The sequence below is a fragment of the Aegilops tauschii genome, chromosome 1 (genome assembly GCF_002575655.3).
Source record: "Aegilops tauschii subsp. strangulata cultivar AL8/78 chromosome 1, Aet v6.0, whole genome shotgun sequence".
NCBI classification, from domain to species: Eukaryota; Viridiplantae; Streptophyta; class Magnoliopsida; order Poales; family Poaceae; genus Aegilops; species Aegilops tauschii.
In genome coordinates, this window is record NC_053035.3 from 205,754,047 (window position 1) to 205,898,225 (window position 144,179).

Here is a 144,179-nt window from a genome sequence, read left to right on the forward strand (position 1 = left end):
ATGACGCCGTCCAGGGAGAAACTTTTTCCCCCGGACAAATCTTTGTGTTCGGCGGCTTCGTACTGCGGGCCAACTCTCTTGGCCATCTGGAGCAGGACGATAGCTACGCCCCTGGCCATCAGGTCAGATTTGGAAACTTGAACTACGTCGCGGATATCTGTGGAGACTCGATCTTCGATGGATTTGAGACCGCGGGGATTGCTCCCCTTCTCTCCGATGAACATGACTTAAATCTGTCATCGGAGCACACCCAGGAGATGGATCCTCTTGCTGCAACGGCCCCAGTACCGAAGCAGATCATCCCCTTCGAGGTCATAAAGTCCGCGGCGTTGGAGCCACACACGGACTCGACATCCTGCGATGCTTGCGTCGACGGAACTCCGGACTTGTCTCCGGCTACACGTTCCGGAATAAGTGCACCTGCGGACACCGAGCTGGATCGGTTATCGATTTCGAATTTAGCACCGCAGACATCTTCCAGCATTCGCCTTTGGGCGACGTACTAAATTCTCTGAAGAAATTGTCCTTGGAAGAAGACTCACAGCCGAACTATGTTCGGTTCGAGCTAGAGGCGGACGACGAGGAATTTCGCTTCCCACCCGCCACCCACTTCATAGCCACCGTCGATGACTTAACCGACGTGCTTGACTATGGCTCCGAAGATATCGACAGTATGGACAACGATGCCGACAGGGAGCAAGGCAATGACCCGCCATTCACTGGACGTTGGACGGCCACCTCTTCGTACAATGTGTACATGGTGGATACACCTAAAGGATCTGGCGACGATAAAGAAGAGCTAGATAAGAGCAAACCCTCGGAGACGCAGTCCAAGCACCGACGCCCCAAGCGCCGTTCTAAGCCTCGTCGCTCAAAGGATGGCAACACTGGCACCAGAGAAAATAGTACTCCAGGCGACGCCGAAAACAATGAAGACCCTGTCGGCGCTGCATCCGAACAGGAGGAACATGACAACATACAAGACAACCCTGATGAACAGACCATAGAAGATAACTCGGAGGACGATAGTTACCATCCGCCCTCTGAAGAGGAGACAAGCCTCGACAATGAAGGTTTCATCGTGCCCGAGGACCCTCTGGAGTAGGAATGTTTTAAGCTTCAACTCATAGCCACTGCAAGGAGCCTGAAAAAGAAGCAGCAGCAGCTTCAAGCTGAACAAAACCTGCTCGTCGACAGATGGACTGACGTCCTGACAGCGGAAGAATACGGCCTCAAGCGCCCAGCCAAGAGCTACCCGAAACGCAGACTGCTACCTCAATTTGATGAGGAGGCACTGGAACACACATCTCCCTCGCATAATGAGGAGCGACCACCGCATGATCGAGATAGGGTGGCCGACCGGCCACCCCGCGGCCGGGATAAAGCGGCAACTCAGGCCGAACAGCAGCCTGCCCCACCGCCTCGCAAAAATAGAGACGGAAGAGTTCGGGTTCACACATACGACCTCCGGCAAATCCTGGACGATAGAATAGGATGCACAAGATCGATCTACGGATCACGAGGGCGTGCCTCGAGGCACGAGGAAGGCCACCTATTCGGACGTGATAAATGTAACCACGCCCGGGCCGAACACCGCAGACGGACTCCATCAGAACTACGCCACGACGCGGCCTGATATAGAGGCGCCGCACACCCTCTCTGCTTCACGGATGAAGTACCGGATCACGAATTCCCCGAGGGATTCAAGCCCGTCAATATGGAATCATATGACGGCACAACGGATCCAGCAGTATGGATCGAGGACTTTATCCTCCATATCCACATGGCTCGAGGAGATGATCTCCACGCCATTAAATACCTCCCACTAAAGCTCAAAGGGCCAGCTCGGCACTGGCTTAACAGTCTGCCTGAAAATTCCATCGGCAGCTGGGAGGACTTGGAAGAGGCTTTCCTCGACAACTTCCAAGGAACCTATGTCCGGCCACTAGACACCGATGACTTAAGCCACATAGTTCAACAACCTGGAGAATCAGCCAGAAAATTCTGGACTAGATTCCTAACCAAAAAGAACCAGATCGTTGACTGTCCGGATGCCGAGGCCCTAGCAGCCTTTAAACACAGCATCCGTGACGAATGGCTGGCACGCCACCTCGGCCAAGAAAAGCCGAAGTCCATGGCAGCCCTCACAACACTAATGACCCACTTTTGCGCGGGAGAGGATAGTTGGCTAGCCCGTAGTAACAACACAGCCAGCGAGACAGGCCCCTCGGAGGCCAAGAATAGCACTGGCAAGCTCCGGCGCAACAGACACAAACGCCGAAGCAACGACAATAACACCGATGACGCCACAGTCAATGCCGGATTCACTGGCTCCAAGTCTGGCCAGCGGAAGAAGCCCTATAAAAGAAATAACGAAGGGCCTTCCAACCTGGACCGCATACTCGGCCGTCCGTGCTAGATACACGGCACCCCGGACAAGCAAGCCAATCATACCAACAGGGATTGTTGGGTTTTCAAGCAGGCTGGCAAGTTAAACGCCGAAAACAAAGAAAAGGGATCACAAAGTGAGGATGAGGACGAAGAGCCCCGGCAGCCGAACACTCGGGGGCAGAAGAAATTTCCCCCTCAGGTCAAAACAGTGAATATGATATATGCTACACACATCCCCAAAAGGGAGCGTAAGCGTGCACCCAGGGACGTCTACGCGGTAGAGCCAGTCGCCCCAAAGTTCAATCCATGGTCATCATTCCCGATCACCTTCGATCGATGAGACCACCCAACTAGAATCCGCCACGGCGGTTCAGCCGCAATAGTCCTGGACCCAATTATTGATGGGTTTCACCTAACACGAGTCCTGATGGACGGCGGTAGCAGCCTTAACCTGCTCTATCAAGACATGGTGCGGAAGATGGGCATTGACCCCTCCCGAATCAAACCAACAAAGACTACCTTCAAAGGAGTCATACCAGGCGTCGAGGCCCGCTGTACGGGCTCAATCACGCTGGAAGTAGTCTTCGGCTCTCCGGACAATTTACGAAGCAAGGAGTTAATCTTCGACATCGTCCCATTCCGCAACGGCTACCATGCACTGCTCGGACGAACAGCGTTTGCTAGATTCAACGCAGTGCCACACTACGCTTATCTCAAGCTCAAGATGCCCGGCCCACGTGGCGTCATAACAGTCAATGGCAACACGGAACGCTCCCTCCGAACAGAGGAGCACACCGCCGCCCTAGTAGCAGAGGTACAGAGCGGCCCTCTCAAGCAGCACCATAGTGCGGCCGCCGAGCCCCTGGACACCATCAAGAAGTTCCAAACTACACTACAGCGGGACAGCAAGGCTCGTCAAGAGCTCGACTAGCAATTTGGCCTTCGTCCCAGCCCCAATGAAGTAGCGGCATTCGTACCACGAGTACATAATTACGCACTCGAAATTCCATGGACATCGACGGAGGCACGAGCTAACCCAGGATCTATAGTTCGGTAGACCAACCCCAGACACAGTTTTTTCTTTCTGTTTCAGGTTCCTTTTTCAGCAAGCCTGACCACCAGCCCCTTCGAAGGATCGGCATACAAAGGGGGCATGCAGGGTAACCTCCTTACGTTCTTCTTTGACGATATTTTTTACTTATTTCCCAGGACCCGCACGCTGCTCCCTCTTGATCCCGGCATGTTAAATAGTCCGGGTGCTTATCGCACTGTTTGTATAAGATACGCCTCGACGTATCCATTCAGCTATAATAAAAATGGTGTGCGGCCCAGTTTTTGTGGTTTTTGCACCTTACTCCATTTCATTTCGATCTGCTTATTAGCCACATCGGTACTCTTTTGTACGTTTCATATTCGCCAGGGGCTGCTTATCACCCCGCACTACGGCAGCAAAGTCCGAACACTTCTTATATATAAGTTCAGCACCCCGAATTTAGCATTATATGCATTGGCTCCGAATCATGTCTTTGGTCAATAGTTGGGTTGCCCCGCTCCTGTGCTTGCTATCCTACGTTCCGCTCTATCGGCTAGGATAGTAAGGGGAGAACTACTGTGATTGTGCCCTGGCCTTGACCGGATGAGCACCTCAGTAGAGAAAGCCGAAAACTATCTGTCATGATACGGCGAGAGCCGGTCAGGTGTTCGAGGGTTCCAAAATCGTTGGAGATTTTTTCTGCGTGACGTGAATGATCGGCACTTCCCGATCAGATGTTGACAGCACCCTGGCTTGGACCAGGGGCTGCGCACTTGCTTAATTACAAAACTCCTATGGCTAAGTAAGGGCGTTTAAGCCGTATAGTCCGATTGCCTTGTTCGTTGCGCTAAACAACTCCTTCAAGGACCATATAATTGGATCAAGATTGTTTAGATTCCATCCCGAACACCTTCGTACTAATTACGTGAGGGCAGAAGCCGACGAATGGACAACCTTCAGATTGCATATAAAACGGCCGCACAGGAGGAAACAATCTAAAGCATAATGAAATTACATTACAAAACAAAGCTTTGTCTTTCTAATACAAGGCAAAGGACAACACAGATGTATTCATTTGAAAATAACGTCCTGCGAACATTGAGCTGCCACAAGTCGAGACCCTTGTATGACATCCGCAAAATACTTCTCGGGTGTGCGGTGCTCCTTGCCCTCCGGCGGCCCGTTGGCCACTTCAACAGCGTTCATCTTCGCCCACCACATCTTGCAGCGAGCGAAGGCCATACAGGCGCCTTCAATACATACGGACCGCTTGACGACGTCTAGCCGCTGATAGGCTTCCACAAGCTGTCTCACAAGTCCAAAGAAGCCGTCGGGCATAGCTTCGGCTGGCCATAGCCGGATTGTTAAATCCTTCATGGCTAGTTCGGCCACCCTGTGCAGCTCCACCAGCTGTTTCAGCTGATCGGTGAAGGACACGGGATGCTCTGGCATCGCATACTGCGTCCAGAATAACTTCTCCGTCGAACCTCCTCCTTCGGCTTGGTAGAACTCTGCAGCGTTTGATACGCTATGTGGTAAATCCGCAAAAGCCCCTGGGGAACTCCGAACCCAGGTTAGTAAAAGGTATTGCTTCTCCGCATACTTGCTTTGCATCTTAAAAGCCTTACCCGCCGTGATCTTCCTAGCCTCCTGGATTTCCTGGCGGGCGGCCCGGGCCTCATTCCGTGCGGTCTCTACGCTCTGACGAGCCTTGGAGAGTTTGGCCTTTTGAGCCGATGCATCATTCTCCAAGATCTCACATTTTTGCACCGCGTCTTGGAGCTCCTGTTGGACCTCCTTGACTCGGGCCTCGAGCTTTTTTCGAGCGGCTTGCTGCTCGACGGCCTTCCCCTCGGCTTTGGCCGGAGCCTTTTTCAGGGCCTCCACCTCAGTTGCGGCTCCTGCACATATTTCGACATTACGGTCAGTATGCAACGCTTGTTCTTTCCGAACACACAGCAAGACGTTAACTACCTTGCTTCTCCTGAAGCCGCATTGTAACCTCGCCGAGCTCATTCTCGGTCCGCTCCAGCCTCTGCTTCAGTTCAGAGATTTCGGCAGCATGCGAGGTTGCGGGCAACAGCGACGCCTGCTTAGGCATACATATTACATTAGTCTCCTGCAATAAAAGATTGATCCTCTGTCCGGTTCTTGTCGCCGAACATCGGACAGTGTCTCAGGGGCTACTGACTACATGGGATTCTTTCTCTTTCTATGTCACTTACCTCAAAACCTGTTAACAGGCTGCCGCAGGCCACATTCAGTCCGCTCTTGGCAGACTGAACTTTTTCAATCACCGCACCCATAAGGAAACAGTGCTCGTCCACGACGAAGGCGCTTCGCAGCGCCCCCATCAGATCATCCGACGCTCCTGGATGGATAGGAGCCACCGGTGGAGGCGGCACACCCCCCTTTAAAGGGAGCTGCTCGCCTGACTCCGGAACCGTATTCGGCTGAGGGCCGATCTAGATACGGCCATCTTCACCAGTCCCCAGGGGGATCGTCTCCTCCAGGTGTCCGGCAGCGGAGGCTTCGCCTTGTGTCGCCTCCCGGACAGCGTCCTGGGCTCCCCCCGGTTTGGATCGGCCCTGCGGGACAGCACTTCGCTGTCGTCTCTGGCCCTAGGGGAATAAGCAGGCGGTGGCGACTGGCTCGCCATCTCTGACGGAGCCAACGAACTTCCAGATGAGGATCGCTGGATTAGGTCGCGGGCCGGACTGCAATAGTACAGCTAACTATATCAAAACAACGGAGAGAAAGGGCTGGATGTACGCACGAATAAGCCGTGTCACTTACGACGCGGCCTGGGGCTTTGTGCGGGGGCGCCGTTCCGGACTACTGTCCACATCCCATGCGGTGTTGGCCGCAAGAGCGCCCTTCCCCTTCTTGGGCGCTTCCGCCTCCAGGGGCGTCGAGGCCGCCCTCTTCTTCTTCTTCTTCTTCTTCATCTCTTCAGGGGGAGGATCGTTTCCTTCCTCCTCCTGTTCTTCCTCGTCATCGTCCTCAGGGACGGAGGAATGGGTCTCCTCGTCTTCGGACGGCGCGTCTGAAGTGCCCTTACGACGGGGGCCACTCTTGGTCCCCTTGGCCTTCCCTTTGGCCTTCTTCTTGGCCTTCTTTTCCGGCACCTTATACGGTGCCGGCACCAGCATCTTCGCTAGGCGCGGGATGACTGGTTCTTTAGGCAACGGAGCCGGACACTGGATCCGCTTCGCCCTCTCCGTCCAGTCCTGAAAGAGCGATAATAAAAGCTCAGGCGTTGCCCTAGCAACAAACAGACAGGGAACACATTAAAAGAGACATGCCTCACTGGCAGGATGACTGGCGTCGTGTCCGCGATCTGAATCCGCGGCCGGTGGTTTTTCGTTGCCCTTAAAGAGCAACTTCCACGCGTCCTCGTGAGTAGTCTCGAAGAGCCTCACCAAGGTATGGTGCTTCTTCGGGTTGAACTCCCACAAAGGGTGGCTTCGGCGTTGGCACGGAAGAATTCAGCGAACCAACATCACCTGGATTACATCTACAAGCTTGACGTTCTTGGTTATCATGCTTTGAATGCGCGTCTGCAGTGCTATTACCTCGTTGGACGAACCCCAATCGGGACTCTTCTCAACCCAAGAAGTGAGCCGCATAGGAGCACCAGAGCGGAATTCGGCAGCCACGGCCCAGGAGGTGCCGCGGGGTTCTGTGATATAGAACCATTGTTTCTGCCACTCCTTCATTGTCTCCACAAAAATACCTTTCGACCAGGAGACATTGGGAAGCTTGCTCACCATGGCTCCTCCGCACTCCGCGTGCTGGCCGTCTACCACCTTCGGCTTCACGTTGAAGACTTTGAGCCACAACCCGAAGTGGGGGTGGATGCGGAGGAAGGCCTCGCACACGATGATAAACGCCGAGATGTTGAGGAAGGAATTCGGGGATAGATCATGGAAATCTACCCCGTAATAATACATCAGCCCGCGGACGAAGGGGTGGATTGGGAACCCCAGCCCGCGGAAGAAATGAGGGAGGAATACTACCCTCTCATTGGGCTCCGGCATGGGAACGATTTGACCCTTGGACGGCAAGCGGTGGGTGATTCCCTTCGCCAAATATCCAGCCGCCTGGAGCTCGGTAATGTCCTCCTCCGTGACGGAGGAGACCATCTACTTGCCCTGACCACCGGATCTGGACATGGTTGCTTGAGTGGAAAGGAGGTGAAAACTTGGGCGCTGGAGCTCGAGATCGGGAAGGCAGAGACGGAGAGAAAGCGTGAGAAGAGGAAGAGGGTATCCTTATCCTCTTATAAAGGCAGCAAACATTAAACGCCTCCTCGCTCGCCTTAAGATTTGCCTGTTCCCAAAGGCTGTGCAAATGGCACGGTTGGGTTACCCATGCCCGCATTGATGAGAATCCCGCAATAAGGGGACACGATCTGTGCTTCGACAAGATGTGCCAATAACGACCGCGTCTTGAAACGTGGGACAAACGGTTCAAAATTATGACCGGACGGGCGTGATATCGCGTTGCCGGGAGCTGTCAGCAGATAGAACTCGTGTAAAATATATATTCTCTCTGCAGTTGTGCATGGTGTGTAACAGGTCCGGATACAATCATCACGTCTGAAGACTACCTTGGAAGTTCGGAAGAAGGGGAACCCGCCTTGCAATGCCGAAGACAATCTGCGCGCCGGACTCCTCGTCATTGAAGCCAGGTTCAGGGGCTACTGAGGGAGTCCTGGACTAAGGGGTCCTCGGGCGTCCGGCCTGTTACTCATTGGGCCGGACTGAAGGGCTATGAAGACACGAAGACCGAAGACTATACCCGTGTCCGGATTGGACTCTACTTGGCGTGGAAGGCAAGCTAGGCGATTGATCATGAAGATTCCCTCTTATGTAACCGACCTCGTGTAACCCTAGATCTCTCTGGTGTTTATATAAACCGGAGAGCATAGTCCGGATGGGACAGATTCATTACCATATACTCATAGGCTAGACTTCTAGGGTTTAGCAATTACGATCTCGTGGTAGATCAACTCTTGTAACACTCATATTCATCAAGATCAATCAAGCAGGAAGTAGGGTATTACCTCAATAGAGAGGGCCCGAACCTGGGTAAACGTTGTGTCCCCCGTCTCTTGTTACCATCGATCCTAGACGCACAGTTCGGGACCCCCTACCTGAGATCCGCCGGTTTTGCCACCGACACCGGGTGGCATGAGTTGCGAAACTATTCCGCATTGTTTCAAATGTAGACCAAACTCATAACTCAAATATTCTCCTCCACGATCAGATCGTAGAAATTTTATTTTCTTGTTACGATGATTTTCCACTTCACTCTGAAATTCTTTGAACTTTTCAAATGTCTCAGACTTATGTTTCATTAAGTAGATATACCCATATCTGCTCAAATCATCTGTGAAGGTGAGAAAATAACGATACCCGCCGCGAGCCTCAATATTCATCGGACCACATACATCACTATGTATGATTTCCAACAAATCTGTTGCTCGCTCCATTGTTCTGGAGAAGGGCGTTTTAGTCATCTTGCCCATGAGGCATGGTTCGCAAGTACCAAGTGATTCATAATCAAGTGATTCCAAAAGTCCATCAGTATGGAGTTTCTTCATGCGCTTTACACCAATATGACCCAAACGGCAGTGCCACAAATAAGTTGCACTATCATTATCAACTCTGCATCTTTTGGCTTCAACATTATGAATATGTGTATCATTACTATCGAGATTCATCACAAATAGACCATTCTTCAAGGGTGCATGACCATAAAAGATATTACTCATGTAAATAGAACAACCATTATTCTCAGATTTAAATGAATAACCGTCTCGCATCAAACAAGATCCAGATATAATGTTCATGCTTAATGCTGGCACCAAATAACAATTATTCAGGTCTAAAACTAATCCCGAAGGTAGATGTAGAGGTAGTGTGCCGACGGCGATCACATCGACTTTGGAACCATTTCCCACGCGCATGGTCACCTCGTCCTTAGCTAGTCTTCGCTTAATCCGTAGTCCCTGTTTTGAGTTGCAAATATTAGCAATAGAACCAGTATCAAATACCCAGGTGCTACTGCGAGCTCTAGTAAGGTACACATCAATAACATGTATATCACATATACCTTTGTTCACCTTGCCATCCTTCTTATCCGCCAAATACTTGGGGCAGTTCCGCTTCCAGTGACCAGTCTGTTTGCAGTAGAAGCACTCAGTCTCAGGCTTAGGTCCAGACTTGGTTTTCTTCTCCTGAGCAGCAACTTGTTTGCCGTTCTTCTTGAAGTTCCCCTTCTTCTTCCCTTTACCCTTTTTCTTGAAACTGGTGGTCTTGTTGACCATCAACACTTGATGCTCCTTCTTGATTTCTACCTCCGCAACCTTTAGCATTGCGAAGAGCTCAGGAATTGCCTTATCCATCCCTTGCATATTATAGTTCATCATGAAGCTCTTGTAGCTTGGTGGTAGTGATTGAAGAATTCTGTCAATGACACTATCATCCAGAAGATTAACTCCCAGTTGAATCAGGTGATTGTTATACCCAGACATTTTGAGTATACGTTCACTGACAGAACTATTCTCCTCCATCTTGCAGCTGTGAACTTATTGGAGACTTCATATCTCTCAATCCAGGCATTTGCTTGAAATATTAACTTCAACTCCTGGAACATCTCATATGCTCCATGACGTTCAAAACGTCGTTGAAGTCCCAGTTCTAAGCCGTAAAGCATGGCACACTGAACTATCGAGTAGTCATCAGCTTTGCTCAGCCAGACGTTCTTAACGTCATCAGTTGAATCTGCAGCAGGCCTGGCACCCAGCGGTGCTTCCAGGACGTAATTCTTCTGTGCACCAATGAGGATAATCCTCAAGTTACGGACTCAGTCCGTGTAATTTTTACCATCATCTTTCAACTTTGCTTTCTCAAGGAACGCATTAAAATTCAACGGAACAACAGCACGGGCCATCTATCTACAACAACATAGACAAGCAAAATACTATCAGGTACTAAGTTCATGATAAATTTAAGTTCAATTAATCATATTACTTAAGAACTCCCACTTAGATAGATATCCCTCTAATCATCTAAGTGATCACGTGATCCATATCAACTAAACCATAACCGATCATCCTGTGAAATGGAGTAGTTTTCAATGGTAAACATCACTATGTTGATCGTATCTACTATATGATTCACGCTCGACCTTTCGGTCTCAGTGTTCCAAGGCCATATCTGCATATGCTAGGCTCGTCAAGTTTAACCCGAGTATTCTGTGTGTGCAAAACTGTCTTACACCCGTTGTAGATGAACGTTGAGCTTATCACACCCGATCATCACGTGGTGTCTCGACACGACGAACTTTGGCAACGGTGCATACTCAGGGAGAACACTTTTACCTTGAAATTTAGTGAGAGATCATCTTATAATGCTATCGTCAAACAAAGCAGAATAAGATGCATAAAGGATAAACATCACATGCAATCAATATAAGTGATATGATATGGCCATCATCATCTTGTGCCTTTGATCTCCATCTCCAAAGCACCGTCGTGATCACCATCGTCACTGGCACGACACCTTGATCTCCATCGTAGCATCATTGTCGTCTCGCCAACTATTGCTTCTACGACTATCGCTGCCGCTTAGTGATAAAGTAAAGCAATTACAGGGCGATTGCATTGCATACAATAAAGCGACAACCATATGGCTCCTGCCAGTTGCCGATAACTCCGTTACAAAACATGATCATCTCATACAATAAAATATACCATCATGTCTTGACCATATCACATCACAATATGCCCTGCAAAAACAAGTTAGACGTCCTCTACTTTGTTGTTGCAAGTTTTACGTGGCTGCTCCGGGCTGAGCAAGAACCATTTCTTACCTACGCATCAAAACCACAATGATAGTTCGTCAAGTTAGTGTTGTTTTAACCTTCTCAAGGACCGGGCGTAGCCACACTCGGTTCAACTAAAGTTGGAGAAACTGACACCCGCCAGCCACCTGTGTGCAAAGCACGTCGGTAGAACCAGTCTTGCGTAAGCGTACGCGTAATGTCGGTCCGGGCCGCTTCATCCAACAATACCACCGAACCAAAGAATGACATGCTAGTAAGCAGTATGACTTGTATCGCCCACAACTCACTTGTGTTCTACTCGTGCATATAACATCTACACATAAACCAGGCTGGATGCCACTGTTGGGGAATGTAGTAATTTCAAAAAAAAAATCCTACGCACACACAAGATCATCGTGATGCATAACAACGAGAGGGGAGAGTGTCATCCACGTACCCTTGTAGACTGTTAAGCGGAAGCGTTATGACAACGTGGTTGATGTAGTCGTATATCTTCACGATCGACCGATCCTTAGTACCGAACGTACGGCACCTCCGCGTTCAGCACACGTTCAGCTCGGTGACGTCCCGCGATCTCACGATCCAGTAGAGCTCGAGGGAGAGTTTCGTCAGCACGACGGCATGGTGACGAGGTTGATGAAGCTACCGACGCAGGGCTTCGCCTAAGCACCGCTACGATATGACCGAGGTGGATTATGGTGGAGGGGGGCACCGCACATGGCTAAAAGATCAATGATCAATTGTTGTGTACTTGGGGTGCCCCCCTCCCCCGTAGCTAGGGGGGCGGCCGGCCAAGGAGGAGGGCGCGCCAAGGGGGGAGTCCTACTCCCACCGGGAGTAGGACTCCTCTTTTCCTAGTAGGAGTAGGAGAAGGGGGAAGGAGGAGAGAGAGGGGAAGGAAAGGGGGGGCGCCGCCCCCCTTGTCCAATTCGGACTAGAGGGGGAAGGGGCGCGCGGCCTGCCCTGGCCGCCCCTCCTCTTCTCCACTAAGGCCCATTAGGCCCAATATACACCCCGGGGGGTTCCGGTAACCCCCCGATACTCCGGTATATGTCCGAAACCTCCCGAAACACTTCCGGTGTCCGAACATAGTCATCCAATATATCAATCTTTATGTCTCGACCATTTCGAGACTCCTCGTCATGTCCGTGATCATATCCGGGACTCCGAACTACCTTCGGTACATCAAAACATATAAACTCACAATACCGGTCGTCACAGAACTTTTATCGTGCGGAGCCTACGGGTTCGAGAACTATGTAGACATCCGAGACACATCTCCGGTCAATAACCAATAGCGGAAGCTGGATGCTCATATTGGTTCCTACATATTCTACGAAGATCTTTATCGATCAAACCGCATAACAACATACGTTGTTCCCTTTGTCATCGGTATGTTACTTGCCCGAGATTTGATCGTCGGTATCTCAATACCTAGCTCAATCTCGTTACGGGCAAGTCTCTTTACTCGTTCTGTAATGCATCATCCTGCAACTAACTCATTAGTCACATTGCTTGCAAGGCTTATAGTGATGTGCATTACCGAGAGGGCCCAGAGATACCTCTCCGACAATCGGAGTGACAAATCCCAATCTCGATCTATGTCAACTCAACAAGTACCATCGGAGACACCTGTAGAGCACCTTTATAATCACCCAGTTATGTTGTCACGTTTGGTAGCACACAAAGTGTTCCTCCGGTAATCGGGAGTTGCATAATCTCATAGTTAATCACATCATTTATCATTCTCCTAATGATGTGATCCCGTTAATCAAATGACAACTCGTGTCTATGGCTAGGAAACTCAACCATCTTTGATCAATGAGCTAGTCAAGTGGAGGCATACTAGCACTACAAAAAAAATACACTTCCGTGATGATACGTGTTTGTCATAGTAGGTCGCGTTTTTTGTCATGCATGTACATCCATGACGATTTTATGACAGAATCAAGATAGTCATACCTGTGCTGTCGTAGAAGTGTTCCATGACATTACCAAAATTATCATCACGGAAGTGTCCACTTCCATGACGATAAATCGCGTGTCACAGAAGTGCTTTCGTCAAGGGTGACCGACACGTGGCATCCACTGTAACGGAACGCCGTTAAGCTATCGGGTCGGGTTTTGGATCCGATAACCCGTTAACAGCCCCGACCAGTGGGAAATTTCCACGTGTAAAATTCTTATTGGCTGGATGAAACACGTGTCAGCTCGTCAGTGGGTCAGATAGGCGCCTATGATATGTCGACACGTGCCACGGACCACCACTGGCCCATTTAGCTTACAAAGGCGGCCCGTTTGACTTGGTCAAAAGTTAACGGGCTGGCCCATGAAAAGCCTGTTAACGGTCTCTTCGCAGATAGCCCATTTTACGGCCCGTTAACTCACGGCCCGTTAGGACCTAAAGGAAATCGGCCCAACAATGTCATGTGGGTTGTCCAATATAACACCATCCCATTTCACTTTCGGCCCATGTATGGCCCACGACGTCTTTCGGCCCATATGAGGCCTTCGTATCTTTCGGCCCTTTACAGGCCCACGGTGACTCTAGCCCATAATGAACAGTAATTTTCTTTATACCCATTAACGGCCCGTGATTTACATGGGCCGTTTCCAGCCCGTGTTAGCTTTCGGCCTATTGACGGCCCATATGTTCTTGGGCTCCTTTTCGGCCCTCGATTACTTCCGGCCCATTACTGGCCTGTTTCCCTAATGGGCCAAATTCGGCCCATGGCAAGAGTCGGCCCGTTACTGGCCTGTGCCCCTAATGGGCCAAATTCGGCCCATGGCAAGAGTCGGCCCATTACTGGCCTGTTACCCTAATGGGCCAAATTCGGCCCATGGCAAGAGTCGGCCCGTTTCTGGCCTGTTAACCAGTTGCGCCGTTTCCAGCCCGTCCTATATTCTGGCCCATTAACGACCCGTTATGCCTGTGACAGAATTAAGCCTTTGCTATCCTACGGCCTGTTAACGGCCTGTTACCATGCTGGGCCGATACCAATTACGCCCGATTACGGCCCATGTAGACCCATTTATCCGACGGCCCGAGGCCCACCGATTACAGGCCCATTTATCGACGGCCCGTAGGAGACCCATGGATCCTACGGCCCGTATATGGCCCATGGTAGTTGCGGCCACTAGCAAACCAGGGAAAAAGAAGACTAGGAAATAAATAAGGCCGAAACTAACGCTAGGCTATTAAGGCGATTGCACAGATTACATCCACTCAGCATCAAAGATCTCCACCAGTGCAAATATAGGGAACACCCTACACTATACAAAAATGGCTTGCTGTTTTCTTCAACCAGTGGCTGCACGTTAAGAATAAATTTTGTATCGCACCAAAACAAATTACAACTATATAACATAAGGAAGGTTGGCATAAAACTTAACAGTCTAGCAGATAAATGCACCACCAGAAGTTCAGAAGCTCAGTTCATTTGACCTGACTGTTACATTTTCATGCTGTATTGTCCGATGGAGCACCATAACCCTCGCCTTCATTTCCCCTAGGCTCCTGAACAACATAGCAAATGTCTAATAGTCTGGTTTCAAAACCATGCATATCTTGACGACATTGAGAAATGTTTCTCCTTGTTTCACAAAGGGTCTCTGTTAGGGAATGGACTTGTGTCTGGAGCATAGATACAACATTGCTTTGAGCTTGCATATCTTGATCATGAGGCAGTTTGGACGATATTGCCTTAACAACCAACCCAGTATTACGCAGGAACATGCTTTTGGCACTGTTAGTGGACAGGTACTGACCCACTGCAGCAAGAGCTGACATTGCGGTTATAGTTGCCTCGCCACCTTCAGAAGGTGGCGGTTCCACCATTTTTTCCATAGCTTGCTGAAAAGTTGAGGTTTTACATTAGTAGTACCAGAACAGAAGATATTAAGGAGGCAGCAAAACCAAACAAAATAGCTTTGGTCTATATACAGAACTTATTCTGGTGAACCCATATAAAATATTAGTTGTATTTTATTGCAAAGTACATAATAAAACCAGGTTCCAAACATATGACCATGTACCATCGCTAATGTATTGTCTATTTCTTCACATTGTATTGAGGGCTAAGGATAAAGAGACGAAGTTTATAATACGGTAAGCATAGTATGACATCATTCATATCACAAAACAACTGAGAACAGACAAACAAGCAATTGTAACGTTGTGTGGGCAAGTCCAGCACGGAACTAGATTACGGGTCAAGATCAAAGGAACATCACTCCTCTCTTTTAAACCTTGTAAGGTGCAATGATACGCTAAGACAATTGTGTATAAAATTGAAAAGAGTAATAGACATTTGCTGCAAAACATGCAGTTCAAGGCACAAGTCAGAGTAAGTAGTAGTTAAAAGGCATGAGGATTAAGGACTTACAACAGCGGCTTTGACTGGTGTAGTCATGCCCTTCTTCTTGCTGGCGTGACAATCCTTGAAGATTTCCACAGCATTTGGTTCAGGTACTTTTTGGTCCTTGCAGACTTTCCTCTGCAGTTCGAACAAGTCAATATAGATCTGATAATATGGTACAGCGAAAAGAGTGAAACAGCAGCTAATTACAAGAGCCTCGCAGTGTGCAATATAGCTACGAGATCCTGTCGTCTGTTGGAATTTCACTTTCGTACGGTTGGCCTTGTTCTTTGAACAGTTCACCTACAAGAAGATAGATTTGTGTGGCACATGCGTAAATAGGACTTCAACATGTGATCTGATCACATATATATAATGTACCTGATACTTCGGATCAGACCAGTGTTTAACAAGGCCCCTCCAGTCTTCATCCGATATATTTTCCACTGGAGATGTTTGGGAAAGTTCACTGTTAGCCTTGCCTTCAAAGTGAGTTTTCCTCAAGTTATACCGATACCGTCGCAGAGCAGACTTGAAAACATGGGTGCAAGCTTGTCTGGTTGCATCATCTTGGCTATCCAACTTGAACCTCATCTGTTGAAAATTATGGGAGTCTCATTATCAGCAACCTAGAAAGTATGGGATAGAGCAAGACGATATTACTAGTTTCCATACATAACCATACTCACAGATAAATGGTCGAGGAAGGTGTTGAACTGGGTTTCGTCTTTGTCATTCCTGTACTGAATCCATGTTGGGAGGATACGTACATGACACCTAACGGCAACCGCTGCCTCTGATACTAACTTGGCTGACTCTGTAGCATCACGTGGCCTTTTTAAACCTGCCTCAAAACGGATCTCCATTCTTCCTCCTCTAGATTTAGTTAACCTATCGAGCATTATCCCTGATGTTTGTTTCCTCTTGCGCCTAGGTGCTAGTCCAACAACGAACATAGGAAGTGTTAGTGTACATCAAACTGTGAGACTACATATAAAGAAGCATGCAACTGTAACTTGACTCCAGCAACTACCTTCTTGTTGTTGAAGCTCACAAGGTTCATCTGATATTGCCAACCCGTCTTGTGTCAAGAGTGCTAGGGAAGTAGTGTCAGGTGGCAAGGGAGCTTGGGAACGTGTTGCTAGCTCAGTTGACGCACAAGTAAGTCATGCAACTGGTAGTACTGTGGTAGGTGTTGCAAGAACTAGGGCTGTCTCTGCTTGTTTGGTGGCAGCTATTTGTTTCTGTTTGGGTTTTTTGCAACTCGTGTAGCATGGGATGTCGTGTTTGTAGAATTTTCTGCTAGACTTTGACCTTCTATTGCACCATCAGTACCAGCAGAATCTGCAGGATTCATCCGCTTCTCATTCCCTGCCATTCTATGTTTCTTCCTCTTTCTTTGTGCCATGTTAAGTCAAGCCGACAAGAAAAACGAATAACAATTTAGTTCTTCAGAACAAATTGATGTGTGATGCAGACGAACTGAACTTTGATGTTAGACAACCACATGATAGGAGGATGTAATATGTATGAAAAACAGGACGGAAGAGATAACCAGAACTATGATGTGTAAACTAAGAAGAAGACATTTCACCAAATTAGAAGCAATGCAATGGAAGGTAGACACCATATGAAAGATGCTACAAATATCGCTCTGCCAAGTTAACAGTGTCTCATCATAAATGGCGTTTAAACAAATGTGAAGCAATACAAGAAATAAATCATATGCAAGATGCAAACAACATCACACTACCATGTTAGAGGTCTCTCGTCATTAGTGCCATTGCATATTCACAGCATTGCATATTCACAGCTTATGATGTGTAAACTAAGGAGAAGGCATTTCAACAAATTAGAAGCAATGAAAGCTAGACACCATATGAAAGATGCAATGAATATCACTCTACCAAGTTAAAACTGTCTCGTCATAAGTGCCATTTCAACAAATTAGTAGTACAAGCTAGAAAAGAATGTGAGATGTAACCTATATCACACTCCGAAGTCAAACATGTCTTATGATAAGTGATTGTTGCAGGTTACACAACAGTAGTAATTTGATGTAAGAACATGGTGTGATAGACAGATATTGTATGTTCTAGAAACAGGAACATGTGTCTTATTCAAGTATAATGTGTAAAGTAAGCAGATGGAATTCAACAAAATTAGAAGCAATACAAGCTAGACATCACACATAACATGCAACCACATATAACAGTGCCAAGTTAGAGGGAGCACCGGTGATGCTGCACTAGGGGAGACGTGCTCATCAAAAACACAGCTTTGTTGAGTGTCTATGCATGTGTTGTCTTGGAAATCATCTTGGGGGTGTGGAGGAGTAGAAACTGTAGAGGCCCTCCGTTCGGAAGGGGCACCTTTATCCGCTGCCTTGCTAACTTCCTTCCGCTTTATTGATTTTGAATTGTCAAGTAAAACCGACAAGAAAAAGCAATAAAAACTCTCTTCAGAACTCATTCATGCATGATACTGACAATCACTACTTTGATGTAAGGCAAACACATGATACCAGGATGGAATATGTATGAAAAACAGGACGACGTGGCATGTTCACAACTGTTTGTGTAAACTAAGCAAAAACCATTCCAGCAAATAAGAAGCAATGCAAGCTAGACACCACATGAAAGATGCAACCAATATGACTCTGCCAAGTTAAAAGCATCCCATCATAAACGGAATTTCAACAAATTAGAAGCAGCGCATGCTATAAATCATATGAAAGATGCAACTAATATCGCACTGCATATACTAAAGGTGTCTCGTCATGTTGATTGATGCGGGATACAAAAAAAACAATAGTTTTATGTAAGGACATGCTTAATAGACAGATGTACTATGTACTAAATACAGGAAGGCATGTCACATTAACAGGTATAATGTATAAGCTAAGCAGACTAGCACATGCAGTTTAACCAGATTGGAAGAATTACAATCTAGACACCATATGCAACATGCAACCACATATCACGCTGCCAAGTTAGAGCAGGCACCTGCGATGCTAATGTAGGGCAAATGCTGTAATCAACTACAAAGCTACATTCACTATCTTCATCTAGCATTTCTGTTTCTTGAGAATCATGTCGGGAGGCTGATGCTGCATTCTTTAAATGAGGAGTAGTCCCCTTGCCTGCCTGCCTCATCATAAGTGATTGATGAGGGATACACAAGAACATTAGTTTGATGTAAGAACATGGTTAATACACAGATGTACTAGTATGTACCAAAAAACAGAAAGGCATGTCATATTCAAAGGTATAATGTGTAAGCTAAGCAGATGCAATTTAACCAAATTGGAAGCAATACAAGCTAGACATCCGGCTGGAGTGGTGAGCATGATCATCTAGGACCTGAGAGCCTGGTGGGAGGCGGGCTGCTTCACCACCATCGCAGCTTTTTAGTTGGCTTCCAGGTGATGCCTATCTTTGCTGGGCTTGTCACTGGCTCGGCCAGTGTCCTGACTAGCTATTTGTCTTCTGGTGCTCACGGGATGGTGGTTCATGTAAAAAAATATCTTTCCTTATCTTACCGACTTCGGCCTTTCGAATACAAGCTAGACACCATATGGAACATGCAACCACATATGACACCGCGAAGTTAAAGCAAGCACCTGGGATGGTGGTTCATTGCGAGCGAGGTCATCAACTCCAGAGCTACGTTTACCGTCTCCATCTGCTGACACTGCACCCTTTATAGCGCTGTAATGTGTCTTGCCTAACCGCACACGAAGCTGGAGCGACTTCTCTCTTTTCTTTTTGGCTTCTCTCATGGCAGCAGAGTCTGAAATACCCTTGCATAAAAACACAATAGTGAGAGTAAGGGTGAAGTGTGTGCAGAATTAGTGCACTGTAAAAGTAGCAAATAGCAGGTGGCTGAAAAATAAATGACAGGAGACATATGATAGCTCTACAACATTGCATGGCAAACAAAATTAGATTCTACTCCATATGATTTTGTAATATATGAGCACAGGAAATGCAGGTACTCCTCCAGCACACCACCACATGTGGTCATATCTAAGATAACAGTCGACTGAAAATAAAAAGGTCAGTCGATTTTTTTAATGAACCGTCCGATCTATAAGGAATGGGCAGATGGCCTTTGTCTACCTCCCGCCAGTCACTGTTGACGATCTTTCTTGAACCGCCAGCGACCACCGGCCCAGACCCCTGCCTCCACCGCCCCGCCCTCCCATCGACCTCACACCACCGCCGTGCTTGGCAGCGCCCCCAGGCCATCCCTTTAATCCGGGCCGACCTTCAGATCGGGCGCCAGTAGCTCTAGGCCGCACACGCCCCTAAGATAAACACCAAGGCACTGCTTCCCTGGCGTAATAGGCGTACTAGCGCATGTTACGCCGGGGAATGCTTCCGTTAATTGGGAATCAACTGGCCAGAAATTGAAATTCAGGGGGGGCGACGGACCTCTAGCTAAGGTGAAATAGTATATGAGGAGAAACCTTGTGCATCGCAAGTTACTAGGAACATCTAGTATCAAGAAGAAGCGGTCAACTAGTGTCTTCTGTGGGATGAATACCGTGCAAGCAGAGACGTAAGATTTGCATGAATAAGGGAAGAGGAGTACCTTTTTCGGTTGCCGGTGTGGTCACCTCCACATGTCGCGCATATCTTCTTCTTTTTACCGGGGAAACCGATGTTATGGAGGGTGCAGGCTTGGACGAACCCCTGGCCAAATTGTTGACTGTGTTGCCGTGGCCGTATGTCGGCGGAGGGGAAGCAGATCTGAGGCGGCGAAGGACGGCGTAGCAGGAACAACTCCGGTGCGGTGGAGGGTGGCGAAGTTGGAGCGGCAGCGGTGAGGCACAGGACGGTGTGGTTGAACTGGCTCGGGTACGGACGGCTCAGCCTCGGCTTCAACTACTAGCCGTGGAGGGCGTTGCGGTTGAGGTTGCGGTGGACGACGACGTCGGAGTATCGGCTCCGGCGTGATGGAGGAGGGCGGCGGTTGATGGTGGGATGGGGTGACGGACGGAGGATGCCGGAGTTTCGCGGCTGGTGGAGAGGTAGTTTTGGCGCCCACGGAGTACGAATGGGGAATCGGACGGGTGGGGGAACCATGTTTCGGTCTGGGACGCGCTTGTTTTTGGCTTTTTTGAACAGAAGATGGGACGCGCTTGTTTGAAATTTGGGGAAAGTACAAACTTTGCCCCCCTCTTAAATTTCGGACCTACTGCGGGTCAGGGGTAGGATGGTAATCCCAGGTGTCCCAAATAGTGGGCAGGAGCGATTTCGGCCGCGCGCATGTGTGCTTAGGCGGCCATTGTGTATGAATGTTTTTCGGATGCGGTTGCGTGGCGTCTAGATGAAGCTACAAACCTACCCCGGTTTAAACCTTTGGACGTCGGGCCGGTAGGTTTCACGGGTCGGAGTTATTAGAAAAGTAATTTCCCTGTACTACCAAACATTTGTCTCACGCGGTTTTGGGCGAGTAGAGGCTCTTTTCGCGCTTCGTTCGAAATTTTGAAACACAAGCATTCACGTTTAGAGTACTCTTTAACTATGAGGATTGACCTAAATAGACAACGTTATATTTGACCTTGTATGTTTGAAAACCTCATTAAATTATCCGCTTCTTTTTGAAATTTTGACACTTGAAAATCCTATAACTACGATTATTTTGGAATGGAGGAGCTAAATTTGAATCTATTTTGTACACGACTACATATTCTATTATGTACAAAATCAGAGCAAAGATTGGTGCCCCCATAATTTAGGTATGGTTTACAAATGCCATGATACCAAATTCAAATAATTGAATGGACTTCATGTTGAATTCGATTTTTTTAAACCACCTTAAGTTGAATTCAAATGTATGCTAGTTCATAGGTAGCTATTTATAATGTCCATTGTGTAACTTTCGTATGTAGAATGTGCTTTACACACACAACATGAACTATACTCATGTTTATATTCGATTGCTAAAGCGATGCATTGTCTGGAGTTCAAAATACTAACTATGTGGATAAATTGTGTCGAATAATAACATAGACATGCTCAAATTCGATAGAATCTAGATGTCTGATGGATCAATGACTGCTCCTTACGCGAATTGCAAATATCATGATCCCATCCTAATATTCGGATACAATTTATATCTTTAATGAATGTGTAGAGCAGTCTTTTACGTGTAGTTTCACTCTCCATCGGTGGTCTCTCACACATGCTCACACACTCTCTCCCGAGGTGTCTTTCTCACACACATGCTCTAGATATAACCCTCCCTCCCTCTCGTAACCATTTACAACTATTTTCACTAACCTTTATCACAAGCACTCTTCCTCTCGCAAACATACACACGCACAATCCTCATCGACCCTTTCTATATACATGGACCTGCCTACGTGTCTCATGTACGCACATTATCTTTACGCCTGTCTCTCACGCATTGTCTCACACCTCTCTTCCTAATTGACGAGTATGATTCTAGCAGAGCATTCTGTAGGATGCCCCTTAAAGTTAGGTTGGATGAATAGTAATATCAGAGATAAAGGGGTTACCTTAGTCCGAGAACCTAGGGTTACAAATCCTAGCCGGCTTTGTCAGTGGACATAGAGTCCTTCACAATTCATCTATCTTTTTCTTGGATGACTAGTCATCCATGGGTCTTCCTAAATGCGTCATGGGCCGACCAATGTGGCGCAAGTCGGAACCGAATGAAGGGCCTCACCTCAACCCACCGGACCTCACGCGGTGACACACCCTCTGCCCCCACGTCTCATTATCTTCTCACACCCACACATACCAACACAAACACCACACACACAGAAAATTTCTCCTGGTGCCTCTATTCCCTCCCCCCTTGCATATACACACTCAAGGGAATGGAATCTCTTGTCATGACGTCATATTCGTCTCTCTCTCTCTAGACCACTCTCATTTCTCGTGCTATCTCTCCCACGTCCCCCCGTCGGCCCCTCTATCCATGCCTCTCTTGAATACGTAATACACACACATACCTCTCTAGGCCCCGCCAAATGCATCAACTACACATTCACACATGTTACATCACGTACCCCATTGATCTAAAAAGCCCTCTCTTCACGTTTATTTCGCATACAACATTCCTTTTGAATAAAGTGTGGCCAAAAAATTATTTTAGAGTTTCTACATATATACAACATTACAAAGTATATGGAGGAGTACGAACGCTAATTTGCATTGCATGGTGCCCACACTGATATTTATTCCGCACTGTGAATTTGTATATTTTTATACTATATACAAAGTTAGTCATAATAAAGAGAAACGAAGAGCATCTCTCTCTCCATCGCATACCCCCCTGTACGCCCCTTTCACGTATGCACACAAAACTATCTCCAGGTCCTCTAAAAGTAAGCCCCCAGAAAATTCACGCATGTTTCATCTTTCTCTCGCGATATATGCAATGACGATCATTGTATTTGAAGCGAAAGCACGATACATACATTGGACTTCAGAATCCACTCATTACGGTCACCATTTATGTTTAGTGGTTATTATACAGTCACGGGCTCACCGTACAACTCTGTATTTGCTCATGACATGACTAGTTGACCAGTTAAATGCTCCACGTGGCACCTCTAGTGTTGCATCACATTATCTCACTACCATCGTGCCCACCTGTCAACTTGTATCTACTCTACATCTACACTCTTATAAAATACATAAAATACACTCTTATAAAAAACAGAGTTGGTGATGATGGCGTGCCTACCATCCTGCAATATAGGCCGTCCGATTTATATCTGACGGATAGGAAAGAAACTATGGCAATTTTGCAAAAAGGTACCCACACACCTCTCCACATTTGCAAATAAGGCCTTCCCTCGTTCATCCTTTTCTCTCACAAGATAAACAAGTCATACAAATGCATCTTGATGTTACGTGCAACGCACGGGCATCTTGCTAGTAAGAATGAAAATAAACGACAAAAAAATATTTGGACGGTGGTTCGAAGTCATGACCGCGGGCACAGCAGACAAGGTGGCCTTGTATTGGTATGCTGAGCCGTCTGTTTTAACACACAGGAGCTGGTGTGGTGATTATACACACACTCACGCATGCACACGAACTGCATCCACGCAACACTCACACAAACACATGCACCCACGCACGCACGCAACACTCACACGTACACACGCAGCCACGCACGCACGCAACACTCACATGCACACACACAACACTCACACGCACGCATGCATGCACACACCAGTACACCACACGACCAACACACAATCCCACGCTCAAGTGCTCAACCTACACGTGCATGCGCACACATCAGGCCCTGACAGACACATACACAACCAGGTGATTCCCGCGCACGGGTTGGAGCCTTGTCGCGCCTGCGTAAATTTGTGTTTATCTGACCTTTTGCCTATGCGAACTGACATAGTCAACATGGCACCACGCAGACTATTTGGCCAGTCAACAAAGTGCAATCCGATGCTGAACTGTGAGCAAGTGACCGTATAATCACCGCAAAATGTATATAGTGACCGTAATCAGCTTATTCTGAAGTTCGGTGACCGTATTACGCTTTTCTCTCTGTAGGCCCTCCAAAACTACATCTCTACACGTTCTCGCATGTTACATCTAACAATTGTGCAATACGGCACTACTACTACACTCTAACACAATAAATCATATGTGTTTTTAGTTTTACTAGATATCATATTGTTACTTATAATTATTCAGTTTGCATACATTAAAATTGCCTTTGAAATGTCTGGCTAGTATCATCTATCGCGCGGGAAAAATCCCGCCCTTTCCTGTTTAATCGGGTTTGTATCGATGGATCGTGCGAAACAGGAAAACTATAGTACTATACAGTACTACAAGTGACAGTTCACTGGGCCGTCATGTCGTCTACTCCTCCGTCGTAAGAGTGGAGCGCTCGCTTTCATAAATCTTCTAGTCCCTTTCGCCGACATGTGGGACATCAAGCTACCGGGTCCACGTGCCATACCAGAATACAGTGTAGAGCAGACGGGGTGAAGCACCCCAGTCATGGCGCCGGCATAGTAATGAGCAATGAGACGTCAAATCACAAGCTGCACCTTTCCCGCAGTTAAGTTGGAGGGACGAAGCAACCATCATTTCACTCGTTGCTGAATCCGCTTCTCCCTCAGCTTCTTCAACTTAACCACGTGTTGCTTCTGCCGTTGTTCTGCCTCATGTGGGACGCGGATCGGCTTGGTAAAGCACTGACACGTGGGACCGCATGTTAGAAAACCGCCAGGACAACGTCCTCCGAAAATAAGAAGCCTAATCCTAGACTTACAAAGGGCTACGTAGCTGCTACGTATACTTTCCATCTAATCTATATATGCCCCCCTGATTTTCAGGTGGGGTGGGCCTAATCCTCTCCTTTAATCCAATCAAATAGTACCACATCACATCAGTTCGTAACTTTACGTAAACCATTACGTGGATGTAGTATTGCTCAAATAAGAAACCTCCCCCGCCATCCGCGCGGCAAAATCACCTCCTTTTTACTAATCTTGATTCTATAATTTTTTAGATCAATATAATTGAGATTTGTATAGATAGCACACAGGAGAAAAACCAAGTGGTACGGTTAAGGGCATCCACGATGTGTAGCCAAATGTGAAAATAGCTTTTGGCATCGTGGGAACCATTGTGGACGGTGTTGCCAAAGCCAAAAAGATAGAACCGAAGCTCCCTGATTGATTGATTGAAGGAATAGAAAAATGCAACGTCTCTCCTCTTTCTCCCATGCTTGGACACATGTAGTACAGTATAGAGCACAGAGTCTACTCCCTTGTCCCTTCTATCACAAATCACAAAGCAGTGAGGCGTCAAATCACAAAAGCACGGACGAAGCAACCATCATTTCACTCTTCGCTGACTCCGCTTCTCCATCGTCTTCTTCGAGAAACCATCTCACTACACTAGTACTCCTAGTAGTACTAGTAAAGGACTTGCTGGATGCAAATAAGGCGGTTGTCTCGGCTTGCAGGCGGCACTTGCGAACGACTTACCGTGGTCTCCCTCAATGGTGTTCTCCGTCGAACACACTTCGCCAAACCACCAAAAAAAAGATATCGTCGACGTCACCGCAATGGGGAAGGAAGTCAAATATAGTTACTACCTCCATTTTTTTTGTACACAAGGCTAGTATATCAAAATTACAATTTGCAAAGGGCCACTAACACTAATCGAGGCAAAATTGATGGGGTTAGCAACCAAGGACATTAATATCCCCTGCATGCATGCGGAAGTGAGAAGGTTGGTTTGCATGGCGCTGCATTAATCAAGCGATGAGGAGTGAGATGGTTAGCTCTTTGGTCTTTGGAGAAAAAATACGCATTAATTGACACGTGAAACGAGGATTTGTATTGATTAAATCCCGCGAAGGAAACCCCTTCCTTTCTTTTTTAACACTAGTACTCCTAGTACGTACGTACTTATCCTGTTTGGGTCTAGGCCTTGCATTGCCAAACTTCGCCACACATTTTTGCCAAGCTTGCCTAAAGTTTTCAAAATGAGAAGGAGGTACACTTGCTCACGGCTGTCGCGGTCACACCGCACCCTCACACGGTCGCTCCTGCACGTCGCGGTCGCACCGCACCCTCACACAGTCGCTCCTGCACGCCGCAAACCCAACCATGGGAATGCACCCTCACTGACACGTGCTGTCGCATGTGAACAAACCAAACTCAGCCATCCTATCGCTGACACATAATTTTCGTTCATAGAGTATGTTTATCCAACCGCATGTTGGGGAGTATCCGTACGGCCCGTGCGGTGGTCTGTTGGGGAAGAAGAAGAGGTGAGGAGGAAGGAAAGAAGGGTTAGGAGACGTAGGATATTCATCCAACCGCCTGAAATGCTAGACTGACCCAAGTCAGGCGACTTGCATAACAAATATATGTTTTTACACAGAAAAAGATCCATAAAAACAACAACATAAAGAAAAACTATCACTGCTCGCAGAAAGAGACGGCCTCGTCGTCTTTGGCTCCTGGCGTGAACCAGCCGTCGCTGCCGACGTGTGTCTCCGCACCGTGGTTGTCCTCGGCCTCCAGCTACTCGTTCAAGCGGAGCGTGCGGGCGCTCTGCACGGACGAGAGCACAGCCCGGTTCAAGTCGAGGACATCTGGTTCCGCCTGCAGGAGGGCCTCGATGGCAGCGGCACCCGCGCGCTCCGCGTCGAGTCGAGCCTCCGCCGCCCGGTTCAAGTCCTGGACGTCCAGTTCTGCCTGCAGGAGGGCGTCGATGAGAGCGGCATCTGCGCGCTCTGCGTCGAGTCGAGCCTCTGCCGCCCGGTTCAAGTCCAGGACGTCCGGTTCCGCCTGCAGGAGGGCCTCGATGGCAGCGGCATCCGCGCGCTCCGCCTCAAGTTGAGCCTCCGCCGCCTGGTTCACATCCACGACATCCGGTTCCGCCTGCAGGAGAGCCTCGATGGCAGCGGCATGCGCGCGCTCCGCGTCGAGTTGAGCCTCTGCCTCCCGGTCCTCCTTTAGTATCGCCATGTTGAACCGCTGGTCCGCCCGCACCATGGGGGACTCGGACGCCGGCACGAAGTCGACGTCCATCGTCTCATACCCATCGGGGGCCTTCTGCGCCGCGACCTCCGCCATAAACATTGGATCGGCTTCCTCCTCCTCGTAGCTTGGCTCCAGAGAACTCGGGGATTGGCCCGCCGCAAAGCAAGCTTGGGAACGGAGGTCTGTGGCGCCGACCGCCGCCGCGATTTCTGCGCGGCGCTCCGGCGTCAGCATCTTGTAGTAAGTGATCTTGCGGCGCACCATGGCTTTCCGGCGAACTAGGGGACGCTTGATGCCGGCTAGGGGATCGAAAGGTGGGGGAATGGGCTGGAGATTTGTTGTGGGTTTAGGGCAGTGGCTGGCGTAGGCCGAGGAGCGAAGGTTCTTGTGTGAATAGTGGTTCCGGTGACGACTGGTCAATCGGTTTTGACTGTACATCGCTCTTGTCGCGTTCGCGTTGCAGCCCGGCACGCTGGACCCTCCACGTCGCTCACCGAATGGAACGCGCTTCGTCTTGCGTTTTCGCTCGCTTGTGGGACCGCAGTTGAGAGCAAACCGTCGTCCCTCCCCCTCCCCCGCCCGCATCATTTATTATACCACCACTCCTTCCGTTTTATGCGGAGTAAATAAAAACAGTGAGTATACTACGGATGAGGACCCCCTGACGTGGCCGAACCCATTGAGTAACTGACATGCGGGGCCTAGCAAGAATGGGGTCCGCCAGTAAGTGACCGAAAGGGAGGGTAAGGTAGGGATACCTACGTTAGAGGATCCACTTCCACTATACTACTTTGACCAAATGTTAGAGTAATAATATATGACATGCAACTTACACAAAGCATACAAGGTCTAATGCGTTTTTCGAGGCTAACGTTGACCAAATGTTAGAGTAATAATATATGACATGCAACTTACACAAAGCATACGGTCAAATTCGTATGTGAAAGGAGTTTTCAATGATATAATTTTCACATTATACATCTCATGTACTATTAATTTTGTCAATAGTCAAGAGTACAAATCTAGGAGTACGTACGAATCTAACAATATTGATTGGGCGTTGTTGAATGTTGATACCTTTTTGATCAAAGTAGAGATACTTTGACTACACATAAAACTTGTATGTAAACTAGAAAGGATAGGGGGAGTATATTGTACGTTCAAAAACGAAACGAACATTGAATACCCTTTATATATGATTTGTGGATGCTATGATCACCGGTTCAAAATTTTGAATCTGCCTTAGGTATCACGGCCCCCCACTCGTTCCCTCTCGATTTCATCTCGGGGTCCGGAGATCTATTGAAAGAGGACTAGGGTGGGTACATGCGAATGATACTCGGCGGAATGTTCAAATGAGGCATGCGGGAGGATGGACTCGACTGGAGGGCGACATGATCGATGGAGAAGAGGGTTGGAGAGGAATGAGAAATAAGCAAACGCCACATGATTATACTTGAACGGCTGAAATAAACAATAAGTTGTCTCGCTTGGCCTACATAGTGAAAGGCCTAATGCGCAACGCGGAGCATTGACGCTCGAATATGGCCGGGAAAACAGGGAAACCGACATGTGGGGCACACCCGTCAGGACGACGTAGCGTAGACTAGTCCAATGGAGGAGCTGGCCCACGACCTCCTCGCCACCGACAACCGTTCATGTGGGTCGTTGGGGCCAACAACGGGGCGCAGCTCCAGCACCGCCTCTGGACACGGCCACTGCGGTGAGCGACACGCTCATATCGTCGCTAGACATGGTCGGTTTCAGTGTGCCGAGGGTGGCGTTAGTGCTGTGGCACGACCAACGGTATGTTTGGTTTGTGCCCAAGGTTGCCCCATCAAAGCATTGGGTAGCCAAAATTTTGGTTGAGGTATTGGTTGCCCATGATTTGGCCGACATTGGCAAGAAAAATGAACTAGAGTTGGCTAGAGTTCATTGGCATGCCAAAGAAATGGCAACCATCCAAACAAAGACCAATCTTTGGGTCATGACCAAAATTTTGGTTGAGGTATTGGTTGCCCATGATTTGGTCGACATTGGCAAGAAAAATGAACTAGAGTTGGCTAGAGTTCATTGGCATGCCAAAAAATGGCAACCATCCAAACAAAGACCAATCTTTGGGTCATGACCAAAATTTTGGTAAGGTGCACTTTGGCCACAATCCAAACACACCGAAACACCTGGCTCGTCGAGGATGCACGGGGCGCCGCGACGCGTCCGCGGAGTGGTGTAGCGCGGTCAACTGCATCCTCTGGACCTGATACCATGCCAGGTCGTCTTGCTTTTTCAATGACATGCGGGGATCGTATGTGAGCAAAGGGCATCTCCAACGTTGCCACGACCGCAACTGACTACCCTGGCACACCAAAACCCTCGTCCCTCGCGCGGTCGCGCGGTGCGTTCCCAGCCGGCGCCAGCTGCCCGCATTCATGCCGTCCGTTCGTATGTCATTGTTAAGAGGCTCGGTGCCCGAGGAACCAACTCCGGCGACTTAATGACGCACCCGGACGCTTGGCCTCACCGGAATGCGCTACTTAAAGTGGCAACGCCCAGCTAACCTCCACACCATAGCGCATCGTCCTCCTACCTGGCACCACATCCGCCATGACCGCAAGTGCGAACGCTCTGCGGGAGAGCTTGTCTTCGGGGATGAAGCTCGAGGTCGCCGCCCTCGCTCAAGTCGCCTCTCGCGACGCAATAGCGGCGTAGCCGGACGCGGACGCGACCGCACAAGCGGTGGCCACGCTGGCGGCCGACGACGGGAGCACCGTCAGCCACGCGTCCTACTTGCCGCCGTCCAACATCCGGCACCGCCGAGGCCGAGGACTCCTCCGAGGATGAGTAGGGCATGGGAGGCGGCAGGGCATGGTGTGCCAACTGGCCGGTCCGTATCCCGTGTTCTACTCTTCCTCGCCGGAGACCGCACCTTCACTTCACGGGTCTTGAACCCCGCCCCCGTACATAGAGATCGCAGATGGAGGACGTCGGTCGCCGCCATAGAATAGGTTTAGGGTCGGGTTTCTTTTATTTTTCTGTCCTATAAAAGTTCGAAATGTAATGAAAATCTGCCGTGTTTGCATTAATCTCGGCCGGTGTATATGAACTTTCACAATAATATACATATTGTAGGAGTACTAGCAAGATGCCCGTGCGTTGCACGGAAGATCAAGATCTTGTGGGAGAAAAGGATGAACGAGGGAAAGCCTTATCTGCAAATGTGGAGAGGAGTGCGGGTAAATTGTCATAGTTTCCTTCCTATCCGTTAGATATAGATCGGACGGCCTATATTGCAGGATGACAGGCACACCATCATCACCAACTCTGCTTTTTTATTGAACCGAGACAAATCTAACATGCGAAGTAAAATAAACACATAGGGTCTATACATACACAAATTATCTTAGGCACTCCAATAGTACGTCCACTACACATTCACGCATTTCACATCTTTCTACATCTATGGGAACCTATGAAAGGGTTAACGTAAATTGCCTCTCTCTCTCCTCTCCCGATTTTCAGGGTGGTAGGCCCCTCCCTCCCCCCAATCTACAATCAACAGCTCACACTTTTCACATTATGTTAATTACGTAACTGGGATTACGTAGGTGTAGCATTACTCGTCCTAAAAAACCCAACTAAGCCAACCTCCCAGCATATCGCGCGGGAAAAGACCCGGCCGCGCCGTTTTAGTCGGGATTACCAGATTGCTAGTAGTAGTATCGATGGATCGCGCGAAGCAACAAATTTTTTTTTAGGGGGCGAAGCACCTAGTTTAAAAGGAAAAAAGGCGGTACACTCACAACACTCCTGTCGCGGTCGCATTGCACCCCACACACGTTCGGTCCTGCACATGGCTCACGCAAACGGAACGCGCTTCGGCTTGCCTCTTCACTGACATGTGGGACTGCACTTGGAGAAACCGACCATGCGCCAAACTCCCCCGCCCACCGCGCGAAAATCCTCCCCCACACACCCAAAAATTCCCCCAAATCCGATTCAACCGCCCTTCGGCCAACTAGCCAATAATATTCCCCAAACCCCCCTCCCCCCTCCCCCCTTTCCCCCTCCACTCCATTCGCTCCGCTAAAGCCGCCCTCACCGCCGCGCCGATACGTCGGCGCCACGGTTCGGCGATCCTCTCGCTCCCACAGTACGCTCTCGTAGACTGCCGTCCTCTAGCCGCGCCGCCACCTCTGGCTACGTTCTTGTGGAGGCGCACGGCGGTCAGCGCCGCCACCGCTGGTGACGTTCGTGTGGAGACGCACGTCAGTCAGCTTCTCCCACGGTATGCGCATTCTAGACTGAGGCCCCGTTCATGTCGGTGTAGCGCTAAATGTTTGCCAAAGTAGTTTACTGTCAATATGCTCTACTTAAGAAGCTTCCTTGCCCTGTTCTGCACTCAATCTGCTTAGCTGAGATGGCATGCCAAGGCCGATTAGTTGCTAAAATATCCTGCCATATATTTATTGTGACATAGATTGCCATGGTCTAGTAGCCAATCTGTTAGGTGAAATATCTCTACACCGTTTTATACTCGATCTTTGTTGCTGCGATGGCCTTCGATAGTTTGATGGCTGTGTGCTCGGCCTCATTGACTGATGAAACAGCCTGCCATAATTTGGCACTCAAATCTGTTTGCTGAATTAGCTTTACATATATTTCATTACTTAGATCTGCTCGTCCAAATATCTTGCCATAGCTTTAGACATCGACCTAGGTATTTTTTTCTAGACTTCATAAAAAGCATATATGTTTTTCCTGTAATATCTAGTAGAAGAACTAATTTGTATGTCTAACAGATGGACAGGACTTGGATAACTTCTGCTCGAAGATTCTCCGCTGCATATGTCGAGGGGGTTGAAAACTTCATGAACTTTATCAGAGCTGAGTACGGTGGTCCGAAATCAGATGTGCTCTACCCGTGTAGCAGTTGTATGAATTCAGTTACAAGACCCCAGTCAACTGTGCAAAAACATCTACACTTGTATGGGATGTCGGTCACATATACTAGGTGGGTTCATCATGGTGAAGCTGTGAACGTCAATGTTATTGACTACGTGGAAGCAGAAGATCACCATCTTGATCTGCCTGATGCTCAGGTGGAAGAGGAGGAGGAGGTGGTGGTGGCGGAGCCAGTGAGTTTGACCAACATTGAAACAATGCTACGAAATGCTCGTGCATTCCGTGAACTTTCACCTGCAGAAGAAAAACGGTGGGCCCACATGTTAGAACAATGAATGTTGCTGTCACCCCAGGAAATAAGCTGTCAGTATTCTCAGCTATGGTCACCTTTCTTCAGGTGAAGACATCTGAGCAGATGACCAACAAATCATTCGATGCGATGTTGGCTGCTTTCCGCGAATCTTTCCCAGATGCGTCTGAGCTGACACACACCTACAGTAAAATGAAGAATTTCCTTCGTACAGTTGGAATTGGATATGATATGATCCATGTTTGTAAGAATAATTGTGTTCTGTTCCGGAAGGATTATGCCAACTTAAGTGAATGCCCGAAATGCAAATCATCAAGATGGAAAGATGGCGATGCTGTGAAGAGGATTCCTCATAATGTTCTGAGACATTTTCCAATTATACCAAGATTGCAGAGGTTGTTTCGTGATGCTGAAACAAGAGAGGATGTACTGTGGCATTCTAGGAACCAGGAGTACAGAGATCAGAATGTAATGAGCCATCCATCTCATGGTAGTGAGTGGAAAAGCTTCAATGATAAACACAAAGAGTTTGCCGCTGACCCGATACACATTAGACTTGGCTTAGCTTCAGATGGATTTAACCCATTTGGCCACCAGAGCGCCACATATAGCATGTGGCCAGTGCTTGTTATCCCTTACAACATGCCTCCAAATGTCTGCACCAAAGAATCAAACTACATGATGGCCTTGCTCATCCCAGGTCCAAAAAGTCCTGGAAAGGATTTTGATTTGTTCATGGAGCCTCTTGTGGAGGAACTTCAACAGCTATGGAAGGGTGTTCTCACTCGAGACCTATATAGCAGCCCACCAGCTGATTTCTTTCTGCGTGCTGTTATAATTTGGTGCATCCATGGTTATCCGGCATTGGGCACTATGTCAGGGCGAACGACACATGGTTACAATGCATGTGTTCACTGTGACAGGAATCCACTGTCATACGCAATACTTAGCAAGATCTGTTACATTGGACACCGCCGTTTCCTTGCCAAGGACAAGCTGCATCCTAGAAAATACTGAAGACATGTGTTCAATGCAAAGCATGAAAACCGTGATGCGCCAAAGAGGCTCACCGCCGATGAGTTGCAAGTGGAATTAGAGAAGGTCAGGCATATTACACCTGGAAACCATCCTGGTAATGGTAGCGGGAAAAGGAAGCGTGGCAGGGTAGAAGAGAGATTATTGTTTACCCGCAGGTCCACTTTGTGGCACTTGGAGTATTGGAAAGATTTGGATCTGCGGCATAATCTTGATGTGATGCACAGCGAGAAAAATATATGTGATAGCATTATCGGCACACTTCTTAATATTGAAGGCAAGACGAAAGATACCTTAAAATCTAGGATTGATTTGATACACCTGGGTATCAGAAAGGATTTGCAGGTGCAAGATGAAGGTAAACCACGGGATATGGCCCCAGCTGTGTACGTCTTGGACAAAGTAAAAAGAAAAGAATTCTGTGAGGTCCTGTCACGTGTGAGATTCCCACATGGATATGCTTCCAACCCTGAAAGGAGAGTCAGTGCAGATGGAAACAAGGTACAAGGGTTGAAAACTCATGACTGCCACGTCCTACTTCAAAGGGTTTTACCTGTTATCCTTAGAGGATTGTGCCGCCCTGACTTATACAGAGCAGTTGCAGAGTTGGGACAATTCTTCAAGGAACTCTGCAGTAGGAATATCGGGATAGATGCTTTGGAGCGTCTTAGAGACAAGATACCAACTATCCTATGCGACCTTGAGAAGATATATCCTCCAGCCTTCTTTGATGTGATGGTGCATTTGGCTATTCATCTACCTGATGAGGCACTACTTAGAGGTCCAGTACAGTATGGCTGGATGTACCCTATTGAAAGGCGGCTAGGCACTTTCAAGGGCTATGTTAGGAACAGAGCTAGAACCGAGGGTTCCATTGCAGAGGCCTACATTGCTACAGAAGCGTTGACATTCTGCTCAAAATACATTGAAACAGCTGATCAGCTTAGCAAAGAGGTGGGTGAAGACAATCCCGGGCTCAATGTTTTCGATTATTCTGTTCGAGTTACAGGGAAGAGTCGACAAGAGGACAAACCTAAAGATTTGGACAAAATGGTTTGGTATGTGTTGAATAACTATCCTGAGATACTACCTTATATCAAGTAAGTGCAGTACTGCAGCTTATACATCGTAATCTACTAAACTTGCAACACATTCTTATATATTTAGATGTTTGACGCGATCACTATGTTGTGCAGCATCTACAAAGAGGAGTTACTGCAGCAAAATCCAAGAAACATTGACAAACTGGTTATGGCAGGATTTGCGAAATGGTTCAAGAACCATGTAAGCTTTTGAAGTGCACTGTCAGTTTTTTTAATATATTGAGTACATAAGATGATCAGCTTGTCTATTTTCTAACCATAGGTTAAGAAGATGCGGGAGGATGGGCAGGCAGTTGATGATGCCCTTTACTCACTAGCAATGGGTCCTGATACTCGGGTAAGACATTATGAATCTTGCGTTGTTGGAGATGTGCGCTACAACACCCTTGCACGAGATGAAGGCAGGAAGACACAAAACAGTGCCATCATGAGCACGGATACGTATGACAAAGAGACAACTGAAATGTATGCTAACATAACAGACATTGTTCAGTTGCAGTATATCTCCAGTTTCGAGGATCATTGGTGTGTGGTTCTGTTGTGCTGTTGTTGGTATAACCTGTTTTCCAGGATCGCAAAACCCACAGCTAATGATTATTTCAAATCCATCAATGTCAAGGCAGCGTACCAGACCAACGAGCCTTTTATTTTGGCAAATCAAGCAACACAGATATTATTCTTGGAAGCACATTTGCACGTAGCGATGACTGGAGAGTATTGCAAAGGTTTGAGCAGAGGAATTCGTTTAATGAAGTTGCACAACAAGATGATGCTTACACTGCTCCTGATGTACAAGATAACACAGATGTTCCTAATATCTTTGAGAACCATCACGTCAATGACGCCAGCGAAAAGATTGCCTGTCGTGCTGTGGACATACAAGAGTTGATCAAGAAGAAGCCAACGTTCGAGGATGTTGAGGACGAAGAAGAAGATGACACCATGGGGAATTATGATTCAGACTGATACACATGGCGAAGATGTTGACGCTGCTGCTGCGGATGATGATTACATTGCTTTTGTCGTATTTGCCTGTCAGAAGACATTTTTTTATCTACTATGTGAAATTGTGTTTGCTGTGACAACTGAAACCTGATGAACATGTTGTTTAGTATTTTGCTGTGAGAACATCACTTGTTATGTATGTTGATTTGTGTTTGGTGATTGTATGACAACTAAAACATGATGACATTGTTGTTTAGTTGTACTCATATTTGGCTGTGAAACTTGAATTTGATGACATAGTTTGTTGTTGGACTGCAATTTGCTCGACATCTTCGAATGAGAACAAAGCTGACCCGACAGGGCCTCTGCTATTTATTTATTTATATGAGCAAAAGGGGATACCCCCTGATTTCCTTTAATAGAAATCATTAGATGTTCACAACACTACGCCCAGCCTACTACACAGGTTTCATTTATTACTAGTTTCAGCAAAGTGCTCATGTCGTAGCCACTGAATACATCACGAGTGCTACATACACTGCAAATAAAGAGACAATCATCCTACAGAGCACATCGATTTTGCCTATTATCTTCACAAGCTCTTTCATCTCCTCCTTGCTGTCAAGGCCGTTCAGTAGCTGTTGCTTGGCCATGATCAGATGAACAAGCTCTTTCATCTTTAACCTTCTGCTCTGCATCTTCCTCTTCTCCCGTTCCTTCAGTTACTTGTCCAACACCCCAACCTGCTGGTATTGGGATTCCTCGGTTAACCAAATAATCAGCGTAGTTGCATTCCCCCACATCAGCAACTTCCCGGAAATACAAATCACACGAATCTTCCCTTTTCTGCACGAATCAAATTGGAAGATCATCAACCGAATTATTAAAAAAATCAGCAACTGAAAGCAGCAGAACAACACTTACATATTATTACCCCATGATTCGGGCATTTGTATAAGACTCGGCCAGGGTTGCGGATTGTGGTTGAGACGCGACAGATGACTCTGCGTGATTTGCAGCAGTGGCACCACACCAACGACAGCGGGTTGCGATGAGCAATCGACTGCGGTGCGCGTGCCGGCGGGGGTGTGATGAGACCCACAGGCGATGGTACGGGTGGCGACTTGGCGCATATATGGTTGTTGCCTGCTGAAGAGCAGGTGGACGAGCAGCCAGCGGACATGGTTGCTGCGGCCAGAGCTTCTGATGCTAGGCAGAGTAAGTAGAGAAGAGGAGAAGCGAACGTTGGATATGTCAGTTTCATTACTTGCAGAGTAGCATAGCACCATATATAGTGATAGTCTAGGTTTGGATTCGAACCAGCTACAGGAGGGACCTCCTTGTTTTGCGAAAAAAATTATTTCTCCACCTGACAGCTGGGACCCACCGGCTGTATCTTCGCATGGAAGGAAGTGTCTCCTTGTTTTGCGAAAAAAATTATTCATCCCGTTGACAGCTGGGACCCGTCAGATTTGTTGACTGACTTGTGGGCCTACTAAGCGGACGTGTACGTACGGGTTTGTCAACTTAATCAACAAATGATTCTAGCAGCTGGACCGTTGGATGTTAATCCAACAGCCGTGCTCCTTCTTCAACCTCTGTTCTTGCTCCTGTCTCCCGTGGGCGGCATCGCGGCTGTGCTGCCGCGCACCCGAACCAGTGAAGTTTCCCACTCCTCTCCATCTGCGACTCCACTGCCCCGTCTTCCCCATCTCCGGGTCGTTCCAGTCTGGGTGCGCTCGGCACGGTGTGGTCAACGTGGTCAACAACCGAGAGTCATCGGAAGATGACTGTACGTGAGAGGCTGATAGTGGGGACGCACCACGCCCATGGACGCATGCATGCAACGGAACGCGGCGAGGTCAACGTGGTCAAGGAACGACTTCCATCGGAAGTATATTGTACGTCGAGAGTCTCAGCTGGGTCCACGGCCGCAGCAAGTAAGTGCCTCCTTATTACGCGGAAAATAATGATTCCTCCAACTGACAGCAGGGACCCACTTGACGGGCCATCGTATTTTGCGAAAAAACGTTTGCCCCCTGACTGATGGGACCCACCTGACGGGCCACCGTATTTCGCGAAAAAAACGTTCCCCCCGCTGTCAGCTCGGACCCACTGGAAGTGCCTCCTTATTATGCACAAAAAATGAATACTCCCCCGGCTAGCTGGGACCCACCTTGGTGGGAGGCTGACTTGTGGGCCTACTAAGTTGACGGGGACGAAGGGCTTTGTCAACTTAGTCAATATGAACGATTCTAGCTCCAGTGACCGTACGATGTCCATCCAACGGCCGTAGTGCTTCTTCAACCTCTGGTCTTCTTGCTCCAGCCGCCCAAAGCAGCACCGGTCGTGCCGCATGCTCCTGCCTCTCGTGGCCGGCTGTGCTGCCGCGGAGGCCTCACCGCCCCCTACTATTCCCACCGCTGGCCAGGCCCTGCGGCGACGGCAGCCTCACACCGCACCCGAACCAGTGAACCCTCGTACTCCTCTCCACGCGGGCTTCCACTGCCGCGTCTTCCCCGGCTCCGCGTCGTCCCCTTCCTAGGCCTCGCCGTCGTCCACCGCCGTGGTGCTCTCCGCGCGGCGTGGTCAACGTGTTCAAGGAACGACTTCCATCGGAAGAGTACTGTACGTGGAGAGGCTGACAGTGTTGGGGAACGTAGCAGAAATTCAAAATTTTCTACGCATCACCAAGATCAATCTATGGAGTAATCTAGCAACGAGGGGAAGGGGAGTGCATCTGCATACCCTTGTAGATCGCGAGCGGAAGCGTTCAAGAGAACGGGGTTGATGGAGTCGTACTCGTCGTGATCCAAATCACCGATGATCCTAGCGCCGAACGGACGGCACCTCCGCGTTCAACACACGTATGGAGCAGCGACGTCTCCTCCTTCTTGATCCAGCAAGGGGGGAGGAGAGGTTGATGGAGATCCAGCAGCACGACGGCGTGGTGGTGGAAGTAGCGGGGATCCCGGTAGGGCTTCGCCAAGCACTAACGGGAGGGATAGGTGTTACGGGAGGGAGAGGGAGGCGCCAGGGGCTAGGATATTGCTGCCCTCCCTCCCCCCCACTATATATAGGGCCAAGGGAGAGGGGGGCGCAGCCTTGGCCCTTCCTCCAAGGAAGGGTGCGGCCAGGGAGGGGTCCTTCCTCCCCAAGGCACCTCGGAGGTGCCTTCCCCCTTTAGGACTCTCCGTTTTTCTTATCTCTTGGCGCATGGGCCTCTTGGGGCTGGTGCCCTTGGCCCATATAGGCCAAGGCGCACCCCCTACAGCCCATGTGGCCCCCCGGGGCTGGTGGACCCCCTTGGTGGACCCCCGGACCCCTTTCGGCACTCCCGGTACAATACCGATAAAGTGCGAAACTTTTCCGGCGACCAAAATAAGACTTCCCATATATAAATCTTTACCTCCGGACCATTCCGGAACTCCTCGTGATGTCCGGGATCTCATCCGGGACTCCGAACAACTTTCAGGTTACCGCATACTAATATCTCTATAACCCTAGCGTCACCGAACCTTAAGTGTGTAGACCCTACGGGTTCGGGAACCACGCAGACATGACCGAGACGTTCTCCGGCCAATAACCAACAGCGGGATCTGGATACCAATGTTGGCTCCCACATGTTCCACGATGATCTCATCGGATGAACCACGATGTCGAGGATTCAATCAATCCCGTATACAATTCCCTTTGTCTATCGGTATGTTACTTGCCCGAGATTCGATCGTCGGTATCCCGATACCTTGTTCAATCTCGTTACCGGCAAGTCTCTTTACTCGTTCCGTAACTCACATCATCCCGTGATCAACTGCTTGGTCACATTGTGCACATTATGATGATGTCCTACCGAGTGGGCCCAGAGATACCTCTCCGTTTACACGGAGTGACAAATCCCAGTCTCGATACGTGCCAACCCAACAGACACTTTCGGAGATACCTGTAGTGCACCTTTATAGCCACCCAGTTACGTTGTGATGTTTGGTACACCCAAAGCATTCCTACGGTATCCGGGAGTTGCACAATCTCATGGTCTAAGGAACTGATACTTGACATTAGAAAAGCTCTGAGCATACGAACTACACGATCTTGTGCTAGGCTTAGGATTGGGTCTTGTCCATCACATCATTCTCCTAATGATGTGATCCCGTTATCAACGACATCCAATGTCCATGGTCAGGAACCGTAACCATCTATTGATCAACGAGCTAGTCAACTAGAGGCTTACTAGGGACATGGTGTTGTCTATGTATCCACACATGTATCTGAGTTTCCTTTCAATACAATTCTAGCATGGATAATAAACGATTATCATGAACAAGGAAATATAATAATAACCAATTTATTATTGCCTCTAGGGCATATTTCCAACAGTCTCCCACTTGCACTAGAGTCAATAATCTAGTCCACATCACCATGTGATTAACACTCATAGGTCACATCACCATGTGACCAACATCCAAAGAGTTTACTAGAGTCAACAATCTAGTTCACATCACTATGTGATTAACACTCAATGAGTTCTGGTTTGATCATGTTATGCTTGTGAGAGAGGTTATTAGTCAACGGGTCTGAACCTTTCAGATCCGTGTGTGCTTTACGAATATCTATGTCATCTTGTGGATGCTACCACGTGCTATTTGGAGCCATTTCAAATAATTGCTCTACTATACGAATCCGGTTTACTACTCAGAGTCATCCGGATTAGTGTCAAAGTTCGCATCGACGTAACTCTTTACGACGAACTCCTTTTCACCTCCATAATCGAGAAAATTCCTTAGTCCACTAGGTACTAAGGATAAGTTCGACCGCTGTCATGTGATCCTTTCCTGGATCACTATTGTACCCCTTGACCAACTCATGGCAAGGCACACTACATGTGCGGTACGCAGCATAGCATACTGTAGAGCCTACGTCTGAAGCATAGGGGACGACCTTCGTCCTTTCTCTCTCTTCTGCTATGGTCAGGTCTTGAGTCTTACTCAATACTCACACCTTGTAACACAGCCAAGAACTCCTTCTTTGCTGATCTATTTTGAACTCTTTCAAAATCATGTCAAGGTGTGTGTTCTTTGAAAGTATCATCAGGCGTCTTGATCTATAGATCTTGATGCCCAATATGTAAGCAGCTTTATCCAGGTCTTCCTTTGAAAAACTCCTTTCAAACAACCCTTTATGCTTTCCAGAAATTTTACATCATTTCGGATCAACAATATGTCATTCACATATTCTTATCAGAAATGTTGTAGCGATCCCACTCACTTTATTGTAAATACAAGTTTCTAACAAACTTTGTATAAACCAAAAAACTTTGATCACTCCATCAAAGCGTATATTCTGACTCCGAGATGCTTGCTCTAATCCATGGAAGGATCGCCGGAGCTAGCATACCTTTTAGCATCCTTAGGATCGACAAAACCTTTCTGATTGTATCACATACAACCTTTCCTTACGAAAACTGGTAAGGAAACTTGTTTTGACATCCATCTGCCAGATTTCATAAATGCAGCTAATGCTAACATGATTCCGACGGACTTAAGCATCGCTACGGATGAGAAAATCTCATCGTAGTCAACTCCTTGAACTTGTGAAAATACTCTTTGCCACAAGTCTAGCTTCATAGACGGTAACATTACCGTCCACGTCCGTCTTCCTCTCAAAGATCCATTTATCTCAATGGCTTGCCGATCATCGGGCAAGTTCACCAAAGTCCATGCTTTGTTCTGATACATGGATCCTATCTCAGATTTCATGGCTTCTAACCATTTGTCGGAATCCGGGCCCACCATCGCTTCTCCACAGCTCATAGGTTCATCGTTGTCCAACAACATGACTTCTAAGAAAGGATCACGCATTACTCTGAAGTAGTACGCATCCTCGTCGTCCTACGAGGTTTGGTAGTGACTTGATCCGAAGTTTCATGATCACTATCATAAGCTTCCACTTCAATTGGTGTAGGTGCCACAGGAACAACTTCCTATGCCCTGCTACACACTAGTTGAAGTCATGGTTCAATAACCTCATCAAGTCTCCACCATCCTCCCACTCAATTCTTTCGAGAGAAACTTTTCCTCGAGAAAGGACCCGTTTCTAGAAACAATCACTTTTGCTTCCAGATCTGAAATAGTAGGTATACCCAACCGTTTTGGGTTTTCTATGAAGATGCATTTATCCGCTTTGGGTTCGAGCTTATCAGCCTGAAACATTTTCACATAAGCATCGCAGTCCCAAACTTTTAAGAAACAACAACTTAGGTTTCTCTAAACGGTGTCGTCTCGACGGAATTGCGTGGTGCCCCTTTTAAAGTGAATGCGGTTGTCTCTAATGCCTAACCCATAAACGATAGTGGTAATTCGATAAGAGACATCATGGTATGCACCATATCCAATAGGGTGCAGTTATGATGTTCGGACACACCATCACACTATGGTGTTCCAGGCGGTATTAATTGTGAAACACTTTCCACAATGTCTTAATTGTGTGCCAAACTCGTAACTCAGATACTTATCTCTATGATCATATCACAGACATTTTATCCTCTTGTCATGACGATCTTCAACTTCACTCTGAAATTACTTGAACCTTTCAATAATTCAGACTTGTGTTTCATCAAGTAAATACACTCAGCATCTACTCAAATCATCTGTGAAGTAAGACCATAACGATATCCACTGCATGCCTCAGCACTCATTGGACTGTACACATCGAATGTATTACTTCCAACAAGTTGCTATCTTGTTCCATCTTACTGAAAACGAGGCCTTTCAGTCATCTTGCCCATGTGGTATGATTTGCATGTCTCAAGTGATTCAAAATCAAGTGAGTCCAAACGATCCATCTGCATGGAGTTTCTTCATGCATATATACCAATAGACATGGTTCGCATGTCTCAATCTTTTCAAAAACGAGTGAGTCCAAAGATCCATCTACATGGAGCTTATTCATGCGTTCTATACCAATATGACTCAAATGGCAGTGCCACAAGTATGTGGTACTATCATTACTATTTTATATCTTTTGGCACGAACATGTGTACCACTGCGATCGAGATTCATTTTAGGTGCAAGACCATTGAAGGTATTATTCAAATAAACAGAGTAACCATTATTCTCCTTAAATGAATAACCGTATTGCGATAAACATAATCCAATCATGCTCAACGCAAACACCAAATCTCGATGGTAGAGGGAGCATGCGATGCTTGATCACATCAACCTTGGAAACACTTCCAACACACATCGTCATCTCACCTTTATCCAGTCTCCATTTATTCCGCAGCTTTTATTTCGAGTTACTAACACTTAGCAACCGAACCGGTATCTAATACCCTGGTGCTGCTAGGAGTACTAGTAAAGTACACATTCATATAATGTATATCCAATATACTTCTGTCGACCTTGCCTGCCTTCTCATCTACCAAGTATCTAGGGTAGTACTGCTTCAGTGACCGTTCCTCTCATTACAGAAGCACTTAGTCTCGGGTTTGGGTTCAACCTTGGGATTCTTCACTAGAGCAGCAAATGACTTGCTGTTTCATGAAGTATCCCTTTTTGCCCTTGCCCTTCTTAAACTAGTGGTTTTACTAACCATCAACAATTGATGCTCCTTCTTGATTTCTACTTTCGCGGTGTCAAACATCGCGAGTTGCTCAAGGATCATCATCTATCCTTGATATTTATAGTTCATCACGAAGCTCTAATAGCTTGGTGGCAGTGATTATGGAGAACCATCACTATCTCATCTGGAAGATTAACTCCCACTCGATTCAAGTGATTGTAGTACTCAGACAATCTGAGCACATGCTCAATGATTGAGCTTTTCTCCCTTAGTTTGCAGGCTTAAGAAACTTGTCAGAGGCCTCATACCTCTTGACGTGGGCACTAGTCTAAAATCCCAATTTCAGTTTTCGGAACATCTCATATGTTCTGCGACGTTTCAAAAACGTCTTTGGTGCCACAATTCTAAACCGTTAGCATTACGCACTGAACTATCACGTAGTCATCAAAACGTGTATGTCAGATGTTTCGTAACATCTACAGACGACGCTGAGGTTCAGCACACCGAGCGGTGCATTAAGGACATAAGCCTTCTGTGCAGCAATGAGGACACTCCTCAGTTCACGGACCCAGTCCGCATAATTGCTACTATTAACTTTCAACTAAATTTTTCTCTAGGAACATATCTTAAACAGTAGAACTAAAGCGTATGACATAATTTGCAAAGACCTTTTGACTATGTTCATGATAATTGAGTTCATCTGATTAATGAACTCCCACTCAGATAGACATCCCTCTAGTCATCTAAGTGATACATGATCCGAGTCAAACTAGGCCGTGTCCGATCATCACGTGAGACGGACTAGTCATCATCGGTGAACATCTCCATGTTGATCGTATCTGCTATACGACTCATGTTCGACCTTTCGGTCTCTTGTGTTCCGAGGCCATGTCTGTACATGCTAGGCTCGTCAAGTCAACCTAAGTGTTTCGCATGTGTTCCGAGGCCATGTCTGTACATGCTAGGCTCGACAACACCCGTTGTATTCGAACATTAGAATCTATCACACCCGACCATCACGTGGTGCTTCGAAACAACGAACCTTCGCAACGGTGCACAGTTAGGGGGAACACTTCTCTTGAAATTTTAGTGAGGGATCATCTTACTTACTGCCGTCGTTCTAAGCAAATAAGATGCATAACATGATAAACATCACATGCAATCAAATAGTGACATGATATGGCCAATATCATTTTGCTCCTTTGATCTCCATCTTCGGGGCACCATGATCATCTTTGTCACCGGCATGACACCATGATCTCCATCATTGTGTCTTCATGAAGTTGTCACGCCAACGATTACTTCTACTTCTATGGCTAACGCACTTAGCAATAAAGTAAAGTAATTTACATGGCGTTATTCAATGACACGCAGGTCATACAAAAAAATAAAGACAACTCCTATGGCTCCTGCCGGTTGTCATAATCATCGACATGCAAGTCGTGATTCCTATTACAAGAACATGATCAATCTCATACATCACATATATCATTCATCACATCCTTTTGGCCATATCACATCACATAGCATACCTTGCAAAAACAAGTTAGACGTCCTCTAATTGCTGTTGCATGTTTTACGTGGCTGCTATGGGATTCTAGCAAGAACGTTTCTTACCTACGCAAAAGCCACAACGTGGTATGCCAATTTCTATTTACCCTTCATAAGGACCCTTTTCATCGAATCCGATCCGACTAAAGTGGGAGAGACAGACACCCGCTAGCCACCTTATGCAACTAGTGCATGTCAGTCGGTGGAACCTGTCTCACGTAAGAGTACGTGTAAGGTCGGTCCGGGCCGCTTCATCCCACGATGCCGCCGAATCAAGATAAGACTAGTAACGGCAAGTAAATTGACAAAATCGACGCCCACAACTACTTTGTGTGCTACTCGTGCATAGAAACTACGCATAGACCTTGCTCATGATGCCACTGTTGGGGAACGTAGCAGAAATTCAAAATTTTCTATGCATCACCAAGATCAATCTATGGAGTAATCTAGCAACGAGGGGAAGGGGAGTGCATCTACATACCCTTGTAGATCGCGAGCGGAAGCGTTCAAGAGAACAGGGTTGATGGAGTCGTACTCCTCGTGATCCAAATCACCGATGATCCTAGCGCCGAACGGACGGCACCTCCGCGTTCAACACACGTACGGAGCAGCGACGTCTCCTCCTTCTTAATCCAGCAAGGGGGGAGGAGAGGTTGATGGAGATCCAGCAGCACGACGGCGTGGTGGTGGAAGTAGCGGGGATCCCGGTAGGGCTTCGCCAAGCACTAACGGGAGGGAGAGGTGTCACGGGAGGGAGAGGGAGGCGCCAGGGGCTAGGATATTGCTGCCCTCCCTCCCCCCACTATATATAGGGCCAAGGGAGAGGGGGGGCGCAGCCTTGGCCCTTCCTCCAAGGAAGGGTGCGGCCAGGGAGGAGTCCTTCCTCCCCAAGGCACCTCGGAGGTGCCTTCCCCCTTTAGGACTCTCCGTTTTTCTTATCTCTTGGCGCATGGGCCTCTTGGGGCTGGTGCCCTTGGCCCATATAGGCCAAGGCGCACCCCCTACAGCCCATGTGGCCCCCCCGGGGCTGGTGGACCCCCGGACCCCTTTCGGCACTCCCGGTACAATACCGATAAAGTGCGAAACTTTTCCGGCGACCAAAATAAGACTTCCCATATAAAAATCTTTACCTCCGGACCATTCCGGAACTCCTCGTGACGTCCGGGATCTCATCCGGGACTCTGAACAACTTTCGGGTTACCGCATACTAATATCTCTATAACCCTAGCGTCACTGAACCTTAAGTGTGTAGACCCTACGGGTTCAGGAACCATGCAGACATGACCGAGACGTTCTCCGGCCAATAACCAACAGCGGGATCTGGATACCCATGTTGGTTCCCACATGTTCCACGATGATCTCATCGGATGAATCACGATGTCGAGGATTCAATCAATCCCGTATACAATTCCCTTTGTCTATCGGTATGTTACTTGCCCGAGATTCGATCGTCGGTATCCCGATACCTTGTTCAATCTCGTTACCGGCAAGTCTCTTTACTTGTTCCGTAACTCACATCATCCCGTGATCAACTCCTTGGTCACATTGTGCACATTATGATGATGTCCTACCGAGTGGGCCCAGAGATACCTCTCTGTTTACACGGAGTGACAAATCCCAGTCTCGATTCGTGCCAACCCAACAGACACTTTCGGAGATACCTGTAGTGCACCTTTATAGCCACCCAGTTACGTTGTGACGTTTGGTACACCCAAAGCATTCCTACGGTATCCGGGAGTTGCACAATCTCATGGTCTAAGGAACTGATACTTGACATTAGAAAAGCTCTGAGCATACGAACTACACGATCTTGTGCTAGGCTTAGGATTGGGTCTTGTCCATCACATCATTCTCCTAATGATGTGATCCCGTTATCAACGACATCCAATGTCCATGGTCAGGAAACCGTAACCATCTATTGATCAACGAGCTAGTCAACTAGAGGCTTACTAGGTACATGGTGTTGTCTATGTATGCACACATGTATCTGAGTTTCCTTTCAATACAATTCTAGCATGGATAATAAACGATTATCATGAACAAGGAAATATAATAATAACCAATTTATTATTGCCTCTAGGGCATATTTCCAACAGTCTCCCACTTGCACTAGAGTCAATAATCTAGTCCACATCACCATGTGATTAACACTCATAGGTCACATCACCATGTGACCAACATCCAAAGAGTTTACTAGAGTCAACAATCTAGTTCACATCACTATGTGATTAACACTCAATGAGTTCTGGCTTGATCATGTTATGCTTGTGAGAGAGGTTATTAGTCAATGGGTCTGAACCTTTCAGATCCGTGTGTGCTTTACGAATATCTATGTCATCTTGTGGATGATACCACGTGCTATTTGGAGCCATTTCAAATAATTGCTCTACTATACGAATCCGGTTTACTACTCAGAGTCATCCAGATTAGTGTCAAAGTTCGCATCGACGTAACTCTTTACGATGAACTCCTTTTCACCTCCATAATCGAGAAAATTCCTTAGTCCACTAGGTACTAAGGATAAGTTCGACCGCTGTCATGTGATCCTTTCCCGGATCACTATTGTACCGCTTGACCAACTCATGGCAAGGCACACTACATGTGCGGTACGCAGCATAGCATACTGTAGAGCCTACGTTTGAAGCATAGGGGACGACCTTCGTCCTTTCTCTCTCTTCTGCTGTGGTCAGGTCTTGAGTCTTACTCAATACTCACACCTTGTAACACAGCCAAGAACTCCTTCTTTGCTGATCTATTTTGAACTCTTTCAAAATCATGTCAAGGTGTGTGTTCTTTGAAAGTATCATCAGGCGTCTTGATCTATAGATCTTGATGCCCAATATGTAAGCAGCTTTATCCAGGTCTTCCTTTGAAAAACTCCTTTCAAACAACCCTTTATGCTTTCCAGAAATTTTACATCATTTCGGATCAACAATATGTCATTCACATATTCTTATCAGAAATGTTGTAGCGATCCCACTCACTTTATTGTAAATACAAGTTTCTAACAAACTTTGTATAAACCCAAAAACTTTGATCACTCCATCAAAGCGTATATTCTGACTCCGAGATGCTTGCTCTAATCCATGGAAGGATCGCTGGAGCTAGCATACCTTTTAGCATCCTTAGGATCGACAAAACCTTTCTGATTGTATCACATACAACCTTTCCTTACGAAAACTGGTAAGGAAACTTGTTTTGACATCCATCTGCCAGATTTCATAAATGCAGCTAATGCTAACATGATTCCGACGGACTTAAGCATCGCTACGGATGAGAAAATCTCATCGTAGTCAACTCCTTGAACTTGTGAAAATACTCTTTGCCACAAGTCGAGCTTCATAGATGGTAACATTACCGTCCACGTCCGTCTTCCTCTCAAAGATCCATTTATCTCAATGGCTTGCCGATCATCGGGCAAGTTCACCAAAGTCCATGCTTTGTTCTGATACATGGATCCTATCTCGGATTTCATGGCTTCTAACAGTTGAGACCGCACCGAAATATGCAAAATTTCGTATAATTTTTTAACCGTGGCCACAATATGGGCTGTAATGCTAACAAAAAGAATAAGGGCTCCAAAAAACCTTAATAATTAGCAAATGGGCTGTAAATTATTAGAAATAATGGCAGATGGGTTGTATGCTGTTTTCCACAGATTTGAGGCTTTCCTAAAAAATGGTTGACGCACAAGCAGTGACTGTTGGATGGCCATCCAACGGCCGTCGTGCTTCTTCAATCTAGGCTCTTCCTGCTCCAGCCGCTCAAACAAGCGCCGGCGGGACTACCTGCTCCCTCCTCCCCGCAGCCGGCTCTGCTGCCGTGCAGGCCTCACCGCCCCACCGTACTCCCATCGCTGGCCTAGCCATCCCTCTACTCACCCACACCAGCTGTTATTCTCCGGCGACGGCAGACGAACCAGTAAACCCTCGTACAGTCGTACTCCCCTCTGCGTGGGAAACAACTGTCGAGTCTTCCCTGCCTCCGTGTCGTTCCCTTCCTAGGCCTCGCCGTCGTCCACCGCCCTGGTGCTCTCGGCGCGGCCTGGTCAACGTGGTCAACGACCGACATGCATCTGAGGTGGACTATACGTGGAGAGGCCGACAGCTGGGTCCACGGCCGCACGCAAGGAAATGCCTCCTTATTACGCGCAAAATAATGATTCCTCCACCTGACATCAGGGACCCACGGAAAGGGCCTCTGTATTTCACGAAAAAAACATTACCGCCGCTGACAGCTCGGACCCACCAGCTATATCTTCGCCCCCAAGGAAGTGCCTCCTTATTACGCACAAAAAAATGAATACTCCCCCTGTTAGCTGGGACCCAGTATAGTGGCAGGCTGACTTGTGGGCCTACTGAGTTGATGGGGACGGAGGGCTTTGTCAACTTAGTCAATATGCACGATTCTAGCTCCAGTGACCGTACGATGTCCATCCAACGGCCGTAGTGCTTCTTCAACCTCTGGTCTTCTTGCTCCAGCCGCCCAAACCAGCGTCGGTCGTGCCTCGTGCTCCTGCCTCCCGTGGCCGGCTGCGATGCGGCGGAGGCCTCACCGTCCCCTACTACTCCCACCGCTGGCCAGGCCATCCCTCTACTCACCCACACCCCCTGTTATTCTGCGGCGACGGTTGCCTCACACCGCAGCGAACCAGTGAACCCTCGTACTCCTCTATGCGTGGGCATCCACTGTCGCGTCTTCCCCGGCTCCGCGTCGTCCCCTTCCTAGGCCTCGCCGTCGTCCACCGCCCTGGTGCTCTCGGCGCGGCGTGGTCAACGTGGTCAAGGAACGGCTTCCATCGGACGTGGACTGTACGTGGAGAGGCTGACAGCTGGGTCCACGGCCGCAGCAAGGAAGTGCCTCCTTATTACGTGCAAAATAATTATTCCTCCACCTGACAGCGGGGACCCACTGGACGCGCCACCGTACTTTGCAAAAAAAACGTTTACCCCTAACTGCTAGGACCCACCAGCTACATCTTCGCACGCAAGGAAGTGCGTCCGGGCAAAAAAAATGATTCCCCCTGACTGCTGGGACCCACCAGCTACATTTTCGCAGGCAAGGAAGTGCCTGACAGTCGGGACCCACCTGGTCGAAGCGTACATAGCGTTGTCATTGTAGCCGCGAACGTGTACGTCATATATATTGGTGGATGTAGAGGCACTTACGTGTCGTAGTAGAGGCGCGTACGTGTCATAGTAGAGGAGCGCACGTAACATGTACACGTACGTACAGCGGCCAGGGTGCAAGAAAGAAAATACGGCCACGTATGTGTACATACGGGCAGGGTCTCGAACGCCTACTCACACATACGTACGGCCAGGGCTCGTGTACATGGCTGGGTCGGATCGGAGAAACGCGTCGTCGTCGTGTTCATGGGGAGGCAACGGAATGCGTCGTGTTCATGGGGAGGCAACGGAATGTGTCATGTTCATGGGGAGGGGTGTAGCGTACTACAAAACGAAGGAAACGGACCTCCTACGGTCGAAACGGGGGTCCTGTTGATCGGGAGGAGTGTGGCGTACCGCAAAACGGAGGAAACGGACCTCCTACGGTCGAAACGGGGGTCCTGTTGATCGGGAGGGGTGTGGCGTACCGCAAAATGGACGAAACGGACCTCCTACGGTCGAAACAGGGGTCCTGTTGATCGGGAGGGGTGTGGCGTACCGCAAAACGGACGAAACGGACCTCGTACGGTCGAAACGGGGGTCCTGTTCATCGGGAGGGGTGTGGCGTACCGCAAAACAGGACTCTACGGGATACTGTTCATCTCCACCATCGACCTCCTCCAGCCTCCACGGACTCCTGTTCATCCAGCCTCCACCGCGCGCTACTCCACCGGCTACTATTCAACCACCCCTCCACAGGCACCCCTCCACCGTCTACTATTCATCCAGCCCTCCACACCACGGGGTCCTGTTCAACCACCCCTCCATGGGCACCCCTCCACCGTCTACAGTTCATCCAGCCCTCCACCACACCACGGGGTCCTGTTCATCCAGAGGCAACGCCACCGCTCACTGTTCATCCAACCCCCCCCCCCCCCCCGCAACGCTCACTGTTCATCCCAGAGGCAGCATCGATCGGCTTCAGTTAGCAGCAGTAGCAAAGGAATCGCTCGATCGGGTTCAGTTAACAGCCATCGATCGATCGCTCGGGTTCAGTAACGCGTAGCCTGCAGTGCAATCGCTCGGGTTCAGTTAGAGCCCAACGCCTCGCTCGGGTTCAGTTAGAGCCAACGCATCGCACACACGCGCGTACGTGTACGAGAGAAACGCGCATCGCTCGGCCCCCGACCTCCCACCGTAACCGGGAAATCCCCGAAATTTTCCTCGCCCTCGCTTCTACCACAGTTTTTTCCGTCATGGACGGCGCAAAGAATGTCATGCAGCTGCGTCTCCGGCCCGCCCAGGACGAAAAGCCCATTTTCTGTCATGATTTTTTGTCATAGAAGTAGGAGCCCACCACATCTATGATGATACCGGGTTTTGTCACAATTATTGTCATAGAAGTGTCATATGTATGACAGAAAAAAATTGTTCGGCCCAAAATGTCACGGATGTGTCTTTTTTTTGTAGTGTAGTGACACTGTGTTTGTCTATGTATTCACACATGTATTATGTTTTCGGTTAATACAATTATAGCATGAATAATAAACATTTATCATGATATGAGGAAATAAATAATAACTTTATTATTGCCTCTAGGGCATATTTGCTTTAGATTTTGTGGCTAGTGAGGCCACATCAAAGAAGAAGGCTGTGCTAAGAAAAGAGTATGGTACATCTGCTAGTACCAGGCCAAGATCTCAGGATAGAACTGCTGTGAGGAAAGTTCCTCTTTCCAAGTCTGACAAAGCCTCAGCTCCGAGAGAAATAATGACATTCACACTTGAGGAGCCAAGTGATTCAGAGACAGCTGATGCAGGGAAAAGGAGGAAAAGGCCAAGGAAGATAGCTGCTCGTGTTATTGGCAAACCTCCATGGTTGCTGATGATGATGATGATGAGGAACCAGTAGCTAAGGCACCTTTAGCCAAGACTTAGAAGCTCATGTCTGATGCAATGAAGTCTGCTGCCCCTCCAAGCCCAAGTCCAAGCCCAAAGCTCCAGCACCTAAGAGATCAACAAGAAACATTTTCTTCTAGTGAGAAGTACAAGGCCCCAATGCCTGAGGTTGATGAAGATGTTGAGCCACTAGTGCTAAGAAAGTTGAGACCCAAGATTCCAAACCATGACAACTCACATCCAGTTGCGGAGAACATGAAGATGAGAAAGGATAAAGGCTTGCATGAACGGAGATTAATTGATCCATATGCTTCAAAGAGGAAAACCTCCCGTGACTATCGCTTTCACACTTGAGAGCAACAAGACTTCTATGAGACAGTGTTGCTAGACAAGAAGCCTATAGTCAATGACATGAGATGGGTGGATTGGAAGTACATTGATGAAAATGAGGACACCTTCCCCCATGTTCATGAGAGTTTCAAGAGTGTAGGTGTTGATGACTTTGTTGGCAAGAAGCTCACAAAGTGGAATGATGAGATGATCATGCAATTCTACTCCACAGCACATTTTTATCCAGATGGCAGAATTGTATGGATGAATGAGGGACACAGGTACTGGTCATCTATCTCAGAGTGGGCTACTCTTCTTGATGCACCTGAGGAAGAGGAAAATGATATTGATGTTTATGCAAAGCCTAAGATGGATCATAACTCAATGGCCAACATGTACAAGCCTATCCAGGAAGATGATTTGGAAACACATAAGCTTGGTTCTGTGAAGCATTTGTGTTGGGGATATAACCCCACGGTGTGACCCGCCCAGGAGGGGCCGGGTTACACTGTTGCCGACTCACCAATAAAGTTAAGAAGGCCCAAGAAGTCAATACCTGAGAGCCTGGAGGTGGCTTACGATGCGGGCCAGCCGAACTCCCAAGATCCAAAAACGGAGCGTGACCCGAAGGTGTAAGCCGCCCAATGGCGACTTGCCTAGCAAGGCAACGCGACTTAGAACCAGGGTCGGTCACGTTGTATGATGTAACACTCCTGTGTAATGATGCTATAGTAATCCTTGGGGTTAAGTTAATCCTTTTGCTAAACAAGTGTTTGTTCATCATTGTTTCTCATCTCTTCCAAATTCCAGTTGAATTCAATTTCAAATTATGTGTGAAATTAAAAAATGCTCAAACATGAAAACTAAAATGTTCATCATGTGGAAAGTATTCTTCTGATAATATTGGTGGTGAACCAACATTTTTGCAAAGTGTCTAAATGGCCTAAAATAGCTAAAACATAATGTTTTTAAAAGAAAAGGCAAAAGTTAAAAAAAGAAAAGGAAAGAAGAAGGGGTGGGAGAGCCCCTGGCCTCCCCTTGGGCTTCGGCCCATCCCAGCAGCCCGGCCCACTTACCTTTCCCCAGTCTTGTTCCCCTCCCCCTGTTCAATCGTCCAAGGGCGCACGCCCGCGCGTCGCCACTGGACCAGCTTGCTGTTCCCGTCGCCGAGACGATAAGGTCGCTGCCCCCGCACGCCTCGAGTCCTCCCCCTCACCTACCGCCACTCCCGCTTCTCCTTCCCCCTGGCTCTCCCTCACCCACTCCCAGAATCCACTCGCCCAATCATCCCCACGCCGTCTCCTCTCCGCCTCGCCCCCCTCGCCAGATCCCTTCTCCCGTACGCGTCCATGGCTTCACCACCGAGCTGACCGCAGCCACCTTCGTCCCCAAGCCGCGCCACCGTGCCAGGATGTAACATCCCAAATTTTCAATTTGGAATGTTACACATAGGTCATTCATGCATACCTTATTCAATTTCAAATTTTCAAATTCTAAGCAACTCAAGGACCCACAGAGAGAGTTGGGGATTTCACCATTTTCATATTTGAAATTTTTATCAAATATCGAAACGAGGATCATTTGTTTTAATTATTTTCTCTCCGAAAATATTTTCATATTAAAATATATGGGAGGAGATAATATGACTTCTCCAGAATAAATGAAATATTGGAGGAAAAATATTAAAATCAAATATTCGATTTTATTCGGATTTTATTGCTATTTTATTTGCATAGGAAAAATACGCGTTTTCAAAATTGCATTATAGGCCCAAATAAATGTTCACCTTGTCCGGCATATTTTTAGAGGACGGGGAAAATTTATTTCGGAATTTTTGGAGTCCGTTTAGTATTTATTTTCTTTCTTTTTCTGTTCGTCGAAATATTTTAAAAAAAGTCAAACCGACTTGGGCCGCCGTGGGCGACCCGGACTCCGCCTCGCCCCAGGCTTTATAAGCCCGCAACCCCGCCAGCCCGAGCCCACCCTAGCCGCCGCCAAACTCGAGCCCCGCACTACCGCCGCCGCCGGAGTTGACCGCCGCCGCCGTTTTTTTTCTTCGGTTTATTTCGGTAAACCCTAGATCTAGATTCGTTTTTTTATTTCGGTTTATTTCTTTAGATTGGTTTTTCCGTCGGTTTATTTATTTTGCGGACGTTCGTCTGTTCGTTCATTTAAACAAATACCGTTCACCCGTTAGCCAAAGACAGCGAACATTCGTTCGTTAGCCTGTTCGTCAGTTTTTCTTTTTCTCGGATTTTTCGCGATTATTTTCGATCGCGATTTCTGATCCGATTTTCGTTCTAGTTTAACTTTTCGCTCGTTTATCGGAATCAGGCGATTCAAGCGCCTAGATCTTTGTCTCGAAGCCCTCTTTGTGTTTAACCAACTTGAACAAGATTTTGGTACTGTAAAATTTGACTTTAGTCCAGATTAGTAAATAGATCTTGTTTCTTTCACCGTTTGAGTTTCATTGCTCCGTTTGATTTGATTCTTTTTGCAAACCGGAGTTCTTAAGTAGAACTTTCTGGTTAGATCTTCTTATTTGAGTTTTACCCGTGCATATTTGCTTGATTGCTTATGTATGCTATTGTTTGTTTGCGATAGAATTCCCGGAGTGCGAAACGTGCTACTACGAGTCATTAGGTTTTGCGGATCGTCAACAAGGCAAGTAACACATTGATCATACCCCTTTATTACCCAGTTTTTATGCATTAGATACAACCCTCACACATTGCATGAGTAGGATCTCTTAACTTGTGGGTTTGGGATGTAGATGTTGAGGTAGAACCTATCACCTGTTTTCATATCAAACCCTTGGGAGTTACTTCTACGTTATGCTTATTGTCATGCTATGCCCGTAGACGTGGATTGGGTTTGAGAGTATTCCATGACAGATGTGAGTTGTTAATTAATAGTTCAACTTAAGGTGGCAACTTTAATACACATCTGGGTGGATTGTTGGTTTGGGCACCTAGGGAATCCAGTGTTGTCCTAGGAGATCCCGGCGTATATGTGTGATCATCCTACGGTCCGCCACCCAGGCTTAAAGGGATCCTGAGATTATTCATGCTAGAAACTTCCGTGTGCAGCCACAAGCCATTATGGGCTCTGGCATAGTTGAGTATGCTGTGTGACCTCTTTCAGTGGTGGGCTAGCAGATGTAGAGGGAAAGTAGGTGTAACTGTCCACCCGGAGTAAAGAGTTAATACTTCTGAAAGACTGTGTCTCGGTCATCCGTTTCTCAAACACCATGTAGTGCGGGAAATCCAACGGACAATCGAGTCTTGTGGGGAAAAGTGCGCAAACCTCTGTAGAGTGTACAATCTAATCATGGTTAGCCGTGTCCCCGGTTATGGACATCTTGAGTATCTAGTACTTGGATTTTCCTATTGTATCTCATCACTCTAAATTAATCTGTTGGGTAAATAAATAACTTTAATTGGGATTGAGATGGGGTACCATTCTCAATGATGTTTCAACTACCATGCTAGTTAAATAAAATTTATTCCTTTGTTGTAGGGAAAAATTGGCTTTTTCGCAAAAACTTTATAACCATAGAGCCTCCACCAGCCATATACGCATGTAGTGATAGCCTTTTTTGTTCATTGCTCTACTGTGTTATATTGCCAGCATATTCCATGGCTGACCCGTTTTCGGGCTGCAACGTATTACGCTGCAGACTTTTCAGACGACGAGTAAAGGTGTGATAGGTCGTTGTCATGCACTCAGCTATGCCGTTGGAGTTGATGGACTCACTTTATCTTCCAAGCCTTCCACTGTTATCGTATTAGATGGCCTGAAGCCATATTTATTGTAATAAGTTCTCTTTTGAGACATTCGATGTAATAAGTGTGTGATTGCTACTCTGTTATAAATCCTTCGAGTACTGTGTGTGTCAGCATTACCGATCTAGGGATGACACTGAAGCACAGAGACTTGACCATTTGAGGTCTGGTCGCTACAAGATGGTATCAGAGCACACGCTGAATGTAGGACACGACCACTAAGAAAAGCCATAGGTCACTCTTCTTTACTCATTTCTGACTCCTCTCCATTTTCTACTCTTTAGGATGGCGGACTCGAGGAACAAGTTTGCACAACCGGATGAAGCCACCCCCTTTGGACAACACTTGAAGGAAGTCACTAGATACCTGAACATTGGAATACCAAGCTTCACCGGGACCTACAACGCCACTTTACCAGAAGAGGAGCGTTGGATGATTCAAGTTCAAATTCCAGGAAGGACGTTCATGCCAGTCACGGAGCCCATAGAGTTTTCCTTTGATGCCCCAACCTGGAGTCTAGGCAAGAGCATGGCAGCCCACATCACCATGGGACGCATCGGCGAAGTATACCACAAGGATCTCAAAGATACTATCTACCAGATTTGTGGGCGCCGAGATGAGCAATGGGAGATAGTCAGCACCAGGAAGGACAGGTCCATTGCCGCTTTCATCCAGGAGTTAAAATAGCACATTCGACGCCAGGAGAACCAGATGTGCGCAGGCATGATAGATTTGAAGAAGGCGATGACAAGGATCACGGAGCTTGAAGAGGAACTCAAGGCTACACGCGATGGATACGAGGAGGAAATCGCGACACTATTGGAGAAGAATGATGACCTGATAAAGAAGACCGGAGTATTCATGGGAGACCACACGCCAGGAGGAGATGACGACGATTCCACTTGCCCAGAGAACTACATCATCATCGACAACACCGACTCCGACCCCGACGATAGTGATAATGACTTTGAAGACGAAGCTTGAGCGGATATCATGGAGTCTTCCATCGATCAAAATTTCTAGTAGACCACCATATGATTAGTAGTATTCCCCCATGTATATAGTAGTAGTCCGAGCACTTTAACGGTAGTTCTAGACCGTTTATATGCCCTTGCTTGACTGACTGAGTGATATGATTGTGTTTGTCACATGTGCTTATGGGTAGTGTTTTCTCCCAAGACCTAATTTCTATTCTACTCTCTTCCCTCTAAACCCATTAGATGCCTCCGAGACGTGACACCGGATTTGTCTTCCCACCGGAGATCACCCAGTTGATCCAGCAACAGAATGCCTTGATGCAGATATTAGTCCAGAACCAAGGCAACAACAACAACAACAACAACAACCCTCCGCCAGTTGACAACTTAGCCCGCTTTCTGAGGTTACAGCCGCCGGTGTTTTCCAGTAGCACCGAGACAATAGTTGCGGATGACTGGCTACGCAGGATAGGAAGGGAGTTGACCACCGCAGGTTGCACGGATGCTGAGAAGGTGCGTTTTGCCGCACACCAATTGGATGGACCAGCAGCCTCATGGTGGGAGAATTACACAGCCACTTTTCCCATAGCCAATGTTACTTGGGATCAGTTTCAGCAAGCATTCTGCACAGCCCATGTCTCAACTGGAGCTATCAGCATGAAGAAGCGTGAGTTTCGCAACTTACGCCAGAGGAACCATACTATGGGGCAATACGTGGATGAGTTTAGTAAGTTATCTCGTTATGCCCCTGATGACGTGGCCACAGATGCCGCGAAGCAGGAGAAGTTTATGGAAGGGCTGAATGATGAGATGAGCATGCAGTTGATGGTGGCAACATTCAACAACTACCAGGAGTTGGTAGACAAGGCTCTTATGATTGAAGGGAAGCAGCAGCAGATTGAGAGCCGCAAGAGGAAGTATGGACAAGGGAAGTACAATTCTGGAGCTCAGCAGAAGCCTCGTTTCACCCCGAACTCTGGAGGACTTGTCCATAACCATGGAGGCCACACTCACAATGGAGGAAGTTCTCATAATCACAATGGACCCAAGAATGGAAGTGGGAATGGAGCAGGCAGTAATCAGAACTGCTCTAACCCAGTCACACCCGCCAAGAAGGATCCAAGTCACATTACTTGTTACAAGTGCGGGAAGACTGGACATTACGCCAACGACTATCCGGAATTGAAGAACATCAATGTTAATGGAAGCGCCGGGAAGAAGCCCAACCCTTTCAATAGGGGACAAGTGAACCACGTGAATGTGGAGGAGGTTGAGGAGCAGCCTGATGCAGTTATTGGTAAGTTTTTGGTTAAGTCTTTTACTGCAATTGTTCTTTTCGATACTGGTGCATCGCATTCATACATATCAAGGGGATTCGTGGATAAGTACAAGTTGCCCACTATGGTACACCCATGTTAGTAAGTTCGCCAGGAGCAGAATATATGGCAAGACAAGGATGTTTTCAGATGCCATTGACCATTGGAAGCCATGATTTCCCCTCAGACCTGATAATTTTGGAGTCACAAGGTTTGGACGTGATACTAGGAATGGATTGGCTATCGATGTACGGAGGAAACATTGATTGCGCAAGTAAGTCAATTTTGCTCACTACCCCGGAGGGAAAAAGGATCAAGTATGTGTCCAGGCATGCGCCAAGGAGGAACCAAGTAAATTCTCTCACGGGAGTTGTTCAGGAGGAAGTGCCGGTAGTGAAGGATTAGCCGGATGTATTTCCGGAGGAGTTACTAGGCATGCCACCAAATCGTGACATCGAGTTTTTGATAGAGCTATTGACAGGCACTGGGCCAATATCAAAGAGACCATACCGGATGCCCGCAAATGATCTAGAAGAGGTCAAGAAGCAGATTAAGAAGTTATTGGAGAAAGGTTACATCCGACGAAGTTCATCACCGTGGGGAGCCCCAGTGCTTTTGGTTGAGAAGAAGGATAGATCCTTAAGGATGGTTGTTGATTATCGTGCGTTGAATGAGGTGACGATCAAGAACAAGTACCCACTGCCGATGATCAATGATTTATTTGACCAGTTGACAGGAGCTAAAGTGTTTTCGAAGATTGATCTGCGATCAGGATATCACCAACTGAAGATCAGGGAAAAGGATATACCTAAGACGGTCTTCACCACAAGGTACGGGCTATATGAGTATACAGTTATGTCTTTTGGACTAACTAACGCCCCTGCCTATTTCATGAGTATGATGAACAAGGTGTTCATGGAGTTCTTGGATAAGTTCGTTGTGGTGTTCATTGATGATATCTTGGTATACTCGGAGAATGAAGAGGAACACAAGGAACATTTGCGTTTGGTTCTCGAGAAGCTCATGGAACATAAGTTATATGCCAAGTTCAGCAAATGTGAGTTTTGGTTGAAGGAAGTTGGATTTCTTGGACATGTTATATCAGGAGAGGGTATAGCAGTGGATCCCACCAAGGTTCAGTCAGTTACTGAGTGGTTGGCACCCACCTCAGTTGGAGAGATCCGCAGTTTTCTTGGACTCACGGGATACGATTGGAGATTCATTGAGAATTTTTCTAAGATTGCGAAGCCTATTACGACATTGTTGAAGAAGGACACTAAGTTCCATTGGACTCATGAATGTGAAGCAAATTTCCAGGAGTTGAAGACATGTTTGACTTCAGCCCCAGTGCTGATTCTGCCAGATATACGCAAGGATTTCCAAGTGTATTGCGACGCCTCTCGCTTAGGACTTGGAGGAGTACTTATGCAAGACGGGAGAGTTGTTTCGTATGCCTCACGACAACTAAAACCGCATGAGTTGAATTATGCCACGCATGATTTGGAGTTAGCAGCTGTGGTACATGCGCTGAAGACCTGGAGACATTTTCTTATTGGAAACCGTTGCGATGTATACACGGATCACAAGAGTTTGAAGTACATCTTCACACAGAAGGAGCTTAACCTCAGGCAGAGGAGATGGTTGGAGCTCATAAAGGATTATGATATGAAGTAGCATTATCATCCAGGAAAGGCCAATGTCGTAGCAGACACTTTGAGCCAAAAGAGTTATGTAAACACCCTAGTAAGCGGAGGGGTGCCAAAGGAGTTAGCCGAGGATCTCAGGGAACTTCGTTTGGAGATTGTTCCTAGAGGTTTTGTTGCAACAATGGAAGTTCAATCTACATTGTTGGGAAAGATTCAAGAAGCCCAGAAGGATGAAAAGGAGATTGCCGAGATAAAGGAGAAGATGAGTGAAGGGAAAGCCAAAGGTTTTCGTGAGGATGAGCACGACACCTTATGGTTTGAGGACCGTGTATATGTGCCCAATAATGCAGAGATCAGGAAATTGATACTACAGGAAGCTCATGACTCGCCATACTCGATACACCCCGGAAACACCAAGATGTATTTGGATTTCAAGGAGCGTTTCTGGTGGACGGGTATGAAGAAGGATATCGCTGAGTATGTAGCCGTGTGTGATGTATGTCAGAGGGTGAAGGCAGAACATCAGGAGCCTGCAGGATTACTGCAACCTATGCCGATACCCAAATGGAAGTGGGATAAGCTTCGCATGGATTTCATCACCGGATTGCCCAGGACCCGATCAGGATATGATTCTATCTGGGTAGTAGTGGATCGCTTGACCAAAGTAGCCTAGTTTATCCCAGTGAAAACCACCTATACAAGTGCGAAGTTGGCCAAGATATACATGACCAGGATCGTATGTCTGCACGGAGTTCCGAGGACCATCATATCAGATAGAGGAACACAGTTTACTTCAAAGTTTTGGCACCAGCTGCACCAGACTTTGGGTACCAGGCTGGAGTTCAGTACAACTTTTCACCCGCAGACGGATGGACAAACAGAGAGAGTCAATCAGATTCTGGAGGAATTGTTGAGAGCTTGTGCGTTGGATTATGGATCTAGTTGGGATGACAATTTTGTCCTACGCGGAGTTCTCATACAACAACAGCTACCAGGCCAGTTTGAAGATGGCACCATTCGAAGCCCTGTATGGAAGGAGATGCCAAACACTGTTGATGTGGGATGAAGTTGGAGACCATCAGTTGTTTGGACCAGATTTAATTAAGGAATCTGAAGAGAAGGTTAAGCTGATTCGAGATAGACTGAAGGTAGCTCAGTCCCGACAGAAGAGTTATGCAGATTCAAAACGCAAGGAGGTAGTTTATTAAATCGGAGACAGAGCGTATCTGCTAGTATCACCTCTTCGAGGAGTTAAGCGTTTTGGAGTTAAGGGAAAATTAGCCCCGAGATTTGTAGGACCATACCGTGTTTTGGAACGTATGGGAGAAGTTGCCTACAAGTTGGAGTTACCTGAAGGACTGTCGGGAGTACATGATGTGTTTCACGTTTCCCAGTTGAAGAAATGCCATGCAGAGATGGCTGATATTCCTGTGAGAGATACAGTGCCCCTGGAATCGATTCAGTTGGACAGTGATTTGACATATGAGGAGAAACCTGTCAAGATTCTAGAGTTTGCCAGTCGAGTTACCCGCAGTAAGGTTATCAAGTTTAGCAAAGTTCAGTGGAGTCACCATACTGAGGATGAAGCCATCTGGGAACGAGAGGATGATCTACGGAAGGACCACCCACACCTATTTTCTAGCCAACCCGAATCTCGAGGGCGAGATTCATCTTAAGGGGGGTAGGTTTGTAACATCCCAAATTTTCAATTTGGAATGTTATACATAGGTCATTCATGCATACCATATTTTATTGCATTTCGATTTGCGATCCTCGAAATTCTAAGCAACTCAAGGACCCACAGAGAGAGTTGGGGATTTCACCGTTTTCATATTTGAAATTTTTATCAAATATCGAAACGAGGATCATTTGTTTTAATTATTTTTCTCTCTGAAAATATTTTCATATTAAAATATATGAGAGGAGATAATATGACTTCTCCAGAATAAATGAAATATTGGAGGAAAAATATTAAAATCAAATATTCGATTTTATTCGGATTTTATTGCTATTTTATTTGCATAGGAAAAATACGCGTTTATCAAAATTGCATTATAGGCCCAAATAAATGTTCACCTTGTCCGTCATATTTTTAGAGGATAGGGAAAACTTATTTCGGAATTTTTGGAGTACGTTTAATATTTCTTTTCTTTCTTTTTCTTCTCGTCGGGATATTTAAAAAAAGTCAAACCGACTTGGGCCGCCGTGGGCGACCCGGACTCCGCCTCGCCCCAGGCTTTATAAGCCCGCAACCCCGCCAGCCCCAGCCCACCCCAGCCGCTGCCAAACTCGAGCCCCGCGTCGCCTCGAGCCCCGCGCTGCCGCCGCTGCCGGAGTTGACCGCCGCCGCTGTTTTTTTTCTTCGGTTTATTTCGGTAAACCCTAGATCTAGATTTGTTTTTTTATTTTCGGTTTATTTCTTTAGATCGGTTTTTTCGTTGGTTTATTTATTTTGCGAACGTTCGTTCTTTTAAATGAACGTCGTTCACCCGTTAGTCACAGACAGCGAACGTTCGTTCGTTAGCCTGTTTGTCAGTTTTTTTTTTCTCGGATTTTTCGCGATTATTTTCGATCGCGATTTCTGATCCGATTTTCGGTCTAGTTTATCTTTTCGCTCGTTTATCGGAATCAGGCAATTCAAGCGCCTAGATCTTCGTCTCGAAGCCCTCTTTCTGTTTAACCAACTTGAACAAGATTTTGGTAAAGTAAAATTTGACTTTAGTCCAGATTAGTAAACGGATCTTGTTTCTTTCGCCGTTTGAGTTTCGTTGCTCCGTTTGATTTGATTCTTTTTGCAAACGGGAGTTCTTAAGTTGAACTTTCTGGTTAGATCTTCTTATTTGAGTTTTATCCGTGCATCTTTGCTTGATTGCTTATGTATGCTATTGTTTGTTTGCGATAGAATTCCTGGAGTGCGAAGCGTGCTACTACGAGTCACTAGGTTTTGTGGATCGTCAACAAGGCAAGTAACACATTGATCATACCCCTTTATTACCCAGTTTTTATGCATTAGATACAACCCTCACACATTGCATGAGTAGGATATCTTAACTTGTGGGTTTGGGATGAAGATGTTGAGGTAGAACCTATCACCTGTTTTCATATCAAACCCTTGGGAGTTACTTCTACGTTATGCTTATTGTCATGCTATGCCCGTAGACGTGGATTGGGTTTGAGAGTATTCCATGACAGATGTGAGTTGTTAATTAATGGTTCAACTTAAGGTGGCAACTTTAATACACATCTGGGTGGATTGTTGGTTTGGGCACCTGGGGAATCCAGTGTTGTCCTAGGAGATCCCGAGGTATCCGTGTGATCATCCTACGGTCCGCCACCCAGGCTAAAAGGGATCGTGAGATCATTCATTCTAGAAACTTCCGTGTGCATCCACAAGCCATTATGGGCTCTGGCATTGTTGAGTATGTTGTGTGACCTCTTTCAGTGGTGGGCTAGCAGATGTAGAGGGAAAGTAGGTGTAACTGTCCACCCGGAGTAAAGATTTAATACTTCTGAAAGACTATGTCTCGGTCATCCGTTTCTCAAACACCATGTAGTGCGAGAAATCCAATGGAGGCGATCGAGTCTTGTGGGGAAAAGTGCGCAAACCTCTGCAGAGTGTACAATCTAATCATGGTTAGCCGTGTCCCCGGTTATGGACATCTTAAGTAACTAGTACTTGGATTTTCCTATTGTATCTCATCACTCTAAATTAATCTGTTGGGTTAATAAATAACTTTAATTGCGATTGAGATGGGGTACCATTCTCAATGATGTTTCAACTACCAGGCTAGTTAAATAAAATATATTCCTTTGTTGTAGGGAAAAATTGGCTTTTTCGCAAAAACTTTATAACCATAGAGCCTCCACCAGCCATATATGCATGTAGTGATAGCCTTTTCTGTTCATTGCTATACTGTATTATATTGCCAGCATATTCCATGTGCTGACCCATTTTCGGGCTGCAACGTATTATGTTGCAGACTTTTCAGACGACGAGTAAAGGTGCGATAGGTCGTGGTCATGCACTGTGCTATGCCGATGGAGTTGATGGACTCACTTTATCTTCCAAGCCTTCCACTGTTATCATATTAGATGGCCTTAAGCCATATTTATTGTAATAAGTTCTCTTTTGAGACATTCGATGTAATAAGTGTGTGATTGCTACTCTGTTATAAATCCTTCGAGTACTGTGTGTGTCAGCATTACCGATCCAGGCATGACACTGAAGCACAGAGACTTGACTGTTTGAGGTCTGGTCGCTACACAGGAAGGACCGTCGCCACCCGCTACGACCTCTGGTGCCACTAGACCGAGACAGGAGTCACCGCAGCGTCCCCTCCACCGCCGTCTTCCACCTCCAGACGTGCTGGAGATTGTCGTTGATTCTGCCTCGCCTCTGCGCTCCCGTTCCCCCACAGGCCTTTCGTGAGCCGCTCGGTGAGCTCCGCCCTTCGTCTCCCCGCCCTTGCTCTGTTTCTGCGCCGTAGCAAGCTATACGCGATGCGCCGCCCTTGCCGTGCCATTGCTCCGCTGTCGAGCTCGCTACCGTCCCGGCAGGGCCCATCCCGGTCCGCCGAGCTCACCAACGCGCTTGTGGCCTCGAGTAGTCGTCGTAGGAGTTGTGCGCCGTTCGTTTTACCGTCGCATTCGTCACTCGCGAGCTCGCCGTGCTTCAGGTCCCCGCCACTCTCGCCGGCGGCGATGTTCCGGCCATCCCTGAGTCCAACCGGTAGCGCCATCGCGCGCGGGACGTCGAGCCGCGTCCAACGCGCCTAGCCACGCGTCCGGAGACCCACCGTAGCGTGAATCCGAGGCTCGCCGGCGTTCGGCCGCCGTGAAAAGCCTCGCCAGAGCTTTTCTAGCGCCGGCGCTAACATGGCGACCACGTGGCCGCGTCGGGGTCACTGGCAGCTGGGTCCCGCGGGCCCAGTTGACTAGTTGACCAGGTCAACTGTGCTGACTGTGCACAGTTGACCTGACAAGTGGGCCCCCCTCTGTTAATTAGTCTAAATATGTTTTTTAAATAACTTAATTAGTTTAGTCAATTACCTATGACAGGTGGGGTCCAGTAGCTAATTAAGCTGGATTAGTTAGTTTAATCCACTGTTAGAATAACAGAGGCTGACATGTGGGTCCCACTAGACCCACAGGCCCGGTTTGACATGGTCAGCGAGTCTGTTGACTGCTGACATCATCCCACGCAATGCTGACGTCATAATTCCATTTCTGTTAATTTAGATAAATCCAGAAAATGTTTAAATCTTTTAAAATTCGTAGAAAATAAACGGTAACTCGGATGGAAATGTTTTCTATATGAAAGTTGCTCTGAAAAATCCAACGAATTTGAATGCGCGGTCGGTTTACCTGTCAGATGCCTCTAACTATCTGAACATGGAAGTTTTCCTCTCCGGTCATCTGTCTGACACAGGTACCGAACCGGGAATACATTCCCGGTTGAATTCCCCCTTCACCTATATCGTGTAGCCATACGTTAGGTCACACACGGCATAGCATATTGCCATGTTATGCTTTGTGATGCTATGTTTGCTTTATATTTATTGTTTCTTCCCCCTCTTCTCTTCGGTAGACCCCGAGACCGATGTCGCCCCTGTGATCGACTACGTCGACAACGACCCTTCTTCTCTTTTAGCAGAGCTTCCAGGCAAGCTCCCCTTTGATCATCCCGATATCGCCCATTCCGTTCTCTCATGCTTGCATTAGATTTTGCTACTGTTATTGTTTGCTCCTATTCTGATGCATAGCCTCCTTTTGTAACATGCTTTTGTTACCTTACCTACTTATCCTAAACTGCTTAGTATAGGTTGGTTAGTGATCCATCAGTGACCCCCACCTTGTCCCAGTTGCCCCGCTTTAGGTTCGATGACTCGATCGACGTGATCGACGTCCAGGCCCCAACACCGCACATCACGCCCCTTTTGTTCCTCGACTCTGCAGAGTTACCATCGAGTGCCGAGGGTGGAACCTCATACATCACTCCTGATGAGATCTCTGTAGTGTAGCTATTCGGTCGTGGTCATCGAGGGTGATTTCCTCCTTAACCACTTCCGATATGACTTTGTCGTGCAACCCCTCAAGTGTGAACCTCGAGGGTGGTTCCTCTTACGTTCACCTTGATGATTACATCGAGTGGAATTCACCGAGGTGATTCCTCGGGGTTTCCCCTTGATGTTTAGACACACGGATACTTGGACTTTACAACTGTTACTTGGAAAGGCGCGTCGACCCTGAGGGGTACCCGCGAGTGATGTGGAGACGGGTTGACCTGGAGGGTACCCGAGAGTTGAATACGAGGCGTGGCCGGGCATTATTAACCCTTGCCGCAAGTCCTCGAGACAGGGCGACGGGGTCACATCGATCGCGAGTCTCTGCTCGTTACCGCGTGCTCCTAATCCACTACGATTTGGATATTTGATCCGCGGGGCCTCTGGCCTGATAGGACTAACCATCACGTGGGCATAGTATGGGCGTTCTGCGTCGTATACATCAGCCGAAGCTTAATAGACGTTAGCGACTGAGCGGCGCGCACCGGGTTGGACTGGTAAGCACCTGCCTTTTGAAGGAGGTAGCTAGGTCTGCTCACTGGCCACATTCGCATCATGCAGGAGTTCCTGGGGCAATGGCCCATGACCGCTGGGGGCATAGGTTTAGTCTGGCGTGCTGACCTCTCTATTAAGCCTAGGTTGGGTTGCGGCGTCTCATTTGGCCGAGACCGGGCATGACCCGGGAAAGTGTGTCCGGCCGGAGTTAATCAAGCATGATGGGTAAGTTCGTGCACCCCTGCAGGGAAGAAAACATCTATCGATAGCCTGTCCTATGGTAACGGACACTTGGAGTTGTATCTCGATAATTACAACTAGAACTAGATACTTGAGGTGATAACGAGATAGTATGGCTCTGGGATTGCTTTCTAGCAGGGAGTCGAGAAAGGATCTCTGGCCGAGGTTGATAACACTACTACTACTTTACTTTATGTTGTTCTGTACTCTTCTGGATGCTGCAAGATGCTTGGAGCTGCTTGAAGATGCTAGTATTCGATAGGCTGGGTTTTCACCTTCTCTTCTGGCATTCTGCAGTCCAGTCTACAGATACAGCCCATTTCATTGATACCGATGCATAAGTAGTGTAGATCCTTGCTTGCGAGTACTTTGGATGAGTACTCATGGTTGCTTTGCTACCCCTTTTCCCCATTCTTTCTTCTTCCCGGATGCTGCAACCAGATGCTGGAGCCCAGGATCCAGACGCCACCTTCGACGACGACTAATACTACACTGAGGGTGCCTACTACTACGTGGAGGCCACCGACGACCAGGAGTAGTTAGGAGACTCCCAGGCAGGAGGCCTTGCCTTTTCGATCGATATTGCTTATGTGCTAGCGTTCTTAAGGCAAACTTGTCTAACTTATGCTGTACTCACATATTGTTGCTTCCGCTGACTCTTGTGTTTTCGAGCTTATGTATTCGAGCCCTCGAGGCCCATGGCTTGTAATATAAAGCCTGTATTATTTTATTTGTGTCTAGAGTTGTGTTGTGATATCTTCCCATGAGTCCTTGATCTTGATCGTACACATTTGCGTGTATGATTAGTGTATGATTGAATCGAGGGTGTCACAAGTTGGTATTAGAGCCGACTGCCTGTAGGTAGCCCCCCTTCCAACTCCTTGGCCGAAGTTGAGTCTAGTCAATGAAAAACTTTTACTAACTTGGCTGTGTGGCTTACGGGCCCACGTCGCCATTGGGTGGTATTAGGATGTTTTACTCCTCGTCTATACTCTGGGACTCTGATCTCTCTTCCATTCGGGTTAAACGAATTTACTAACTTTAACATTAGGATCCCGTGACCACATTCACCCCAAAGTTGGATAAGCCATAGTTATTCCTTAGAATAGTATTCTGAATAGTACACACACTGTCGTGTTGACAACGAAGTGGTATCCATCGTACCTCTTTCATTATGCATGTTTCATCATGAATGATCCTTGTCTTTGCAAATGCTCAATGCTGAACTACCCCATGTTACATGTTAGCAGGATGGTTAGACCTGCTGGTCGTGGCCGTGGTGCCAACGATCCACCACCGCCCGAATTCTTTGCTGGAGTGATGCAACAATTTGAGCTGAACCGTCAGTTCATGGAAGGAATGATGGCTCAATTTCCTCGTCTGAACATGAATCAACAGCCAACCCCAGTAACTCTTCAGGACTTCATGCGCCTCAACCCAACTATTTACCACAGCTCAACTCAGCCCCTTGATGCCGATGACTGGCTCCACGACATCACGTATGAAATGGAGTCTGCTAGTGTGGCCCTTGCTAGCTATGTCACCTTTGCATCATTTTTTTCTGAAGGGTCCCGCTGCTCAATGGTGTGACAGCCACAGGCGTACCCTACCTACTGGAACGGTCATCACTTGGGCGGATTTCCAAGCCGCTTTCCATGCCCGCTTCATTCCTCAAGGAATCGTGGACAGGAAGAAGCTAGAGTTCCGCAACCTCACACAAGGCAACAAGTCTGTAGATGCTTATCAGCGGGAATTCTTGAACTTGTCCCATTACGCTGAAGAAGACATTGCTACCGATGCTCGTAAGCAAGAGATGTTCCATGACGGACTTCACCCTGATGTCAAGCTAGTGCTCCTGGTGCATGACTTTGCTGATTTACCCACCATAGTGAACAAGGCTATTCAGGTTGAGACTGGTCTTCAGGAACACCAGGGATCCCTCCGGTGCAGCCGTGACGCTGGCTCATCTTCGGGCCCATCAGCGCAGAAGTGTCGGATATGGATTCCACACAGCATGTATCATCCAACTACACCTACACCAAGACAGTCCTATGCTGCACCTTGTCTGCCTCCTCCACCGCAGAGGCAGCCTCTTCGAGTTGTACCACCCCAAGCTCCTGCTCCCAATCCCAATGATGGTGTGTGCTTCAGATGAGGCCATCCAGGTCACCTTGCCAAAGAGTGCAATGAGAAAAAGAACCAACTAGCTCTGCCTTCAACTGGCCATAACAACCAGCCCCGCAATGGCAATGCCAGACCTTATGGTTGTGGTCAGGCTAATCATGTTGATCTGAATGAAGCTCGAGACCAGCCTGCCACTGTGATGGGTACTCTTCTTGTTAATTCAGTATTGGCTTCTGTTTTATTCGATTCAGGAGCATCACATTCTTTCATATAAGAAGATTTTGCATTCATGCATGGCATTAAATACGAAGAGATGCACACTCCACTAGTGGTAAAAAAACCCTGCGGGCCAATGCCAAACCTCCATGCTTAGCCGCAACATTTCAGTTGAAATCGAAGGGTTGGAATTTTTTGCCTCCCCCATTATTCTGAAGTCTTCCAATATTGACCTCATTCTGGGAATGGATTGGTTGAAAGCACATACGGCTTCTATCGTTTGCGCCACTAAAACCGTCCACCTTCTACACCCTTCACATGCCAAACCTCCATGCTCAGCCACAACCGTCCAAGTTCCTCTACTTGGGGAGCACCTTCTCTCTTCATCAAGAAGAAGGACGGAATGAACCGTTTGGTCCAAGACTACCGTCCTATCAACCAAGCTACAATCCAGGTCAAATATCCCCTTCCTCGGATCAATGATCTGTATGATCAACTGGCTGGTTCATCGATATTCTCTAAACTCGACTTGAGGTTGGGTTACCACCAGATCCGTGTTCGTGAAGAGGATATTCCAAAGACCGCCTTCGTTACTCGATATGGTTCATATGAGTACACCGTCATGTCATTCGGTTTAACCAATGCTCCAGCTACATTCTCTCGTCTGATGAACTACATATTCATGGATTACCTCGACAAGTTCGTCGTAGTCTATCTGGATGATATTCTGGTATATTCGAAGAATAAAGAAGAACATGCTGAACATCTTCGCCTTGTTCTGGAAAAGCTTTGAGAGCATCAACTTTATGCCAAGTATTCCAAGTGCGAATTTTGGTTAGCTGAAGTCACCTACCTTGGTCATGTTATCTCCAAGGATGGTATTGCCATCAACCCAGAGCGCGTTCAGGCTATTCTTGACTGGACCCCTCCAAAGACTATCAAGCAAGTTAGAAGCTTTCTCGGACTAGCCTGCTATTGTCGCCGCTTTGTCGAGAACTTCTCGAAGATTGCCAAGCCACTGACCAATCTGCTTCACAAGGGCGTTAAGTTCGATTCGACAGACAAATGTCAGGAAAGTTTCCAGGCACTCAAGGACAAGCTGACTTCTGCCCCAGTGCTTTCTCCCCCTAATTCTCGCAAGGACTTCGTCATCTATTGCGACAATTCACGACAAGGATTAGGCTGTGTCTTAATGCAAGAGCGCAGAGTGAATCCTTATGCCTCCCGTCAAGTGCGTCCTCATGAAGAGAACTACCCAGTTCATGACCTCGAGCTTGCCGCGGTTATCTTTGCACCGAAGCTATGACGATAGTACCTTCTCGGTAATCGTTGCAAGATCTTCACTGATCATCAGAGTCTGAAGTACCTGTTTACTCAGCCAGATCTGAACCTCCGTCATCAGCGATGGATGGAAGCTATTGCTGACTACAACTGCGGTATATCCTATACCCCTGGCAAGGCTAATGTAATGGCCGATGCCCTGAGCCGCAAGTCTTATTGCAATAATCACATGGTCTACAAAGCTCAACCCCGCCTTTATGAAGAGCTATGCAAGCTGAACCTTCAACTAGTTCCACAGGGTTCTCTAATTAACCTTGTCCTGGAACCAACTCTTCTCAAAGCTATTAAGTCTGCACAAGCCAAAGATGCTCATGTTGATTTGATGAAAAAGGATCTTGCCTTACAGAAATCTAGAGATTTCTCACTTGGTGAAGATGGAACCTTATACTTCAGAGATCGCATTGTAGTACCCCGGTTCGAGCTTATGATAGAGAAAGTGATGAAAGAAGCGCATGGCACCCCTCTCTCTATTCATCCAGGAAGTACCAAGATGTATCTAGACATCCGTCAGAAGTACTGGTGTTCCAAAATGACGCAAGATATTGCTCGATATATCGAAGAATGTGACGTTAGCTGTCGCATCAAAGTAGAACATCAGAAACCGGCTGGACTTCTACAACCGCTTCCAATTCCTGAATGGAAGTGGGATAAGATCCAAATGGACTTCGTCACTGGCCTTCCCAAGTCTCAGAAAGGTAACGATGCTATCTTTGTCGTCATCGACCAATTCTTGAAGGTTGCACACTGTGACGCCTGGATAATTAAGCTACAGTAATCCTCTGCTAATGATGGCATGTCATCACTTTACTGTTGCTAATCCTCGCTTGATTCAAATCTTAATTCAAATTCAAATTTAAGTCCAAAATTCAAAGTTCACAAACATGGAAACTAAAATGTTGATCATGTGACAAATATTCACTTCTTAATTTTGGTGGTGAACCAACATTTTGTAAAGCGTTTTAGTGCACTAACATAAAATAAAACAGTAAAAGAAAACAGAAAAGGTTAAAGTTAAAATGTGAGAAAGAAAGAAAGAGAGAGCCCCCCCAATTGTGCCTCGGCCCAGCAGGCTGCCAGGCCACCAGACCGGCCCAACCGCACCCTCTACTAACCTCCCCTGGGTGCCCGAAACCCTAGCGTCACCCCACTCCCCCCCTCACGCGATCCCCTCTCCCCACGATCTCCCCCACGCCTCTTCCCCCCGATCTGGATCGGGGCTCGACCCCGACTGCCCCCATCGCCGCGTCGGCCACAACGCAGTCGCCGGACCTCCTCTCTGTCGCCGCCCGTTGCTCGCCGGACGCCTCGCCTTCCTCCCCGAAGACCGCCACTGCCCCCTGGCGCCGCCCCGGCTTCGCCGCTCGTTGTCGCCTGACCTCGGCGCCTTCGCCACCTCATCGGTGTCGCCTCCCCGCCTCTCCATCGCCGGCCACCCCGAGCTTCCCCGAGCCCGCTGCCCTGTGCCCTATGTTCCCCTCGTAAGCGCCCCCCTTTTCCCCGTCACCGGATCCAGCCCGCGCTCGCGCTCACCACGCCCGCGCCTCCCCGCTAGCCCAGCCGCGCCCCGCGCCGTCCCGCTCAGGCCATGCCCTCGCCTCCCCGCGCGTTGCGCTTGCCGGCCGCATCTTGGCCGTGCCCGCCGTTGCTAGCCGGCGCTGCCCACGCGCGCGACGCCGCGCCCGGTGCTGCTCACTGCTCCCCGCGCCGCCGCTTTCTGCAGCTCCACCGACCGCGCCCGCCTCCGCCCGCGCCTGCCCACCTCCTCCTCTCAGCGCCGCCGCCGCCCTCACGCGCCGGCTCCGCCCCACTGCCCCGCTGTGACACTTGGGGCCGCCAGCGGCCACGCCCGCGAGCCCTGTCGGGCTGCGCCCGCCCCGTAGCACGCGCCCGTTAGCCCGATTGGCCACATGGGCCTATGACAGTGGGCATGCCCCTAAAAACAAAAATAAAAGGGTTTAAAATAATAATAATTAAAATAATTAATTAATTAATCCTGTTAAGTAACATGTTTAACTATTTAACTAATTAGACTGCTAATTAGTATCAGTCTATGACAGAATGGACCCACGCGTCAGTTTGACCAAGTCAACTGACTGTAGACTGCTGACATCACCCTGATGCCATGCTGACGTCATAATGGCTTTTCCTAATTAATTTAATTATGTTAATTCTAGAAAATGTTTAAAACTTCGAAAAATAATATAAAATAATTCATAACTCGGATGAAAAAGTTTTATACATGAAAGTTGCTCAGAATGACGAGACGAATCCAGATACGCTCTCCGTTCATCTGTCACATGCCTCTAGCATGGCAAACATACAACTTTCCCCCTCCGTTTCATCTGTTCGAAAATGCTTAACTTCGGGAAAAATTTCCCGGATGTTATCCTCCTTCGTCGGTTTCGTGTAGCACCGCGCTAGAACACCCCTCACGCTGCTTTTGTCTTGTCATGCATAGTATTGCACTTGTTTGCTGTGTATTTACTGTTTCTTCCCCCCTCTTCTCTCCGGTAGACCCCGAGACCGCTTCTGATGCCCCTGTGATCGATTACTTCGACGACGACCCCTTCTTCCCTTTCAGCGGAGCTTCCAGGCAAGCCCTCCCTTTGATCATCCCGATATCACCTATTCCATTCTCTCATGCTTGCATTAGATTTTGCTACTGTTATTGATTGCACCCATTCTGATGCATAGCCTGCTTTTGTACCTGCTATTGTTACCTACCTTCTTATCCTAAACTGCTTAGTATAGGTTGGTTAGTGATCCATCAGTGACCCCCACTTGTCCTTGTTGCCCCTGCTTCATCATCGTCACATCACATCACGCCCCTTTTGTTGCTCGACTCTGCAGAGCTACTATCGAGTGTCGAGGGTGAGACCTCACAATGCACTCCCGATGACAACTCTGTAGTGTAGCTATTCGGTCGTGGTCAATGAGGGTGATTTCCTCTTACACCATTCCCGATACGGCTCTGTCGTGCAACACATCAAGTGTGAACCTCGGGGTGGATCCTCTTATGTTCACCTTGATGATTACATCGAGTGGAATCCTCTGTGGGTGATTCCTTGGGTTTTCCCCTTGATATTTGGACACACGGTTACCTGGACTTTACTTGAGACCTTGGTGGAAGTCGGGCGGGCCCGGAGAGCACCCACAAGATGGTTACGAGGCACGGCCGGGAAGTCAGGCAGCCCTCGAGTGGGCTGGGCTTGCCCTTGCCGTATTTCCTCGAGACGGGGCGACGAGGTCACATTATCGTGAGTCTCTGCTCGTCTCCGCAAGCTAATAATACACTATGGTTTGGGTATTTGTTTTGAGTTGGCCTTTGGCCTTTACGCACTAACCACCACGCGAGAATAGTTATGGGCCTCGACGACGTAGTATCAGCCGAAGCTTTGTCAGACGTCCAGTTCAGCATTGCGGCACGGCTGGGCCGGCACCATCCATCTAGAGGTGGAGCCTGGACCCGCCCTGCTCGCAATGACCCGGAGTGCAACGGGTGATGGGCCCAGACCCCGTAGTGCTTAGGATGTAGACCGGCGGGGACCTCTTTGCTGAGCCTAGGTAGGGCTACGACGTGTTGATCTTCCGAGGCCGGGCATTGATCCCAGAAAGGTGTGTCCGGCCAGAGTGATTGAGCGTGTTGGAAAACGTGGTGCACCCCTGCAGGGAAGACATATATTCGAATACCGTGTGCACGATAACGGACGTTCAGACTTATATCCTGATCTATTACAACTAGAAATGGATACTTGAGATATTGGCTCCGGGATTGCTTTCTCACAGGGAGTTGAGGAAGGATCTCTGGGCATTATTGTTACAACATGCTTGTTAATTAAACTGCTATTCTTTACTCTTCTACATGATGCAAGATGCTTGGAGCTGCTTGAAGATGCTAGTCTTCGATAGGCTAGGCCTTCCCCTCTATTCTCGCATTCTGTAGTTCAGTCCACAGATACAGCCCTTCCATTTGATACCAATGCATACTTACCATAGATCTGATGCTTGCGAGTACTTTGGATGAGTACTCACGGTTGCTTTGCTACCCTTTTTCCCCCTTCCTTCTTCTTTCCGGTTGATGCAACCAGATGGTGGATCCTTGGAGCCAGATGCCATGGCCGACGGATACTACTACATGGAGACCGCCGATGAGTAGGAGTAGTTAGGAGGTCCCAGGCAGGAGGCCTTGCCTCTTCGATCGTTGCTTCTTTTGTGCTTTCCTTCTTAAGGCATCCTTGTCTAACTTATGTCTGTACTCAGATATTGTTGCTTCCGCTGACTCTTGTGTATCGAGCTTGTATTCGAGCCCTCGAGGCCCCTTGCTTGTAATATGAATCTTGTATTATTTCTATTTGTGTCTAGAGTTGTGTTGTGATATCTTCCCGTGAGTCCCTGATCTTGATCGTACACGTTTGCGTGTATGATTAGTGTACGGTTGAATCGGGGGCGTCACAAGTTGGTATCAGAGCCGACTGCCTGTAGGATCCCCCTTTCCAACTCCTTGGCCGAAGTTGAGTCTAGTCTTTGAAAAAACGGTTTTACTAACATGGCTGTGTGGCTTACGGGCGCACGTCGCCATTGGGTGGTATTAGGATCTTTTTACTCCTCGTCTATACTCTGGGACTCTGACCTCTCATCTATTCGGGTTAAATGGTTTTGCTAACTCTAACTCTAGGTTCTCGTAAATACTTTCTCCCGAAGAGCCCTCACTCCAGATGATTGCTCGGTGCACCAAAAGATTCTGAAGATACTCTTTGATGTTTTCACGAGACCCTTATACGCTTCGCCATTGCGGTCCCTAGCACCGATAAATCCTTATGAGTAACTACCTACGTTGTCGTTCATACTTCATCCCCAGTTGCTCTTGTTATTACAAGATGCCCCGAATTACTCTCTGTTGTCCTGAGAATCCGTTGAGCCTACTGCCTTGCAGTTCTTTGCTACATGAATACCCCTGCAGATAATTACTCGCGCTTGCCGAGTATCCGTTCGCCCACAGCTGATCTTTGTTTCACAAAATTCTTTGGAATATTATCCGATCTTCCGAAAATCCTTAGAAACCTATTACTCTTGCTCCTCCTTGTCTGCTTGCATGGTGGATGTTTTCCATATGTATGGCAATATTCAGTAGTATCCTTTGTCATCTTTAATTTTGAGCATTTGATTCGATATGTTTGTGAATGCTCACAATCCACAATCACATTTAGAATTCTTCCCTTTGGCTTAGACGTCACCCCTGCAATGAGCTGGTGTTCGACAAATCAAACCTTGATTGATTGTCGATCTATGTCTATTCAACTTACCTGTCTTTGATCAGAGCCTCTGCTTCTGATCCACCATTTTGGAAATCATATTTCCTTTGTATTTGAGCTTTGAATTAGTCCGTTATTTCTATAATCTGATGTCCTTGCATTCTTTCTTCTTCTGGGTGAGTATCGATGCTCACATCAGATCCCTTGTGGACCACCAGATCCTTTGTTGGGTTTTATCCGACAACGTCCTTCTTATTCAGTAACATTGTGAGCCTTTCCTCGGATACATAATGCCTTTGGTAAATTGTATCCCCCGCTCTTGTCAACCATACTCTGCTTCCGGGCTTGAGTTATTTTACTCGTGAAGTTTGTGGTATATGTTCCTAAGATGCCCCAGTGGGTTGGACTTATGTCTTCCCTAAATCCGTGTGAACCGAAAGGTTATGCGGGTTATGTCTACTAGTGTTTCTTCGGATAACATTTCAACGCTACAACTTCTTCGAATGCGAGAAGTGAATGGAAGGTTATGCATTGATGAAGTGGGATTCGACCTTGAACCTTTGTGTTCATGCCCATGGACCCGATGTGGAACTTAACATGGAAGCTTCTGGTAATAATATTAATCCCCTTGTGATAAGTTCATCTTGTATCTATATTGGTCCTTGCAACCGTGGTTCCGACCATGATTGATCTCCCTTGATTCCATTTCTCGGACAAGTTAAAGTACTTGTATTCTTCAGATCATTTAACCTGTCCAACCTCTACTTTGATCTACCTTCGGGTATTACCCTTTGGTATCTCGAGAATATCACGGAACTACATAACTTCTTATGAGTTCTATCTCAACTGTTATTTCTTGCCGATTCAAAATTTTCCACGGGTTCTGAGTTGGTAGACACTCGAGGACACCAATAACTGATTCGAGTCTACACTTTCCTTTCCATTGTTTTGTTCAACCTTTCTTGTAACCTATCATACCTGAGTAGTGATAATTCCCTGCTTATGTAAACACCTCAGTGTACATTCTCTGCCAGTAAGACCTTGTTACTATTGTTGATAACATTCTGGTAGCCGCCGATGGACGAGAACTTTGCCTATTGGTCCGCCTCACCTTGCGAGCAGGAAAATGGTTCTCTTCGTCCCTCGCCCTTGGTACCAACGTTGTTGCCAACATAACTGACATTCTATGCTCTGACATGCCTTGCTATCAGCGCCCTTTCTACTTTTAACTCACATGGTGGGTCCATAACCCACAGTTCCACAGGATCGAAACCTGACTCTCCTGTACAAGCTTGACTCCGAAATATTTTTTGCACTTGGCTTCGTGTGTAAATCAGGAGCCACCTTCCTAGTGATATATTCTGGTATTAGACGCAATACTTATTCCCATTGCTATGAACCCCCTTTCACCCTCTGTTTCAGGCAACGAACAATTGCCTACCCGCGAAGCTTCTTATTGCACCTTCTTACCTTGCTCTCGATGACTTTCTTAAATTTCCACTCGAGGGATGCCTCTATGCCACGTTCACTGGGATAGCCCCCAGTTACGTATCATGTGTTGAGGTCCGTCCTTTCTGAGTATTTCCCCCCACTACACCCCTTAAATCTCGGGACGAGATTTCTTGTAGTGGAGGAGAATTATGATGCCCGGATAATTAAGCTACAGTAATCCTATGCTAATGATGCCACGTCATCACTTTACTGTTGCTAATCCTTGCTTGATTCACATCTTAAATCAAATTCAAATTTAAGTCCAAAATTCAAAGTTCACAAACATGGAAACTAAAATGTTGATCATGTGACAAATATTCACTTTTTAATTTTGGTGGTGAACCAACATTTTGTAAAGTGTTTTAGTGCGCTAACATCAAATAAAATAGTAAAAGAAAACAGAAAAGGTTAAAGTTAAAATGTGAGAAAGAAAGAAAGAGAGAGCCCCCCCCCCAATTGGGCCTCGGCCCAGCAGGCTGCCAGGCCGGCCCAACCGCGCCCTCTACTAACATCCCCTGGGTGCCCGAAACCCTAGCATCACCCCACTCCCCCCCTCACGCGATCCCCTCTCCCCACGATCTCCCCCACGCCTCTCCCCCCGATCAGGATCGGGGCTCGACCCCGACTGCCCCCGTCGCCGCGTCAGCCACGACGCCGTCGCCGGACCTCCTCCCTGTCGCCGCCTGTCGCTCGTCGGACGCCTCGCCTTCCTCCCCGAAGACCGCCACTGCCCCTGGCGCCGCCCCGGCTTCGCCGCTCGCTGTCACCGGACCCCGGCGCCTTCGCCACCTCATCGGCGTCGTCTCCCCGCCTCTCCATCACCGGCCACCCCGAGCTTCCCCGAGCCCGCTGCCCTGTGCCCTACGATCCCCTCGTGAGCGCCCCCCTTTTCCCCTTTTCTCCGTCACCGGATCCGGCCCGCGCTCGCGCTCACCATGCCCGCGCCTCCTCACTAGCCCAGCCGCACCCCGCGCCGTCCCGCTTAGGCCATGGCCTCGCCTCCCCGCGCGTTGCGCTTGCCGGCCGCATCCTAGCCGTGCCCGCCGTTGCTAGCCGGCGCTGTCCATGCGCGTGACGCCGCGCCCGGCGCTGCTCGCTGCTCCTCGCGCCGCCGCCTGCTGCAGCTCCGCCGGCCGCGCCCGCCTCCGCCCGCGCCTGCCCACCTCCTCCTCTCAGCGCCGCCGCCGCCCTCACGCGCCGGCTCCGCCCCACTGCCCCGCTGCGACACTCGGGGCCGCCAGCGGCCACGCCCGCCCCGTAGCACGCGCCCGTTAGCCCGATTGGCCACATGGGCCTATGAAAGTGGGCCTGCCCCTAAAAACAAGAATAAAAGGGTTTAAAAATAATAATATTTAAAATAATTAATTAATTAATTAATCATGTTTAACTATTTAACTAATTAGACTGTTAATTAGTATCAGTCTATGACAGAATGGACCCACGCGTCAGTTTGACCAAGTCAACTGACTGTTGACTGCTGACATCACCCTGATGTCATGCCGACGTCATAATGGCTTTTCCTAATTAATTTAATTCTGTTAATTCTAAAAATGTTTAAAACTTTGAAAAATAATATAAAATAATCCGTAACTTGGATGAAAAAGTTTTATACATGAAAGTTACTCAGAATGACGAGACGAATCCGGGTACGCTCTCCGTTCATCTGTCACATGCCACTAGCATGGCAAACATGCAACTTTCCCCCTCCGTTTCATCTGTTCGAAAATGCTTAACTTCGGGAAAACTTTCCCGGATGTTATCCTCCTTCGTCGGTTTCGTGTAGCACCGCGTTAGAACACCCCTCACGCTGCTTTTGTCTTGTCATGCATAGTATTGCACTTGTTTGCTCTGTATTTACTATTTCTTCCCCCTCTTCTCTCCGGTAGACCCCGAGACCACTGCTAATGCCCCTGTGATCGACTACTTCGATGACGACCCCTTCTTCCCTTTCAGCGGAGCTTCCAGGCAAGCCCCCCCTTTGATCATCCCGATATCGCCTATTCCATTCTCTCATGCTTGCATTAGATTTTGCTACTGTTATTGATTGCACCTATTCTGATGCATAGCCAGCTTTTGTACCACCTATTGTTACCTACCTGCTTATCCTAAACTGCTTAGTATAGGTTGGTTAGTGATCCATCAGTGACCCCCACTTGTCCTTGTTGCCCTGCTTCATCATCGACGACTCGATCTACGTGATCGACGACCAGAGCCCGACACCTCACATCACATCACGCCCCTTTTGTTGCTCGACTCTACAGAGCTACTATCGAGTGCCGAGGGCGAGACCTCACAACGCACTCCCGATGACAATTCTGTAGTGTAGCTATTCGGTCGTGGTCAATGAGGGTGATTTCCTCTTACACCATTCCCGATACAGCTCTGTCATGCAACACCTCAAGTGTGAACCTCGGGGGTGGATGCTCTTACGTTCACCTTGATGATTACATAGAGTGGAATCCTCCGTGGGTGATTCCTCGGGTTTTCCCCTTGATGTTTGGACACACGGTTACCTTGACTTTACTTGAGACCTTGGTGGAAGTCGGGCGGGCCCGGAGAGCACCCGCAAGATGGTTACGAGGCACGGTCGGGAAGTCAAGCAGCCCTCGAGTGGGCTGGACTTGCCCTTGCCGTATTTCCTCAAGACGGGGCGACGGGGTGACATTATCGTGAGTCTCTGCTCGTCTCCGCAAGCTAATAATACACTATGGTTTGGGTATTTGTTCTAAGTTGGCCTTTGGCCTTTACGCACTAACCACCACGCGAGAATAGTTATGGGCCTCGACGACGTAGTATCAGCCGAAGCTTTGTCAGACGTCCAGTTCAGAATTGCGGCATGGCTGGGCCGGCACCATCCATGTAGAGGTGGAGCCTGGACCCGCCCTGCTCGCAACGACCCGGAGTGCAACGGGCGATGGGCCCAGACCCCGGAGTGCTTAGGATGTAGACCGGCGGGGACCTCTTTGTTGAGCCTAGGTAGGGCTACGACGTGTTGATCTTCCGAGGCCGGGCATTGACCCCAGAAAGGTGTGTCCGGCTAGAGTGATCGAATGTGTTGGAAAACGTGGTGCACCCCTGCAGGGAAGACATATATTCGAATACCGTGTCCTCGGTAACGGACGTTCAGACTTATATCCTGATCTATTACAACTAGAAATGGATACTTGAGATATGTGGCTCCGGGATTGCTTTCTCGCAGGGAGTCGAGGAAGGATCTCTAGGCATTATTGTTACAACATGCTTGTTAATTAAACTGCTATTCTTTACTCTTCTACATGCTGCAAGATGCTTGGAGCTGCTTGAAGATGCTAGTCTTCGATAGGCTAGGCCTTCCCCTCTATTCTCGCATTCTGCAGTCCAGTCCACAGATACAGCCCTTCCGTTTGATACCAATGCATACTTAGCATAGATCTAATGCTTGTGAGTACTTTGGATGAGTACTCACGGTTTCTTTGCTACCCTTTTTCCCCCTTCCTTCTTCTTTCCGGTTGATGCAACCAGATGGTGGATCCTTGGAGCCAGATGCCATGGCCAACGGATACTACTACATGGAGACCGCCGACGACTACGAGTAGTTAGGAGGTCCGGGGCAGGAGGCCTTGCCTCTTCAATCGTTGCTTCTTTTGTGCTTGCCTTCTTAAGGCATCCTTGTCTAACTTATGTCTGTACTCAGATATTGTTGCTTCCGCTGACTCTTGTGTATCGAGCTTGTATTCGTGCCCTCGAGGCCCCTGGCTTGTAATATGAAGCTTGTATTATTTCTATTTGTGTCTAGAGTTGTGTTGTGATATCTTCCCGTGAGTCCTTTTCTGCCAGTCAAACAGACAATCACTGCTAGTGTATGGTTGTGATGTGATATCTTCCCGTTTGCGTGTATGATTAGTGTACGGTTGAATCGGGGGCGTCACACTCACTTTCTGCCAGTCAAACAGACAATCACTACTAGTCAATTAGCAAACTTGTATATCTCCAGAATTGTGTCACTCCACGGCATTCCGAAGGAGATCAGTTCAGACCGCGGAAGTATTTTCACTTCGAAGTTCTGGGATAGTTTCCAAGAGGCAATGGGAACTCATATTACCTGGACCACTGCTTATCATCCCTAATCCCAAGGCCAAGTCGAGCGAGTCAATCAAATTCTTGAAGACATGCTTCGGGCTTGCGTTATTTCTTTTGGCAAGAAGTAGGAAGAATCTGTCCCTTATGCGTAGTTCTCTTATAACAACAGTTATCAAGCCAGCTTGAAGATGGCACCCTTCGAAGTGCTTTATGGACGTAAGTGTCGAACCCCTCTGAATTGGTCAGAAACTGGGGAACGGACGCTCATTGGTCTAGAAATTATTCAACAAGCTGAAGAGTAGGTTCGCATTGTCCGGGATAATCTCAAGGTGGCCCAGTCCCGTCACAAGAGAAATTATGATCGTAAACATTGGGGTTCAACTTATCAACCTGGTGAACAAGCTTATCTGCGTGTCACTCCTTTGAGAGGCACCCATCGGTTCGGAGTTGATGTCTACTACGCAACCTTCTTCTTGTAGACGTTGTTGGGCCTCCAAGTGCAGAGGTTTGTAGGACAGTAGCAAATTTCCCTCAAGTCGATGACCTAAGGTTTATCAATCCGTGGGAGGTGTAGGATGAAGATGGTCTCTCTCAAACAACCCTGCAACTAAATAACAAAGAGTCTCTTGTGTCCCCAACACACCCAATACAATGGTAAATTGTATAGGTGCACTAGTTCGGCGAAGAGATGGTGATATAAGTGCAATATGGATGATAGATATGAGTATTTGTATTCTTAAAAATATAAAAACAGCAAGGTAACAAGTGGTAAAAGTGAGCGTAAACGGTATTGCAATGCTAGGAAACAAGGCCTAGGGTTCATACTTTCACTAGTGCAAGTTCTCTCAACAATAATAACATAATTAGATCATATAACAATCCCTCAACATGCAACAAAGAGTCACTCCAAAGTCACTAATAGCGGAGAACAAACGAAGAGCTTATTGTAGGGTACGAAACCACCTCAAAGTTATTCTTTCTGATCGATCTATTCAAGAGTCCGTAGTAAAATAACACGAAGCTATTCTTTCCGTTCGATCTATCATAGAGTTCATACTAGAATAACACCTTAAGACACAAATCAACCAAAACCCTAATGTCACCTAGATACTCCAATGTCACCTCAAGTATCCGTGGGTATGATTATACGATATGCATAACACAATCTTAGATTCATCTATTCAACCAACTCAAAGAACTTCAAAGAGTGCCCCAAAGTTTCTACCGAAGAATCAAGACGAAAACGTGTGCCAACCCCTATGCATAGGTTCATGGGCGGAACCCGCAAGTTGATCACCAAAACATACATCAAGTGGATCACGTGATATCCCATTCTCACCACAGATAAGCACGGCAAGCCATACATCAAGTGTTCTCAAATCCTTAAAGACTCAATCCGATAAGATAACTTCAAAGGGAAAACTCAATCCATTATAAGAGAGTAGAGGGGGAGAAACATCATAAGATCCAACTATAATAGCAAAGCTCGCGATACATCAAGATCATATCACCTGAAGAACACGAGAGAGAGAGAGAGAGATCAAACACATAGCTACTGGTACATACCCTCAGCCCCGAGGGTGAACTACTCCCTCCTCGTCATGGAGATCGTCGGGATGATGAAGATGGCCACCGGTGAGGGATCCCCCCTCCGGCAGGGTGCCGGAACAGGGTTCCGATTGGTTTTTGGTGGCTACAGAGGCTTGCGGGGGCGTAACTCCCGATCTATTCTGTTCCCCAATGTTTTTAGGGTATATGGACATATATAGGCGAAATAAGTCGGTCAGGGGAGCCACGAGGGGCCCACGAGGGTGGGGGCGCGCCCAGGGGGGCAGGCGCGCCTCCCTGCCTTGTGGCCACCTCGTTGCTTCCCTGACGTACACTCCAAGTCTCCTGGATTGCTTCCGTTCCAAAAATAACTCTCCCGAAGGTTTCATTCCGTTTGGACTTTGTTTGGTATTCCTTTTATTTGAAACACTGAAACAAGGGAAAAAACAGGAACTGGCACTGGGCTCTGGGTTAATAGGTTAGTCCCAAAGATAATATAAAAGAGTATAATAAAGCCCATAAACATCCAAAACAGATAATATAATAGCATGGAACAATAAAAAATTATAGATACGTTGGAGACGTATCAGCATCCCCAAGCTTAATTCCTGCTCGTCCTCGAGTAGGTAAATGATAAAAACAGAATTTTTGATGTGGAATGCTACCTAACATATTTATCCATGTAATTCTCTTTATTGTGGCAAGAATATTCAGATCCATAAGATTCAAGACAAAAGTTTAATATCGACATGAAAACAATAATACTTCAAGCATACTAACAAAGCAATCATGTCTTCTCAAAATAACATGGGCAAAGCAAGCTATCCCTACAAAATCATATAGTCTGGCTATGCTCTATCTTCATCACACAAAATATTTAAATCATGCACAACCCCGATGACAAGCCAAGCAATTGTTTCATACTTTTGATGTTCTTAAACTTTTTCAGTCTTCACGCAATACATGAGCGTGAGCCATGGACATAGCACTATAGGTGGAATAGAATGGTGGTTGTGGAGAAGGCAAAAAGGAGAAGATAGTCTCACATCAACTAGGCGTATCAACGGGCTATGGAGATGCCCATCAATAGATATCAATGTGAGTGAGTAGGGATTGCCATGCAACGGATGCACTAGAGCTATAAGTGTATGAAAGCTCAAAAAGAAACTAAGTGGGTGTGCATCCAACTCGCTTGCTCACGAAGACCTAGGGCAATTTGAGGAAGCCCATCATTGGAATATGCAAGCCAAGTTCTATAATGAAAGATTCCCACTAGTATATGAAACTGACAACATAGGAGACTCTCTATCATGAAGGTCATGGTGCTACTTTGAAGCACAAGTGTGGTAAAAGGATAGTAGCATTGTCCCTTCTATCTTTTTCTCTCATTTTTATTTTTTTTTATTTGGGCCTTTTCTCTTTTTTTATGGCCACTTTTTTTTAGTCCGGACTCTCATCCCGACTTGTGGGGGAATCATAGTCTCCATCATCCTTTCCTCACTGGGACAATGCTCTAATAATGACGATCATCACACTTTTATTTACTTACAACTCAAGAATTACAACTCGATACTTAGAACAAAATATGACTCTATATGAATGCCTCCGGCGGTGTACCGGGATGTGGAATGACTCATGAGTGACATGTATGAAAGAATTATGAATGGTGGCTGCTACCTCTTGAGCACTGCGTTGGTTTTCCCTTGAAGAGGAAAGGGTGATGTAGTAAAGTAGCGTAAGTATTTCCCTCAGTTTTTGAGAACCAAGGTATCAATCCAGTAGGAGATCACGCTCGAGTCCCACGTACCTACACAAACAAATAAGAACCTCGCAACCAACGCGATAAAGGGGTTGTCTATCCCTTCACGGTCACTTACGAGAGTGAGATCTGATAGATATGATAAGATAATATTTTTGGTATTTTTATAATAAAGAGAAATAAAGATGCAAAGTAAAATAAATGGCAATAGAAATAGCTAAGTGTTGGAAGATTAATATGATGGAAAATAGACCCGGGGGCCATAGGTTTCACTAGTGGCTTCTCTCAAGAGCATAAGTATTACGGTGGGTGAACAAATTACTGTCGAGCAATTGATAGAATTGAGCATAGTTATGAGAATATCTAGGTATGATCATGTATATAGGCATCACGTCCGTGACAAGTAGACCGAAACGATTCTGCATCTACTACTATTACTCCACACATCGACTGCTATCCAGCATCCATCTAGAGTATTAAGTTCATAAGAACAGAGTAATGCTTTAAGCAAGATGACATGATGTAGAGGGATAAACTCATGCAATATGATATAAACCCCATCTTTTTATCCTCGATGGCAACAATACAATACGTGTTGTTTCCCTTTCTGTCACTAGGATCGAGCACCGCAAGATTGAACCCAAAGCTAAGCACTTCTCCCATTGCAAGAAAGATCAATCTATTAGGCCAAACCAAACTGATAATTCGAAGAGACCTGCAAAGATAACCAATTATACATAAAAGAATTCAGAGGAGATTCAAATATTGTTCATAGATAAACTTGATCATAAACCCACAATTCATCGGATCTCGACAAACACACCGTAAAAGAAGATTACATCGAATAGATCTCCAAGAGAATCGAGGGGAACTTTGTATTGAGATCCAAAGAGAGAGAAGAAGCCATATAGCTAATAACTATGGACCCAAAGGTCTAAGGTAAACTACTCACACATCGTCGGAGAGGCTATGGTGTTGATGTAGAAGCCCTCCGTGATCAATGCCCCCTCCGGCGGAGCGCCGAAAAAGGCCCCAAGATGGGATCTGACGGGTACAGAAGGTTGCGGCGGTGGAAATAGGGTTTTGGCTCCGTATCTGATGTTTCCAGGGTACATAGGTATATATAGGAGGAACAAGTACGTCGATGGAGCAACATGGGCCCCACAAGGATGGAGGGCGCGCCTGGGGGGCAGGGGGTAGGCGCGCCCCCCTGCCTCGTGCTCTCCTTGTTGATTTCTTTACGTAGACTACAAGTCCTCTGTATCACGTTTGTTCTGAAAATCACGTTCCCGAAGGTTTCATTCCGTTTGGACTCCGTTTGATATTCTTTTTCTGCGAAACACTGAAATAGGCAAAAAACAGCAATTCGGGTTGGGCCTCCGGTTAATAGGTTAGTCCCAAAAATAATATAAAAGTGTATAATAAAGCCCATTAAACATCCAAAACAGAATATAATATAGCATGGAACAATAAAAAATTATAGATACGTTGGAGACGTATCAAGCATCCCCAAGCTTAATTCCTTCTCGTCCTCGAGTAGGTAAATGATAAAAACAGAATTTTTGATGTGGAATGCTACTTGGCATAATTTTCAATGTAATTCTCTTAATTGTGGTATGAATGTTCAGATCCGAATGATTCAAGGTAAAAGTTTAATATTGACATAAAAATAATAATACTTCAAGCATACTAACTAAGCAATTATGTCTTCTCAAAATAACATGGCCAAAGAAAGTTATCCCTACAAAATCATATAGTCTGGCTATGCTCTATCTTCATCACACAAAGTATTTAATCATGCACAACCCCGATGACAAGCCAAGCAATTGTTTCATACTTTTGGTGTTCTCAAACTTTTCAATCTTCACGCAATACATGAGCGTGAGCCATGGACATAGCACTATATGTGGAATAGAATGGTGGTTGTGGAGAAGACAAAAAGGAGAAGATAGTCTCACATCAACTAGGCGTATTAACGGGCTATGGAGATGCCCATTAATAGATATCAATGTGAGTGAGTAGGGATTGCCATGCAACGGATGCACTAGAGCTATAAGTATATGAAAGCTCAACAAAAGAAACTAAGTGGGTGTGCATCCAACTCGCTTGCTCACAAAGACCTAGGGCATTTTGAGGAAGCCCATCATTGGAATATACAAGCCAAGTTCTATAATGAAAATTTCCCACTAGTATATGAAAGTGATATCATAGGAGACTCTCTATCATGAAGATCATGGTGCTACTTTGAAGCACAAGTGTGGTAAAAGGATAGTAACATTGTCCCATCTCTCTTTTTGTCTCATTTTTTCTATTTGGGCCTTTTCTCTTTTTTTATGGCCTCTTTTTTTTCCTTTTTTTTTTCTTTTTTTCGTCCGGAGTCTCATCCCGACTTGTGGGGGAATCATAGTCTCCATCATCTATTCCTCACTTGGGACAATGCTCTAATAATGATGATCATCACACTTTTATTTTCTCTACAACTCAAGAATTACAACTCAAAACTAAGAACAAAATATGACTCTATGTGGATGCCTCCGGCGGTGTACCGGAATATGCAATGAATCAAGAGTGACATGTATGAAAGAATTATGAACGGTGGCTTTGCCACAAATACGATGTCAACTACATGATCATGCAAAGCAATATGACAATGATGAAGCGTGTCATAGTAAACGGAATGGTGGTAAGTTGCATGGCAATATATCTCGGAATGGCTATGGAAATGCCATGATAGGTAGGTATGGTGGCTGTTTTGAGGAAGGTATATGGTGGGTGTATGATACCGGCGAAAAGTGCACGGTATTAGAGAGGCTAGCAATGGTGGAAGGATGAGAGTGCGTATAATCCATGGACTCAACATTAGTCATAAAGAACTAATATACTTGTTGCAAAAATCTACAAGTTATCAAAGCAACGTATTACGCGCATGCTCCTAGGGGGATAGATTGGTAGGAAAAGACCATCGCTCGTCCCCGACCGCCACTCATTAGGAAGACAATCAATAAATAAATCATGCTCACATAACGGTTCACCATACGTGCATGCTACGGGAATCACAAACTTTAACACAAGTATTTATCAAATTCACAACTACTCAACTAGCATGACTCTAATATCACCATCTTCATATCTCAAAACAATTATCAAGCATCAAACTTCTCATAGTATTCAACACACTCATAAGATTTTTTTTTACTAATCTTGGATGCCTATCATAATTAAAGCAATTTACCATGCTGTTTTGTAGGACTCTCAAAATAATATAAGTGAAGCATGAGAGAACAATAGTTTCTATAAAACAAATCCACCACCGTGCTCTAAAAGATATAAGTGAAGCACTAGAGCAAAAACTATATAGCTCAAAAGATATAAGTGAAGCACATAGAGTATGCTAATAAATTCCGAATCATGTGTGTGTCTCTCAAAAGGTGTGTACAACAAGGATGATTGTGGTAAACTAAAAAGCAAAGACTCAAATTATACAAGACGCTCCAAGCAAAACACATATCATGTGGTGAACAAAAATATAGCTCCAAGTAAAGTTACCGATGGACGAAGACGGAAGAGGGGATGCCTTCCGGGGCATCCCCAAGCTTTGGCTTTTTGGTGTCCTTATATTATCTTGGGGTGCCATGGGCATCCCCAAGCTTAGGCTCTTGCCACTCCTTGCTCCATAATCCATCAAATCTTTTACCCAAAACTTGAAAACTTCACAACACAAAACTTAGTAGAAAATCTCGTGAGCTCCGTTAGCGAAAGAAAACAAAACACCACTTCAAGGACTGTAATGAACTCATTATTTATTTATATTGGTGTTAAACCTACTGTATTCCAACTTCTCTATGGTTTATAAACTATTTTACTAGCCATAGATTTATCAAAATAAGCAAATAACACACGAAAAACAGAATCAGTCAAAAACAGAACAGTCTGTAGTAATCTGTAACTAACGCAAACTTCTGGAACTCAAAAAAATCTAACAAAATAGGACGGTGTGACGCCCCCGATTTGACCGTACACTAATCATACACGCAAATGTGTACGATCAAGATCAGGGACTCACGGGAAGATATCACAACACAACTCTACAACATAAATAAGTCATACAAGCATCATAATACAAGCCAGGGGCCTCGAGGGCTCGAATACAAGTGCTCGATCATAGACAAGTCAGCGGAAGCAACAATATCTGAGTACAGACATAAGTTAAACAAGATTTGCCTTAAGAAGGCTAGCACAAAAGTAGCAACGATCGAAAAGGCAAGGCCTCCTGCCTGGGACCTCCTAACTACTCCTGGTTGTCGTCAGCGGCCTGCACGTAGTAGTAGGCACCTCCAGTGCCGTGGGAGTCGTCGTCGACGGTGGCGTCTGGCTCCTGGACTCCAACATCTGATTGCGACAATCCAATATAGAAAGGGGGAAAAGAGGGAGAAAAGCAACCGTGAGTACTCATCCAAAGTACTCGCAAGCAAGGAGCTACACTACATATGCATGGGTATATGTGTAAAGAGGCATATCAGTGGACTGAACTGCAGAATGCCGGAATAAGAGGGGGATAGCTAGTCCTGTCGAAGACTAAGCTTCTGGACATCTCCATCTTGCAGCATGTAGAAGAGAGTAGCTTGAAGTCCTCCGAGTAGCATCGCATAGCATAATCCTACCCGGCGATCCCCTCCTCGTCACCCTGTTAGAGAGCGATCACCGGGTTGTATCTGGCACTTGGAAGGGTGTATTTTATTCAGTATCCAGTTCTAGTTGTCATAAGCTCAAGGTACAACTCCGGGTCGTCCTTTTACCGAGGGACACGGCTATTCGAATAGATAAACTTCCCTGCAGGGGTGCACCACATAACCCAACACGCTCGATCCCAATTGGCCGGACACACTTTCCTGGGTCATGCCCGGCCTCGTAAGATCAACACGTCGCAGCCCCACCTAAGCACAACAGAGAGGCCAGCACGCCGGTCTAAACCTATGCGCGCAGGGGTCTGGGCCCATCGCCCTATGCACACCTGCACGTTGCGTACGCGGCCGGAAGCAGACCTAGCCTAGTGGCGTTCCAGTCCAATCCGGCGGGCGCCACTCAGTCGCTGACGTCAAAAGAGCTTCGGCTGATACCACGACGTCGGGATACCCATAACTACTCCCACGTAGATGGTTAGTGCGTATAGACCAAATGGCCAGACTCAGATCAAATACCAAGATCTCGTTAAGCGTGTTAAGTATCCGCGAACGTCGACCAGGGCCAGGCCCACCTCTCACCTAGGCGGTCTCAACCTGCCCTGTTGCTCCGCCACAAATATCCACTTGCGGGTACTCCTACGAGCCGACCCGACTTTAATCATCACATATGTCATGTATATAGTACATAAGTATATACCCGGGATCACCGCCCAGGTGATCACGGCCCGATAGTATAGCACAGCAGACGGACAAGAATGTAGGGCCACTGATGGAAATCTAGCATCCTATACTAAGCATGTAGGATTGCAGGTAAAGATAGTAACAATAGTAACAAGGATAGGGTATGCATCAGAATAGGATATCGGAAAGCAGTAACATGCTACACTACTCTAATGCAAGTAGTAGAGAGTAGAGTAGGCGATATCTGGTGATCAAGGGGGGGGGCTTGCCTGGTTGCTCTGGCAAGTAGGAGGGGTCGTCGACTCCGTAGTCGAACTGGGCAGCAGCAGTGTCGGTCTCGTAGTCTACCGGAGAGAAGGGGGGAGAAACAGTAAATACCATGCAAACATAAGCATGACGATGCGTGACATGACAATGAGCGGTGCTAGGGGTGCCCTAACGCGACAGTAGGTGTTACCGGGGAAGGGGGGGAACATCCGGGAGGTATTCCCGATGTTTCGCGTTTTCGGACAGACGGACCGGAGGGGGAAAGTTGCTAGTTCGATAGGTTAGGGAGGTGTGGTGGATGAACGGTCTGCGTATTCGGATTCGCCTCGTCGTTCTGAGCAACTTTCATATAGAAAACATTTTCATCCGAGTTACGGTTTAAAAGATATGAATTTTCAAAGTTTATTTGAATTTCTGGAATTATTTAATTAACAGAAAAAGGGATATGACGTCAGCATGACGTAGGAGTGACGTCAGCGGTCAACAGTCCGGGTTGACCGGTCAAACTGACAAGGGGGACCCACCTGTCATAGACAGTGGGTTAATAGAGGATTAAACTAATTAATTTTTAGTTAATTAACTACTGGGCCCACCTGTCAGTGAGAGATTAATTAAACTAATTATTTTTATTTATAAAACATTTTCTTTTTCTCTTCTTTTTTTTTTTAATTTTTTTTGCGGCGGGGCCCGCATGTCAGTGACTGGGCCTGCCCAGTCAGCAGTTGACTGGGTCAACCCAGTCAACTGAGCCCGTGGGGGCCACTGGCAGTGACCCAGGGGTGGCCCCAGGTGTGCCACGTCGGCGGCCGGCGCCGGCGCAACTCCGGCGACCAAATCCGCGGCGGTCCCTCGCCGGAGTTGGCCGGATTCGCGCTACGGGGCTCGGGGAGGAACGGGGCTAGGCCCATTCGAAAGAGCTCGCAGCGCCGCATCCAGGGGTGGCCGGGGTTTCGCCGGACTCGGCCGGAATCGGCGCCGGCGAGCGGTGGAGGCGGCGGCGCGCACGGGTGCTCGACGGGGACATGGCTACGGCGGGCTATCGGAAAAGCGGAGGGGCTGGGGAGCTTCTACGTGCGGTGGGGAGCGCTGTGGGCTTGAGCCCGTGACCATTTGGTCACCGGAGACACGCCGGCGGCGAGCTCCGCGGCGTGGCGTTCGGGCGCGCGCGGGGAAGCAGCTACGGAGCGCGAGCGAGCTAGCGGAGAGGGGGAGGAGGTAGAGGAGCTCACCGCGCGGCGCAAGAAAGGCCCGTGGGTGCTTAGGAGCAGCAGGTCGTCGCCGGGGAAGAAAGGGGGTCGCCGGCGTCCGAGGTTGAAGGCGAGCTCGGGGAGGCGGTTGCAGTGGCTCCGAGCCTCGAAGGAGAGGCGGAGGGGGTGTAGTCGAGGGCGGCGACGTCGTACGACACGGCGGGGTGGCGAGTGGGGCACGGTGGCCGCGTGAACGACGGGAACGGCGGCGAGCGCGCCGGCGTGGGGAAGAGGGGAGCGGTGCGGATCCGGGGGAGGGAAGAGGAAGGCGCGGGGGCCGAGAGGGAGAGCGGTGTGAGTGGGAGAGAGGCCCGAGGGAGCGGGGCCGCTGGCGCCCTTATCCTCTCGCGGGGTTCACCGCCGGCGAGGGGGTTCGGCGGCGACGCGCCCTGTTCCGACCCGGTCGGGGGAACAGGAAGGGGACGCGGGCGGGGGGGGGGGGGGGGGGGAAGGTGGGCTGGGCCGGGGCGCGGCTGCGGGTGGGGGCCCAGCTTGGGCCGGGGGGGGGGGAGGTTTTGGGCCGCGGGTCCAGTGGGGGGGGGAGCGGGCCCTTTTTCCTTTGCTTTCTTTTTCTGTTTTGTTTTCTGTTTTATTTCATTTAAAAGTATTTAGACATTTTATAAAAATGTGTTTTCTCCACCATAATTACCAGGGTATTATTTAGAACCCACTGAACATTTCTGTTTGAATTTTTGAAAACTTTTATTTTCCACTTTAATTATATTTGAAGTTTGAACTAGGAGTTTGACAAGGGTGTGGTTCAAATGTGATCTACTCCTGTTTAGCAACATGATTAGCTTAATCACAGGGGGGTTACTGTAGCATGATTCTCAGGGTGTTACAAATCTCCTCCACTACAAGAAATCTCGTCCCGAGATTTAGGAGGTAGAAGAAACAGTGCGGGGTATTCTTCGCGCAGACGATCCTCTCGTTCCCAAGTGGCCTCATCTTCAGAATGGTGCGACCACTGGACTTTGAGAAACTTGATCGCCTTCTGACGTGTGCGGCGTTCAGCTTGATCGAGAATGCGGACCGGATGCTCCTTATAGGAGAGGTCTTGTTGCAATTCGAGCACTTCGTGATCCACCGCTCGGATTGGATCCTTGAAGCAACGGCGGAGCTGTGACACATGGAACACATCGTGAACCTGAGAAAGGTTCGGCGGTAGTTCTAGTTGGTATGCCACTTTTCCACGCCTTTCGAGAATAGTGAATGGGCCAATATAGCGAGGAGCTAGTTTGCCCTTGATCCCGAAGCGGTGAGCACCCTTCATAGGTGTGACTCGAAGATAAGCCTTTTCGCCAGGTTGATAGACCATGTCTTTATGATGACGGTCATACTGACTCTTCTGACGTGACTGAGCAGTCTTGAGATTCTCGCGAATAATGCGGACTTGTTCTTCGGCATCTTGGATAATATCCGGACCGAAGAGTGGACGTTCCCCAGTTTCTGACCAGTTCAGGGGGGTTCGGCACTTTCGTCCATATAACACTTCGAAGGGGGCCATCTTCAGACTAGCTTGATAGCTATTATTATAAGAGAACTCAGCATACGGGAGAGATTCCTCCCATTTCTTGCCGAAGGAAATAACGCAAGCTCGAAGCATGTCTTCGAGAACTTGATTGACGCGTTCAACTTGTCCTTGTGATTGAGGATGAAACGCAGTACTAAATGACAGATGAGTTCCCATAGCTTCTTGGAAACTTGCCCAGAATCTTGAAGTGAATAAGCTGCCACGGTCTGAACTGATAACCAATGGAATACCGTGGAGTGAAACAATCCTGGACATATAGAGCGTTGCCAACTGGCTAGCAGTGATCGTTTCTTTGACTGCCAGGAAATGTGCAACTTTGGAAAGCCGGTCAATGATGACAAGAATAGCATCATTACCTTTTTGCGATTTGGGAAATCCAGTGACGAAGTCCATCTCAACATGGTCCCATTTCCATTCAGGAATAGAGATAGGTTGCAGAGTTCCAGCAGGCCTTTGATGTTCTGCTTTGATACGACGGCAAACGTCACACTCAGCAACATAACGAGCAATGTCTTGCTTCATATTAGTCCACCAGAATCTCTGACGGATATCTTGGTACATCTTTGTACTACCAGGATGGATACAAAGAGGCGTATCATGAGCTTCTTTCATAACTTCCTGTGTCATATCCAGGTTTTTCTCTGCACATGGCACCACTAGGCGGCCCTTGAAGTATAGGGTGCCATCTTCAGAAATGGTGAAGAATGAGGGCTTTCCTTCTGTGAGGTAGCGCTTAATCTTGTGGGCTTCAGAGTCATACCCCTGTAGCCTTTTGATGCTGTCCTCGAGATCTGGTTTAGCAACTAGGGTATTGAGGGAACCCTGGGTAACAACGTGGAGGTTCACCTTGCCAAATTGTTTAGGAGGGGGAGCGAGTGCACCCGGAGGAACAATATGGAGGTTCAGCTTCCTGAATTCTTCAACAAGCGAGGGCTGAACTTTATGAACCTGGAGGTGGTTGCAGTAAGACTTGCGGCTCAAGGCATCAGCCATTACATTAGCCTTGCCTGGCGTATAGGAAATACCCAAGTCGAAGTCTGCAACAAGCTCCATCCATCTCTGCTGGCGGAGGTTCAGATCTGGCTGAGTAAACAGATACTTCAGACTTTGGTGGTCAGTGAAGATCTCGCAACGATTACCGAGAAGGTAATGTCGCCACTGCTTCAGCGCATGAATGACAGCAGCAAGTTCGAGGTCGTGAACTGGGTAGTTCTCTTCGTGAGGGCGCAATTGCCGAGAGGCATAAGCAATCACTTTGCGGTCTTGCATTAGGACACAGCCTAATCCTTGACGGGAAGCGTCGCAGTAAATGACGAAGTCCTTCTTAGTATCAGGTGGAGCTAGAACTGGAGCAGAAGTCAACTTGTCTTTGAGTGCCTGGAAACTTTCCTGACATTTGTCTGTCCATTGGAACTTGACGCCCTTATGTAACAGGTTAGTCAGAGGCCTGGCGATCTTAGAGAAGTTCTCGACGAATCGACGGCAATAGCTGGCGAGGCCGAGAAAACTTCTGACTTGCTTAACGTTCTTGGGAGGAGTCCAATCAAGAATAGCCTGAACTCGCTCGGGGTTGACGGCAATACCATCCTTAGAGATGACATGCCCCAGATAGGTTACTTCGGGTAGCCAGAATTCACATTTAGAGAACTTGGCATATAGTTGATGTTCTCGTAGCTTTTCCAGCACAAGTCGAAGATGTTCAGCATGTTCTTCTTCGTTCTTGGAAAATATCAGGATATCATCCAGATAAACCACGACGAACTTGTCGAGGTAATCCATGAATATATAGTTCATTAGACGAGAGAAGGTGGCTGGAGCATTGGTTAAACCGAAAGACATGACGGTGTACTCGTATGAACCATAGCGAGTCACGAAGGCGGTCTTTGGGATATCCTCTTCGCGAACACGGATCTGGTGGTAGCCCAACCTCAAGTCGAGCTTAGAGAACACTGACGAACCTGCCAGTTGATCATACAGATCATTGATCCGAGGAAGAGGGTATTTATTCTGAATGGTAGCTTGGTTTATAGGACGGTAGTCTTGAACTAACCGGTTTGTCCCATCCTTCTTCTTGACAAAGAGAGAAGGTGCTCCCCAAGGAGAGCAACTTGGGCGAATGAATCCTTTGCGAAGAGACTTGTCGATTTCCTCCTTAAGCTCAAGGAGTTCATGCGGCGGCATTTTGTAGGGTCGCTTGGCTATAGGAGTGGTGCCTGGTTTCAAGTCGATGATGAATTCGACAGCTCTAGCAGGGGGAATCCCTGGAAGTTCTTCAGGGAAGACGTCGAGGAATTCACGCACGACGGGAATATTTTCAATGCCCTCGAGTGGTGCAGCATTCAATGCATTCAATGCATAGAGCCTTGCCTCGGCATTTTGCACCAGATTAGCTTGGTAAGCAACTATTTCATCTGAAGGGTGTAGCAGATGGACGGTTTTAGTGGCGCAAACTATAGAAGCAGTATGCGCTTTCAACCAATCCATACCCAAGATGAGGTCGATGTTAGACGTCTTTAGGATAATGGGAGAGGCATAGAATTCCAGCCCTTCGATTTCCACGGGGACATCGATGCCAACCAAGGAGGTTTGACACTGTCCCACGGGGGTTTTGACCAATACAGAGGTGTTCATCTCCTCGCATTTAACGTCGTGCTTGTATGCAAAATCTTCTGACATGAATGAATGCGATGCACCTGTATCAAATAAAACGGATGCTGGTACTGAATTTACGAGGAGTGTACCCATCACAGTAGCAGGCTGGTCTTGAGCTTCGTTGAGATCAACGTGGTAGGCATGAGCACGACCATAAGACTTAGCATTGTTGTTGCGGGGCTGATTGTTACCACGGCCAGTTGCTGGAAGGGCCAGTTGATTCTGGTTCTGGTTGCATTCTTTAGCACGGTGCCCTGGTTGACCACACCTGAAGCACAAGCCATTATTCGGAGTGGGAACAGGAGCTTGGGATGGTGGAGCTGGAAGTCTTGACTGCCTGGACGGTGGTGTAGGCAGACGAGGGGCAGCATAGGTCTGCTTTGGGGCAGAAGCATTTGGACGATACATGCTGTTCGGGATCCATATCTTACGCTTCTGTGAGGGCGGGCCCGAAGATGAGCCCGTGTCACGGTTGCGCCTGTGTGAGCTCTGGTATTCCTGCAGACCAGTTTCAACATTGATGGCCTTGTTCACCAAGGTGGCGAAATCAGCAAAGTCATGCACTAGAAGTGCGAGCTTGATGTCAGCTTGAAGGCCATCACGGAACTTCTCCTGTCTGCGTGCATCAGTTGCAATGTCTTCTTCAGCATAGCGGGACAAGTCCAGAAACTCCCGCTGATAAGCTTCGACAGTTTTGTTGCCTTGGGTGAGGTTGCGGAACTCACGCTTCTTCCGGTCCATGACTCCCTGAGGAATGAAGCGGGCACGGAAAGCAGCTTGGAAGTCTGGCCAGGTGATGATTGTTCCAGCTGGCAGAGTACGCCTGTGGCTGTCCCACCATTGAGCTGCGGGTCCCTTCAAGAAGAAGGAAGCAAAATTGACATAGCTGGCAGGGGCTACATCAGCAGACTCCAACTCATAGGTGATGTCACGGAGCCAGTCATCAGCATCCAGGGGCTGAGTTGAGCTGCGGTAGATGGTTGGGTTGAGGCGTATGAAATCTTGAAGAGTCACTTGAGCTGGCTGTTGGTTCATATTGGGGCGAGGAAACTGAGCCATCATATTTTCCATGAATTGGCGGTTCAGTTCAAACTGTTGGATCATACCAGCCATGTACTCAGGTGGTGGTGGGGCATCGCCACCACGACCACGACCACCTGGTCTAACCATCCTGCTAATATATAACAGGGGTAGTTCAGCATTGAGAAAATTTGCAATGACAAGAATCATTCATGATGAAACATGCACAATGAATGGAGCACGATAGCTACTACATAGTAGTCGGCATAACTTACAAAAGGGGCCATGCATAGAGTTCAGTACATAGAGTTCAGTACATAGACTAAAACATCATAGGCGGCACACAGGCTCGCGGCGACTGCAACTAATACTACAAGCAAGCCTACATCAGTCCCAAGAGGTACTGTGGAGGTAATCGTAGCCTGACAGCTGGTAGTGAGGTAACGGATAATCCTCCACGTCAGCAGACTGGGGGCCGCGGATACTCAGGTGTAGAGCCCGGTGCTCAGGTGGCAGAAAAGGACCAAGTGCGGGAGAGTAGCCTCCCACCTCTGGCCAACCGACACCGTGGGGCATCACGGTCCTGGTTGGGTAGATCGCAGCACGCGGTACCTGTCGAGACCGGACAAAGGGGTGCAGCAACGTCAGAGCACGGTAAAGGTGCTGACGGGTGGTGTACATCTCGTGGCGAAGAGCTCGGTTAGCTCGATCCAGCCCATCAGCATGCAGAACCAGGTGCTGATGGTAGAAGGGCTCCCGGGTGACAGTGGAGTAGGCAGCAGTATAGTATCCCTCCGTACCAACATCAGAGGCGATAGCAATGTGCCTGAAAGGGGAGGTGTCCAACTCCTGATACTCTCCACGAAGACGTGTCAGAGCAGCATAGGCTGCATCGTGGACAGCCATATCGATGGTCACACCAACACCATGTGCGGTGTGCAGCACAGTAGTGGAGTCGTACTCCCGAGAGTAGAGGTGGACGATGGCACGGTACTGCTCCTGGTTAAAGTCCTGGAACTCCTCGTAGACGGTGAACTCAGGGTGCCAGCGATAACCCAGATAGGTCATCATCTCAGCTAGCACCGCAGGTGATCCCGAGGCACCAATGGCCATCGTGTGGCGAACGACCTGCCTCGAGGGTTCCATCTGAAAGCAAAGACGTTTCAAAGGAGTCAATTGACAGTGTGTGAATTGTTCAAAATACTATTCTAAGAAACAACTATGGCTTATCCATCTTTGGGGTGACGCGGTCACGGGATCCTAGTGTTAGAGTTAGTAAATTCGTTTAACCCGAGTTGAAGAGAGTTCAGAGTCCCAGAGTAAAGGTCGAGGAGTAAAAGATCCTAGTACCACCCAATGGCGACGTGGGCCCGTAAGCCGCACAGCCATGTTAGTAAAAGTTTTGCAATGACTAGACTCGACTTCGGCCAAGGAGTGTGGAAGGGGGGTTCCTACAGGCAGTCGGCTCTGATACCAACTTGTGACGCCCCCGATTTGACCGTACACTAATCATACACGCAAATGTGTACGATCAAGATCAGGGACTCACGGGAAGATATCACAACACAACTCTACAACATAAATAAGTCATACAAGCATCATAATACAAGCCAGGGGCCTCGAGGGCTCGAATACAAGTGCTCGATCATAGACAAGTCAGCGGAAGCAACAATATCTGAGTACAGACATAAGTTAAACAAGATTTGCCTTAAGAAGGCTAGCACAAAAGTAGCAACGATCGAAAAGGCAAGGCCTCCTGCCTGGGACCTCCTAACTACTCCTGGTTGTCGTCAGCGGCCTGCACGTAGTAGTAGGCACCTCCAGTGCCGTGGGAGTCGTCGTCGACGGTGGCGTCTGGCTCCTGGACTCCAACATCTGATTGCGACAATCCGATATAGAAAGGGGGAAAAGAGGGAGAAAAGCAACCGTGAGTACTCATCCAAAGTACTCGCAAGCAAGGAGCTACACTACATATGCATGGGTATATGTGTAAAGAGGCATATCAGTGGACTGAACTGCAGAATGCCGGAATAAGAGGGGGATAGCTAGTCCTGTCGAAGACTAAGCTTCTGGACATCTCCATCTTGCAGCATGTAGAAGAGAGTAGCTTGAAGTCCTCCGAGTAGCATCGCATAGCATAATCCTACCCGGCGATCCCCTCCTCGTCACCCTGTTAGAGAGCGATCACCGGGTTGTATCTGGCACTTGGAAGGGTGTATTTTATTCAGTATCCAGTTCTAGTTGTCATAAGCTCAAGGTACAACTCCGGGTCGTCCTTTTACCGAGGGACATGGCTATTCGAATAGATAAACTTCCCTGCAGGGGTGCACCACATAACCCAACACGCTCGATCCCAATTGGCCGGACACACTTTCCTGGGTCATGCCCGGCCTCGTAAGATCAACACGTCGCAGCCCCACCTAAGCACAACAGAGAGGCCAGCACGCCGGTCTAAACCTATGCGCGCAGGGGTCTGGGCCCATCGCCCTATGCACACCTGCACGTTGCGTACGCGGCCGGAAGCAGACCTAGCCTAGTGGCGTTCCAGTCCAATCCGGCGCGCGCCACTCAGTCGCTGACGTCAAAAGAGCTTCGGCTGATACCACGACGTCGGGATACCCATAACTACTCCCACGTAGATGGTTAGTGCGTATAGACCAAATGGCCAGACTCAGATCAAATACCAAGATCTCGTTAAGCGTGTTAAGTATCCGCGAACGTCGACCAGGGCCAGGCCCACCTCTCACCTAGGCGGTCTCAACCTGCCCTGTTGCTCCGCCACAAATATCCACTTGCGGGTACTCCTACGAGCCGACCCGACTTTAATCATCACATATGTCATGTATATAGTACATAAGTATATACCCGGGATCACCGCCCAGGTGATCACGGCCCGATAGTATAGCACAGCAGACGGACAAGAATGTAGGGCCACTGATGGAAATCTAGCATCCTATACTAAGCATGTAGGATTGCAGGTAAAGATAGTAACAATAGTAACAAGGATAGGCTATGCATCAGAATAGGATATCGGAAAGCAGTAACATGCTACACTACTCTAATGCAAGTAGTAGAGAGTAGAGTAGGCGATATCTGGTGATCAAGGGGGGGGCTTGCCTGGTTGCTCTGGCAAGTAGGAGGGGTCGTCGACTCCGTAGTCGAACTGGGCAGCAGCAGTGTCGGTCTCGTAGTCTACCGGAGAGAAGGGGGGGAAGAAACAGTAAATACCATGCAAACATAAGCATGACGATGCGTGACATGACAATGAGCGGTGCTAGGGGTGCCCTAACGCGACAGTAGGTGTTACCGGGGAAGGGGGGGAACATCCGGGAGGTATTCCCGATGTTTCGCGTTTTCGGACAGACGGACCGGAGGGGGAAAGTTGCTAGTTCGATAGGTTAGGGAGGTGTGGTGGATGAACGGTCTGCGTATTCGGATTCGCCTCGTCGTTCTGAGCAACTTTCATATAGAAAACATTTTCATCCGAGTTACGGTTTAAAAGATATGAATTTTCAAAGTTTATTTGAATTTCTGGAATTATTTAATTAACAGAAAAAGGGATATGACGTCAGCATGACGTAGGAGTGACGTCAGCGGTCAACAGTCCGGGTTGACCGGTCAAACTGACAAGGGGGACCCACCTGTCATAGACAGTGGGTTAACAGAGGATTAAACTAATTAATTTTTAGTTAATTAACTACTGGGCCCACCTGTCAGTGAGAGATTAATTAAACTAATTATTTTTATTTATAAAACATTTTCTTTTTCTTTTCTTTTTTTTTTTTAATTTTTTTTGCGGCGGGGCCCGCATGTCAGTGACTGGGCCTGCCCAGTCAGCAGTTGACTGGGTCAACCCAGTCAACTGAGCCCGTGGGGGCCACTGGCAGTGACCCAGGGGTGGCCCCAGGTGTGCCACGTCGGCGGCCGGCGCCGGCGCAACTCCGGCGACCAAATCCGCGGCGGTCCCTCGCCGGAGTTGGCCGGATTCGCGCTACGGGGCTCGGGGAGGAACGGGGCTAGGCCCATTCGAAAGAGCTCGCAGCGCCGCATCCAGGGGTGGCCGGGGTTTCGCCGGACTCGGCCGGAATCGGCGCCGGCGAGCGGTGGAGGCGGCGGCGCGCACGGGTGCTCGACGGGGACATGGCTACGGCGGGCTATCGGAAAAGCGGAGGGGCTGGGGAGCTTCTACGTGCGGTGGGGAGCGCTGTGGGCTTGAGCCCGTGACCATTTGGTCACCGGAGACACGCCGGCGGCGAGCTCCGCGGCGTGGCGTTCGGGCGCGCGCGGGGAAGCAGCTACGGAGCGCGAGCGAGCTAGCGGAGAGGGGGAGGAGGTAGAGGAGCTCACCGCGCGGCGCAAGAAAGGCCCGTGGGTGCTTAGGAGCAGCAGGTCGTCGCCGGGGAAGAAAGGGGGTCGCCGGCGTCCGAGGTTGAAGGCGAGCTCGGGGAGGCGGTTGCAGTGGCTCCGAGCCTCGAAGGAGAGGCGGAGGGGGTGTAGTCGAGGGCGGCGACGTCGTACGACACGGCGGGGTGGCGAGTGGGGCACGGTGGTCGCGTGAACGACGGGAACGGCGGCGAACGCGCCGGCGTGGGGAAGAGGGGAGCGGTGCGGATCCGGGGGAGGGAAGAGGAAGGCGCGGGGGCCGAGAGGGAGAGCGGTGTGAGTGGGAGAGAGGCCTGAGGGAGCGGGGCCGCTGGCGCCCTTATCCTCTCGCGGGGTTCACCGCCGGCGAGGGGGTTCGGCGGCGACGCGCCCTGTTCCGACCCGGTCGGGGGAACAGGAAGGGGACGCGGGCGGGGGGGGGGGGGGGAAGGTGGGCTGGGCCGGGGCGCGGCTGCGGGTGGCGGCCCAGCTTGGGCCGGGGGGGGAGGTTTTGGGCCGCGGGTCCAGGGGGGGGGGGAGCGGGCCCTTTTTCCTTTGCTTTCTTTTTCTGTTTTGTTTTCTGTTTTATTTCATTTAAAAGTATTTAGACATTTTATAAAAATGTGTTTTCTCCACCATAATTACCAGGGTATTATTTAGAACCCACTGAACATTTCTGTTTGAATTTTTGAAAACTTTTATTTTCCACTTTAATTATATTTGAAGTTTGAACTAGGAGTTTGACAAGGGTGTGGTTCAAATGTGATCTAGCCCTGTTTAGCAACATGATTAGCTTAATCACAGGGGGGTTACTGTAGCATGATTCTCAGGGTGTTACAGACGGCCTAGACAATTTGTTTATTGATCTACTGCAATTGTAATCAGTATTTTATCACGTTCTGGTGATTTTTAACAATTGTTTTCGTGAACAGAAAGTTTCTAGAATTTTCAGCAAGATCAAATAACTATCATCCAAGAAGATCCTATAGGTTTAACTTGGCACAAACACTAATTAAAACATAAAAACCAATCTAACCATAGGCTAGATCAAATATTTATTCCTAAACAGAAGCAAAAAGCAAAAAAAACTAAAATAAAAATTGGGTTGCCTCCCAACAAGCGCTATCGTTTAACGCCCCTAGCTAGGCATAAAAGCAAGAATAGATCTAGGTATTGCCATCTTTGGTAGGCAATCCATAAGTGGCTCTCATAATGGATTCATAAGGTAATTTTATTTTCTTTCTAGGGAAGTGTTCCATGCCTTTGCTTAATGGAACTTGGAATCAAATATTCCCTTCCTTCATATCAATAATTGCACCAATCGTTCTAAGGAAAGGCCTACCAAGAATAATAGGACATGAAGGATTGCAATCTATATCAAGAACAATGAAATCTACGGGCACATAGTTCCTATTTGCAATAATAAGAACATCATTAATTCTTCCCATAGGTTTCTTAATGGTGGAATCCGCAAGGTGCAAGTTCAAAGAACAATCATCAAATTCACGGAAACCTAACAAATCACATAAAGTTTTTGGAATCGTGGAAACACTAGCACCCAAATCACACAAAGCATAGCATTCATGATCTTTAATTTTAATTTTAATAGTAGGTTCCCACTCATCATAAAGTTTTCTAGGGATAGAAACTTCCAACTCAAGTTTTTCTTCATAAGATTGCATCAAAGCATCAACGATATGTTTAGTAAAAGCTTTATTTTGACTATAAGATGAGGAGAATTTAGCACGGATTGCAACAAGGAAATACAATCTATCAAAGAGCAATTATCATAATTAAATTCCTTGAAATCCAAAATAGTGGGTTCATTAATATCTAAAGTTTTGATCTCTTCAATCCCACTTTTACCAATTTTTGCATCAAGATCTAAAGACTCCGAATTTTTGGAATGCCTTCTAGGTAAAGGTGGCTCGTATTCAGTCCCATCATTATCAAGATTCATATTGCAAAACAAAGATTTAATAGGAGACACCTCAATAACTTTTAGACCTTCATCTTTATTTTCATAGAAACTAGAAGAACACGCTTTCACAAAGCAATCTTTCTTAGCACGCATCCTAGCGTTTCTTTCTTTGCACTCATCAATGGAAATTCTCATGGCTTTGAGAGACTCATTGATATCATGCTTAGGTGGAATAGATCTAAGTTTCAAAGAATGAACATCAAGAGAAATTCTATCAACGTTCCTAGCCAATTCATCAACCTTAAGCAATTTTTCTTCAAGCAAAGCATTGAAATTCTTTTGCGAATTCATAAACTCCTTTAACACTAGTCTCAAATTCAGAATTGCTGTTAAAATTTCCATAAGAATTGCTGTTGGAATTACCATAATTATTAGAGGAATTACTAGGGAATGGCCTAGGATTAAAGTTTCCTCTATACGCGTTGTTACCAAAATTATTCCTACCAACAAAATTCACATCCATAGATTCGTTGTTATTCTCAATCAAAGTAGACAAAGGCATATCATTAGGATCAGAAGAAACACTTTTAGTAGCAAATAATTTCATAAGTTCATCCATCTTTCCACTCAAAACATTAATTTCTTCTATCGCATGCACTTTTTTATTAGTAGATCTTTCGGTGTGCCATTTGAGAATAATTAACCATAATATTATCTAGGAGTTTAGTAGCTTCTCCTAAAGTGATTTCCACAAAATTGCCTCCCGCGGCCGAATCAAAAAGATTTCTAGAAGCAAAATTCAATCCGGCATAATTTTTTTGTATAATCATCCAAAGATTCAAACCATGTGTAGGGCAATTACGTATCATTAATTTCATCCTCTCCCAAGCTTGTGCAACATGTTCATGATCAAGTTGGTTAAAATTCATGATATCGTTTCTAAGAGAGATGATTTTAGCGGGAGAAAAATACTTAGAGATAAAAGCATCTTTGCACTTATTCCATGAATCAATACTGTTTTTAGGCAAAGATGAAAACCAAGCTTTAGCACGATCTCTAAGCGAAAAAGGAAATAGCTTCAATTTAACAATATCATTGTCCACATCTTTCTTCTTTTGCATATCACACAGATCAACGAAGCTACTTAGATGGGTAGCGGCATCTTCACTAGGAAGGCCGGCGAATTGATCTTTCATGACAAGATTCAACAAAGCAGCATTAATTTCACAAGATTCAGCATCGGTAAGAGGAGCAATCGGGGCTAAGAAAATCATTGTTGTTGGTATTGGTAAAGTCACACAATTTAGTATTATCTTGAGCCATCATGACAAGCAAGCAATCCAACACACGAGCAAACGAGAAGCAAACGAAAAAGAGGCGAACGAGAAAGAGAGGGCGAATAAAACAGCAAGGGTGAAGTGGGGGAGAGGAAAACGAGAGGCAAATGGCAAATAATGTAATGCGAGGGATAAGAGTTTGTGATGGGTACTTGGTATGTCTTGACTTTTGTAGACCCGGCAACGGCGCCAAAAATGGCTTGTTGTTGGGAGTCAAATCTTGACTTGAGTTGGCGCGAACCTCCCCGGCAACAGCGCCAGAAATCCTTCTTGCTACCTCTTGAGCACTGCGTTGGTTTTCCCTTGAAGAGGAAAGGGTGATGCAGTAAAGTAGCATATGTATTTCCCTCAGTTTTGAGAACCAAGGTATCAATCCAGTAGGAGATCACGCTCGAGTCCCACGCACCTGCACAAACAAATAAGAACCTCGCAACCAACGCGATAAAGGGGTTGTCAATCCCTTCACGGTCACTTATGAGAGTGAGATCTGATAGATATGATAAGATAACATTTTTGGTATTTTTATAATAAAGAGAAATAAAGATGCAAGTAAAATAAACGGCAATAGAAATAGCTAAGCGTTGGAAGATAATATGATGGAAAATAGACTCGGGGGCCATAGGTTTCACTAGTGGCTTCTCTCAAGAGCATAAGTATTACGGTGGGTGAACAAATTACTGTCGAGCAATTGATAGAATTGAGCATAGTTATGAGAATATCTAGGTATGATCATGTATATAGGCATCACGTCCGTGACAAGTAGACCGAAACGATTCTGCATCTACTACTATTACTCCACACATCGACCGCTATCCAGCATGCATCTAGAGTATTAAGTTCATAAGAACAGAGTTATGCTTTAAGCAAGATGACATGATGTAGAGGGATAAACTCATGCAATATGATATAAACCCCATCTTTTTATCCTCGATGGCAACAATACAATACGTGTCGTTTCCCTTTCTGTCACTGGGATCGAGCACCGCAAGATTGAACCCAAAGTTGAGCACTTCTCCCATTGCAAGAAAGATCAATCTAGTAGGCCAAACCAAACTGATAATTCGAAGAGACTTGCAAAGATAACCAATAATACATAAAAGAATTCAGAGGAGATTCAAATATTGTTCATAGATAAACTTGATCATAAACCCACTATTCATCGGATCTCGACAAACACACTGCAAAACAAGATTACATCGAATAGATCTCCAAGAGAATCGAGGAGAACTTTGTATTGAGATCCAAAGAGAGAGAAGAAGCCATCTAGCTAATAACTATGGACCCGAAGGTCTGAGGTAAACTACTCACACATCATCGGAGAGGCTATGGTGTTGATGTAGAAGCCCTCCGTGATCAATGCCCCCTCCGGCGGAGCGCCGGAAAAGGCCCCAAGATGGGATCTCACGGGTACAGAAGGTTGCGGCGGTGGAAATAGGGTTTTGGCTCCGTATCTGATGTTTCCAGGGTACATAGGTATATATAGGAGGAAGAAGTACGTCGGTGGAGCAACGTGGGCCCCACGAGGGTGGAGGGCGCGCCTGGGGGTAGGCGCGCCCCCTGCCTCGTGCTCTCCTCATTGATTTCTTTATGTAGACTCCAAGTCTTCTGGATCACGTTTGTTCCGAAAATCACGTTCCCGAAGGTTTCATTCCCTTTGGACTCCGTTTGATATTCTTTTTCTGCGAAACATTGAAATAGGCAAAAAAACAGCAATTCGGGCTGGGCCTCAGGTTAATAGGTTAGTCCCAAAAATAATATAAAAGTGTATAATAAAGCCCATTAAACATCCAAAACAGAATATAATATAGCATGGAACAATCAAAAATTATAGATACGTTGGAGACGTATCAGTGGCTTTGCCACAAATACAATGTCAACTACATGATCATGCAAAGCAATATGACAATGATGGAGCGTGTCATAATAAACGGAACGGTGGAAAGTTGCATGGCAATATATCTCGGAATGGCTATGGAAATGCCATGATAGGTATGTATGGTGGCTGTTTTGAGGAAGGTATATGGTGGGTGTATGATACCGGCGAAAGGTGCGCGGTATTAGAGAGGCTAGCAATGGTGGAAGGATGAGAGTGCCTATAATCCATGGACTCAACATTAGTCGTAAAGAACTCACATACTTATTGCGAAAATCTATTAGTTATCGAAACAAAGTACTACACACATGCTCCTAGGGGGATAGATTGGTAGGAAAAGACCATCACTCGTCCCCGACCGCCCCTCAGAAGGAAGACAATCAATAAATAAATCATGCTCCGACTTCATCACATAACGGTTCACCATACGTGCATGCTACGGGAATCACAAACTTTAACACAAGTATTTCTCAAATTCACAACTACTCAACTAGCATGACTCTAATATCACCATCTTCATATCTCAAAACAATCATAAAGAATCAAACTTCTCATAGTATTCAATGCACTTTATATGAAAGTTTTTATTATATCCCTCTTGGATGCCCATCATATTAGGACTAAATTCATAACCAAAGACAATTACCATGCTGTTCTAAAGACTCTCAAAATAATATAAGTGAAGCATGAGAGTTCATATATTTTTTCAAAATAAAGCCACCGCCGTGCTCTAAAAGGATATAAGTGAAGCACTAGAGCAAACGACAAACTACTCCGAAAGATATAAGTGAAGATCAATGAGTAGTTTAATAATTATACAACTATGTTAAGACTCTCTAACATTTAAGAATTTCAGATCTTGGTATTTTATTCAGACAGCAAGCAAAACAAAATAAAATGACGCTCCAAGCAAAACACATATCATGTGGTGAATAAAAATATAGTTCCAAGTAAAGTTACCGATGAACGAAGACGAAAGAGGGGATGCCTTCCGGGGCATCCCCAAGCTTAGGCTCTTGGTTGTCCTTGAATATTGCCTTGGGGTGCCTTGGGCATCCCCAATATTAGGCTCTTGCCAATCCTTATTCCATAGTCCATCGAATCTTTACCCAAAACTTGAAAACTTCACAACACAAAACTCAACAGAAAATCTCATGAGCTCCGTTAGCGAAAGAAAACAAACCACCACTTAAAGGTACTGTAATGAACTAATTCTTTATTTATATTGGTGTAATACCTACTGTATTACAACTCCTCTATGGTTCATACCCTCCGATACTACTCATAAATTCATCAAAATAAGCAAACAACACATAGAAAACAGAATCTGTCAAAAACAGAACAGTCTGTAGTAATCTGCCTCAAACGCAAACTTCTGGAACTCAGAAAAATCTGCCAAGATATGACGACATAGCTAATTTTATTATTGATCTACTGCAATTGGAATCAGTATTTTATCACTTTCTGGTGATTTGTAACAATTGTTTTCGTGAGCAGAAAGTTTCTGTCTTTTTCAGCAAGATCAAATAATTATCATCCAAGAAGATCCTATAGGTCTTACTTGGCACAAACACTAATTAAAACATACAACCACATCTAACCAGAGGCTAGATAGATTATTTATTCCTAAACAGACCCAAAAATCAAAGAACTAAAATAAAATTGGGTTGCCTCCCAACAAGCGCTAACGTTTAACGCCCCTAGCTAGGCATGATGATTTCAATGATGCTCACATAAAAGATAAGAATTGAAACATAAAGAGAGCATCATGAAGAATATGAATAGCACATTTAAGCCTAACCCACTTCCTATGCATAGGGATTTTGTGAGCAAACAACTTATGGGAACAATAATCAACTAGCATAGGAAGGCAAAACAAGCATAACTTCAAAACTTTAAGCACATAGAGAGGAAACTTGATATTGTTGCAATTCCTACAAGCATATGTTCCTCCCTCATAATAATTTTCAGTACCATCATGAATGAATTCAACAATATAACCATCACATAAAGCATTCTTTTCATGATCTACTAGCATAGAATTTTTATTACTCTCCACATAAGCAAATTTATTCTCATCAATAGTAGTGGGAGCAAACTCAACAAAATAACTATCATGTAAAGCATAATCCAACTGAAAATTCAAATCATGATGACAAGTTTCATGGTTATATTTATTCTTCATAGCATACGTGTCATCACAATAATCATCATAAATAGGAGGCATGCTTTCATCATAATCAATTTGCTCATCAAAACTTGGGGGACTAAACATATCATCTTCATCGAACATAGCATCCCCAAGCTTGTGGCTTTGCATATCATTAGCATCATGGGTATTCAAAGAATTCATACTAACAAGATTGCAATCATGCTCATAATTCACATATTTTATGCCAAGCATTCTATGTAATTCTTCTTCTAGTACTTGAGCACAATTTTCCTTCCCATCATTTTCACGAAAGACATTAAAAAGATGAAGCATATGAGGCACCCTTAATTCCATATTTTTTGTAGTTTTCTTTTATAAACTAAACTAGTGATAAAACAAGAAACTAAAAGATTCTATTGCAATATCTAAAGATATACCTTCAAGCACTCACCTCCCCGGCAACGGCGCCAGGAAAGAGCTTGATGTCTACTATGCAACCTTCTTCTTGTAGACGTTGTTGGGCCTCCAAGTGCAGAGGTTTGTAGGACAGTAGCAAATTTCCCTCAAGTGGATGACCTAAGGTTTATCAATATGTGGGAGGTGTAGGATGAAGATGGTCTCTCTCAAACAACCCTGCAACCAAATAACAAAGAGTCTCTTGTGTCCCCAACACACCCAATACAATGGTAAATTGTATAGGTGCACTAGTTCGGCGAAGAGATGGTGATACAAGTGCAATATGGATGATAGATATGAGTATTTGTAATCTGAAAATATAAAAACAGCAAGGTATCAAGTGGTAAAAGTGAGCGTAAACGGTATTGCAATGCTAGGAAACAAGGCCTAGGGTTCATACTTTCACTAGTGCAAGTTCTCTCAACAATAATAACATAATTAGATCATATAACAATCCTCAACATGCAACAAAGAGTCACTCCAAAGTCACTAATAGCGGAGAACAAACGAAGAGATTATTGTAGGGTATGAAACCACCTCAAAGTTATTCTTTCTGATCGATCTATTCAAGAGTCCGTAGTAAAATAACACGAAGCTATTCTTTCCGTTCGATCTATCATAGAGTTCGTACTAGAATAACACCTCACAAATCAACCAAAACCCTAATGTCACCTAGATACTCCAATGTCACCTCAAGTATCCGTGGGTATGATTATACGATATGCATCACACAATCTCAGATTCATCTATTCAACAAACACAAAGAACTTCAAAGAGTGCCCCAAAGTTTCTACCGGAGAATCAAGACGAAAACGTGTGCCAACCCCTATGCATAGGTTCATGGGCGGAACCCGCAAGTTGATCACCAAAACATACATCAAGTGGATCACGTGATATCCCATTCTCACCACAGATAAGCACGGCAAGCCATACATCAAGTGTTCTCAAATCCTTAAAGACTCAATCCGATAAGATAACTTCAAAGGGAAAACTCAATCCATTATAAGAGAGTAGAGGGGGAGAAACATCATAAGATCCCACTATAATAGCAAAGCTTGCGATACATCAAGATCATATCACCTCAAGAACACGAGAGAGAGAGATCAAACACATAGCTACTGGTACATACCCTCAGCCCCGAGGGTGAACTACTCCCTCCTCGTCATGGAGATCGCCGGGATGATGAAGATGGCCATCGGTGAGGGATCCCCCCTCCCGCAGGGTGCCGGAACAGGGTCCCGATTGGTTTTTGGTGGCTACAGAGGCTTGCGGGGGCGTAACTCCCGATCTATTCTGTTCCCCGATGTTTTTAGGGTATATGGACATATATAGGCGAAAGAAGTCGGTCAGGGGAGCCACGAGGGGCCCACGAGGGTGGGGGCGCGCCCAGGGGGCAGGCGCGCCTCCCTGCCTCGTGGCCACCTCGTTGCTTCCCTGACGCACACTCCAAGTCTCCTGGATTGCTTCCGTTCCAAAAATAACTCTCCCGAAGGTTTCATTCCGTTTGGAGTCCGTTTGGTATTCCTTTTCTTGAAACACTGAAACAAGGGAAAAAACAGGAACTGGCACTGGGCTCTGGGTTAATAGGTTAGTCCCAAAGATAATATAAAAGTGTATAATAAAGCCCATAAACATCGAAAACAGATAATATAGTAGCATGGAACAATCAAAAAATATAGATACGTTGGAGACGTATCAGGAGTCAAGGGCAAGCTAGCTCCGCGCTACATTGTTCCTTTCCGCATTCTCTCCCGTCGTGGACTGGTGGCTTATCAATTGGAGTTGCCACCTCAGTTCTCTCATGTCCATGACGTCTTCCACGTGTCGCAACTTCATCATTGCTTCAAGGATCCGGAACGTGAAGTGGATCCGGAATTGATTGAAGTTCAAGATAATCTCACATACAAAGAGCATCCGATCCACATTCTTGAAGAAGCTGAACGTCGAACCCGCCAAAAGGTTACCAAGTTCCTCAAGGTGCAATGGTCGAATCATACTAAAGATGAAGCCACTTGGGAACGCGAAGATAACCTCTGGGCTCAATACACCGACCTGTTCCCTTCTACCTCTTAATTCTCGGGACGAGAATTTCTTTTAGAGGAGGAGAGTTGTAACACCCCGGTGTAATGGTGCTATAGTAATCCCTGGGGTTAAGTTAATCCTTTTGCTAAACAAGTGTTTGTTCATCATTGTTTCTTATCTCTTTCAAATTCCGGATGAATTCAATTTCAAATTATGTGTGAAATTCAAAAATGCTCAAACATGAAAACTAAAATGTTCATCATGTCGAAAGTATTCTTCTGATAATATTGGTGGTGAACCAACATTTTTGCAAAGTGTCTAAATGGCCTAAAATAGCTAAAACAGAAAGTTTTTAAAACAAAAGGCAAAAGTTAAAAAAAGAAAAGGAAAGAAGAAGGGGTGGGAGAGCCCCTGGCCTCCCCTTGGGCTTCGGCCCGTCCCAGCAGGCCGGCCCACCTACCTTTCCCCGGTCCTGTTCCCCTCCCCCTGTTCAATCGACCGAGGGTGCGCGCCCGCGCGTCGCCGCCGGACCAGCTTGCCGTTCCCGTCGCCGAGACGATAAGGTCGCCGCCCCCGGACGCCTCGAGTCCTCCCCCTCACCTACCGCCTCTCCCGCTTCTCCTTCCCCCTGGCTCTCCCTCACCCACTCCCAGATCCACTTGCCCACTCGTCCCCACGTCGTCTCCTCTCCGCCTCGCCCCCTCGCCAGATCCCTTCTCCCGTACGCGTCCATGGCCTCACCACCGAGCTGACCACGGCCACCTTCGTCCCCAAGTCGCGCCACCGTGCCAGGAAGGACCGCCGCCAGCCGCTACGACCTCCGGCGCCACTAGACCAAGACGGGAGTCACCGCAGCGTCCCCTCCACCGTTGTTTTCCACCTCCAGATGCACCGGAGATTGCCGTCGATTCTGCCTCCCCTCTGCGCTCCCATTCCCCCGTAGGCCTTTCATGAGCCGCTCGATGAGCTCCGCCCTTCCTCTCCCCGCCCTTGCTCCGTTTCCGCGCCATAGCAAGCTATGCGCGATGCGCCGCCTTTGCCGTGCCATTGCTCCGCTGTCGAGCTCGCTACCGTCCCGGTAGGGCCCGTCCCGGTCCGCCGAGCTCACCAACGCGCTTGTGGCCTCGATAGTCGTCGTAGGAGTTGTGCGCCGTTTGTTTTACCGCTGCATTCGTCGCTCGCGAGCTCGCCGTGCTTCAGGTCCCCGCCACTCTCGCCGCCGGCGATGTTCTGGCCATCCCCGAGTCCAACCGGTAGCGCAATCGCCTGCGGGACGTCGAGCCGCATCGAACGCGCCTAGTCACGCGTCCGGAGACCCACCGTAGCGCGAATCCGAGGCTCGCCGGTGTTCGGCCGCCGAGAAAAGCCTCGCCGGAGCTATTCCGGCGCCGGCGCTAACATGGCACCCAAGTGGCCGCGTCGGGGTCACTGGCAGCTGGGTCCCACAGACCCAGTTGACTAGTTGACCGGGTCAACTATGCTGACTGTGCACGGATTGACCTGACAAGTGGGTCCCCCTCTGTTAATTAGTCTAAATACGTTTTTTAAATAACTTAATTAGTTTAGTCAATTACCTATGACAGGTGGGGTCCAGTAGCTAATTAAGCCAAATTAGTTATTTTAATCCACTATTAGAATAACAGAGGCTGACATGTGGGTCCCACTGGACCCACAGGCCAGGTTTGACCTGGTCAGCGAGTCTATTGACTGCTGACGTCATCCCTCGCAATGCTGACGTCCAAGGTTGTCAGAATCGTGAGTTTGAATCGGATCGCAGGTCCGATGGTAGGATCGCAAATCGTAGAATCTTCACTATCAGGATCGTAGAAACGTAGATTCTATGAACTAAAATCGTAGAATCAGAGGGGTTAGTTTGGATCGTAAAGTCGTAGAATCGTATAACAGAATCGCGATTCTGACAACCTTGCTGATGTCATAATTCCATTTTTTGTTAATTTAGATAAATCTAGAAAATGTTTAAATCTTTTAAAATTCGTAGAAAATAAACCATAACTCGGATGAAAATGTTTTCTATATGAAAGTTGCTCAGAAAAATCCAACGAATCAGAATATGTGGTCAGTTTACCTGTCAGATTCCTCTAACTATCTGAACATGGAACTTTCCCTCTCCGGTGATCTGTTTGACACAGGTCCGAAACCGGGAATACATTCCCGGTTGGTTTCTCCCTTCACCTATAGCGTGTAGCCATACGTTAGGTCACACACAGCACAGTATATTGCCATGTTATGCTTTGTGATGCTATGTTTGCTTTATATTTATTGTTTCTTCCCCCTCTTCTCTTCGGTAGACCCCGAGACCGATGCCGCCCCTATGATCAACTATGTCGACAATGACCCTTCTTCTCTTTCAGCAGAGCTTCCACGCAAACCCCCCCTTTGATCATCCCGATATCGCCCATTCCGTTGTCTCATGCTTGCATTAGATTTTGCTACTGTTATTGCTTGCTCCTATTCTGATGCATAGCCTGCTTTTGTAACCTGCTTTTGTTACCTTACCTGCTTATACTAAACTGCTTAGTATAGGTTGTTTAGTGATCCATCAGTGACCCCCACCTTGTCCCAGTTGGCCCGCTTTAGGTTCGATGACTCGATCAACGTGATCGACATCCAGGCCCCGACACCGCACATCATGCCCCTTTTGTTGCTCGACTCTGCAGAGTTACCATCGAGTGCCGAGGGTGGAACCTCATACATCACTCCTGATGAGGTCTCTGTAGTGTAGCTATTCGGTCGTGGTCATCGAGGGTGAGTTCCTCCTTAACCACTTCCGATACGACTCTGTCGTGCAACCCCTCAAGTGTGAACCTCGAGGGTGGTTCCTCTTACGTTCACCTTGATGACTACATCGAGTGGAATTCACCGGGGGTGATTCCTCGGGTTTTCCCCTTGATGTTTGGACACACGGATACTTGGACTTTACAACTGTTACTTGGAAAGGCGGGTCGACCCTGAGGGGTACCCGCGAGTGATGTGGAGACGGGTTGACCTCGAGGGTACCCGAGAGTTGAATACGAGGCATGGTCGGGCATTCTTAGCCCTTGCCGCAAGTCCTCGAGACAGGGCGACGGGGTCACATCGATCGTGAGTCTCTGCTCGTTACCGCGTGCTCCTAATCCACTACGATTTGGATATTTGATCTGAGGGGCCTCTGGCCTAATAGGACTAACCATCAGGTGGGCATAGTATGGGCGTTCTGCGTCGTATACATCAGCCGAAGCTTAATAGACGTCAGCGACTGAGCGGCACGCGCCGGGTTGGACTGGTAAGCACCTGCCTTTTTAAGGAGGTAGCTAGGTCTGCTCACTGGCCGCGTTCGCAATGTGCAGGAGTTCCCGGGGCGATGGCCCATGACCCCTGGGGGCATAGGTTTAGTCCGGCGTGCTGACCTCTCGATTAAGCCTAGGTCGGATTGCAGCGTCTCGTTTGGCCGAGGCCGGGCATGACCCGGGAAAGTGTGTCCGGCCGGAGTTAATCAAGCGTGATGGGTAAGTTGGTGCACCCCTGCAGGGAAGAAAACATCTATCAATAGCCTGTCCTACGGTAACGGACACTTGGAGTTGTATCCCGATCGATACAACTAGAACTGGATACTTGAGGTGATAACTGGATAGTATGGCTCTGGGATTGCTTTCTCGCAGGGAGTCGAGAAAGGATCTCTGGCCAAGGTTGATAACACTACTACTACTTTACTTTATGTTGTTTTGTACTCTTCTGGATGCTGCAACATGCTTGGAGCTGTTTGAAGATGCTAGTCTTCGATAGGCTAGGTTTTCCCCTTCTCTTCTGGCATTCTGCAGTCCAGTCCACAGATACAACCCATTTCATTGATACCGATGCATAAGTAGTGTAGATCCTTGCTTGCGAGTACTTTGGATGAGTACTCACGGTTGCTTTGCTACCCCTTTTCCCCCTTCTTTCTTCTTCCCGAATGCTGCAAACAGATGCTGGAGCCCAGTATCCAGACGCCACCTTCAACGACGACAGCTACTACACTGAGGGTGCCTACTACTACATGGAGGCCGCCGACGAGCAGGATTAGTTAGGAGGCTCCCAGGCAGGAGGCCTTGCCTTTTCGATCGATGTTGCTTTTGTGCTAGCGTTCTTAAGGCAAACTTGTCTAACTTATGTCTGTACTCAGATATTGTTGCTTCCGCTGACTCTTGTGTTTTCGAGCTTATGTATTCGAGCCCTCGAGGCCCATGGCTTGTAATATAAAGCTTGTATTATTTTATTTGTGTCTACAGTTGTGTTGTGATATCTTTCCATGAGTCCTTGATCTTGATCGTACACATTTGCGTGTATGATTAGTGTACGATTGAATCAAGGGCGTCACAATTTGTAATCAGAGCCGACTGCCTGTAGGTAGCCCCCCTTCCAACTCCTTGGCCGAAGTTGAGTCTAGTCAATGAAAAACTTTTACTAACTTGGCTGTGTGGCTTACGGGCCCACGTCGCCATTGGGTGGTATTAGGATGTTTTACTCCTCGCCTATACTCTGGGACTCTGATCTCTCTTCCATTCGGGTTAAACGAATTTATTAACTCTAACATTAGGATCCCGTGACCACATTCACCCCAAAGTTGGATAAGCCATAGTTATTCCTTAGAATAGTATTCTGAATAGTACACACACTTTCGTGTTGGCTATGAAGTGGTATCCATCGTACCTCTTTCATTATGCATGTTTCATCATGAATGATCCTTGTCTTTGCAAATGCTCAATGTTGAACTACCCCCTGTTACATGTTAGCAGGATGGTTAGACCTGCTGGTCGTGGCCGTGGTGCCAACGATCCACCACCGCCCGAATTGTTTGCTGGAATGATGCAACAATTTGAGCTGAACCGCCAGTTCATGGAAGGAACGATGGCTCTGTTTCCTCGTCCAAACATGAATCAACAGCCAACCCCAGTAACTTTGCAGGACTTCTTGCACCTCAACCCAACTATTTACCACAGCTCAACTCAGCCCCTTGATGCCGATGACTGGCTCCGCGACATCACGTATGAAATGGAGTCTGCTAGTGTGGCCCTTGCTAGCTATGTCACCTTTGCATCATTTTTTCTGAAGGGTCCCGCTGCTCAATGGTGGGACAGCCACAGGCGTACCCTACCTACTGGAACGGTCATCACTTGGGCGGATGTCCAAGCCGCTTTCCCTGCCCGCTTCATTCCTCAAGGAATCATGGACAGGAAGAAGCAAGAGTTCCGCAACCTCACACAAGGCACCAAGTCTGTAGATGCTTATCAGCGGGAATTCTTGGACTTGTCCCGTTATGCTGAAGAAGACATTGCTACTGATGCTCGTAAGCAAGAGATGTTCCGTGACGGACTTCACCCTGATATCAAGCTAGCGCTCCTGGTGCATGACTTTGCTGATTTCGCAACCATAGTGAACAAGGCTATTCAGGTTGAGACTGGTCTTCAGGAACACCAGGGATCCCTCAGGCGCAGCCGTGACGCTGGCTCATCTTCGGGCCTGTCAGCGCAGAAGCGTCGGATATGGATTCCCCAAAGCATGTATCATCCAACTGCACCTGCACCAAGATAGTCCTATGCTGCACCTCGTCTGCCTCCTCCACCGCAGAGGCAGCCTCTTCGTGTTGTACCACCCCAAGCTCCTGCTCCCAATCCCAATGATGGTTTGTGCTTCAGATGTGGCCATCCAGGTCACCTTGCCAAAGAGTGCAATGAGAAAAAGAACCAACTAGCTCTGCCTTCAACTGGCCATAACAACCAGCCCCGCAACGGCAATGCGAGACCTTATGGTCGTGGTCAGGCTAATCATGTTGATATGAATGAAGTTCAAGACCAGCCTGCCACTGCGATGGGTACTCTTCTCGTTAATTCAGTACCGGCTTCTGTTTTATTTGATTCAGGAGCATCACATTCTTTCATATCAGAAGATTTTGCATTCATGCATGGCATCAAATACGAACAGATGCACACTCCACTAGTGGTAAAAACCCCCGCGGGCCAATGCCAAACCTCCATACTTAGCCACACTGTTTCAGTTGAAATCGAAGGGTTGGAATTTTTTTGCCTCCCCCATTATTCTGAAGTCTTCCAATATTGACTCATTATGGGAATGGATTGGTTAAAACCACATACGGCTTCTATCGTTTGCGCCACTAAAACCTTCCACCTTCTACAGCCTTTAGATGAGATAGTAAGCTACAATGCTCGTCTGGTTCAAAATGTCGAAGCCCGACTCTATCTCCTGAATGCGTTGAACGCAGCACCTCTTGAGGGAATTTAAAAGATTCCAGTTGTTCGCGACTTCCTAGATGTCTTTCCAGAAGAACTTCCAGGAACACCCCCTGCCCGGGCTGTCGAGTTCATCATCGACTTGAAACCAGGCACCGTTCCTATCGCCAAACGACCCTACAAGATGCCGCCTCATGAGCTCCTTGAACTTAAGGGGGAAATCGACAAATCTCTTCGCAAGGGTTTCATTCGTCCAAGTTCCTCTTCTTGGGGAGCACCTTCTCTCTTTGTCAAGAAGAAGGACGGAACGAACCGTTTGGTCCAAGACTACCATCCTATCAACCAAGCTACAATCCAGAACAAATATCCCCTTCCTCGGATCAATGATCTCTATGATCAACTGGCTAATTCATCGATATTCTCTAAACTCGACTTGAGGTTGGGTTACCACCAGATCCGTGTTCACGAAGAGGATATTCCAAAGACCGCCTTCGTTACTCGATATGGTTCATATGAGTACACCATCATGTCATTCGGTTTAACCAATGCTCCAGCTACATTCTCTCGTCTGATGAACTACATATTCATGGATTACCTCGACAAGTTCTCCGTAGTCTATCTGGATGATATTCTGGTATATTCGAAGAATAAAGAAGAACATGTTGAACATCTTCGCCTTGCTCTGGAAAAGCTTCGAGAGCATCAACTTTATGCCAAGTATTCCAAGTGCGAATTCTGGTTACCCGAAGTCACCTACCTTGGTCATGTTATCTCCAAGGATGGTATTGCCGTCAACCCAGAGCACGTTCAGGATATTCTTGACTGGACCCCTCCGAAGACTGTCAAGCAAGTTAGAAGCTTTCTCGGACTAGCTAGCTATTGTCGCTGCTTTGTCGAGAACTTCCCGAAGATTGCCAAGCCACTGACCAATCTGCTTCACAAGGGCGTTAAGTTTGATTGGACAGTCAAATGTCAGGAAATTTTCCAGGCACTCAAGGACAAGCTGACTTCTGCCCCAGTGCTTGCTCCCCTGATTCTCGCAAGGACTTCGTCATATATTGCGATGCTTCACGACAAGGATTAGGCTGTGTCCTAATGCAAGAGCGCAGAGTGATTGCTTATGCCTCCCGTGAAGTGCGTCCTCACGAAGAGAACTACCCAGTTCATGACCTCGAGCTTGCTGCGGTTATCTTTGCACTGAAGCTATGGTGACAGTACCTTCTCGGTAATCGTTGCGAGATCTTCACTGATCATCAGAGTCTGAAGTACCTTTTTACTCAGCCAGATCAGAACCTCCATCAGCAGCGATGGATCGAAGCTATTGCTGACTACAACTGCGGTATATCCTATACCCCTGGCAAGGCTAATGTAATGGCTGATGCCCTGAGCCACAAGTCTTATTGCAATAATCACATGGTCTACAAAGCTCAACCCCGCCTTTATGAAGAGCTATGCAAGCTGAACCTTCAACTAGTTCCACAGGGTTCTTTAAATAACCTTGTCCTGGAACCAACTCTTCTCAAAGCTATTAAGTCTGCACAAGCCAAAGATGCTCACGTTGATTTGATGAAAAAGGATCTTGCCTTAGAGAAATCCAGAGATTTCTCAGTTAGTGAAGATGGAACCCTACATCATCGAGCCGGCTCAGCGTGCGCGACCCGCCCGGGTTCAACCCGGTCGAAAACATGTTTCCATTGGTTTTACACAAGGCATGGACCTTGCTGGGGACTCTGTATCTGGAGGAGATACTCTCATTTACTCAGGCGATGAGTCCTCGACCGGAGAGACATAGTCGATCTATCATCTTTCAGACGGCGGGCTTGGGGGCTATTCTGATGGTGACAGTATGCTGGACCCTCGCTTGAAGCTACGTCGGTATTTCCCCAAAGAGGAAGGGATGATGCAGCACCGCGGCGGTAGGTATTTACCTCAGATATGAAACCAAGGTTATCGAACCAGTAGGAGAACCAAGCAACACAACGTAAACAACCCCAGCACACAGATAACAAATCCTCGCAACCCGACGTGTTAAAGGGGTTGTCAATCCCTTTCGGGGTACGGCGCCTCAAGATAGGCAAACGGGCGTGAGATAATTTTGTAGTAAATTGACAGATAGATCACAAATAAAATAAATAGAAATAAAACGCAGCAAGGTATTTTTGTGTTTTTGGTTTAATAGATCTGAAAATAAATGCAAAAGAAAAGTAGATCGCAAAGATAAATATATGAGAAGAAAGACCCGGGGGCCGTAGGTTTCACTAGTGGCTTCTCTTGAGAAAAATAGCAAACGGTGGGTGAACAAATTACTGTTGGGCAATTGACGGAACTTCAAATAATTATGACGATATCCAGGCAATGATCATTATATAGGCATCACGTCCAAGATTAGTAGACCGACTCCTGCCGACATCTACTACTATTACTCCAGACATCGACCGCTATCCAGCATGCATCTAGTGTATTAAGTTGATGGAAAAACGGAGTAATGCAATAAGAACGATGACATGATGTAGACAAGATCTATCAATGTAGAGATAGACCCCATCGTTTTATCCTTAGTAGCAACGATACATATGTGTCATTTCCCTTTCTATCATTGGGATCAAGCACCGTAAGATCGAACCCACTACAAAGCACCTCTTCCCATTGCAAGATAAATTGAGAAAGTTGGCCAAACAAAACCCAAATATCAGAGAAGAAATACGAGGCTATAACACATCATGCATAAAAGCGATCAAAGAAACTAAAATAGTTTCATGGATATAAAAAGATAGATCTGATCATAAACTCAAAGTTCATCGATCCCAACAAACACACCGCAAAAGAGTTACATCATATGGATCTCCAAGAGACCATTGTATTGAGAATTCAGCGAGAGAGAGAGAGAGAGAGAGCCATCTAGCTACTAACTACGGACCCGAAGGTCTACAAAGAACTACTCATGCATCATCGGAGAGGCACCAATGGAGGTGGTGAACCCCATCCGAGATGGTGTCTAGATTGGATCTGGTGGTTCTGGACTCTGCGGCGGCTGGATGAATATTTTGTTGACCCTCCTAGGGTTTCTGGAATATTGGGGTATTTATAGAGCAAAGAGGCGGTCCGGGGGGAACCCGAGGTGTACAGAACCCACCAGGGCGCGCTTGGGCCTCCTGGCGTGCCCTGGTGGGTTGTGCCCCCCTCGGGGCACCCCCACAGGCACAACCAGGGCCGGTTGTGGCCCATAAAAAATCATGGTGGAGTCTTGTGGCATTTGTACTCCGTCTGGTACTGATTTTCTGCGATGTAAAAAACATGGAAAAAACAACAACTGGCACTTGGCACTATATCAATAGGTTAGTACCAAAAAATGATATAAAATGATTATAAAATGATTATAAAACATCCAAGATTGATAATATAACAACATGGAACAATCAAAAATTATAGATACGTTGGAGACGTATCAGCATCCCCAAGCTTAACTCCTACTCGTCCTCGAGTAGGTAACTGATAAAAACAGAATTTTTGATGTGGAATGCTGCCTAACATGTCATATCATATTCTTTTCTTTATAGCATGGACATTTGGACTTTTAGTTGTTTAAAGCAATAGTCTAGTTTTGACATAATAATTTAGATACTCAAGCATATCAACAAGCAACCATGTCTTTCCAAATATCAATGCTAAAGTAAGTTATCCCTAGCCCATCATGCTCAAACATTGATCCATTCATGAAACACATTCAGATATTAGCTACACCCAATACTTAAGTACGATCATATTGCCTCCTAGTTGGTGCTTTTATAAGAGAAGATGGAGACTCACATTCAAAAATAAAAATTGCATAAAGTAAAAGAAAGGCCCTTCGCAGTGGGAAGTAGGGATTTGTAGAGGTGCCAGACCTCAAAGCAAAAAGCTTAGAGATAAAAACATTTTGGGAGGTGTATCCATCCCACCAACGAAAACGACTTAGAGTTCCCAACACTTTCCATGCTAGATATATAATAGGCGGTTCCCAAACAGAAAATAAAGTTTATTCCTTTTTCCACCATACTTTCACTTCCCATGGCTAACCGTATCCACGGGTGCGCTCCATACCAACACTTTCCAAGGAATTTATTATTTGACAACATAAAGTAAATTCATTTTTTTGCATTTCGGGACTGGGCATCCCCAATACCTTTGCCTTACTCTCGTGCAATGACAAGTGAATAAACACTCATCGTGAGAATAACACATCCAGCATGGAAAATATTAGCAATCCCCTCACCGTTGCGCGAGCGAAACAAATACACAAAAGAGAAGTTTATTTTGAAAATTAGAGATGGCACATGCAAATTTTCTTAGAACGGCAAAAGAATACCACATATAGGTAGATATATTGGAGTCATGTGGCATAACTGGTTTAAATGATTTTGGATGCACAAGTAGAGATCATACTTGGTGCAAAATGAAGGCTAGCAAAAGATTGAGAAGCGACCAACCAAGAAACGGATAGTCTCATAAGCAAGCATTAAGCATAAATAACACCGAATAATGCACCACAGGTAGGATATAATTTCATTGCATGACTATTGACTTTCGTACTTGCATAGGGAATCACAAACCTTAACACCAATATTCTTACTAAAGTATAATTACTCATCAACATAACTCACATATCACATCATCATATCTCAAAACTATTACTAAGAATCAAGTTTATTTTGTCCAATGATCTTCATGAAAGTTTTTATTATATCCTTCTTGGATATCTATCACTTTGGGACTAATTTTCATGTGTTGCTTTTCATAAGCTCAAACAAATATAAGTGAAGATATGAGCATAATTTTTCTTCTTCCTCTCAAAATAATTTAAGTGAAGCAAGAGAGAATTTCTTGAAAATTTTACTAACTCTCAAATAAATCTAAGTGAAGCAAGAGAGCATTTCTTCAAAAATACTAAGCACACCATGCTCAAAAAGATATAAGTGAAGCACCAGAGCAAGTCCATTGCTCATAAAAATTTAAGTGAAGCATAGAGAGCAATTCTAACAAGTCATGGCATAATTTTGGCTCTCCCAAATAGGTGTGTCCAGAAATGGATCAAGACTTAAAACACAAAATAAAACAAGCAAAGACTCATATCATACAAGACACTCCAACCAAAACACATATCATGTGAGGAATAAAAATATAGTTTCGAGTAAAATACCGATGATCGTTGGAAGAAAGTAGGGATGCCACTCGGGGGCATCCCCAAGCTTAGTTGGTTGCTCATTTTTGGATAATAGCTTGGGATGCTGGGGCATCCCAAGCTTAGGCTCTTCCATCCTTCCTTCATCCATCGTAAGATAACCCAAAACTTGAAAACTTCAATCACACAAAACTCAACAAAACCTTCGTGAGATCCCTTAGTATAAGAAAGCAAAACACTACTATAAGTATTGTATAAAACCAATTCATATTTTGTTTTTGTATTATATCTACTGTATTCCAACTTTTCTATGGCAAAAACTCATCAAAGAAAACCATAGAGCCATCAAAATAAGCACACAACACAAAGAAAACAGAATCTGTCAAAGCAGAACAGTCTATAGCAATCTGACTTTTTCGAAAACTTCTGGAACTCCAAAAGTTCTGAAAAAAATAGGACGACCTAGGTAATTTGTATATTAGTCTTCTGCAAAACGAATCAGGGCAAAAGCTCTTTCTCATGAAAAATTAGAATTGTTTCCGTGAGCACAAAGTTTCTGTCTTTTTCAGCAAGATCAAACAACTATCACCTAAGAAGATCCTATCGATTCTACTTGGCACAAACACTAACTAAACACAAAAAACACAATCATAACAGTAACATAATTGTGCGAACACTCAAGAACATAAAGCAAAAAGCAAAAATAAAATTTATTCATTGGGTTGCCTCCCAACAAGCGCTATAGTTTTACACCCTTAGCTAGGCATAAAGTAAGGATCTAAGTTTTGTCATCTTTCTTCTTAACTTTATTAGAGGTATTTTCATCATGAGGCTTTGTAAACACAACATAAAACATGTTATCCATAGAAGCCTTAGCAATCCTAAGTTGGTCTTCATCATACCCCTTTTGATTTCCCGCAACAATCCAAGAGTAATGTTGATTAACATTGTTGAACACTTGTTGGATTATATATAGAACTGGGACTTCCTTCTTAAGATTCTCATCAAAGATTTTATTGTCCCCAAGCAAATGTCTTAATGCATAGTCACTATTGTAAAGAATTTCATCTATCACAGGTTTTTCTTGATTCATACCATAAAAATCAAAGATTTCCCTACCTTCCTGTATTATGTAGTCAAATTCATTCATAAGAACAAGAGTGGCCAACTTTTTATCCCTAGGATTCTTTACAACGGGAAGCTCGAAAAACAATCTTTGCAAGGTAGGATGGGTATGAATAAATTTACTTTCAAGTTTCAGAACTAGTGCTGAAACAGAATCCGCATAAGATCAAGTAGTTTTAAGTATAGGAGCATCATCAAGACTTAGATTCCCAACACAATTAAAAAATTCTTGGATACGTTCTTTTCCCATAATGTTTCCTTGCCCCAAGATAAATGTTTTAGCATCCAGATTGTCCGTGCGTCCAATTTTAGGAGTTAGGCCATCATCTCTTGGTGCCATAACGAAATCACTCATGATTGCAAACAAAGGATAGATCTGACAAGAAAACGACGAACGGAAAAAGAGAGGCGGATAAAACGGCAAATTTTGGGAAGTGGGGGAGAGGAAAACGAGAGGCAAATGGCAAATAATGTAAATTGCAAGGAGATGATATTTGTGATTAGGAACCTGGTATATGTTGAAGATCCTCCCCGGCAACGGTGCCAGAAATTCCTTTTGATGTTGCTTGAAGCTACGTCGGTATTTCCCCAAAGAGGAAGGGATGATGCAGCACAGTGGCGGTAGGTATTTCCCTCACATATGAAACCAAGGTTATCGAACCAGTAGGAGAACCAGGCAACACAACGTAAACAGCCCCTGCTCACAGATAACAAATCTGTCGGGGAAACGACACCTATGGGATCACAGGAATCCCTACTATGGTTGACGGGGCGCGGGGTTGTGAGAAGAGCGGGTTTAGGAGTCAGAACACAGTTCGTTTACCCAGGTCCGGGCGGCGAGGATGCGTAATACCCTAGTCCTGCTTTGGTGTGTATTTGAGAGAGTTCTTGAGCTCTCGAACTAGCTACGGTGGATGCGTAGTCCAAAAGAGATGAACCCTTCTCCTGGTCGCCTCAGGCCTCCTTTTATAGGCAAGAGGGGTCGCCATAGTGGCCCACAGGAGGTGGAAAGGCGTACAGTGCGCGAGCTTATCGCTCGGTATTATGGGACAAGACGCATTTAATGCGTCGCTTAGGTGTCCCCTTGCTTTATCGGGGACGGGAACGGGGCCCGTCCCATCCGTAGCTGCCCCGTCTTGCTTTGACACGCGCCCAGGCCAGCGATGCGTGTGTGGTGCCATGTAGGCAGGCATGCAGCTGAGGTGGCGCGGTCGTGGAGTCTTCACGAAGAATTGCATGCCCCACGCAGGTGCTTGCTGGGTTGTTGTGGAGGCCGCCCGTCGCCACGCAGGAGCCTGCCTAGCTGGTTGGGCTTGCAGCTGCATGGGGACGGCGGTGGTGTCTTGACAGGCACGGGCCTGGTTGTGGCCTCGCTGATGCCCTCAGCAAGGGTCTTGCCGTGGCGTCGTGGTCGTCCCCGGCAAGGATCTTGCCGGGGTTCTTGTGGATTTCCTCGGCTAGGATCCCGCCGAGGTTCGTCGTCTTCTGGTCCTCATCTGATCTCATGTGTTTATGATCTTGACAAAGATCTTCATGCCACCATAGAGGTGCCTCCCGAGCCTTGGTTCCAACGTAGTCGTTGGCGGCGTTTGGAACTCTTGGGCTCGAGGGTGGCTCGCTCTGCTGGTACTGGGCAAGTTGCCCCGGCAAGGCTCTTGCCGGGGCCGCGGAGGCCGCCCCGGCAAGGGCCTTCCCGGGGGAGTCCACCTCGCCCTCTTGCTCTTTCGTGTTTCTGGTCTTGGCGTTGCCTTGACCGTCTTGTGCTCCGGCTTCTCTCCGGCCTCCCTCCTCTGCCCTGCTAAGTGTGGCCGCGGCGCGCGGCTCTGACTGCCCGTGCACAAGGAAAGGGGTCAAAAGGAGAGCCCCTACTTTTGTACACCGACAGGAGCCCCCGGGTCTGGGCCACACATAAGCGCGATGCGTTGTTGGGCCAGGCCCAAAACGGTGCGCGGGCAGGTGGGGCGGGACGAGCTGAAGGGCCAGGCCCTGAAGCTGTCCAGGGAGAAGGACACGCTCAACGGCGCCCTGACGGAGGCGCAGGGCGCGACCGTCAGCAGGGCCGGGCAGCTTTCCGAGGCCAACAACACCATCAAGGACCTCAAGCTGAAGCTGGAGGGTCTCGAGGGGATGCTGTCGGAGGCCCAGGCCCGGGAGGGGACCCTGGACAAGGATCTGGAGGCCGAGAAGCAGCAGCGGAAGAACGAAGCCGCCAACCACAAGGATTTTGTGGATGGTGAGAATCGCTGGATCGGCCGCCTCGAAGACGTCGCCGGCAGAATCACCATGCAGCTGGCCACCATGGGGATGCCAAACGTGAGGTACACCCCAGATCGCAGCATGACTCCCAACGCCAGGCTGACCCTATTCTTCGAGGGTGTTCTTGGAGCCCTGGAGCATTTCGCTCCACCAGGGCGACTTTCCTGGCCAATGAGGCCCGGAGGCTTTGCCGAGGTGCCATGACCAAGGTTCTCACCAAGGTGGCGTACTGGAATCCCAACCTCGACTTCGACACTGCGCTGGAGAACTTGCCGGAGGGTGTGGACCTCGCGCCGCTCAGTGAGCATATCGAGCCCGTCATCGGCGGCATCGATGGAATCCAGAGGGTAGAGGGCCAGCGCCGGGACTAGGCACCCCGTTTCTGATCGTCGTTGCAGGTTCATGACCAAGACAATTTCTATCTTTAGTTAGAACCGCAGCAACAATTGATGTAATATAACTCTGCAGTACTTTTGAGATGATGCATGTTATTTTCCTGTTCAATCCCACCTTTGTATGTTCACCCTACGTTAATCGGTTAGGCTTGCCGGTGCGTATACCCAAGCCGCGGTGCCTCGAGGACGGATCCTCGAGAGCCTGCCGGGTGTGCTTGCTACCAAGCAAACCACCTTATTGCTCTCAACGCGGCCGCTCGAACTGTCGAGCTTGACTCGAGTCAGAATCGAGGGCATTGCCAATTGCGGAAGGCTACCCTGCCGTTCTCGGCGCGGCCTCTTAAGCTGTTGAGCGGACTCGAAACAGAATAAGGGCGTTGCCAATAGCGGGAAGGCCCCATTGCGTGCAAGTTTTTCATACAAATAACAAGATTTCCAAGGGGAATAACTTTATATAAAAAGGAAATATTTAAAGTTCGGCATGACTTAGCTTTCCTGTCGCCGCGCGGGTGCCCTGCGTATTCGCAGGCGACGTCGCCCATTCGGTTGTCTTCTTCCTTGGAAAACATGGCGACGAAGAACCGCTAAACCAGCTGCTAAACCAGATTCTCTCAACTATGCCCCCTACTTGGCGCGCCAAAGATGTCGGGGAAACGACACCTATGGGATCACATGAATCCCTACTACGGTTGACGGGGCGCGGGGTTGTGAGAAGAGCAGGTTTAGGAGTCAGAACACAGTTTGTTTACCCCGGTTCGGGCCGTGAGGATGCGTAATACCCTAGTCCTGCTTTGGTGTGTATTTGAGAGAGTTCTTGAGCTCTCGAACTAGCTACGGTGGATGCGTAGTCCAAAAGAACCGAATCCTTCTCCTGGTTGCCTCGAGCCTCCTTTTATAGGCAAAAGGGGTCCCACAGTGGCACACAGGAGGTGGAAAGGCGTACAGTGCGCGAGCTTATCGCTCGGGACAAGACGCATTTAATGTGTCGCTTAGGTGTCCCCTTGCTTTATCGGGGACGGGAACGGGGCCCGTCCCATCCGTCGCCGCCCCGTCTTGCTTTGACACGCGCCCAGGCCAGGGATGCGTGTGGTGCCATGTAGGCAGGTAGGTAGCTAAGGTGGTGCGGTGGTGGAGTCTTCACGAAGATTTGCATGCCACCATGCAGGTGCTTGCTGGGTTGGTGTGGAGGCCGCCCGTTGCCACGCACGTGCCTGCCTAGCTGGTTGGTCTAGCAGCTGCATGGGGACGTCGGTGGTGTCTTGGCAGGCGCGGGCCTGGTTGTGGCCTCGCTGATGCCCTCGACAAGGGTCTTGCCGGGGCCCCGGCAAGGGTCTTGTCGTGGCGTCGCGGTCGTCCCCGGCAAGGATCTTGCCGGGGGTCTTCTGGATTTCCTCGGCTAGGATCCCGCCGAGGGTCGTCATCTTCTGGTCCTCATCTGCTCTCGTGTGTTTATGATCTTGACAAAGATCTGCATGCCACCCCAGAGATGCCTCCCGAGCCTTGGTTCCAACGTAGTCGTTGGTGGCGTTTGGAACTCCTGGGCTCGAGGGTGGCTCGCTCTGCTGGTACTGGGCAAGTTGCCCCGGCAAGGCTCTTACCGGGGCCGCGGAGGCCGCCCCGGCAAGGGCCTTCCCGGGGGAGTCCACCTCGCCCTCTTGCTCTTTGTTGTTTCTGGTCTTGGCGTTGCCTTGACCGTCTTGTGCTCCGGCTTCTCTCCGGCCTCCCTCCTCTGCCCTACTAAGTGTTGCCCCGGCGCGCGGCTCTAACTGCTCGTGCACAAGTAAAGGGGTCAAAAGGAGAGCCCCTAATTTTGTACACCGACAAAATCCTCACAACCCGACGTGTTGAAGGGGTTGTCAATCCCTTTTGGGGTACGACGCCTCAAGATAGGCAAACAGCGTGAGATAACTTTGTAGTAAATTGATAGATAGATCGCAAATAAAATAAATATAAATAGAACGCAGCAAGGTATTTTTGTGTTTTTGGATTAATAGATCTGAAAATAAATGCAATAGAAAAGTAGATCGCAAAGGCAAATACATGAGAAGAAAGACCAGGGGGGCGTAGGTTTCACTAGTGGCTTCTCTGGTGAAAAATAGCAAACGGTGGGTGAACAAATTACTGTTGGGCAATGGACAGAACTTCAAATAAGTATGACGATATCCAGGCAATGATCATTATATAGGCAACACGTCCAAGATTAGTAGAGCGACTACTGCCTGCATCTACTACTATTACCCACACATCGACCGCTATCCAGCATGCATCTAGTGTATTAAGTTCATGGAAAAATGGAGTAATGCAATAAGAACGATGACATGATGTAGACAAGATCTATCTATGTAGAGATAGACCCCACCGTTTTATCCTTAGTAGCAACGATACATACGTGTCGTTTCCCTTTCTGTCACTGGGATCAAGCACCGTAAGATCGAACCCACTACAAAGCACCTCTTCCCATTGCAAGATAAATAGATCAAGTTGGCTAAACAAAACCCAAATATCGGAGAAGAAATACGAGGCTATAAGAGATCATGCATAAAAGAGATCAAAGAAACTCAAATACTTTCATGGATATAAAAAGATAGATCTGGTCATAAACTCAAAGTTCATCGCTCCCAACAAACACACCGCAAAAGAGTTACATCATATGGATCTCCAAGAGACCATTGTGTAGAGAATTCAGCGAGAGAGAGAGAGCCATCTAGCTACTAACTACGAACCCGAAGGTCCACAAAGAATTACTCACGCATCATTGGAGAGGCACCAGTGGAGGTGGTGAACCCCATCCGAGATGGTGTCTAGATTGGATCTGGTGGTTCTGGACTCTGCGGCGGCTGGATGAATATTTCGTCGACCCTCCTAGGGTTTCTGGAATATTGGGGTATTTATAGAGCAAAGAGGGAGTCCAGGGGGCACCCAAGGTGGGCACAACCCACCAGGGAACGCCTGGGCCTCCTGGCGTGGCCTGGTGGGTTGTGCCCCCCACGGGGCACCCCCCAGGCGCAGCCAGAGCCCGTTGTGTTCCTTCTGGCCCATGAAAAATCATCATGGAGTTTCGTGGCATTTGGACTCCGTCTGGTACTGATTTTTCTGCCATTTAAAAAACAGCAACTGGCACTTGGCACTATGTCAATAGGTTAGTACCAAAAAATGATATAAAATGATTATAAAACATCCAAGATTGATAATATAACAACATGGAACAATAAAAAATTATAGATACATTGGAGACGTATCACCGTGCCGGGCTGCTATCTTCATGGCTGGCATAGGGTCGGCTCTTAATTCATCGACAACTGCGGCTATGACATCGGGCTCAACTGCTGCTGCGGCGGCTGGTGCTGGCGGCTCAGATAGGCCGCCGACTCAAGTTTTGTTAGACCTCTTGGGCACTTTGACAAGTTTGCTAGCAACATAGGTGACTGCGGCGAATCAAACAGAGCGCAATGCAAAAATCGTAAAGATTCAGGCGGAGATCACTAAGGCCCAGGACGATATCAATGCAGAGAACACAAGGATGGCAATGGAATGGGCTCAGATTGCGGCTGAGTCGGAGCGCGTAAGGATAGAAGCCTGGCGTTTAAGTCTGGATCAAAACGCCTCCAACGCAGTTCTTCGTCGGAGGCACCAGACTCGCCTGCCTTTGTAGTATGAGCCCATGAATCTGTTTAATACACTAGGGGCAGGGACAAGCACTCCAAATGCAAGGGTGAATTCACTATTAAACCCGGACATGCCTGGAAGTGGGGCGGCAGCTCAACCTCATCAGCCTAAGCCGGCACAGAGGGAGGAGCGGGTGCCTAACCGACCCCCCTGATGTCTACTAGAACTACGTCGTTATTTCCCCAAAGAGGAAGCGATGATGCAGCACAACAACGGTAGGTATTTCCCTTAGTTATGAGACCAAGGTTATAGAACCAGTAGGAGAACCAAGCAACACTACGTAAACAGCACCTGCACAAAAATAACAAATACTCACAACCCGACTTGTTAAAGGGGTTGTCAATCCCTTTCGGGTAACGGCGCCAGAAATTGGCAAACGAACATGAGAAAGTTGTAATAATTTGATAGATCGAACGCTAAATAAAATAAAGTGCATCAAGGTATTTTTGTATTTTTTGGTTTAATAGATCTGAAAATAAAAGGCCAATAAGGATAGGTCGCAAAGGCAATATGAGAAAGAGACCCAGGGGTCGTAGATTTCACTAGTGGCTTCTCTCGAGAAAAATAGCAAACAGTGGGTAAACGAATTACTGTTGGGCAATGGACAGAACTTCAAATAATCATGATGATATCCAGGCAATGATCAATATATAGGCATCACGTCCAATATTAGTAGACCGACTCCTGCCTGCATCTACTACTATTACTCCACACATCGACCGCTATCCAGCATGCATCTACTACTATTACTCCACACATCGACCGCTATCCAGCATGCATCTAGTGTATTAAGTTCATGGAGAAACAGAGTAATGCAATAAGAACGATGACATGATGTAGACAAGATATATTTATGAAGAAATATACCCCATCGTTTTATACTTAGTAGCAACAATACATACATGTCGGTTCCCCTTCTGTCACTGGGATCATGCACCGTAAGATCGAACCCATCACAAAGCACCTCTTCGGATTGCAATATAAATAGATCAAGTTGGCCAAACAAAACCCAAATATCGGAGAAGAAATACGAGGCTATAAGCAATCATGCATATAAGATATTAAAGAAGACTCAAATTACTTTCATGGATGAAAAGATAGATCTGATCATAAACTCAAAGTTCATCCGATCCCAACAAACACACCGCAAAAAGAGTTACATCATATGGCTCTCCACGAGACCATTATATTGAGAATCAAGAGAGAGAGAGATAGGAAGCCATCTAGCTACTAACTACAGACCCGTTGGTGTACAAGAGACTACTCACGCATCATCGGAGAGGCACCAATGGACACGATGAACCCCACCGTGATGGTGTTTAGATTGGATCTGGTGGTTCTGGACTCTGCGGTGGCTGGAATTGATTTTCATCGACTCCCCTAGGGTTTGTGGAATATTGGGGTATTTATATAGCAAAGAGTCGGTTCAGGAGGCACCCGAGGTGGGCACAACCCACCAGGGCGCGCCTGGGCCTCCAGGCGCGCCTTGGTGGGTTCTGCTCCCCTCGAAGGACCCCCCAGGCGCTACTCTAGCCCACTGGATGTTAGGTGGTCCAAAAAAATCCACAAAAAGTTTCGCTACGTTTGGACTCCATTTGGTATTGATTTCCTGTGATGTAAAGAACACTAAGAAAACAACAACTGGCACTTGGTACTATGTCAATAGGTTAGTACCAAAAATGATATAAAATTATTATAAAATGATTATAAAACATCCAAGAATGATAATATAACAGCATGGAACAATAAAAATTATATATACGTTGGAGACGTATGAGCATCCCCAAGCTTAATTCCTGCTCTTCCTCAAGTAGGTAAATGATAAAAACAGAATTTTTGATGTGGAATTCTACCTAACATGTCATCGCATATTCTTTTCTTTATAGCATGGACATGTGGACTTTTATATTGTTCAAAGCAATAGTCTAGTTTTGACATGAGACTTAAATACTCAAGCATATCAACAAGCAACCATGTCTTTCATAATATCAACGCTAAAATAAGTTATCCCTAGCCCATCATGATCAATCATTGATCCATTCATGAAACACACTCGCATATTAACTACACCCAATGCTCATGTACGATCATAGTTCCCCCTAGTTGGTGCTTTATAAGAGAAGATGGAGACTCACATTAAAAATAAAAAATGCATAAAGTAAAAGAAAGGCCCTTCGCAGAGGGAAGTAGGGATTTGTAGAGGTGCCAGAGCTCAAAGCAAAAATTGAGAGATGAAAAACATTTTGAGGGGAATACTTTTCCCACCAACAAAAACGACTTATGGTTCCCAACACTTTCCATGCTAGATATATCATAGGCGATTCCCAAACAGAAAATAAAGTTTATTCCTTTTTCAACCATACTTTCACTTTCCATGGCTAACCATATCCACGGGTGCCCTCCATACCAACACTTCCCAAGGAATTTATTATTTGACAACATAAAGTAAATTCATTTTTCATTTCGAGACTGAGCATCCCTAATACCTTTGCCTTACGCTCATGCAATGAAAAGTGAATAAACACTCATCGTGAGAATAACACATCTAGCATGGAAAATATTAGCCACCCCTCACCACCTCGCGAGCTGTACGAGCACACAAAAATGAAATTTATTTTTAAAATTAGAGATGGCACATACAAATTTGCTTAGAACGGCAAAAGAATACCTCATATAGGTAGGTATAGTGGACTCATGTGGCAAAACTTGTTTAAAGGATTTTGGATGCACAAGTAGTGATCATACTTAGTGAAAAATGAAGGCTGGCAAAAGATTGAGAAGCGACCAACCATGAAGCGAATAATCTCATAAGCGAGCATTGAGCATAATTAACACCGAATAATGCATGACAAGTAGGATGTAATTTCATTGCATGACTATTGACTTTCATGCTTGCATAGGGAATCACAAACCTTAACACCAATATTCTTACTAAAGCATAATTACTCATCAACATGACTCACATATCACATCATCATATCTCAAAACTATTACAAGGAATCAAGTTTATTTTGTCCAATGATCTTCATGAAAGTTTTTAATATATCTTTCTTGGATATCTATCACTTTGGAACTAATTTTCATGTGTTGCTTTTGATAAGCTCAAACAAATATAAGTAAAGTTCATGAACATAATATTTCTTTCTCTCAAATTAATTTAAGTGAAGCAAGACAAGACTTCTTGAAAATTTTACTAACTCTCAAATAAATCTAAGTGAAGAAAGAGAGCATTTCTTAAAAAATAATAAAGCACACCGTGCTCAAAAAGTTATAAGTGAAGCACTAGAGCAATTCCATAGCTCATAAAAAATTTAAGTGAAGCATAGAGAGGAATTCTAACAAGTGATGGCATAATTTTGGCTCTCTCAAATAGGTGTGTCCAGCAAGGAATCAAGACTTAAAACACAAAGCAAAACAAGCGAAGACTCACGTCATACAAGACACTCCAAGCAAAACTCATAATGTGTGACGAATAAAAATATAGTTTCAAGTAAAATACCGATGGTTGTTAGAAGAAAGAGGGGATGCCACTCGGGGCATCCCCAAGCTTAGTTGCTTGCTTCTCTTTGGATAATAGCTTGGGATGCCATGGGAATCCCCAAGCTTTGTCTCTTCTTACTCATTATTCCTTAATCCATCGTAACATCACTCAAAACCTGAAAACTTCAATCACACAAAACTCAACAAAACCTTCGTGAGATCCGGTTGTATAAGAAAGCAAATCACTACTATAAGTACTGTTGCAACCCATTCATATTTTATTCTTGCATTATATCTACTATATTCCAACTTTTCTATGGCAAAAAATCTTCAAAGAAAACCCTAGAATCATCAAAACAAGCACACAACGCAAAGAAAACAGAATCTGTCAAAAACAGAACAGTCTGTAGTAATCTGGATATTTTGAATACTTCTGTAACTCCAAAATCCTGAAAAATTAGGACGACCTGAGCAATTTGTATATCAATCTACTGTAAAATATTCAAAATTTTTCATCGTTCTGTGATTTTTAAAAATTGTAACTCTAGACGCAAAAGTTCCTATTTTTTCAGCAAGATCAAACAACTATCACTCAATAAGATCCTAAAGGCTCTACTTGGCACAAACACTAATTAAAACACAAAAAACACAATCATAATAGTAGCATAATTGTGCAAACACTCAAGAACAGAAATCAAAAAGAACAAAAAATTATTCATTGGGTTGCCTCCCAACAAGTGCTATTGTTTCACACCCTTAGCTAGGCATAAAGCATGAATCTAATAGCATAATTGGTTTGCTACCAACATTTGGCATTGCCAATATTTGGCAAGCCAACATTTGGCAAAATCAGAAGTTGCCAACATTTAGCAACTTTTTCTGATATTGGCAATGAAAATTGGCAAGCAACCAATCTCTAGCCAATATTTGGCAGTTGCCAAAATTTGGCATGCCAATTTTTGGCATCAAACCAATTATGCTCTAAGTTTTGTCATCTTTGTTTCGAGATCCATAAGATGCCCTCCTGATTGATTCATATGGTGGCCTAATTCTTGTTCTAGGGAAGTGTTCCATACCCTTCCTTAGTGGAAATTGGAACTTAATATTGCCTTCTTTCATATCAATCACGGCACCGATAGTGCTTAAGAACGGTCTACCAAGAATAATTGGACAAGACGGATTGCAATCAGTATCAAGAACAATAAAATCTATGGGCACATAATTCCTATTTGCAAGAATAAGAACATCATTGACTCTTCCCATAGGCTTTTTAATAGTAGAATCCGCCAAGTGCAAATTTAAAGAGCATTCTTCAATATCGGTAAGACCAAGCACATCACATAAAGATTTCGGAATTGTAGAAACACTAGCACCCAAGTCACACAAAGCAAAACATTCATAATTTTTAATCTGACTTTGCATAATAGGTTCCCATTCATCATGTAATTTTCTAGGAATTGAAACTTCTAATTCCAACTTTTCTTCTAAAGCTTTCATCATAGCATCAACAATATGTTTAGTAAAAGCTTTATTTTGTTCATAAGAATGGGGTGAATTTATCATGGATTGCAACAAATAAATACAATCAATAAAAGAGAAACTATCGTAATTAAAGTCTTTGTAATCCAAAAGAGTGGGCACATCACTAGTTAAAGTTTTGACCTCTTCAAAGCCACTTTTATCAATTTTCTCAACAAGATTATCACCCTTCGAATTATCGGGACACCTTCTAACTAAAGTTGACTCTTCTCCAGTCCCTTCTTCATCTATCTTAATTTCACTAAATAAGGAATCAATAGAAGAAACACCAACCATTTTAAGATCTTCATTACTTTTATGAAAGTAATCACTAGAAAACGCTTTTTCTAAAAATTCTCTTCTAGCTCTAAGCATATCGGTTCTTTTCTTACTTTCATCCATAGAAAGATAAAGAGCTTTAATTGATTCCTCAACCTTAGGCACAAAAATTTTCATCTTGAGATTTTCTACATCATGAGAAATTCTATCAACACTTCTAGACAAATCATCAATCTTATGCAACTTTTCTTCCATTGTAGTGTTGAAAACTTTTTGAGTGTTGATAAATTCTTTAATATATTCTCAAGATCAGAGGTGTTCCTATTATTATTATAAGAAGTATTACCATAGGAATTACCATAATTATTAGAGGAATTACTAGGAAAAGGCCTAGGATTAAAATTACCACTATAAGCATTGTTATTCAAATTATTTCGCGAGATAAAATTCACATCTACGACATCACTATTTTGCTCAATAAAAGTAGACAAAGGCATATAATTGAAATCAATAGGAGCACTTTTAATAGCAACCAATTTCATAAGAGCATCAACCTTTCCACTCAAAGAAGAAATTTCTTCAATCGAATTAACTTTTTTACTAGTAGGATCTCTTTCGGTATGCCATTGTGAATAATTTGCCATAATATTATCAAGCAATTTGGTGGATTCACCTAAAGTAATTTCCATAAAATTACCACCCGCGACGGAATCTAAAAGATTAGGAGAAACAAAATTCAACCCAGAATAATTTTTTTGTATGATCATCCAAAGATTTAACCCAGGAGTTGGGCAATTCCTTAGCATCATTTTCATCCTTTCCCAAGATTGTGCAACATGCTCATATTCAAGTTGCTTGAAATTCATGATCTGGGTTCTAAGGGAAATAATATTTGCGAGCGGAAAATACTTAGTGATAAAATCATCTTTGCACTTATTCCAACAATCGATACTATTGTAAGGCAAAGAAATGAACCAAATTTTTGCAGAATCACGCAAAGAAAACAGAAATGATTTCATCTTCAGTAGGAGTACCGGAAAATTGATCTTTCATAACAAGATTCAGTAAAGCAGTATTAATATCACAAGATTCCGCACTAGCTGTGGGAGCAATCAGAGTGCCAATAAAATCATTGTTGTTGGTATTTGAGAAATCACACAGCTTGGTGTTCTCTTGAGTCATGGTGACTACGCAACAAGATTGCACTCAAAAACAGATCCGGCAAGAAAACGGCGAACAAAAAGAGAGCGAATAAAACGACAAATTTTTATGAAGTGAGGGAGAGCAAAACGAGGGGCAAATGGCAAATAATGTAAATTGCGAGGAGATGAGATTTGTGATTAGGAACCTGGTAGATGTTGATGATCCTCCCAGGCAACGGCACCAGCAATTCCTTTTGATGTCTACTAGAACTACATCGGTATTTCCCCAAAGAGGAAGGGATGATGCTGCACATCAACGGTAGGTATTTCCCTCAATGATGAGACCAAGGTTATCGAACCAGTAGGAGAACCAAGCAACACTATGTAAACAACATCTCCACACAAATAACAAATACTCGCAACCCGACGTGTTAAACAGGTTGTCAATCCCTTTCGCGTAACGGCGCCAGAAATTGGCAAACGGACGTGAGAAAGTTGTAATAATTTGATAGATCGAACGCCAAATAAAATAAAGTGCAGCGAGGTATTTTTGTATTTTTTGGTTTAATACATATGAAAATAAAAGGCAAATAAAGATAGATCGCAAAGGCAAATGAGAAAGAGACCCGGGGGCTGTAGATTTCACTAGTGGCTTCTCTTGAGAAAAATAGCAAATGATGGGTAAATGAATTACTGTTGGGCAATTGATAGAACTTCAAATAATCATGACGATATCCAGGCAATGATCATTATATAGGCATCACGTCCAAGATTAGTAGACCGACTCCTGCCTGCATTTACTACTATTACTTCACACATCGACCGCTATCCAGCATGCATCTAGTGTATTAAGTTCATGGAGAAACGGAGTAATGCAATAAGAACGATGATATGATGTAGACAAGATCTATTTATGTAGAAATGGACCCCATCTTGTTATCCTTAATGGCAACGATACATACGTGTCGGTTCCCCTTCTCTCACTGGGATCAAGCACCGTAAGATCAAACCCATCACAAAGCACCTCTTCCCATTGCAAGATAAATAGATCAAGTTGGCGAAACAAAAGCCAAATATCAGATAAGAAATACGAGGCTATAAGCAATCATGCATATAAGAGATTAAAGAAGACTCAAATAACTTTCATGGATAAAAAGATAGATCTGATCATAAACTCAAAGTTCATCTGATAGCAACAAACACACCGCAAAAAGAGTTACATCATATGGATCTTCAAGAGACCATTGTATAGAGAATCAAAAGAGAGAGAGGAAGTGATCTAGCTACTAACTACGGACCCGTAGGTCTACAAGAGACTACTCACGCATCATCGGAGAGGCACCAATGGACATGATGAACCCCTCCGTGATGGTGTCTAGATTGGATCTGGTGGTTCTGGACTCTGCGGCGGCAGGAATTGATTTTCGTTGACTCCCCTAGGGTTTCTGGAATATTGGGGTATTTATAGAGCAAAGAGTCGGTTTGGGAGGCACCCGAGGTGGGCACAACCCACCAGGGCGCGCCTGGGCCTCCACGCGTGCCCTGGTGGGTTGTGCCCCCCTTGGAGCGCCCCCAGGCGCTTCTCTGGCCCACTGGATGTCTTTTGGTCCAAAAAAATCCAAAAAAAGTTTCGCTGGTTTGGACTCCGTTTGGTATTGATTTCCTGCGATGTAACAAACATGCATAAAACAGCAACTCACACTTGGCACTATGTCAATAGGTTAGTACCTAAAAATGATATAAAATGACTATAAAATGATTATAAAACATCCAAGAATGATAATATAACATCATGGAACAATTAAAAATTATAGATACGTTGGAGACGTATAACCCCCAATCAAACACCGCCTCAACATTTTTTGACACCACCGCCAGGGCACTTTTCTAACCCGATGGATTACATGTTAGCGGCGGCAACCTGGCTGGCGGCTATCTCGATCGAGGGCGAGTCACCGGTTGCGGTGGAGAACCAGAACGCAGTTGAAAATGGTTGTTGCACAACAGGCGGCTTACTCATACAGTCGTGATCGTGTTCACTCGACCCCTCATCCAAGTCGAAGTTACAGCCGGCATGTTGAGTCGCCTGCAGTTTGTAGCAATGAACGGTGTTGTAACCCGCGCCATGATGATAACCCACCCCGCGATGATAACCTAGTGATCAATGCTCAAGCAACTGTGGATCAAGCTAGAGCTCGTCATGAGGCAGAAGCGGCGGCCCAGCAGGGGCTTATCAACAGCCTACGGTGACTCCTTCGGCTTCAGTAGGAGCTGGGACGATTTCCAGGATAGTTGGAGTGCCGTGTTTAGTACCCGCTTTGTGTAATGAACGTCTGCCTAAGGATTTCAAGGGTCCTCGTAAAGTGCCTAATTATACAACTGATCTTCCTCCAGAGGGTTGGATTGAAAGTTATGAGTTAGCCATGGAGATGTTGGATGTCAATATGCGGTGTGTGCCAAGTACTTTACTATGATGTTGGATTGGCCAGCCCGTACATAGTTAAAAAGTTTGCCAGCTAATTCCGTTAGCTCATGGGCAAAACTGAAGGCACGTTTCATCAAAAAAATTCAAGGGACATGCAAGCAGCCTCTGACGATTATTGATCTAGATAACTGCGTGCAACGTGAGGATGAGTCGGCCTACCATTGGGTCCAACGGGTCTCTGCTATTATTCACTCGTCGGATAGTATTGCGGCGGGCTTGGAGAAGAACTCTCACTTTACTAAAGGAAATATGACCTAGAGGCAATAGTAAAGTTGTTACTTTATATTTCCTTATTCATGATAAAGGTTTATTATTCATGCTAGAATTGTATTGATGGGAAACCTTAATACATGTGTGAATACATAAACAAACATTGTGTCCCTAGTGAGCCTCTACTAGACTAGCTCGTTGATCAAACATGGTTAAGGTTTCCTAACCATTGACATGAGTTGTCATTTGATAATGGGATCACATCATTAGGAGAATGATGTGATGGACAAGACCCATCTGTTAGCTTAGCATAACGATCATTCACTGATGACCCACAAGTATGGGGGATCAATTGTAGCTCTTTTCGAGTAGTAAGAGTGTCGAACCCAACGAGGAGCAGAAGGAAATGACAAGTAGTTTTCAGTAAGGTAATGTCTTCAAGTGCTAAAATTATAAGTAGCGGAGTAGTTTGATAGCAAGATAATTTGTAACGAGCAAGTAAAGATAGTAGTAACAAAAGTGCAGCAAGGTAGCCCAATCCTTTTGAGGCAAAGGACAGTCCAAAACGGTCTCTTATGATAAGCAAAGCGTTCTTGAGGGTACACGGGAATTTCATCTAGTCACTTTCATCATGTTGGTTTGATTTGTGTTCGCTACTTTGATAATTTGATATGTGGGTGGACCGGTGCTTAGGTGATGTTCTTACTTGAACAAACCTCCTACTTATGATTAACCCTCCCACAAGCATCCGCAACTATGAGAAAAGTATTAAGAATAAATTCTAACCATGGCATTAAACTCTAGGATCCAATTGGTCCCTTACGGGGTAGTGCATAAACTAGGGTTTAAGTTTCTGTCACTCTCGCAGCCCACCATCTATTTACTACTCCACTATGCATTCCCTTAGGCCCAAATATGGTGAAGTGTCATGTAGTCGATGTTCACATGACACCACAGGGAATCACAACATACAAACCATCAATATATCGAACACATATCGAATTCACATGATTACTTGCAACATGATTTATCCCGTGGCCTCAAGAACAAAAGTAAATACTCACAAACAATAAACATGCTCATGATCAGAGTGGTATTAATATGCATAATGGATCTGAACATATAATCATCCACCAAATAAACCATATAGTAATCAACTACAAGATGTAATCAACACTACTAGTCACCCCCTAGCAACAATCTATAGTTCCGGTAACAAGATTGAATACAAGAGATGAACTAGGGTTTGAGATGAGATGGTGCTGGTGAAGATGTTGATGGAGATTGCCCTCCCCAAGATGCGAGAGTTGTTGGTGATGATGATGACGATGATTTCCCCCTCCGGGAGGGAAGTTCCCCCGGCAGAATTGCTCCGCCGGAGGGCAAAACTGCTCCTGCACAAGTTCCGTCTCGAGACGGCGGCACTTCGTCCCAAAAGCCTCCTCCTTATTTTTTCCAGGTCAAAATGACTTATACACCAGGAGATGGGCACCTGAGGTGGGCCGAGGAGGCCACAACCCACCAGGGCGAGCCAGGGGGGCCTGGCGCGACCAGGTGGGTTGTGCCCACCTAGTGGCCCCCCTCTGGTCTTTATTGGCTCCAGTATTTCTTAAATATTCCATAAAAAATCCTCGTGGAGTTTCAGCTCATTTGGAGATGTGCAGAATAGGTGGCCTGACGTAGCTTTTTCAGGTCCAGATTTCCAGCTGCCGGAATTCTCCCTCTTGGTGTGTACCTTTTAAATTATGAGGGAAAAGGCATTAGAATTACTCCAAAAAGCATTATTATGGATAAAAACTAGCAGGACCCCGATTCTAAGTCACACCGATCTAGCCTGTAACACCTCATATCACTTTGCGGCCTCACGCACGGTATTCCCACGGGTGTCGCCTTACCTTGGCCCGGGACCGTTTGCACCTTTTGGCTCACGTATATGATAGTGTCGCTAGCATCCATATGACAGAGAACCCGGGCCGACATGGCTAGTCGTGAACCCAAAGCGGCACTAACTTACGGGGACAGGCATACATGAATCAACATCGAGCATGTCGGTCAGCAGCGTGTGAATCCGGGCTGTAGCACTGGGCTAACAGGACTCCGGATGTCACCGCGTGACATTTCCCCGAAGGGACAGACACAGGAATGAAGTGCAACACATGCCGGCAAGAAAAGTGTTCCGGAGCAGTAGTGCTGGGCTAACAGGACTCCGGTGAACCGGGCTGTAGCGGACTACTATGGCTCATGGAAGCACTAGACTACATTTCCCCATTAGAGAGGCTGCCAAGGATAAACAACTAGATTGTGGGATCCCACACATACCAAGCATTTCAATCATACACACAATATGCTCGATATGTGTAAATACAACATGGCATCACAACAAAACTCTACAACTCAAAGTACTTTATTTAAAGGCTCCGGAGAGCCATACATAACATGTTCATACAGATAGGGGTCACATGACCCGACACTCAAGTCATACAAACATACAAGCACATGCGGAAGCAAACTTGTCTGAGTACAGACAACTAGAAAGAAAGAAGGCTTGATGAAGCCTATCTATCTACATAGGCCCTTCACAAGCTCAGATCACCACCTGGGTGGCAAGTCACTCGTCAACGTCGAGATCTACATAGAACCCATCGGAGGGGGCGGTGTTGTCGTCTGAAAACAGTAATTAAAGCAACATGAGTACAAAGGTACTCAGCAAGTCTTACAACAGATCCTACTATACATGCACATTCTCAAGAAGGTAGTGGAGTTATTGCAGCAAGCCAGCTTTGACTCTTGGCTAAACTATCCTACGAGACACCACTTGTAAAATAGTTTTCGCACTCGAGTCCACTAATCACCAACACAATACTCCACCGTGGATCCTCCGTCGTCATCCTACGAGAGGGCCATCCGCGGTACTCACACTTATCTTGAATCTTTTAGTAGTAACCATTAACTTGTCTATGAACTGCATAAGCGACCAAGTAGCCCTTTACCGCGGATGCGGCTATTCGAATAGTTTTATACCCTGCAGGGGTGTACTTCTTCACACACGCTTCCACCACTTATCGTCGTTTACACGACATGTACTCAGCAACCTTCAAGCGGAAGCCCAGCGAGGGTGTCGACCACGACCTGATTAAACACACGAGTCCCTAGTCCAGGTTTATCGCCTACTCGGGTTCCATCCGCAAGGAAATCCGGTCGGGGTGTCCTCAACGGCCCCAAACGATGTGTGCAGGGTTCCCGAGACACCAAACGGGCGACTCGGTACACCGCGCCACGAGCCTACCACATCACAGCCCAAACCTAAGGTCAGCGCTGCACACGGCCTCCAGCAACTACAAACACCAGAAACTACTTGCAACTCCTGGACAGAGGACAAGAGTGATTAATAAGTCGAGAGGGTCCATTGGTTTCGGGCCCAACACGTGGTAGTAGCTGATCTTAAATCACACATACAGATCTCAGTTCTTAAGGACGGCCTCAATGAAACAACCCACCATGTACTCCTACATGGCCTCTCATCGATACCTTTATCAAATCATATTCAACACTTCACTCTCATTACCGACTCAACCTTTCACTCTAGTTCATCACCCCGATGAGCCAGACCTGACACGACTCTAAGCATAGCAAGCAAAGCATGGTAGGAAACACAAACATGGCTCAATCAACTCCTACACATGCTAGTGGGTTTCATCTAGTTACTGTGGCAATGACAGGTCATGCAGAGGAACTGGGATCAACTACCGCAACACACAACAGTTTGAAACGCGTTGTCTTAATGTAGTAAACGAGAGCAGAAGCGAGAAGATGGGTTTGTATCAAAATGATCAATGGGGTTGCTTGCCTGACAGAGTGGTAGTGGGATACTGCCCTTCAGTTGGATACTCGTGAATATCCTCGGAGGCAGAACCTACCATGAAGAACACATCGAAACACAATCATCGCAAGGCAATATGCAACAATATGATGCATGCAATGACATGGCAAAATGAGTGTGTTTTGGCTAATGCAACTTAGAACAGAATAGTTTGAGTTCATTTGAATCAAGGATTCAAATGCTAACCCAAAGTAAGAGGTCATATTAGTGCATTTAATTGTTTCACCTAAGCAGCAAGGTTTAAGTGTTCTGACATGCATGAAACCAGTACAGATGGGAAGACTGAATTTTTTTGATCAAAATTGATATATAAATCTTTGCATTTGGAGTTACAGATTAATATCTATGATTTTTTGAAGTTTGTAGTATTTTCTGGAATTTCCTGTATAAGAATAATTCTAGTAAATGATTTACTGCATCAGCATTGCGTCAAGGTGACGTCATCAGTCAACAGAGACGGTCCAGGTCAACCCTGACCTGTGGGTCCCGTCTGTCGGTGTCAATTAAACTAACTAAGTTTAGTTAGCGTTAAACTAATACTAACTTAGTTTAGTTAGTGGCCTGGGGCCCACTCGTCAGTGACCCAGGGGGTCAAACTGGGCCCACCCAGTCAATGGTCAGCGGGGTCAACTCGCCGGCGTTTAGCCGCCGGCGAGGCCAGACGCGGCGGTGCAGTGCGGGTTTCGTGCTCCGGCGACCAAATGGGCGGCGGAGACCATCTACGAGTAGCTAGGGGTGAGCCGCATCGAGTGGTGGTGGCGGTTGGGCTCGGGGTCGCCGGAAACGACGCCGGCGACGAGCTGTGCGGCTGCCGGAGTTCGGGTGAGCGCAGGCTCGTCGTTAGGGGGCACGAAGAGGCACGTGGAGTGGTGCTGCGGGCTCCTGGGGATGCGGTGAGTGTGTTGGACAAGGTGGCTTGGCCGTTGGGTGGCCGGAGTCATGTCGGCGACGAACTCGGCGGCGGCGCGTGCGGTGATGCTTCGTGTAGTCGCTATGGTGCTCGAGAGAGAGAACGAAGAGGATGGGGAGGTTGCTAAGCTCACGGCGATCATGTTGGAGCAGTCGGCGAGGTCGGGGACGAGTTGGTGTGGCGATGACGGTGAAGGGGATCTCCGGCGGTGGCGGAGTCGGGCGAGGTCATTGCAGGGGCTTCGGGACAAGCGAGCGCTCGGGGCTTGGCTTGCTCGAAGGAGAGGAGGGCGGCGGAGCTTCTGGGCACGGTGGCGCGGCGCGGGGACGACGGAGAGCGCGGCTACATCGGCGGTGCGGCGGCAGGTGCGTCGGCCATGGCGGGAGAGGGCGAGGTAGAGAGGCAGGGGCGAATGGATGTGTCCAGGGGGTCGGGGCGGCGACGTGGGGCTCGCCCAGGTGTCCAGGGCCGCGGGCGGCAAGCAGGTGGCGCCGTGGCGAGCTCGCGCACGCCGGCGTCACCTCCCTGCATGCGTGGCGGGGACGAAGCAGCTGGCTGGCATGGGCCAGCACAGCGCTGGGCCGGCTGGTGGGTTGCGGCCAGGTAAGTTGTTTTTCTTTTATTTCTGTTTCTTTTATTTCTGCAAGTTTGTGGCATTTCTAAAAATACTTAGGCACTTTCAAAAATCACCAAACTGCACATGCTCACTGTATGGAACATATCCAACATGGAACATTTCAGTTTGGGATTATTTGGACATTTAGAATATTTACTAGCATTTAAATGCCCAAATGCAAGTTACATATGACTTAATTCAATGATCTTGTGATGACCTAGAAAATTGTGAACCCATTTTGTCAGAGGTTCTAACCCAGGACAAATAGGGTGGACTTTTTAGAAGGGCATTTCAGGTTCATTGAAAATGATTTTAGTAAACCCTAGTTGTTTTCAGGGGGGTGCTGGGGGTTCTGTCATCCCCATTTCAAGTTTCGGGAAATGTAAACATGATGCAACACTCTAATGCATGAACTAGCTAGG